Below are 144179 nucleotides of genomic sequence, written 5' to 3'. Positions count from 1 at the left end.
CTATGCCTTGTGTTGGTTGGGGAAACATTTAGTAAATGGTACACTATGCCTTGTGTTGGTTGGGGAAACATTAAGTAAATGGTACATTATGCCTTGTGTTGGTTTGGGGAAACATTAAGTAAATGGTACACTATGCCTTGTGTTGGTTGGGGAAACATTAAGTAAATGGTACACTATGCCTTGTGTTTGATGGGGAAACATTAAGTAAAGGGTACACTATGCCTTGTGTTGGTTGGCGAAACATTAAGTAAAGGGTACACTATGCCTTGTGTTGGTTGGGGAAACATTAAGTAAATGGTACACTATGCCTTGTGTTTGATGGGGAAACATTAAGTAAAGGGTACACTATGCCTTGTGTTGGTTGGGGAAACATTTAGTAAAGGGTACACTATGCCTTGTGTTGGTTGGGGAAACATTAAGTAAATGGTACATTATGCCTTGTGTTGGTTTGGGGAAACATTAAGTAAATGGTACACTATGCCTTGTGTTGGTCGGGGAAACATTAAGTAAATGGTACACTATGCCTTGTGTTTGATGGGGAAACATTAAGTAAAGGGTACACTATGCCTTGTGTTGGTTGGGGAAACATTAAGTAAATGGTACACTATGCCTTGTGTTGGTTTGGGGAAACATTAAGTAAATGGTACACTATGCCTTGTGTTTGATGGGGAAACATTAAGTAAATGGTACACTATGCCTTGTGTTTGATGGGAAAACATTAAGTAAATGGTACACTATGCCTTGTGTTGGTTGGGGAAACATTAAGTAAATGGTACACTATGCCTTGTGTTGGTTTGGGGAAACATTAAGTATATAGTACACTATGCATTGTGTTGGCTTGGGGAATCATTAAGTATATGGTACACTATGCCTTGTGTTGGTTTGGGGAAACATTAAGTATATGGTACATTATGCCTTGTGTTGGTTGGGGAAACATTAAGTAAATGGTACACTATGCCTTGGGTTGATTTGGGGAAACATTAAGTATATAGTACACTATGCCTTGTGTTGGTTGGGGAAACATTAAGTAAATGGTACACTATGCCTTGTGTTGGTTTGGGGAAACATTAAGTATATGGTACATTATGCCTTGTGTTGGTTGGGGAAACATTAAGTATATGGTACACTATGCCTTGTGTTGGCTTAAGGGAAACATTAAGTATATAGTACACCATGCCTTGTGTTGGCTTGGGGAATCATTAAGTATATGGTACATTATGCCTTGTGTTCGATGGGGAAACATTAAGTAAATGGTACACTATGCCTTGTGTTGGTTTGGGGAAACATTAAGTAAATGGTACACTATGCCTTGTGTTGGTTTGGGGAAACATTAAGTAAATAGTACACTATGCCTTGTGTTTGATGGGGAAACATTAAGTAAATGGTACACTATGCCTTGTGTTGGTTGGGGAAACATTAAGTAAAGGGTACACTATGCCTTGTGTTGGTTGAGGATATATTTAGTAAATGGCACACTATGCATTGTGTTGGTTGGGGAAACATTACGTAAATGGTACACTATGCCTTGTGTTGGTTTGGGGAAACATTAAGTAAGTGGTGCACTATGCTTTGTGTTGGTTGGGGAAACATTAAGTATATGGTACACTATGCCTTGTGTTTGATGGGGAAACAGTAAGTATATGGTACACTATGCCTTGTGTTGGTTTGGGGAAACATTTAGTAAATGGTACACAATACCTTGTGTTGGTTGGGGGAAACATTAAGTATATGGTACACAATGCCTTGTGTTGGTTTGGGGAAACATTAAGTATATGGTAAACTATGCCTTGTGTTGGTTGGGGAAACATTAAGTATATGGTACATTATGCCTTGTGTTTGATGGGGAAACATTAAGTATATGATACATTATGCCTTGTGTTGGTTTGGGGAAACATTAAGTATATGGTACACTATGCCTTGTGTTGGTTTGGGGAAACATTAAGTATATGGTACATTATGCCTTGTGTTGGTTTGGGGAAACATTAAGTATATGGTACACAATGCCTTGTGTTGGTTTGGGGAAACATTAAGTATATGGTACATTATGCCTTGTGTTGGTTTGGGGAAACATTAAGTTAATAGTACACTATGCCTTGTGTTTGATGGGGAAACATTAAGTATATGGTACACTATGCCTTGTGTTGGTTTGGGGAAACATTAAGTATATGGTACATTATGCCTTGTGTTGGTTGGGAAAACATAAAGTAAATGGTACACTATGCCTTGTGTTGGTTTGGGGAAACATTAAGTATATAGTACACTATGCCTTGTGTTGGTTGGGGAAACATTAAGTAAATGGTACACTATGCCTTGTGTTGGTTTGGGAAAACATTAAGTATATGGTACATTATGCCTTTAGTTGGTTGGGGAAACATTAAGTAAATGGTACATTATGCCTTGTGTTGGTTTGGGGAAACATTAAGTAAATGGTACACTATGCCTTGTGTTGGTTTGGGAAAACATTAAGTAAATGGTACACTATGCCTTGTGTTGGCTTGGGGAATCATTAAGTAAATAGTACACTATGCCTTGTGTTTGATGGGGAACATTAAGTAAATGGTACACTATGCCTTGTGTTGGTTGGGGAAACATTAAGTAAAGGGTACACTATGCCTTGTGTTGGTTGGGGAAACATTAAGTAAATGGTACACTATGCCTTGTGTTGGTTTGGGGAAACATTAAGTATATGGTACATTATGCCTTGTGTTTGATGGGGAAACATTAAGTAAATGGTACTCTATGCCTTGTGTTGGTTTGGGGAAACATTAAGTATATGGTACACTATGCCTTGTGTTTGATGGGGAAACATTTCGTAAATTGTACACAATGCCTTGTGTTGGTTGAGGATATATTTAGTAAATGGCACACTATGCATTGTGTTGGTTGGGGAAACATTACGTAAATGGTACACTATGCCTTGTGTTGGTTTGGGGAAACATTAAGTAAGTGGTGCACTATGCTTTGTGTTGGTTGGGGAAACATTAAGTATATGGTACACTATGCCTTGTGTTTGATGGGGAAACAGTAAGTATATGGTACACTATGCCTTGTGTTGGTTTGGGGAAACATTTAGTAAATGGTACACAATGCCTTGTGTTGGTTGGGGGAAACATTAAGTATATGGTACACAATGCCTTGTGTTGGTTTGGGGAAACATTAAGTATATGGTACACTATGCCTTGTGTTGGTTGGGGTAACATTAAATATATGGTACATTATGCCTTGTGTTTGATGGGGAAACATTAAGTATATGGTACATTATGCCTTGTGTTGGTTTGGGGAAACATTAAGTATATGGTGTACTATGCCTTGTGTTGGTTGGGGAAACATTAAGTATATGGTACATTATGCCTTGTGTTGGTTTGGGGAAACATTAAGTATATGGTGTACTATGCCTTGTGTTGGTTTGGGGAAACATTAAGTATATGGTACACTATGCCTTGTGTTGGTTGGGGAAACATTAAGTATATGGTGTACTATGCCTTGTGTTGGTTTGGGGAAACATTAAGTATATGGTACACTATGCCTTGTGTTGGTTGGGGAAACATTAAGTATATGGTACACTATGCCTTGTGTTGGTTGGGGAAACATTGAGTAAATGGTACACTATGCCTTGTGTTGGTTTGAGGAAACATTAAGTATATGGTACACTATGCCTTGTGTTGGTTTGGGGAAACATTAAGTATATGGTACACAATGCCTTGTGTTGGTTTGGGGAAACATTAAGTATATGGTACATTATGCCTTGTGTTGGTTTGGGGAAACATTAAGTATATGGTACGCTATGCCTTGTGTTGGTTGGGGAAACATTAAGTCTATGGTACACTATGCCTTGTGTTGGTTGGGGAAACATTGAGTAAATGGTACACTATGCCTTGTGTTGGTTGGGGAAACATTGAGTAAATGGTACACTATGCCTTGTGTTGGTTTGAGGAAACATTAAGTATATGGTACACTATGCCTTGTGTTGGTTTGAGGAAACATTAAGTATATGGTACACTATGCCTTGTGTTGGTTTGAGGAAACATTAAGTATATGGTACACTATGCCTTGTGTTGGTTTGGGGAAACATTAAGTATATGGTACATTATGCCTTGTGTTGGTTTTGGGAATCAATAAGTATATGGTACACTATGCCTTGTGTTGGTTTGGGGAAACATTAAGTATATGGTACACTATGCCTTGTGTTGGTTTTGGGAAACATTAAGTATATGGTACATTATGCCTTGTGTTTGATGGGGAAACATTAAGTATATGATGTACTATGCCTTGTGTTGGTTGGGGAAACATTAAGTATATGGTACATTATGCCTTGTGTTGGTTTGGGGAAACATTAAGTATATGGTTCACTATGCCTTGTGTTGGTTTGAGGAAACATTAAGTATATGGTACACTATGCCTTGTGTTGGTTTGAGGAAACATTAAGTATATGGTACACAATGCCTTGTGTTGGTTTGGGGAAACATTAAGTATATGGTACATTATGCCTTGTGTTGGTTTTGGGAATCATTAAGTAAATAGTACACTATGCCTTGTGTTGGTTATGGGAATCATTAAGTAAATAGTACACTATGCCTTGTGTTTGATGGGGAAACATTAAGTATATGGTACACTATGCCTTGTGTTGGTTTGGGGAAACATTAAGTATATGGTACACAATGCCTTGTGTTGGTTGGGTAAACATTTAGTAAATGGTACACTATGCCTTGTGTTGGTTGGGGAAACATTAAGTATATGGTACACTATGCCTTGTGTTGGTTTGGGGAAACATTAAGTATATGGTACACTATGCCTTGTGTTGGTTGGGTAAACATTAAGTAAATGGTACACTATGCCTTGTGTTGGTTTGGGGAAACATAAGTATATAGTACACTATGCCTTGTGTTGGTTTGGGGAATCATTAAGTATATGGTACATTATGCCTTGTGTTCGATGGGGAAACATTAAGTAAATGGTACACTATGCCTTGTGTTGGTTTGGGAAAACATTAAGTAAATGGTACACTATGCCTTGTGTTGGCTTGGGGAATCATTAAGTATATGGTACACTATGCGTTGTGTTTGATGGGGAACATTAAGTAAATGGTACACTATGTCTTGTGTTGGTTGGGGAAACATTAAGTATATGGTACACTATGCCTTGTGTTGGTTGGGGAAACATTAAGTAAATGGTACACTATGCCTTGTGTTGGTTTGGGGAAACATTAAGTATATGGTACACTATGCCTTGTGTTTGATGGGGAAACATTAAGTAAATGGTACTCTATGCCTTGTGTTGGTTTGGGGAAACATTAAGTATATGGTACACTATGCCTTGTGTTGGTTGGCGAAACATTTAGTAAATTGTACACAATGCCTTGTGTTGGTTGAGGATATATTTAGTAAATGGCACACTATGCATTGTGTTGGTTGGGGAAACATTACGTAAATGGTACACTATGCCTTGTGTTGGTTTGGGGAAACATTAAGTAAGTGGTACACTATGCTTTGTGTTGGTTGGGGAAACATTAAGTATATGGTACACTATGCCTTGTGTTTGATGGGGAAGCAGTAAGTATATGGTACACTATGCCTTGTGTTGGTTTGGAGAAACATTTAGTAAATGGTACACAATGCCTTGTGTTGGTTGGGGGAAACATTAAGTATATGGTACACAATGCCTTGTGTTGGTTTGGGGAAACATTAAGTATATGGTACACTATGCCTTGTGTTGGTTGGGGTAACATTAAGTATATGGTACATTATGCCTTGTGTTTGATGGGGAAACATTAAGTATATGGTACATTATGCCTTGTGTTGGTTTGGATAAACATTAAGTATATGGTGTACTATGCCTTGTGTTGGTTGGGGAAACATTAAGTATATGGTACATTATGCCTTGTGTTGGTTTGGGGAAACATTAAAATATCGTGTACTATGCCTTGTGTTGGTTTGGGGAAACATTAAGTATATGGTACACTATGCCTTGTGTTGGTTGGGGAAACATTAAGTATATGGTACACTATGCCTTGTGTTGGTTTGGGGAAACATTGAGTAAATGGTACACTATGCCTTGTGTTTGTCTGAGGAAACATTAAGTATATGGTACACTATGCCTTGTGTTGGTTTGGGGAAATATTAAGTATATGGTACACAATGCCTTGTGTTGGTTTGGGGAAACATTAAGTATATGGTACATTATGCCTTGTGTTGGTTTGGGGAAACATTAAGTATATGGTACACTATGCCTTGTGTTGGTTGGGGAAACATTAAGTATATGGTACACTATGCCTTGTGTTGGTTGGGGAAACATTGAGTAAATGGTACACTATGCCTTGTGTTGGTTGGGGAAACATTGAGTAAATGGTACACTATGCCTTGTGTTGGTTTGAGGAAACATTAAGTATATGGTACACTATGCCTTGTGTTGGTTTGAGGAAACATTAAGTATATGGTACACTATGCCTTGTGTTGGTTTGAGGAAACATTAAGTATATGGTACACTATGCCTTGTGTTGGTTTGAGGAAACATTAAGTATATGGTACACTATGCCTTGTGTTGGTTTGAGGAAACATTAAATATATGGTACACTATGCCTTGTGTTGGTTTGGGGAAACATTAAGTATATGGTACACAATGCCTTGTGTTGGTTTGGGGAAACATTAAGTATATGGTACATTATGCCTTGTGTTGGTTTTGGGAATCAATAAGTAAATAGTACACTATGCCTTGTGTTTGATGGGGAAACATTAAGTATATGGTACACTATGCCTTGTGTTGGTTTTGGGAAACATTAAGTATATGGTACACTATGCCTTGTGTTGGTTGGGGAAACATTAAGTATATGGTACACTATGCCTTGTGTTTGATGGGGAAACATTAAGTATATGGTACATTATGCCTTGCGTTGGTTTGGGGAAACATTAAGTATATGGTACACTATGCCTTGTGTTGGTTTGAGGAAACATTAAGTATATGGTACACTATGCCTTGTGTTGGTTTGGGGAAACATTAAGTATATGGTACACAATGCCTTGTGTTGGTTTGGGGAAACATTAAGTATATGGTACATTATGCCTTGTGTTGGTTTTGGGAATCATTAAGTAAATATTACACTATGCCTTGTGTTGGTTGGGGGAAACATTAAGTATATGGTACACTATGCCTTGTGTTGGTTTGGGGAAACATTAAGTATATGGTACATTATGCCTTGTGTTGGTTTTGGGAATCAATAAGTAAATAGTACACTATGCCTTGTGTTTGATGGGGAAACATTAAGTATATGGTACACTATGCCTTGTGTTGGTTTTGGGAAACATTAAGTATATGGTACATTATGCCTTGTGTTTGATGGGGAAACATTAAGTATATGATGTACTATGCCTTGTGTTGGTTGGGGAAACATTAAGTATATGGTACATTATGCCTTGTGTTGGTTTGGGGAAACATTAAGTATATGGTACACTATGCCTTGTGTTGGTTTGAGGAAACATTAAGTATATGGTACACTATGCCTTGTGTTGGTTTGAGGAAACATTAAGTATATGGTACACTATGCCTTGTGTTGGTTTGGGGAAACATTAAGTATATGGTACACAATGCCTTGTGTTGGTTTGGGGAAACATTAAGTATATGGTACATTATGCCTTGTGTTGGTTTTGGGAATCATTAAGTAAATAGTACACTATGCCTTGTGTTTGATGGGGAAACATTAAGTATATGGTACACAATGCCTTGTGTTGGTTGGGTAAACATTTAGTAAATGGTACACTATGCCTTGTGTTGGTTGGGGAAACATTAAGTATATGGTACACTATGCCTTGTGTTGGTTTGGGGAAACATTAAGTATATGGTACACTATGCCTTGTGTTGGTTGGGTAAACATTTAGTAAATGGTACACTATGCCTTGTGTTGTTCTGGGAAACATTAAGTATATGGTACATTATGCCTTGTGTTGGTTGGGGAAACATTAAGTAAATGGTACACTATGCCTTGTGTTGGTTTGGGGAAACATTAAGTATATGGTACACTATGCCTTGTGTTGGTTTGGGGAAACATTAAGTATATGGTACACTATGCCTTGTGTTGGTTGGGGAAACATTAAGTATATGGTACACTATGCCTTGTGTTGGTTGGGGAATTATTAAGTATATGATACATTATGCCTTGTGTTGGTTGGGGAAACATGAAGTAAATGGTACACTATGCCTTGTGTTGGTTTGGGGAAACATTAAGTATATGGTACATTATGCCTTGTGTTTGATGGGGAAACATTAAGTAAATGGTACACTATGCCTTGTGTTGGTTTGGGGAAACATTAAGTATATGGTACACTATGCCTTGTGTTGGTTGGCGAAACATTTAGTAAATTGTACACAATGCCTTGTGTTGGTTGAGGATATATTTAGTAAATGGCACACTATGCATTGTGTTGGTTGGGGAAACATTACGTAAATGGTACACTATGCCTTGTGTTGGTTTGGGGAAACATTAAGTAAGTGGTGCACTATGCTTTGTGTTGGTTGGGAAAACATTAAGTATATGGTACACTATGCCTTGTGTTTGATGGGGAAACAGTAAGTATATGGTACACTATGCCTTGTGTTGGTTTGGGGAAACATTTAGTAAAAGGTACACAATGCCTTGTGTTGGTTGGGGGAAACATTAAGTATATGGTACACAATGCCTTGTGTTGGTTTGGGGAACATTAAGTATATGGTACACTATGCCTTGTGTTGGTTGGGGAAACATTAAGTATATGGTACATTATGCCTTGTGTTTGATGGGGAAACATTAAGTATATGATACATTATGCCTTGTGTTGGTTTGGGGAAACATTAAGTATATGGTACACTATGCCTTGTGTTGGTTGGGGAAACATTAAGTATATGGTACATTATGCCTTGTGTTGGTTTGGGGAAACATTAAGTATATGGTACACTATGCCTTGTGTTGGTTTGAGGAAACAGTAAGTATATGGTACACTATGCCTTGTGTTGGTTTGGGGAAACATTTAGTAAATGGTACACAATGCCTTGTGTTGGTTGGGGGAAACATTAAGTATATGGTACACAATGCCTTGTGTTGGTTTGGGGAACATTAAGTATATGGTACACTATGCCTTGTGTTGGTTGGGGAAACATTAAGTATATGGTACATTATGCCTTGTGTTTGATGGGGAAACATTAAGTATATGATACATTATTCCTTGTGTTGGTTTGGGGAAACATTAAGTATATGGTACACTATGCCTTGTGTTGGTTGGGGAAACATTAAGTATATGGTACACAATGCCTTGTGTTGGTTGGGGAAACATTAAGTATATGGTACACAATGCCTTGTGTTGGTTGGGGAAACATAAAGTATATGGTACACTATGCCTTGTGTTGGTTGGGGAAACATTAAGTATATGGTACACTATGCCTTGTGTTGGTTTGGGGAAACATTAAGTATATGGTACACAATGCCTTGTGTTTGATGGGGAAACATTAGGTATATGGTGTACTATGCCTTGTGTTGGTTTGGGGAAACATTAAGTATATGGTACACTATGCTTTGTGTTGGTTTGGGGAAACATTAAGTATATGGTACACAATGCCTTGTGTTGGTTTGGGGAAACATTAAGTATATGGTACATTATGCCTTGTGTTGGTTTTGGGAATCATTAAGTAAATAGTACACTATGCCTTGTGTTGGATGGGGAAACATTAAGTATATGGTGTACTATGCCTTGTGTTGGTTTGGGGAAACATTAAGTATATGGTACACTATGCCTTGTGTTGATTTGGGGAAACATTAAGTATATGGTACACAATGCCTTGTGTTGGTTTGGGGAAACATTAAGTATATGGTACATTATGCCTTGTGTTGGTTTTGGGAATCATTAAGTAAATAGTACACTATGCCTTGTGTTTGATGGGGAAACATTAAGTATATGGTACACTATGCCTTGTGTTGGTTTGGGGAAACATTAAGTATATGGTACACTATGCCTTGTGTTGGTTGGGGCAACATTAAGTATATGGTACATTATGCCTTGTGTTTGATGGGGAAACATTAAGTATATGATACATTATGCCTTGTGTTGGTTTGGGGAAACATTAAGTAGATGGTGTACTATGCCTTGTGTTGGTTTGGGGAAATATTAAGTATATGGTACACTATGCCTTGTGTTTGATGGGGAAACATTAAGTATATGGTACACTATGCCTTGTGTTGGTTTGGGGAAACATTAAGTATATGGTACACAATGCCTTGTGTTGGTTGGGTAAACATTTAGTAAATGGTACACTATGCCTTGTGTTGTTCTGGGAAACATTAAGTATATGGTACACTATGCCTTGTGTTGGTTTGGGGAAACATTAAGTATATGGTACACTATGCCTTGTGTTGGTTTGGGGAAACATTAAGTATATGGTACACTATGCCTTGTGTTGGTTGGGGAAACATTAAGTATATGGTACACTATGCCTTGTGTTGGTTGGGGAAACATTAAGTATATGGTACACTATGCCTTGTGTTAGTTTGGGGAAACATTAAGTATATGGTACATTATGCCTTGTGTTTGATGGGGAAACATTAAGTATATGGTACACTATGCCTTGTGTTGGTTTGGGGAAACTTTAAGTATATGGTACATTATGCCTTGTGTTGGTTGGGGAAACATTAAGTATATGGTACACTATGCCTTGTGTTGGTTGGGGAAACATTAAGTATATGGTACACTATGCCTTGTGTTGGTTTGGGGAAACATTAAGTATATGGTACATTATGTCTTGTGTTGGTTTGGGGAAATATTAAGTATATGGTACATTATGCCTTGTGTTTGATGGGGAAACATTAAGTATATGGTACACTATGCCTTGTGTTGGTTGGGGAAACATTAAGTATATGGTACATTATGCCTTGTGTTGGTTTGGGGAAACATTAAGTATATGGTACACTATGCCTTGTGTTGGTTGGGGAAACATTAAGTATATGGTACACTATGCCTTGTGTTGGTTTGGGGAAACATTAAGTATATGGTACACTATGCCTTGTGTTGGTTTGGGGAAACATTAAGTATATGGTACATTATGCCTTGTGTTGGTTTGGGGAAACATTAAGTATATGGTACATTATGCCTTGTGTTTGATGGGGAAACATTAAGTATATGGTACACTATGCCTTGTGTTGGTTGGGGAAACATTAAGTATATGGTACATTATGCCTTGTGTTTGATGGGGAAACATTAAGTATATGGTACACTATGCCTTGTGTTGGTTTGGGGAAACATTAAGTATATGGTACATTATGCCTTTTGTTTGATGGGGAAACATTAAGTATATGTTACACTATGCCTTGTGTTGGTTGGGGAAACATTAAGTATATGGTACATTATGCCTTGTGTTGGTTGGGGAAACATTAAGTATATGGTACATTATGCCTTGTGTTTGATGGGGAAACATTAAGTATATGGTACACTATGCCTTGTGTTGGTTTGGGGAAACATTAAGTAAATGGTACATTATGCCTTGTGTTCGTTTGGGGAAACATTAAGTATATGGTACATTATACCTTGTGTTTGATGGGGAAACATTAAGTATATGGTACACTATGCCTTGTTTTGGTTGGGGAAACATTAAGTATATGGTACATTATGCCTTGTGTTGGTTGGGGAAACATTAAGTATATGGTACATTATGCCTTGTGTTTGATGGGGAAACATTAAGTATATGGTACACTATGCCTTGTGTAGGATTGGGGAAATATTAAGTATATGGTACACTATGCCTTGTGTTGGTTGGGGAATCATTAAGTATATGGTACACTATGCCTTGTGTTGGTTTGGGGAAACATTAAGTATATGGTACACTATGCCTTGTGTTGGTTGGGGAAACATTATGTAAATGGTACACTATGCCTTGTGTTGGTTGGGGAAACATTAAGTATATGGTACACTATGCCTTGTGTTGGTTGGGGAAACATTAAGTATATGGTACACTATGCCTTGTGTTGGTTGGGGAAACATTAAGTATATAGTACACTATGCCTTGTGTTGGTTGGGGAAACATTAAGTATATAGTACACTATGCCTTGTGTTGGTTTGGGGAAACATTAAGTATATGGTACATTATGCCTTGTGTTTGATGGGGAAACATTAAGTATATGGTACACTATGCCTTGTGTTGGTTTGGGGAAACATTAAGTATATGGTACACTATGCCTTGTGTTGGTTGGGGAAACATTAAGTATATGGTACATTATGCCTTGTGTTTGATGGGGAAACATTAAGTATATGGTACACTATGCCTTGTGTTGGTTGGGGAAACATTAAGTATATTGTACACTATGCCTTGTGTTGGTTGGGGAAGCATTAAGTATATGGTACACTATGCCTTGTGTTAGTTTGGGGAAACATTAAGTATATGGTACATTATGCCTTGTGTTTGATGGGGAAACATTAAGTATATGGTACACTTGCCTTGTGTTGGTTTGGGGAAACATTAAGTATATGGTACATTATGCCTTGTGTTGGTTGGGGAAACATTAAGTATGTGGTACACTATGCCTTGTGTTGGTTGGGGAAACATTAAGTATATGGTACATTATGCCTTGTGTTTGATGGGGAAACATTAAGTATATGGTACACTATGCCTTGTGTTGGTTGGGGAAACATTAAGTATATGGTACACTATGCCTTGTGTTGGTTGGGGAAGCATTAAGTATATGGTACACTCTGCCTTGTGTTAGTTTGGGGAAACATGAAGTATATGGTACATTATGCCTTGTGTTTGATGGGGAAACATTAAGTATATGGTACACTATGCCTTGTGTTGGTTTGGGGAAACATTAAGTATATGGTACATTATGCCTTGTGTTGGTTGGGGAAACATTAAGTATATGGTACACTATGCCTTGTGTTGGTTGGGGAAACATTAAGTATATGGTACACTATGCCTTGTGTTGGTTGGGGAAACATTAAATATATGGTACATTATGTCTTGTGTTGGTTTGAGTAAATATTAAGTATATGGTACACTATGCCTTGTGTTGGTTGGGGAAACATTAAGTATATGGTACATTATGCCTTGTGTTGGTTTGGGGAAACATTAAGTATATGGTACATTATGCCTTGTGTTTGATGGGGAAACATTAAGTATATGGTACACTATGCCTTGTGTTGGTTGGGGAAACATTAAGTATATGGTACACTATGCCTTGTGTTGGTTGGGGAAACATTAAGTATATAGTACACTATGCCTTGTGTTGGTTTGGGGAAACATTAAGTATATGGTACACTATGCCTTGTGTTGGTTGGGGAAACATTAAGTATATGGTACACTATGCCTTGTGTTGGTTTGGGGAAACATTAAGTATATGGTACATTATGCCTTGTGTTTGATGGGGAAACATTAAGTATATGGTACACTATGCCTTGTGTTGGTTTGGGGAAACATTAAGTATATGGTACACTATGCCTTGTGTTGGTTGGGGAATCATTAAGTATATGGTACACTATGCCTTGTGTTGGTTTGGGGAAACATTAAGTATATGGTACATTATGCCTTGTGTTTGATGGGGAAACATTAAGTATATGGTACACTATGCCTTGTGTTGCTTGGGGAAACATTAAGTATATGGTACATTATGCCTTGTGTTGGTTGGGGAAACATTAAGTATATGGTACATTATGCCTTGTGTTTGATGGGGAAACATTAAGTATATGGTACACTATGCCTTGTGTAGGTTTGGGGAAATATTAAGTATATGATACACTATGCCTTGTGTTGGTTGGGGAATCATTAAGTATATGGTACACTATGCCTTGTGTTGGTTGGGGAAACATTAAGTATATGGTACACTATGCCTTGTGTTGGTTGGGGAAACATTATGTAAATGGTACACTATGCCTTGTGTTGGTTGGGGAAACATTAAGTATATGTTACACTATGCCTTGTGTTGGTTGGGGAAACATTAAGTATATGGTACACTATGCCTTGTGTTGGTTGGGGAAACATTAAGTATATAGTACACTATGCCTTGTGTTGGTTTGGGGAAACATTAAGTATATGGTACACTATGCCTTGTGTTGGTTGGGGAAACATTAAGTATATGGTACACTATGCCTTGTGTTGGTTTGGGGAAACATTAAGTATATGGTACATTATGCCTTGTGTTTGATGGGGAAACATTAAGTATATGGTACACTATGCCTTGTGTTGGTTTGGGGAAACATTAAGTATGTGGTACACTATGCCTTGTGTTGGTTGGGGAATCATTAAGTATATGGTACACTATGCCTTGTGTTGGTTGGGGAAACATTAAGTATATGGTACACTATGCCTTGTGTTGGTTAGGGAAATATTATGTAAAAAGTACACTATGCCTTGTGTTGGTTGGGGAAACATTAAGTATATGGTACACTATGCCTTGTGTTGGTTGGGGAAACATTAAGTATATGGTAAACTATGCCTTGTGTTGGTTTGGGGAAACATTAAGTATATAGTACACTATGCCTTGTGTTGGTTTGGGGAAACATTAAGTATATGGTACACTATGCCTTGTGTTGGTTGGGGAAACATTAAGTATATGGTACACTATGCCTTGTGTTGGTTGGGGAAACATTATGTAAATGGTACACTATGCCTTGTGTTGGTTGTAGAAACATTAAGTATATGGTACACTATGCCTTGTGTTGGTTGGGGAAACATTATGTAAATGGTACACTATGCCTTGTGTTGGTTTGGGGAAACATTAAGTATATGGTACACTATGCCTTGTGTTGGTTGGGGAAACATTAAGTATATGGTACACTATGCCTTGTGTTGGTTGGGGAAACATTAAGTATATGGTACACTATGCCTTGTGTTGGTTGGGGAAACATTAAGTATATGGTACACTATGCCTTGTGTTGGTTGGGGAAACATTAAGTATATGGTACACTATGCCATGTGTTGGTTGGGGAAACATTATGTAAATGTTACACTATGCCTTGTGTTGGTTGGGGAAACATTAAATATATGGTACACTAAGCCTTGTGTTGGTTTGGGGAAACATTAAGTATATGGTACACTATGCCTTGTGTTGGTTGGGGAAACATTATGTAAATGGTACACTATGCCTTGTGTTGGTTGGGGAAACATTAAGTATATGGTACACTATGCCTTGTGTTGGTTGGGGAAATATTATGTAAATGGTACACTATGCCTTGTGTTGGTTGGGGAAACATTAAGTATATGGTACACTATGCCTTGTGTTGGTTGGGGAAACATTAAGTATATAGTACACTATGCCTTGTGTTTGATGGGGAAACATTAAGTATATGGTACACTATGCCTTGTGTTGGTTTGGGGAAACATTAAGTATATGGTACACTATGCCTTGTGTTGGTTGGGGAAACATTAAGTATATGGTACACTATGCCTTGTGTTGGTTGGGGAAACATTATGTAAATGGTACACTATGCCTTGTGTTGGTTGGGGAAACATTAAGTAAATGGTACACTATGCCTTGTGTTGGTTGGGGAAACATTAAGTATATGGTACACTATGCCTTGTGTTGGTTGGGGAAACATTTAGTAAATGGTACACAATGCCTTGTGTTGGTTGAGGAAACATTTAGTAAATGGCACACTATGCATTGTGTTGGTTGGGGAAACATTAAGTAAATGATACAATATGCCTTGTGTTGGTTGGGGAAACATTAAGTAAATGATACACTATGCCTTCTGTTGGTTGGGGAATCATTAAGTAAGTGGTGCACTATGCTTTGTGTTGGTTGGGGAAACATTAAGTAAAGGGTACGCCATGCCTTGAGTCTAAACGGAATCGATTCAAATGATTTTAATTATAGAAATACATTTCGACCATTATTATCAAAACAAAATATAAAATTAAACGTATGACATGCAGGCATATTACCAATTAAACAATTACTTTATCAGATTAATTTGATTACAAACAGGGGAAAAATAAACTATTTTCTAAAGTGGGCTGGAATTTAATCTGCTCATGTCTCCCATGCTTTTGATAAGAAGGCTCGTTTAACCTCTAATGAAATTATATAGTTTTGCATCGAACGAATTTGTAAACGGGAGACGATTGTTGCATGTTGGCACACTTGTTAACAGCCATCCGAGTGGGTAATAGATTTTAGACTGGAATCGTGCTCCATCATCCCATTCGGGAACAAAAATTGAAAATGTGAAGGCGCCTCAAAGTATTTTTTAAATATTTAAATATTTAAAAAATATAAAAACATACAAACAATCGTGTAACAAGGCCCCGTCATTATCTGAAAGTTATCGAACAGTTATTCTATTCAATAGTTGGCCTTGCTTTGCGTCTCTTCAACCCCAATAGAAGTTGACGATACATACAATATACATTATTGTTAATACGTATTTGCCATGTTTAATCGCGAATCACAACCCTCAGCCTCTTCCTTCATCCTGCAAAACTCGTAAGCTGGTTAAACCCCATCGAACCCCTGATTGTACTCACAGTTCTCAGGTGGTAACGATGAATGATAAAGATAATTTAAAATGTTGTTTGTTTTGCGATGTGTAGGGTTTCATTGAGAGTCTTGTTACTAGGTTTTTAGTCCTCCAAACGAGGTTATAATCGAATGGTTGGCTACTTGGCTATCTTAGTGTTAAGTTCATAAACTAGTAGAACAGTTTAATTTTGACATAATGGTATCTATCATAGCAAACTATTAGTAAACATAACAGGAATTATTTATACAATATCCATGCATTTAATTCTTCTTTTGTAAATGCAATCAAAGCATTTACAAAATAAATACACCAACTTTAAGAAGGAGGTACACTTCAGCAGCTTGCCCCAATTTCTCGAAACTTCTTTAAGCTTAACAGGCTTAAGTCGCTTATTTCAATTAGCCAAAATACATACTGAAAATGGATTTAGATAAATGAAAAATGGTTTATTCTGATGATCATACAGATTATAACTACATAATTTCTAAACATTCTTGAAGAAGTAATTATTACACATCTTAATGAACAACAAAAATAGTGAGATTAGCTTAATCCTGTTATAAGAGACTTAAGAAGTTTTGAGAAATTGGGGCCTGGTGCTTTGATTAGCATCAATAATTCTATGAGAAAGCGTGCCTATGATAGGCATTTACGGCATTTAATGAATATCATATTATGTAAATAAATATTTACAAAATAATCCGAAAAGACTCCGTACTAGTATTGAAAGCAAAAGCTTCTTGTTTTTCATACACCACTTGTTTCAAAATTGCATGTCCACTAATAATTGTTCTGAACGTGTATAAAAATACAATGCATATGAATATTAATTTCAGAATTACATTAGTACCTTAACATTAAATTGGACGCGGTTTTGTCATAGAAAGAAGAAGCATTATGAACAACATTTATTTTGCGCCAAAATAACGCATATATTTGTTAATCTGGATACAATTCATGCTTTTTGGTGTGTCTTTAGCATTAAAAATCAAATGAGTTTAACATAATATGCCTTCAAATTAAACCAATAACTTGTATTAACCAATAATGGATATTTATGATCAATCTTAATTAAACAAAAACTATTGAAAAAAAACTACTTAGGGTATATAATGGTCGCTCTCATTTCATGATTTAGATTTTGCTGACAAAACCAGAACCCCCTGTGTATCTCTGTTCAATTGGCTTGCCGGCGAAATGATAAAAAATATATATCCTTACTCTGCGAGGTAATTTAAAATTTACTTCGTTTTAACATTCGCTTAGATTGTTTGTGTGTGTACTAAACGATCATCTGAAACAATTTCCGCATAGCCTGCCAGCAAGAGTGACTCAACACGCAATACACTATTTATACATTTGTTAAATAAATAACTACATGCTTTGTTTGCTATATTTTTGAAAATTTAAGTTTGCATACTGTTATAGGCATACACAGCACATTCATATATAAACAAATATTGTTGGAGCAGTCGCCTCATTAACAGATTATTATTTTTCTCCTTCAATATGTTTGCATAAATACATATTTAGAACGTTTCAGTTTCTCTTTTTAAAGCAGATATGTATATGATGAATAATCATCTAGGGATCAGGAATTGTGTGTTTGTTCTTAACTGTAAGTGTGTATATACTTATACCAAAATAATTTCACATTTGATAAGAAAAGGGGTGTAACAGAAACATTATTTACGTTTACATCGCTGCTACATTTACCTCCCCGTAGTACTGAATACTTGATTAAGAACAAAATGAACAGAGGCAGCTATATCTTATTTCACTTTATCATAACATTACGTGACCTGCAAAATACGATACGTTTTAAAATACCCCGTATCAAGATCAGGTAAAACCCCTCTACATCCAAGCGTTAAACTACGAACCAGGAAGTTTAACGAACAAGAAAAATTATGAACCATAGAAAATGTTCATTCATTTCTTTTTTTGCACATGGAATAACCTGATGCATTGATCTAGAATGGTAAGATTGCATTCCTTTTATTGGGCGAACTCGTGTTTATGTGTTTTTATTTTGGTGTAACTATTTAGCGGATTAATTGATATATCAAGCGTCTGTTGTTCGCATCTATAGCCGGCTGAAACTTAGTTATCAATACTTTTATGGAGCGGAAGTAAAAATCATTTTAAAAAGAATATGATTTTATATTCACAATCATTATAAAACACTTCAAAGCTGTATTTTTCAACGGTTTTTCAATAATTTCAATTTTCTAATTACGTAAATTTCGTCAAACGATAGTATAATATCTGGTTTAATCAGTATTGAATTTGAAATATACAACGCAACAAATAGTATATAAAAAAGGATTGGGGTGAAAACCATAAGCTTATATGGAACCCCTTTCCTTAGAATCGTTAATGGGTTGTATATCAGCAATATAATTTATTCAGATTTTCTTTTTGTTTCATAAATGTTTTTGAAAAACAGACGTACTATTCATGGTTCCTCTACCTCGGTAAACAATTATTTCAAAACTCAATCTAGAGCTATCACAGAAGTGTTAAAAAACCCAGACGCCATCTGGAAAATCATATCCAAATTTTATTATTAGTCAATGGCAATAAGTATTGCTACACAAAGTGAAACATCAACTAAAGGAGACAAAATATGAATCGGTGACTCGACGGAACGGTTATGTAGCTCCTCATTATTAATAATAATTAAAGTCGGGCATATTAAGTTAGAAAGTACGTATGTATCACAGAAAAATGAATATTTGTTTAATAATAATGGAGATATAACATCATTAAACGTAATAATGGCAGTCATCTATTGTAGGCCGTCGTGGAAGTTATTGCCGTGTGTGCCGTGCTTTCAACTATTGCAGTATCTGCTCATGTCTGCACCCCCAGTAAACTATCGGACAGAGCCTTCGATCAGTGTGGACAAACGGGGTTCGCGATGAAGTGTAACGGAAGTAAACTACATTTCATTCCTAGCGAATATCCTATCCCGTCACCGCCTCTGTCAGGGCCAGCATGTGTTCTTGACCTCAGCGATAACAACATAAATGTTGTGGGAAATGAAACGTTCACAGAAGCCAAAAAACATGAATTCAACTGAGATTTCGTATCTGAATAAAAATCATATTTGCAGTCTAGAAGGTAACGCATTTGTTGGACTATCGAATTTAAAGTATTTAAACTTGTCACATAACAACTTGTTGTGGAAGGACAGCTTCGCCCCAGGAGTCTTTGCGCCACTGATTAACTTAGAAAACATAAATCTAAAGTGCAATAGGTTCGACACGTTTGATGGTCTAGAGAAAGAACTGAAACTGATGAGATTAGAGGGTTTATTTATTACACCAAGCAATTACACAAATAGTTATTCATTCGGGGAAGGCTTTCGAAAAATTCACTTAAAGTCTTTGTACTTGTCATCGACACCTGAATGTAATTGCTATTTAAAGGAGAAAGACAACAATTCATTTCGAAATCTTTTACATATTGAGAAACTTTATGTGCGTGATTGTCACATTGCAAGCATAACTGAAGACGCATTGAAACCACTTAACAAAACCCTCCAAGTCTTAGATATATCAGGTAATTCATACCTGACCTTCAAGGGCATGAATAAAGTACTAAGTGGTCTTATCAATTCAACATCACTAAAGGAGTTGTATGTGAATCGCATACATGTTCCTTACAACCTTGGCATAGAAATAACGTCAGATGACCTAAAAAGTCTAAATACGTTACACAGTCTGGAGAAACTTTTTATGGATTTAAACACAATAGAAGTGTTTAACGAGACAATATTATACCCAAACGTTATATTTCCTCCATCTTTAAAACTTCTCACGCTGGCAGGCAACAGACTCACACTTGGAAAATACGTTGATTACTTATATATGGCAAGAAATTTAACAACTTTAGATATATTCAGACAATATTTTGGCTTTGATCCATTCATGTTTAGACATCATGATGTTCTACCCCACATCACAAGTGAAACGCCACCGGCAGTGGTTTGTGATGAAAAAATAAACCAGCTTATGTCAGAAAAGAATCAGTGGACGATATCAACGGGGGATATATTTGTGATTTTGTTTTGCAGAAAATGCTTATACCCACCGCCGAAATCAAACACATAAATCGAGGTGATTGGGCAGCATTGTTTGCCAACTTCCAAAACGCTTTCGAGGTCAATTGCACGTGTACTCTTTCACTAGCCAGGAAATTGACATGTCTACCAGAACAGCTATTGCACGTGCAATGGTCTAGGAGTTATTTGTACGGTGCGATACCTCCAGTGTTATTATGTGGAGCGAAAAATGTTGAATTTTTGGATTTATCATACAACTTCCTGTCATCCTGGACAGGACCGGTGTTTGGTTTGCATCAATTAAAGACGTTGGATATGTCCGAAAATAATTGCGCAAATATTTCAAGACTCTTCTTTTTTGGACTTCAGAATCTAGAAGTACTAAACCTCACAGGAAATATGCTACAAGAAACATTTTACCCTAATAGTGCAGATGCAAGTGTTATGTTTGGAAATCAAAAGAAAATGAAAATTTTGAACTTGTCAGCCATCAAAGTAAGCAGTTTGCATCAAGATTTGTTGAGTTCGATGGTTGAACTTGAATGCTTAAATCTTTCCGATAATCACATACATACATGGAACTTAAAATTGAATAGCTATTGTTTCCATTACCTCGATTAAACATCCAACAGACTATCTAGTTTGCCGGAAGACCTCATGGCTTTTTTGGACCAAATTGCAATGTCTGAATGTATTAAAAGCAAAGGTGGAAATGTTACAGTTCATATGTCGCAAAACCCTCTTGAGTGAACAACTTCCATTTTGGCAATGGATTGTTACCACTAGTGTTAGTGTCCAGGTTAGAAATATTGATAGTTGTATGCTCAATGGAAAGGTCAAACCAATTACAACTGTTGTTGACGTTCACAATCTTGTGAAGCTGCTTGAAAATGATATTTGCAATGACCGACCATGGAGAACTTGGGAAAATGCTGGTGTAAGTTTGCTTATAGGAGTTATTGTTACAATAACATTAGGAACAGCTACATATAAAAATCGATGGAATATCAGATATGTTATATACAGTAGAGGACGGAGATATCCTCATGAAGGGTTTGAACATATATTTTCGCATGATGCGATGATATCTTATTCCAAAGGCAGAGCAAGCTTCATGGTACCTTGCTCAGAACAGCGACACCAACTTGACTTCTGGATAGCTGATAGGAACTCCCAAGCAGGCGTGTCTGTCGCGGAGAATATCACACATGCAATTTGTACAAGCCGGAAAGCGGTGTTGCTTGTTGACAGCGAATATCTGTCTGATTCTTGGTGTGACTTTGATATGAACATGGTTCTAGTAGTCGTTGGAAACCAAACGTAATATGATAATTGTTGTGTTGATGAAAAATATTCTGATGAATACTGTACCTGTCCCTTTGTACGTCTTCTTAAGACTGAGTGATCGCTGGAGTACCCGGACCAACAACAAGATATAGAAACGTTTTTGACGAATCTAGCCGAAGAGATAAAATCTTAAAAATGATATGTGCGTTAGGTGGCATTCTACCAAACTCACATACGCCTATGCCGGAAATATTAATATTGTTGACAACATACTAGTTATGCATAATTCTAAAAGAATTATTACCCTCGTCATATATTGTTAACAATTGTCTGTACATACATATACTAAATTTAGTTCTGATCTACTTCTGTAACATATACAAGTTCTATTGACAAGCCTGGGGTTTAAGAACTCATGTTCTTTGTGTGATATTCTAACAACAAAGTTCAAAGCGGCTCTATTCGTGAACGTATTTGACCAATGAAGAGCAATGGTGGATTTGCATGTTCGGTGGCATTATGAAATGAAAGGAACTTTTCAAAATTGTTCGAGAGGTTTGAAAGAAGATGTCGATTAAAATGGTTGTTAACGGACAGATGAAATGTGATCACAATACTCGATGGCAATGTCTATATGTCTGTTACAGCATGTACTCAAACAAACACATCGAATCTGTAGCTTTGGCTAAACTGTTTTATTTTTTTTTTCAGAAATCATGTGGATTAAGCCGTGTATTTCGCGTATAGGCAGCTACGCGCCTGGTTTCTACCTACCAAACAGACTTGGCTGTTAAGTTATCAACTTTCATCACAATCAAGCAAATTATTCTTTATATATGTTTTATTAGACACATCTTGCAATATAAGTTTAAGCAATATTACAACACAACTACATTAACAACAAACATGAAATGGTTATAGTGACTACTGACTTGGACACAATGTACAGAGAGAGCAAATAATTCATTTCCTTATTGATAAAAGCTAGTTAAAAAGGTAACAAATCACAAAGTTCGAATATAGCTAATTTAGAAGTCAATACATCACTATAAGTTCCAATAGAGCTCTATAATGAAGTTTAAAAAATGCTTAAATTTGCTGAAAAGCATCAGTAACACTTGCTTCTTTAAAGGGCGCCTCTTTTAAACATGGATCTTCAAATTATTTTGCTTTTGCTCTATAGTAATTTAAAGCTGCACTCTTACAGAGTGAATGTCTGGTAAACAGTGATATAAGACTGCTAACAAAAGATTCGAATGTAGTTTTTCATGTTTTTGTCAGAAAATTGATGTTTTATGGTAATATTTGAATGTAGCTTTTCATATTTATGTTAGAAAATTGATGTTTTATAGCAAAATGCATTATTAACGCTTATTTTTTTAAGATTTTGGCGTTCCTTCTTACAATTGAGATTTGTTCTATTGTATGTTACCTTTATATTGATAACTGAATTGAAGGCTTTAAAGCCAACATGAGCGTATTCTGAGACAAAACCCCCAAACAGTTCATATCATTATCAAACTGTGAGAGTGCAGCTCTAAAGCCAAACTGGTAATACAAATTGAAAGCAATTATCCTGTAAAAACAATAGCATTATGTGCTCCCTCCTAAAATGTTACAAAATGGTCTGAGAAACTAAACATTTCCTATCCCTATATTGAGCTGAGGTGAAATACATACATGTATTTACCTACAAAGCATTATTCCTAGATAAGATTTCTTGCATTTCTAAAGATACTATTTCAGCAACTGTAAGTATCTTTTACTGAGAAAGTACACACAGCTGGACAAAATCCCAACTCTTGCAAAGATAAAGACAGCAGATTGTCATTATATAAGTCATTGTTTCCAGGTTGTAGCGATATCATGTTAAAATTGTTAACAGCACAATGTAACATCTCCACTGAGCCCAGATCTAGGCGATGGGATAGGAGATAGTGCCGGTGTGTCTCACTCTGTGGAACTGCAGCCCACAACCCTTCATTTCAATACGTATGACCGCCACGGATACTGGTGTTGCCATCCATCACTTCCCTGCAATGATATACAAAAAACTGATTTTAAAGGTTTATTTTAACCTAGCTACAACTATACATTCATTTTAAATCTATTAATTAATGCACAATGTGCACATGGGCTTGTAGCATCTGCATTATAATAAATGTTTTGAAAATATTTATTGATATTCAACTTTTCAGCAAAAGCTGGGGTATGTGCCTGCATAGTTGAGTGGTTTATCCATTTTTCTAATAATTTACTGGTTTCCGAAGAAGACTCGAATCAAATTTGGGATCAGTCTCTTTAGTTACTTATTTCCTATTTTTTTTTCTACAATTATGATATCAAACATTGAAATATATATGTGAATGTGATACAGGTTAATGTAAGCATAATAATATTAATTATTTTCAGTTTCAGGAAATATATTTTTTATCACAAAACATGACCAAGTCCCTTTAAGAGCATTTTGGCAATTGCAAAAGAAAATGAGATGGCACTCATTTCTGTAAACATGCATAAAAAACAAAACATTAAGTTAAACTACAAAATGAATTAATCATAGGTGTTCATCACATTGCTTGGATACAGTAATACATTTTTTTATTTTTTATTATCAGTATTTTTTTTTTTTTATCAAAATAGTGAATATATGTCATTTAAAAATATATTCCACAAATTTCCATGAAAGAAAATTAGTACAATATATAAATAAATAAAATGTTCCTTAAAAAATATACATATGTAAATGAACCAAACGCATGTATACACACAAAATACATGCATGTTTCTACAATTATATAGATTATTATTTAACACGGCGTATTGGTAAACAGCTCTTTTTTATAAATAAAACATTTTGCACTTCTTACCTGTGAAACGTTTTTGCGATGAGATCGCTGTCAATGAAACAAGTCAATCCTCTGGTGCATATTAAGCCACTTTCCGTTGTCTCATGAAATTACATATTCGGCTTTGATGGTATGTGTAATTCCAGAACCAGTCTGACCCGAAATAAGCACGCTCAAGTCCCTCAAAGCGGAATTTAATGTCAAAGACTTTTTTGTGATTAACACTTTCGGTCCAAATATTACATTTGTTGACACATGTACGCGAAATGTCTCGCGGAGTTCATGGACCAATGAAATGAGCCGTTAAAAAACCTTACTCTGAAACCGGAAGTCAAGGGTGGTAGAAAATCTATGTAAAACAGACAAATGGGAATAAAGTCAAAAAAAATGTATGATAAGCAAATTTCTTCGTGGGCTTAGGTGGAGTGTTCGGAAGATAGAAACCATATCCTTAAATTCCGAAGACTGTTAATCTGCAGAAGTTCTTTTGAACTGAGTAATAAGATGATTACGTGACTCGAGTAGAGAAACCATTTTAGTATATTATACAGTACAAAGTGCATATTTTTAAAAATAATATTTTTCAATATTTTTTCACATATTCGGTAAAATAATTTTTAGTAAGGAATTATAAGATTTGTTTTTGATTTTTAAAAAAAATTGATTAAGTTTGAAAATCCGGTGCCAGTCGTACGGACCGGCCAAAAATATAATATGAACCGCTGACGTCATTAAACTGGCTTTTAATCAAAGTATAGTGATATACGGACCGATCGAGTTCATATATACAAAGAAGGGACACATTTATGTGAGGTATAATATTAAGTGTTTAGAGCATATTAAATATATAAATATATGTAACAACTTTGTACTATAAATAATTATGAGCAGATCACCTACTGCATATACAGTCCATTTCTTGTAACAAATTATTTTAACTTTTAATTTAGCGTATAGTAAAATATACTTTTTGTACATACTGTTGTTGCTTACCTCAACATCTGTTGAAACTCCACACCATGTCAGTTTTGTGAAATCTATTCTTAATCATCATAAGTATCTCGGCTTTTATTACACTCAAAGGTTTTTCTACAATCGACACATCATTTCTTTTTGTTAATTATTACTTCTCTCATTTCTGGTTTGAAATTACTTAAAAAGCCGCAAGCGTTTATTTATACGGACATTTAACCGAGCACATCACTCCTCAGCCGCGACTCTATTTAGGATTCTGTGGGACTTGCCTTTGATACAGGAATCAGTGATATATATAATCATAACTGGTGATTTTAACTTCAACTCAATCTCTTCAAGACGCATTCAAACTTTATGTTCGCTTTATAGACTATCGCAAGTTATAACCGAGCTTTTTTATGGGAAGTATTTTGAAAGGTCTGAAATAGAATGAAAAACGATTCATTACAGGGATACAAACGAACGGCAAAATTGGTATTCGAATAGTCCGTAATTCTTTTAATCGAATATTTGAATACCAAAATGGACCTTTTAGAACTTGCAGTAAACATAGGTTATGAAGACAACGACAAGTGTTCAAACACAATAATAATGCATGTAATAATATATACACAAGCTTATATAAAGCTGAAAATGCGTTCAAGATATGATGGCAAAACATGTCAATTTCAACAAATTTATAGACGATTTGTCGCTACTTTTCAACTTTATACAATTGAATAATTATTGCTTATGAAGTGCCTTTATCTTCATATCTAAGATTGATAGGTATATATGTATATCGTTACAACTCAATAACCAAGTCGTAGAAGAACAGCCGCTGTCTCCATTAAAATCCATTTCCTCCGTAGCCACACTTCAAAATTGTGACAGAGTTTTCATTACAAAATTTGACTCCAGGCAGTTGCTAATGTTAACCAAATGAAATGAAAATTATATAAATACCACATGTTCATTAAAAGAACTTTGCCTGAAAAAAACCCAAGCCATTTACTTAAAAGAACTGATTTTACTGCAAAATTACCAATTGATTTCGACTTCCGACACCAAATACTCACTTCGGATATTTGTGATCACACTTAAAGACAGGGGGACCCCCAAGTCTAATGATTTCATATTAAAGAACAGTTTTCATTTGCACTACGATTATTTTTTGAAATCACTCCACAACCCTTTTACTTAAAAAAAGTGAAAGGTCGGGCTATTGTGAAAGTCTTGGTGTCGGTGGAATCCTGCAAAAAACTGAAACTTTTCCATAACTCACAAACCTTTCAATCTATTAAACTGAAACTTGTTGATAGATACAATACGCACATGTATAGCAATGGTCATGCCTATAACTATAGTAAATATCGAATTATTGCACTTGTTAATTTGAAAATGTATTGCAAACACTTTTACTTTGCCATGCTATAATTCTCGTTTAAAATAATAACATGGAACATCATAGTACACGTTTTACTAATGTGAATATGCATATATTTAGAAAGCCTCATATTTCTTTATGTATTAATTGTCAAGTTGTCCCCATGATTGGCAAAAACGGAAATTAAAACCGTGAAGCAAAGTCTTGAAACGCTGTACAAGTTGAATTACTGGCAATAGGCAAATGCATTATAACGTTCATAACCACGGTGCTCTTCTCTCAGAGTATGATTTTTAACTTAGTTGTTTTATTTGATGCTTCCAATCCAAACCCTATTCCGTGCCATTGCACTGTATCTTGACGCTCACGCAGATACATAGAGATGAGCTTCTCCCACCTCAGATAAGTAGATCAAAAAAAATAACCATGCTAGAAATTCTTATCTTGCCCACGGGCGAAGATAAATTGCCCATATTGAACTCCTTTTTTAATGGTCACCACATTGTAATTACCTCCCTTGCTGAAGACTGCCGTCTGTAGCATCATGGAAATCTTGTCTTGTGGCAATATTTAAAACGCTTATTAATTATTTCTAGCTTGAAATATCACCATAAAACACTTTTCACGCACCTTTCAAGAAATAATGTGTCACTCTCCTTAGAACAATTTCAAGACTGATTTGACTAATAACATAATCTGAATCACTGCGCGCAAATCCATGACAACCACGAATTATCGCATATCCATACGCAATTATTTTCACTAAGCACAAAAGAGTTCCAGCAAAAAATTATTTTTTTACTTAATTTTGTTTAACTGTGTTGGAAAAAGCATCTACCATAGCCGCTCTTGTAACCTCGTTTCCGCAAAACACCCTAGGCTCGGGTCGGAATGAACCTGTCTTACACTTTCGGCCATGGAAGATACTTACATTCCACTTTTCTCTTTCTGCAATATTCGTCTTCAAATAGTTCTGTTCTTTTCGAATATAGAACATATCGCATTTATATTCATAATGCCATTCCTTAGATGAACGCTTATTATTTTATTTTCATTCATAATCCGACTAAGAGAAATTTGTGGATATTAAACGAGTTTCAGTTTTGGTTTCAGATTTTCGGCGGTTTTTGAAACCTGTTTTGATAGTTTTGAATGATGTGACATTGTGATTGCATGGTTTGTGCGCATTTTCAATAACATGTCTGCATGTAGCCAATATGAAAGTCTTAGTTTCTTCTAAATAATGATACCGTAGATTGGTCGTTTGCCTGTTTTAACTTAATGGCTTTTTAACACACGTATTAGATCACTGCCCGCCCTGTTTTTAAATTGAACTAGTTTCGGATGGAACGAACCGACGAAACCACATCCAGAGTGGGTTTCGATAGTTTCAAAAAAAAGTTTCCGTTTTCGTAAAACAAACGATAAAACTGGTATTCATTTTATTTGAAACTGTTACAAATACGATATACAACTTAAACTAACTTTTAACCAACAAAAACGCCCTGATTCTGATGAAGTTTTATATTTGATAGATGTATGTGACTTCGTTGAAAATATAAACGTCATTAACGTCGCCGCTGCCATATTAATACTACATTCAATAGCCTTGGAATCGTTATTTCTGCTTATAAGTTTTATATATAGTGAATGTAAACATTGAATATTTTAAATGTATAGTTCATCTGTATGTGTTAACATAGCATATAACTCAAACACATAAACATACACACATTATGTGTCTAATAATCATTAGTCTACCGAGTGTATAAATAACATTTGTAGATATGTTTATGCAACATTTTCGCAACCAAGGGATATTAGCCTCCTCAACGGGGAATAACCTCGGGTCGCTAAATTGCCCGTTCAGTATGTTTGCCGATACGACCCAGCTGTGGCGGATATTTGCTGGATTGCTGGTTTGTTAACCTCTACGCTCCGGACGCGGCGTATATTCGCCGCTTGATTGCTATTACAGTATGCTTACCGCTAAACCCAGGTTTTAACATTGTTTTCACTGCGAATAATCTATGTTCATTTTCCTGGGCTTGTCTAATCAAAGGTGCCTGTATGTTTACTGTCCAAGAATGGCTAATATAAATATTCTATGCATTCTCAGGTCAGTGACTTGGTTTCAAGGTATTGTAACTATTGTCAAGGGAGACTAGTATGGTGTATCTAACAAAGACAACAAGACAACGTCTCTGCTCTACACATATTATGTCAAATCAACGAGCTAAATACAGAGTGCGTAAAATAGTTCTCCTAAGTATACATACACTTATAAAACAAATTTAACAAAGAAAATAACGTCGTCGTGGTTTTGTAACGTTCAGCAGTGTGTACCGGTAATCCAGCACCCGGATTCGATCACCTCATGCGGAGGCTTATTTATCACTGCGATGTTTTTTATGTATATGGCTACAGATAACTTTTAGTTTGTACGTCTGTTTATTGATGAATACAATTCCACTTTTAAATTGAAACTGTAGTTTGCTCTGACCACCTACTTGGTGTGACCTACTTTGATTATTTAATGTTAATATGTAGTATAATGCTCATATTCAGCGGTGAAAGCGAAATGGTTCTAATAGATAATGTATGAAGAATATCTGAGGTTTGGCTTTCCCACTTCGAAATGTATTTGTTAACTTCATGGTCAGCTGTCTCCAAAATTTATCTAGCGTGAATGATAACATATGCGATATTAATTTAATGGAGATTTATTATATGGATGCCGTACACCGAGGTTAATCGGCTTAGAAACAGTTTGAACTGTATGCATTGGCTGACCACAAACTAAATGTTATTCGTCTAAGAAATGCGACCATTAATTCAACGGGTCATAGGGGACTCTTCAAATAGTTTCCATTCGTTGGATAAAAGCATTACTTCATGGAGATTTTATAATTATCGAACTATGTTTTTAAAAAAAGATTACAAATCAATTGGAAAGATCATGTTTTGGTTCAAGTTTCAATATTGATCATGTTCATATCTATAAATTCGTTTGATGATTTTTAAAGCTCTCTTAAAAACTAAAACTGTCATATTCTTAACAGCAGGAAAGTCAATTTATATCAGTGAAGTTTATAAAACTCATAAGTTTAACAGTAAAGTCTTACATTACATATATTAAACATAGTCAATAACAACATCACTGAAATGGCAAATTTATTGCCGATCACGTTGGTTTTGATAAGCCACCTCTGGCTGGTGGAAGTGTACGCTCACTCACCAGTACTCCAAATGACACAGGGAATCAACAGGAAGGTGCGCAGGCTGGGGAAAACAGTTGCAAACATTGAGCAAATGGTAAGTCCAAAGGAGAAAGAAATGAGTTTAAGTATAAATTTTATACATTAAAACTTACAATCGACCATTATGGGTAATGGAGATTAACTGATTAATTCGATTTTTTTATCATTATCATAAAAACAAATTGAGAAATAAACGCATGACTTGCTGGAATATTAGGCAATTAACCTCTGAGGTTGTTACAAAAAAGATGAGTGAATTAATATATACGTTTGTTACCGAAGGTCATTTCATAGTTGTGCGCTTTATTTCTAAAACAAATTTTAAATCAGGAATTCGAATAAAACAAAACTAAACCAACAGTGAATGATCTTTGAAGTTCTTTTAAATAGCAGGTGTGTGTAGCTAGTGTAGTACACCTTAACAGGTATGCTGCGGAACGAACGCCAACGCTCGTCTGTTTAGTATGTCAGCCGAACCAGGAGCATAACACGCCAACTATAAACTACAGAGTTGTTGGCCTTGATGTGTCTTTGCATTTCGTCTCGGGCATCTTGTTGACCAAGTATAATTAAATGATCTTGAACAGTTGTTTTATTTATGGCCAAGTTTAAAAAAAGATTGCACGACGCCGACCCCAACTACAACGAAAACACGGCTTTAACAACACCTCTACTGTATACTGTAAAAAGGATTTTAACAATATGCTTTCCGGTGGTTAATAGAGATTTATCAGTGAAATGAAATATGGTTTTTACTGTTTTTATAAGCCCGTTCTACTATCCAAAAGAACACCAGCGCGCACAGCGCTGGGGCACAAAATGAAAGACGTCATTTCCGGAATTGTGATCACGGTTTGCGCGTTTTTCGGATAAACTAAGGCATAAATAAAAAGATGCTTCATTCAGAGTAAGATCACAATATATTTCACCTTGTGAACAGCAAAAGTCACGCCACTCCTGATAAATATAACTTTTGGTGCACACTCGGTGAAATATATTACGATATTACACTACAACAACCACTTATCCTCTATGAACATCGTCATTTCGGAAATGACAAAGTTGAAATAGAGTCCCAGCCTTGTGCGCGCTTACTTTTGGCTTGGTATTAAAGCGGGCTAAAATTTCGAAACTGTGAAATATATCAAAATGTTACTTCAATGTTTGAAACAGTGAAAAATAATTTGTATTTCACTAATAAATCTCTATTATTCACCGGAAAGCATATAACAATATATATATATATATATATATATATTTCAAACAAAAGAAATGTCGTCACGAGTTTTTGAACATATTGACATGACATGCATGGTGGAAGTGATTACTGTGCGGTAAAGAGTAGTTACAGCTGTGTAGGGTTAACATTTTAAATTATATAGCCGACATCAGTGTAAATTACAGCCTTTTGAAATCAAACCTTGAACATCAACCTTAAGCAAAATGCAATAAGGAATATTTTACTTTTTAAACCAAAATGATCTCATTAATAATGCGAATGTTGAACGGAACGTGACTTAATTTAGTTGGCTCAAAGTACAGTGTTCCGCTGTGCTAACGAATTACCTGAGCGCATTTTGAACGAAGTTGAAATAAAAGACGAAGCATACGAATTTATTAAGATAAACATGAACATAAGTGCATTCCCTTTTTAAAAAAATATATTGCTCAATACATATTAACCAAAACGATAACGAAATAGTTCGATTCCGAATGTTGCCTATATAAAAATTCCTTTTATTGTTGTCTACACCATCATTAAGCTTTATATACTTCCTGCTATGTTAATACATTAACGACCTATTAAATTAGTAACCTCATCAGAGAATATTATTTGACTAAAAATTAATTTATTAGGAAGTGTAAATTGCCTAAATTCCTACCTTGTTGCTTTTATTGACTACCACTAATCGGTTCGACGGCAACTATAGTTTGCATACAGCTTCCTTACAGCTGCGAATTACAACCATCCATTTGTGTTTAAGTCGACGTATTTAATGGCTACGACGACGGTGAAGGCGGTATGTCATCGACTATAGTCGGCGTAAAGGTCCACTACAGCTACGACGATTGCCTGGCTGACATCAACACAGCGTACCTCTACAGAACGCACGGATATGGTGTCTCCGGGTCGTCCTCTGGCAGTATAAGAATGATCTGTTTAGCGACGACTTTTCGGAGGACTTGGAAGACGCAGAGCTACTTCAGGTTTACAATTATATAAATTATATTAAAGCTGCACTCTCACAAATCGACATTTTTTTTTGTCTCAGAATCATCTCATTTTGGCATCAGTGCCTTCAAATCAGTCATAAAAGATAACACGCAATAGAATAGACCTCAATTGTTTTCTAAATTGCTGAAGATTTCATTTTCCTTAAAGCGTTGGTAACGCTTTCAGCCATAATACGTCAATTTTCAAACGTTAATATGAAAAAAGCGATATGATCGTGTCAGCAGTCTTCACTTGTTTCCAGACATTTACGCAAATATGGGCTCATTCAAAGACAAATGTTGTCAAAACAATCAATCTGTGAGAGTGCAGCTTTAAGTATTCCCTCCCCAAAATAGCTATCAAATTGCTATCAAAAAGCTATCAAATTGTTAACCTTCGCTGACTATTTATAATAAGGTATTATAATTAATTAAGATTTTAAATCTTACAATAGAAATTGATCCACTGAAATCACTTGTACTTACTTAATATTTTCTAGCTAAGTTAGAATGTTTAACGTCAATAGAATAAAGATCCAACCTTATTTTGGGCACATATCATGGGATAAGATTGATAAGTCGCTTATTTTGTCGGACTGTATCTGAAAATAAAGCGTTCATTACACAGGTGATTGTCACCTAGCTTAGTCATTATAAAAAAAAATGAAATATCATTTTATCAATTTTAATTATTTTGTTTGTTAATAATATCAATGGACTGAAGGGCAACATTATTTTTATTTATTTTTAAACAACATCAAAGGACTGAAAAAGCCATATTTTAGTGATCAAGCTATGTGACGATCACCTGTGGTTCAGTATCCTTTGCAGGAATCTGAAGAAGATGACGACAATATCGTTGCCAGGCAACAGCGCAGCATTCGGCAAATAATACGAATTGCACCGCGCAATATCACGTCCCCTCGCACAGGTTTCCGAACGCGACGGGAGTACCGCACGCTCTCTGCAGATGAAAGGACACGGTTCCATAACGCCTTAAATCAGCTGTATCAAGTAAATTAACTATTAAATTTCACAAAATATACTAATTATGACTTCAAAGGCGCAAAAAAGGTTGATGCAAACATTTTTGTTTTAAATTTTAATGCATTATCATGTTTTACTCATTTGAATTTAATGTAAAAACAAAGTAAAACATTCGATTAAGGTACAGATAAAAAAATATTAGCGATATTTTGGCGCTTTTGTAACTTTGTGGCCACGTAGCTATTAATAAAAAAACATTTATAAACGTGTATATTTTTTATCTGTGCCTAAATTATACAGGTTTGTTTGCTTCAACCTATATTGATTGCATTTAATAACAAGAACATGGTAAAAAAAAACATATATTCCCTGAATCGCCTTTCTATAGGGCCACTTAGAAATGAAAAACAACAGTTCATGCCTTACTAAAATATAGCACTTTTTTAAGTTAATTAAAGGTCGTCCTACACTTCCTCTACAGTTATATGAACGACAAGCGAAAATTTCCGCTTAAACTGGTATAAGGGAGAGTGTTGCACCTACCTTTGCTGACAAAAAGGTGTCTAGTTGAGATATATTTGGTTCATTTTGTGCCTTCATTGGATCTCTCTCTCTCGGAGGAAACGCATTCCTTCCCTGGCACCGAGCATTTCTTGCGCTGTAAGTATTGCAACAGTTTCTGTGCAATCTGTAATATACAATTGTTTTAACCCTGATAGGGTTAACCAGAACTGCCGTTTATACTACAGACAAATGATAAATATGGATAGACAATGTGAAATTAAAAATGCACTCTTCTTTTAGTTTTGAGGAGGCATTACGACGTGTAGATGACCGAGTGTTCCTACCCTATTGGGATAGTTCATTGGATGGCAACATGCCTGCTGGTCCTGGATTCTCAATTATGTGGGACGACGATCATTTGGGTTAGATTAGGAATCATTGGCATCATCGGTGTGACAGATCTAGTTATTCTTGGACATAAAATACCTCTTAAAATGGTTATGCTAGCAAAGCGTTGACAGTTTTCAATATTGCTGTCATTAATATTTTCTCCTATTCAGACTTCTGTATTCTTACTATTCACATTTCTTCATGCTTTTAGAAGATGTAAAATGAATGTTAAATGGAAATATGTCCATGTGTCTTTTGGTAACATTAATTCCAAAAATGACATTTTGTCATAAAAATCAAAATACCCAAATATAATCTAATTCAAAGTGAAATGCCACAGGAAATATGATCAAACGGCTAAATTCCTGATATGCCGTTGCTGTTTGCGTATGTACTATGGACTTAATACACACCAGGAAAGATATTTGAACGTTAATGATAACTGTCAGATTATATAAGCATCTTCCTGGTTGGTACTATGTTTTTGTTTACAGGAACTGGGTCAGGCGTAGTCGACAGCGGACCATTTGCTGGCTGGGAAGCTCGGGAAACCCCACTAAGGCGAGATATAGCCCGAGGCGTTGGTTCTCTTATCCGCCAATCCAGAATTGACTATCTCATGGGATTCTGTCGACTAGCGGTAAGGGTCTACAAAATATAAATATAAAGGATTGTTTTTGTATATATATATCGTATCTTAGAGGCTCGCCAAAGCTGACTGAGGCGAGGCATAGCCCTTGGAGGAGAATCTCGTTTCCAACACTCAATTAGCGAATTTCTCATAGGATTTGGTTTACTATAGGTAAGTGTGTACAAAAATGCAGTCACTTCTACCGTGAATATTGTAGTTTATTTTCTCGGAATATCAGTTGATGCGAGCCCGTTGCATGAGTTCCCTAATCCGCCTTCATGGAAAGGGTTTATTATCACATTATGACGACTTCCGGTAGGTGTTACCAACTATTGTAGTCCCTTAGCATTAGTACGGATATATATTGTAATGGATATTATAAATAAGACGCAAAAAGTGTTAGTCTTAATTGTACTGCCAAATTCGTAATAATTGAGTGTAAAAATTGCTGTATATCCTATTAATAATAGGTTTCGCTATTAGGTACAAATCTTTTCACCCAAAGAAATGAAATGATATATTTGTGTTACTTTTAAATACTCGAGTTTCTGAGTCGATTTAAAGCTAAAGCCAATGGTGCATGTAGCCGAAAAGACATGTACATCTCGAACGAAATAAATGTTAAACAAATGATGTGTTCTCTTATCGGGCAGTCCCGATTTCGAACTACTGCCAAGTATTAGTAGAGTGTGTTGTTGGCAGAACCTGAAGCTCGGAAAAGCATCTGGAGTTATTTCATATACAATGTAAAGTTATCAATAACGATTACCACTCTATCACTCTCAACCTTCAGGACTTCAACGGACGGTGGGAGGGCTCTCACAATAGCGTACACAGATGGATAGGTGGCACTATGGCCCGTAGCATGGCAGCTTCCGACCCTATCTTCTATATGCACCATGCCTTCATTAACTACCAATGGGAAATATATAGGCAGCGGCAGAGGGATATTTGCGGGATAGATCCAGCGTCTGATTACCCGCCAGATAACGATAATAAGCCGGAGCATAACAAGGAAGAGAGGATGATAGGAATGCGTTTTCTTGATAATATTGATGGAGTCAAGGACTTTTGGACGGACAATTGGTTCGATTATGAGGATTCACCGAGTTGCTCTAACAATTGCGGCGGAAGTCCTGATCTATTCTGTGATGAAGATATCAATCTGTGCGTGTCGGAAATGAGGTTTGACATCGGAAAAGACTTAGGGGGAAGTGGAAGGCGTAAACAACGGGAAATCAGTCATGACGATATGCTTGCAGACGGGGTTATTCCTTATTCTGGCGAGTGTACGAAAAATGCATACGGAGTTACTTGCGTTAATCCTCCCCCGCCCACATCGGACGAGGAGATGATTGAAGCTTTGGCACGAGACGAAGAGTACAAACTTCCGGAATCGATAAAGAAGGTCGACAAAATCGTGCAAGAGAATTTACAATATGCCAACGCTTTGCCTGTTGAGAGCGAACAGATAATATTCCACGCAAATCAGGAAGAGAGTAACGATTGTCGGAACCTTGAGAAGTGCACATATGACTTATTGAAGGCCGTCGTAAAGGGTCGTAAGATTACTAATAGATACGGGAATCACCAAACAGCTTTGACAACGACTCGTCGCCCTCGTCCTGTGACAATCATTCGTCGTTAGGTTATTTCCAATCTAATTTTATTTGTTATTAGTCGTTCAGATAAATACTATTATAAAAGACGATTACAATATAAGCGCTACATCGAATTGAAAACATTGTAACACTTATTACGATGTTGGAATAAAAATGCAAATGCATGTGGATTTACGAAAACGTAATAAAATGGTTAATGAGGAATTTTTCAATGGTTACATTGACTTTGACAAACAAAAAAATCAAGAATGTGTGAAAACTGATGTCATCAAATATATTTATTAAAGTTGTTTTAGTTAACAAGCACAATACGTAAATAAAAGAACGCTGGTCTAAAAAGTAAACAATATGCCAACGCCGACTCTATGGTAAATATTCATCATTGGTCTTAGTTTGATCTAAGAACGACGCAGCTGATCGGACTGGGTTGTTTTAATAATGGACTTATACAGTACATTTTAAATAACAGTGAAATGCTGAAAACTGTCCATCATATCAGAAAAAAGACAGTCCGCGGCACGTTATGTTGCCGTTGTTTGTTTTCTGACGTTTACTAAACACACGTAAAAACAGCTTTGGGTTCGTGTATGCCATGGCCCCTTTGCTAGCTTATTGAACACTGACCGAAAGAAAACATGGCTAACAAAATATCATTGTATTATTAAAGGTCAAGTTATACAAAAATGTTTTACCGACGTCAGTAATAATTGCTATCACAATAAAAATTTAAACGGAATCTCTATTTAGATTGCGTCTGATTTAAAACCAAATCAAGAATTGGAGTATCTGTCTGTTGCATCAACAAATAAATCAATTTGAAAACGTATTTAAAGATATGACGCAAATATAACATATTTATACAGTATGTACAAATTATTTCATCATCAATAATTTGATAATGTATTTACAGTTAAATAAAATTATCATTATTATTTTTATTATTAATATTATTATTATTATTATTAACATGAAGGAAATGTCCTTAAAGTGTTTGTTTTCCTTTTTTCATACTGAAAGTTTTTATATAATGGTAATAAATCGGTAACTGATTTCACAATAAAGCAAATGCTAATTAAGTTGGAATTTGGAATACCAACATTTTACGACATTATTTTTACCCTGTTAAAATGAACAAATAATAGTAACGCGTAACAACTAAATGAATCTGGATCTAATGTGTAGTATTACAAAATAGTGTTTAATATAACAAAACAGAGAGAGTATAATTTTGCATGTTATGTTTTATCTTACATGTGCGCTAAAGCAATGTACCTATATTGTTTTCATTCCTTTTTCATGTACCAAAAAGAAAACAGCTTGCGGATCAGAGATGAACGCTATTATTCACCATATACGAGCAGAATATTTCAAAAATGATATTCCCATATAACCCAAGCGTTGGGCTAAATAAAGCTACAAATACAGTTTTGGTGGGTGTTTATTTCAAATACACAAATATTGTTTAAACATCATGTTTAATTCTACGAAACGGGCGCACTTGTTTATCATCAATTGTAATTTACAATTGGTAAGAATTTTTCATCAAAACTAAACTCTAAATATTGCTCCTGCAACCCATTCGTTTCGTATCACGATATTTAAAACATATCTGTAACACCATCCATTGTTTCGTTTTTACTCTTTGTAGATTGTTGTATTGTGTAACGTTGATTCAGCTGATTGTCTAGTATTTAAAATAATGGACTGTAGGTAAATTAAAATACGTTACACCGTCCAATATTTATATACGTAACCACAAATATGTTTTAAAACAAATTATTGAATACCAACCCAAGAACATCATTTAAGCGAAAAAGAAGAGTAACATGAGTCAAAGTGTCACGCTAGATGTGTGTTGTCAATACTACCTGTGTATGTTAACAATTTAGGAATTGTTTTCAAAGGCGGGACTAACCCTGAGTGCTGATGCAAATTATGAATAAACTTTGTTGAAGCCAACTAGTCAGTGTTTCACCCGTAATTTCTACGGCTTGTGTCATCTAGTTATAGAAGGAACATGCTTGTAAGTACTGATTCTACGTTCACATTATGTCAGTTTATAAACAGTTATATACTGAAATCAATAAGGAATGACTACTGATTTACCGAAGTTATCATACTGGAAATTCAAAAGATTATATCCCATTTCGTCTCGATTATTAGATATGGTTTGTCTGTCGGTTTATTTTGTTTATTTTGTGTGTATCCCTCGTTTAAGTGTGTGTTGTGCCTAAGCCTTGCCTTAGAAAAGGGTGTTCCTGAACGTTTGGCTTCACCTGCATTTTACATTGTATTATTCTAAACGTTCACTAATCATAATAAGTATTCTGCGAACATCAAAGAAATTAATGTCGACGTCATAAATAGTGATACAAGTACGTGTCATTTATACAGAGGCGCACTCTACACCGCTTATTTTGAACGATAGGGTGGGGCTTTATATGAAGTATGATCCAACCGTTATGGGTCGATCAGCAGGCAACATATATCTACGCTGCGTTTGATCTTCATTTCATATGACATAAATATAATCTACATGATGATTCAAAACAACTTATATATATTTACTATATAATGACAACCTTGACGTGTGTGTATGTATTTCTCTTATTTAATTGTACCTAATTATCTGAGAACATGGGTTATGCCACAACCTCACAGTAAGATCGTTTCTTTCGCTTATTATAATAATACCGCATGCTATATTAAAGGCAATTAACTTGCTATTTACATGCATTATGTTATATCTTTCTTCTACGTTTTCGACTTCTTATTTTGAATTTTGCTGTTATCGTAAGCAATTTGCCTGCCCGTTTTCGAAAGCATGGAAAAACATATTAGCTTTTTAGTTGTTTTTTTTTATGCCCCCGAAGGTGGGCATATTAAAATCGCACCGTCCGTCCGTCCGTCTGTCCGTCCGTCCGTACGTCCGTCCGTCCGGCTCTGTAACTTTCCCTTGTATGGACAGATTTTAAAATAACTTACTACATGTGTTCCACATACCAAGACGACGTGTGGCGTGCAAGACTCGTGTCCCTACCTCAAAGGTCAAGGTCACACTTAGTGTTTATTCACAATGGAGTGCTGCATATAAGGACATAGAGTATAGGTTGTCGTGTCCGGGCTGTAACTTTCCCTTGTATGGACAGATTTTAAAATAACTTGCCACATGTGTTCCACATACCAAGACGACGTGTCGCGTGCAAGACCCGTGTCCCTACCTCAAAGGTCAAGGTCACACTTAGTGTTTATTCACAATGGAGTGCTGCATATAAGGACATAGAGTATAGGTTGTCGTGTCCGGGCTGTAACTTTCCCTTGAATGGACAGATTTTAAAATAACTTGCCACATGTGTTCCACATACCAAGACGACGTGTCGCGTGCAAGACTCGTGTCCCTACCTCAAAGGTCAAGGTCACACTTAGTGTTTATTCACAATAGAGTGCTGCATATAAGGACATAGAGTATAGGTTGTCGTGTCCGGGCTGTAACTTTCCCTTGTATGGACAGATTTTAAAATCACTTGCTACATGTGTTCCACATACGAAGACGACGTGTCTTGTGCAAGACCCATGTCCCTTCCTCTAAGTTGAAAGATACAGTGTTTATTCACAAGGGAATTCTGAATATAAGGACATAACAGTGTAGGTTGTCAAGTATGGGTGGTATTTTTTATGTTCAGAGGCAATTTAAAATATCTTGCCATATGTATTTGACACGTAAAGGCAAGATCAACTTTTCATGTACTGACCTTGTTCGTAGGTCAATGTCACATTCGGGGGCATTCGTCACATACTGTGACAGCTCTTGTTTCTTCTACTCTTTGTTTTGATAGAAACGAGTGTATATATGTATTGCTGGTAAGCTACGTCAAGGGCCATATGGGCTCTTGTCGGGCAAGCCTTCGCAATTATAATGGTATATGTACTGGTAATAGGCAACATTTCTGTAAAGATAATCACTTTTTAGTTGACATTAATTTGTTTTTGCTTATGTTTGAATATCGAAATGCAACTAAACGGCCCTCTTCCAAACACAGTCTCTCTCTCTCTCTCTCTCTCTCTCTCTCTCTCTCTCTCTCTCTGTCTCTCTCTCTCTCTCTCTCTCTCTCCACATCTACTGCAATTTTATATTGTATTATAAATAAGCACATCGATATGCTATTTGTTTATCATGTCTAATCAATTTCCAACCTCGTCGATAAATTGCATATATAAAAATGCAATTAATTGTACATCGGGTAGCTTTAATGTTACAATTGTAGCCTTGTTAGGAATCATAACTATCGTGGGATGTTATTACTCGATTGCTTATCATTGGATCATATTGCTCGCCCTTTTTTGTTTAGATTAGTAATTTGGAAGTTTTACAATTGGAAATTGGTTACTTCACACCTTTATCACTTTATTCTCATGTTTTAAGCATGAGATGGTTTAGATGGTGTATATATGCGATGTTTGTGTAAAACCGCATTTTAATGATAATAATGTTGAATAAAATGGGGGGTAATGAATCTCCCATGAAGGACTGGTACATATGGTGGCAGGTGGGCTATTTCGTATAAATGGCCATTCACTTATGAACCTCATACTTAAGCTAGTATTAACATTATGATACAGTATACCCCCTTTCCATAGTATTTTAGTATGTTTGCAAATGTGTTTTTGTCTAACAGTCGGTGGGTCGGTTGGTGGACGAATCTTGTCCAGAACGATTTGACCTAGGACCTATTCGTTAAGTTGGTCTTGAATAGAGCACGGGCTCCTCTTGAATTCTTGATCAAGTGACAAGTGACTCGGGGACGAAAAAGGTTCACCAAGTGCTTGCCCTTTAGGACAAGAAACCGTTTAACTGTTGGCATTGACACTTTAGAGGTCATTGCATTGACTAGTAAATTGTTCGTCTTATTAGGTCTTAAAGTCAATCGAAGCTAACCATATTTTAACATTAAGTTAGCACTTTAACTTTAGAAGGGTCGGATCTAGGACTATAAAATATGTAAGATTTAATTGACATGCCATTGATGCAACGCACTGAAATTAGGGGTGTGGATATGTCGTTTTTTTAGAGGCTGGGTATCATTTCATAATATAAATTTATTCATGTAAATTTGTAAAGACAAGACGACACAATTCAATATAAATCATAGTTCTCTTAGTAAGTTATCAATTCTAAAGTAAATGTCAAAGAAGCCAACGTCTGTCCTTTGCGAAAGCATGTTGATTGAAAATCAGCATTCTGAAAAAAAGGAAATAGAAGTAATTGAAGTCGGAACTAACAATAGGCATATAGAAACTGTCAAATTGCAACCGTTCGTGCATCAGAATTGTTCTTTATATTAATATTAAAAATTTAAGTCACGAGTTAAATGAGTTTCAACACAAAAAAATGCTATTAAACAGACGTGCATTATTCTAGATAAAGAATAGTCTTAAATATATACATGCACAATTTATGGCCATCAAAGATAAAATTCTCCAATCTGGTTATTCCCAAAATTGAAGTTTTAATGTTCAGTGTCATGGGTTCGTTTTCAATATAATTAGTATCCTTATTCTTAAACACGCCTTAGTTATTCCATTCAACACATTTGCCAGTTATGTTTACAGTCCAATCAAAATACTGAACGATGAGAATAACATTAATTAATTGTAGTGCAACCACAGTATGGTTACAGTGACCAGGATGTCGACTAGATTTCAAATCTGTTGTGTTGCATCCTGTGGTTCTTACAAATTTCACAACGACATATGCTGAACAATTATCGGGGAGTCAAAATCATAGATTGGTTCACAATGTATGGAAAACATGCGTTTTGTTATGATAAAACATGGTTCGCCAAAACGTGTATGTTTTTAAAACTTGCATAACGTATGATATATAATCAAAGCACTGAAAATCTTTAGAAGCGGTTGAAAGGGGCATGCATTGTCAGGGGCGTAGCCAGCGTTACGCATTTACGCATGTGCGTAAGATTAATTTGAAAAATGAAAGGTCGAGGGCTAAGCTAAAAATTGATATCAGAATAAAAGGAAGAGCAGCCAAAGAAAACGTTGCTTCCCTGTGATAGATCGCTTTCTGAGCCGAAATCAATCACTTGGTAACAACAAAGTCGGCGGCCTCGAACCTATTAATCCCTCCAAATACACCTCAGAGCTCAACATGTTCTTTCCATTTTCCATTGTTTTCCACTCGGTAGACCCCCCCCCCCCCCGAACCCCCAACCGGCTACAGGGATATTCCCCATCCCACACCCTCCCCCTTTAGTGTGTAACATTCGGTAAAGTCTGGCTACGCCACTGATTGTATCTTTCAATACATGGGGATACGTCGACTTAAGTGATAAGCTGTGCATCTTGAATTGAATTATTGCTGAAGTTGTTTGTACAAAAAATGATTTTCCTTAAACAAAACGTGTATGTTCATTAAAGGAAATAATATATGATGTATTGTATTTTCCCATCGTATGATATCTAATAAAGGCAACGAAAAATCTTAAGCATGCATTGGCACATTAAATACATGGGGAGGGGGGTTTACGACGATTGAAGTGACATTTACATAAACAAAATGAGACAAGACGCCATAAAATAGGTAAAGATGTTGTTGTTTCCTCGCCCAGTGTGGGCAAAAGCGCTCTTGGCCCTCGGCACATTTTTCACTTTTATCAATGTGCCCTTCACCCATTCCCATAGTTCAAATAAAATTTGCAGCTCTCACATATTTCCCCGCAGATAGTCTTTCAGCGCCTCGCGCTTTGATTATCCTTTCTTATAATCATGAGTATATCCTAAAACATGTTTGCACCAGCTCTGAATGATTCTAGCACCTATGGATATGTCTTTTGGTCACCGTTTTAACATTGCTGCCTCGGGCATTTTTAGTTATTCTCGTATTCAAACTTCATTTACTCAAAAACAGGTTTTTCTAGGGAATTGAATACCATTCAAATCAAGTCTAGACGTCCATTGAGAGTGTTGAATCAACCATTCATGATGTGAATGAACATTTTTGCCTTTGGCAAGCATGATTAATAAATATTTTGGATATACTTAAACTTATAGGAATTAAAAGGATGGTGTTTCTTGGAAATATAAAACTGCTTAAGTCGACGCTAAAGGCCGTTGAATGTGTTGAACTTACCATCACTACCACCAATACAACTGCCACCACCAACAAAAACAACAACAACAAACTCAATTGCATTAAAGTGACACTATTATTCAAAATCAATACAAACACATGTAAAACAAACATCAATTTTGACTGATAAACCTTTAACTGCTTACTAAATAAAATACTTATGGATATTATTAATTACCGATAACAAGATTGTAACCGTGTATTTGATAGCAGAAAGCGCAAAAATAGTAATTGATTGGTGAATGCTAAAAGATTTACTGTGGTCTAATATAGTCTCATAAGATAGAAAACCCGTGTTTTATGCTCATTTTTTATCAAATTAAACTCGGTATCCCTCATAAGAACATTGTTTTCGACATAGATTTATCCTTTTGGAAATATTAAAACAGTATCATAAATTTTGGTTAATCTTATTTAGGAGTAAAAGTGCATCTTTAACGTTTATAAAACGATTATTTTATAATAAATATTATAATAATTGCAAGGGGATATCATAACAGACACACATTACGAATGTGAAATTATACCATTCTGGCGTTAACATTTTAGATTCATGATTATAGTAAGAAATTAAAGTATCATAAAGATGGCTTATAGGTTTTGAATATGACATGAAATACCATTGTTTAAAGCTGCACTCTCACAGATAGACCGTTCTGACATTATTTTTTTATTTCTGTCTTGGACTGAGTCAATTTTCATTTTCATGAATGTCTGGAAACCAGTGTTATAAGACGGCTGACAAAAAAATCATTTCGCAGTTTTTTCATAATTAGTTACGTTCGAAAATTGATATTGTATGGCTTAAAACGTTACTTACTTTTTAAGAAAAATGAGTTTATCGGCAAAAATTTGCTCATTCAAAGACAAACAATAAAAATAAATATTGTCAAAACGGTCAATCTGTGAGGGTGCAGCATTAAAGGTCCTGCCACAGCAGTTTGGTCAAATTAGCCGAAATGTTCGTTGGTAATTGGTCAATATTTATTAAAACAATCTACGCCGCTTTTGGAGCCCCGCCTCCGGACTTTTAACCAGAGTTTGATTGAAAGTTAAGTTTTTTTTTCAAACTCTTCGACAAACCTTTTCCCAATATGGCCGTCAGAGCACTGTCAAAACATTATTTTGGAAACAGGTTTGTGGCGGTGTTCGATGAAACTGCTCACCTTATCAAACTTCGGTAATAAAAGGAATGCGGGGCTCTTTAGGCGGCATAGACTGCCCTTTGTTTTATTTAAAAAGGTGTCTTCATTTTAAGCAAAATGTTCCCTTCCGACGTAGCATATATGACGCAATTTATCACGTGGTATACACACACTGTTACTGTTTTAAATCACAGGTAGAAAATGTTATGCTTAGTCTAGTTTCTGCAACTGAAATATGGACACACAAGATTTTTGAAAAAAAAAGATCCATTTCTAATCATTATTTCTTTCAAGAAATATAACAATCAAAATTTTACACTTAAGTTAAAATATGTTGAACATTTCTTAAGATTCTTCTGTAATACGTCGGACCCTGGTAACATATTAACTCGCCCATAAGGACTCATACATAAGCTGACGGATACATTATTAGATACATTGGTAGCATCACTTATTAATGTCCATCAACCAATTATGCTACTTCCTTTTGCTGAAGTGCGTAACTTTCGCTTTTTAAAATCATGGACTTCAAAGATAACATTTGAGCATATATATCATTATTTGCTGAAGCGTTCAAATCGTCAGTATCTTAGTTTTAACACCACTAATGATTTTCCACACTTTATTTCGTTAAATAAAATCCGTTAAAGGCATTTTACAAACCATGAAATAGTCACTTTAACTTCCCCAAATGATTACCAACTGATATCACTGCCGTTTGAAGCAATGCTTAAGGTTAAGATAGACGGTAGACAAAAACAAACTTGTCCAGTCTGTAAATCCACAATGCCTCGTAGAATCGACGTTAGGTAGTCTTGCAATTCTTTCCTAAAATTATGGTTTTTGAGTGTGCTTCGGGTGCTCCCTTCAAGCGTTGCGCTAAACCTTAAAGTTCCATTCGTTAAAAATACACAATGACGGTGATGTGTGCTTTTTGAAAACCGAATTTTACAGGTTTACTACACCACGCACATAAACTGCACGCTATTTATTGAACGTTTGGCCTTGAAAACATGGTACAAAACAGTTACGTCACCCGCAACCCTCGAGATTGAAATTGTACACTCGCCCGTATACCTCTATCACACTATTCGAAGACCAGGATAACCGCACTACGTTCTTTTAACATGTTCAAAGTCCGCTCACGTCCTTCACGTCCATTAAGACCGCACTACGTTCTTTTAACATGTTCAAAGTCCGCTCACGTCCTTCACGTCCATTAAGACCGTACCACGTCCTTATCGGTGTCTAATGCGTTCCTACTACGTTGACCAAGTTTAGACTGCGTTTGGAAGGCGGAGTGGGAATGTGGACAAGTGTGATGGGGGCATAATCATGCGCTCGTGCATAATCCCAATCACTCGTTGATGTTTTTGTGCCGTTACTATTTCATATCCCACTATTTGTACTGCTACGCTCACTCCACCCATTCTTAATCATTAAGCATGTTTCTTTTACAAATCTGGGTTTAATAGTATGGTTGAAAAATTACTTAAAGGGGCACGTCCGTTTCGAGCAGTATTTCTTATAAACTCATAGTTTTACATGTCCACACTTATGGAACTTTAATAAATTTCAGTCAAAAAATGTTATTTGCATGCTTATCATAGCTTCATGCTTTATGAAAGAACGAGAAAAATCAAAGCTGTAACAGTTTATTCAAAAGCATCAAACACCAAGCATTAATCAGACATAACACATACATGAAATATGCATAATACATATATGTGACCAAGTCTGCGAAAATGGGTCCTAATGAGGAAAAATGACTTTTTCAGGTTTTTACATTTTCTGAATGTGCTATGTTTCAGAAATAAAGTCCTGAAGTTTTAAGCTGATATCTTTAAAATTGACTGATTGAGGACAAATTTCGCGATACCACTATTTGTTATAAAATGGCGAAAACAATGAAGGAAATGGAAACATAAGTAAATACAACTACCTTGATTTTAAGAGTCTGTATTCCATTGAAATAGAATGCAACACTTTTTATTTTTGTGGAAACATTATCATAACATCAATAACATCATTTATGGAGAATGTAACACTACATGTGCATTTCATAAAAAACGGTTGCCATGACTACAATTTTTTCACGAGAAATTTATCCAAATAAACGCAAAAAACTGCTTAAATACATAAAATCACATTTGAATTTGATATGTTATGTTTGCAGGAAATATTTCAGTACAGCATTAAATTTTCAGCCAGCTATGTAGTAAAATAGAATGTTTACAGCAATTAACAATAGACCCTGTGAAGAAAATCTGCCACTTTTCTTAAACAAGGTAAATTGATCAAAAGTAGTGAGCTTATCATTGTATTGATCAAAACACAAACACATTATTTTAAAACAAGCAATTATTTAAAAGATGTAACTTGTCTGGTGAAATCAATTTTTTTTTTATTTCAATAGGAAGACATGTTTTATTTGGTTGCCATAGAAACTTACTTATACCTAGAATAGTTCATATTTTTGCTCATTTCATTAGTTTAGAGTTGTAAGATGACACAGACTGAAATGTATTTACAAGGAAAGCATTGACACATGCCTTATTTGACAAAATTGAGAACAAACATAAAGCAAGGAACATTGAAACTATATGTATGTATAACTATAAAGTTATAACATGTAGATTTATAATGTACACTTGAATATTATACTGCAGTCATGTATGGAAAATATGAGTGCCATCATACTTTACTTATAGATGGCCAACTGTTCAATGATATTCCCATAAATGAAATACACGTTTATGCATAGGTATTCAATGATCAATCAAGTTTGTTACTTTTGGTTGCCATGGAAACCATACATTCCTAAAATCATAAATATTTTATCTAAAATCATAAATATTTTATCAATGTTACACTAAGAAATATATTCTTTGAATGAAAATGAAAACATTAAACTTCAACTTATACATGCCAATCTGTTTATAGCAAGACACAAACTATACCTTTTGCTGAAACACACACAGAAAGTGTTCTCAATAAAGTTACCTATTTCAACTTTTGTTTTTTGGCCTTTGAATAGCCTTCTTTTGCAACTAATGGCAAAGGGCATGTTGTGTTTTTAGCATGATCCGATCTGCAAAAGTCTCTTATTACATCATGCAAGTACCATTGCCTTTCAGCATTTATTCCCTCACCAAAGATCTGCTCTGGCATAACACAAATATCCACTTGGCAGGTTTTCAGTATGTTAATTTTCTCCTCAGGGGCATCAACAAACTTCCTTACTCTTACAACCCCAGGCTCGTTAGAAGACACCTCAAATGAATGGTATTTCGAAATGTTCTTCAATGGTTTGAACATGCCTTTGAAGAAGGTGCTCCAGTCATAGAACAACACTGGTTTGCTGTTGCCATCAACAATATGGGGGATGTTGTGGCCATTACGGGATGACATTGCTACTGTGGAAGCCACCTCCTGTTTTGAAGAAAAGCATTACATGATGAATGAATATCAGGCATAATTGATCCAATATGACATATTATAGTGTCACCTTAGTGCAAGAACTCAATATCTGCTACTATTTCTATATGCAGTTATTGTGTTATTGCTCTATGGTGATCATACTGAGCAGTACTCTTGCACAATGAAATGCCTACATGAAGTATATAGCATCAGTGAATTTATCAATTATCTATTATATCTAAATATACATGATAATACATGAACTTATTTCATATAATTATCAATTTAATATAACCCAAGTCATATATTATTATTTTCAATCTTAACTATAAAAAATCCCATTTTTTTCATGCCACTTCTTATTAGTTTATAACTGTATTAAAAAGAAGGAAATCAATAAATCTTGAAACATGTGTAAGTAATTTATGTCTATTATTATTTTAAAATATTGGTGTGGTAAACATCTAACTCCCTGAATACCTCAACTGTCTCTGCATCCATGTGTCTCCATCTGTTTTTCCACACTCCAAAATGCCAATCACATGAGAATTTGGTGTGGCCGGCTAGCATCAATGAATATTGGATTGTCTTATGCCCTCCTGTAATAGAAGTGTTAATTGTTATAAGGTCTCTTTATTTCAAATTAAACACTGAATTTTATCTGTTGTTTATTTTTTAAGTACAACAAATTGAAAACTTCTAAAGCTATACATCTGTTTCACTCATCTATAGTGTTACTGGAAACCTTTTGAGATAGTTAAAAAGCAATAACATAATTTAGTTTACATCATGAAACATATTTTATTTTTTCCACTAAAACACAACAACTCTCACCCGTCAATGTTCTCCACACAGCATAACCAAGAACTGCATTATTTTTGTTCTGTCCTTGGCAATTGTCAAAATGGAACTGGGCATGTTCCTCACCCAGGCCGTAGTTTTCAAGGTAATGGTGGAGGTAGCTGACAACTGTGTTTGCTCCTTTGCCTGGGGCAACACCCTCATCACCAAGGTAAAACACCTGTTTCTCTGAAAAATATTTATCGTCTTATCACTGTTCTTAATCATCACCACCATCAGCAACAGAAGCAAAATTTAACAGCACCAGCATTCAACATTAATACAAAAAACATTTCTCATAACTAACATATATATACCAAATAAATGTTCATAAACACATCCAATTCCAGATCTTGATATGTACATGATGGCTTTTGACCAATGGAAATGTTACATTCTTAATCAGTTTGTTTGAATGAAGTAAAACATTTATTGCTAAGAAGTGCTCCTTCAATTCTCAATTATTAACATTTGACATCAGGACATCTTATAATGACAGAGAACATTTTGCAATTTTAAACTGTAAAAAAGGGAATTACCAGATCCTTCACAGCAAACTCCAAATACCTCACATCTCCTGGCAGTTTTGAAATACAGGGGTCCAACCTGTAATAGATAAAAGCTTGACAACATAAATTTGACAACAGTATTTACATTCAATAAATACAATATGAAACCATTTCAGTTGAAACATACATTTACTGCAGTAAACCTAAGGCACTCAAAAGTATGATACATCATGCAAATTACTGCACAATAAATCCAATAAAAAAGATTATCTCTTGCAATAAATTGGTAAGTTCAGTGAAAAAAAATATTTCCTTGTACAGTACTTGATAGAAAAAAAACTAACCTGTTGGCTATGGTGTGGAATATGAACCTGCTGTGCAAAGTCCCAGCTGTAGTGGACGGTTGCATCTAAGGAACATGATACTGCACCTAAAATATATATTTTTCACAATTTATATTGTTGGCCTAGAAGGAAATATATAAGTAATATAAAATGATCTGATGGGTATCTTTTCATTCTGTTTCAAAATTTTATCCATGTTTTAAATATTTATACGCTCAAAGTTTACATGTCCAGTATATATATACAAGCATAATAGGCATAAAAAAACTTCGGTAAAATGTAAAAGTCACTATTATTGATGCAGATGGACATTTTAAAAAATGATAACTCAATGGCCAGCATGTCAATTAAAATGAAATAAAGAATTTAACATATTCTGTTTTAATTTTAAGACTAGAAAATCTTGAGGCATGCCATTAGACAGCTAATACTATAGCGCATAGAAATTTATTAACCAAAGCACACCTTCAACTGTAATGTTTTCACTACATGTAACTTTAGAGTCATCACACTGCATTCTATATTGCTCCCTCTGATGTCTAGCACTTTCAACATGACTTTCATATTCATCAAGAAGTGTCATTTTATCATCTTCAGAAAGGTCACCACTTTGTGAAATTTTACAAGAAAATGTTTGGCATCTAAAACACAAGTCTGTTTTTGGTTTCGCTAAGACAATATGTGGGCACAACTCCCGCCATACTCTGGTAAAAGTACTAAGACTAATACTTCTTGCACCGTCTATTTTTTCATATTCCACATGAATGTCTGCTTGTGACTTATCAGATGGCAACAACATCACTTTACTATTGCGGTGGTTTGGAAGTCTTCCGGGAAGGGGCATTGCATTGTCAGATGCATAGCAGATGAGGAACTTTCTTATATTTTCTCTCTCCTCAAATGTGATAGCATTATGAGGTAGTCTTTTGGTATTACCATGAGTCCTAGCAATCAAACCATCACTGTCAAGAGACCGACCAATTCGTTTTAGTTTCTCCTTTCCGATGTTGTATGCAAAACAGAATACTTCACGGCAAACTTCAACTCCCTTTACATAAAACTTCTGACTGGGCCTAACTCTCGCCTGCCGTTTATGTTTACTACTGTCAGTTTGTTGGCCATTTTTTCTGTGGCACAACATGGCTGATTTAATAACAAGATCAAGTTCATCTGTTTGCAAACCAGCTGAATACATACGTAAGTCAGAAATATCATTACCATCCACAACTTGACTGCATGGTTTGCCATAGAGTTTTTTACACTTGCAGGTCTGAGTAAAGAAATCATCTGTTTTCTTTCTCTGTCTTAAATCCTCTTCAGTGGGTTCTAAATCATGGTCAAAACTTTCACAATGAACAGTCTCTGTATTACATTCATCATCATCTGATTCATCATTTCCAGAATTACTTTCATGGCTAGAATCATTTTCTGAATCAGACTGACTAAATTCTATCTCACTTGCACCACCCTCTGGACACAAAACTTCATGAAAATAAAGTCTATCAACTTCTAATAATTCTTCGCGAAATAAATGGTCTTGGCTTAATTCATAGGGGATGGTACTTGCTTGACTAAACTGGGACATTTTCATAAAAGTTTCAAGTGTTTTTCAAATTTTCCGCCATAATATCTGTAAACTGTCTGTTGTTACGAAAAAAATACTTCCGGGTCAAACTGTCAAAAGGTTATTTAAAATAAACATCAAATGCCAATTTAAATAAAGGATGACAACATTGATAATTGCATACATTACCTTCCAAATAATCTTTTCCGTGTAATTAATCCGAAAAAACATGCTAATGCCGAGTGAATAAACCGGCAAAACCGTCATATCTTTGGTACGGATTTCGACATGTTTTCATCAAAATTGCGGAGAGCGACACCTTCAGATCAAGGGCGATTAGTCATGATTTAAGGTCAGGCAGCATGAATATTATCGACAATAATCAACTGGAAGCAGAGTGATGTTCCTTTATAGAGTGTATACACTTCGATTTTGTAAATACTTTGAACAAATAATGTCAAAATAGTTGATTGACAAAACGATAATTGCTCAGAAAACGTGTTGTTTTTTACTCTCGCTTTATCTCGGTAACGTGATTACCTCAACAGGACTCATTTTCGCTGACGACGTCACATATACATCACACATACATCGTACGTCATAATTGTTACGTCATACATATCAACATGATTCAAATACATCATACGTCATACATGTTACGTCATACATATATACATCACAAATACATCATACGTCATAATTGTTACGTCATACATATCAAGAAATACATACATATTCAATAAACAATATTTATTTTGTACCATACATTGGCCCGATTGTTCAGAACTTCGTTAAAGTTAACAACCTGATTAACGACATCATTGTTAACTTTCAAAGGTGAACTATTTGATGATGTGCGTATATATTTAATCAAAACAAGTACAGCTGAAACAGTTGCCTCACCTCTTGTTATGAATACTGCAAATCATCTGAGTATCTGTGAAACTTACAGAGCAATATTGACTTGAAATTTAACAACTATGACGTAAATAACGTTGTTAACTTTAACAAAGTTCCCAATGTATCTTATACTACATAACAAAACGTCGTGGAGTCTTATGGGAGAGCATATATACATGTAGACTACTTATCAACTGCTAGATACTGCAAACTTAGCATCATGACTAACAACATAAACTTTCATAAGGTTAGGTTTTTAGTACATATTTACGCGCATAATTCATGCAAAACACCAAGTCTGTAATGAGTTCATCATTATAAGTATCATCAAACTTAGAATTTCGTCTTTAAACATAGTGTTTGGCAAATAACGTTTGCGTATTACTTTATATTACTACAAAATCATACTTATGTTCAATGTCCACACTATCGCTTAGTTCACAATACAGTCAAAACTCGCTATTTCAAAGCCGTTGGGTCCTCGAGAATGACTTCGAGATAGCGAGCATTCGAGATAACCAAAAAAAACAAAAGTGTATTAAAAATGTTTTAAAAAGTTCGACATAACAAGAACATCGAGATAACAGAGTTGGACATAGTGAGTTTCCGCTGTATATTCAGTTTCTGTCAATGTGATTTCTTCTATATTGCTATTAAACTGTGACATTTCAGGCACTGGTTTTAACAACTGAAAATGTGTGTTACAGTTATTATAGCCAGTCAAACTTTTAGTAAACAATACATTCAACAAGTAAACTCCAATAAAAACAACTTTAAGACATGATTCGGTTAGTTTTAAGCATTTTCTGCACGGTGTGCACGATTTCAGCAGTTTACTTTTCTGCTACTTACTGTACTAACAAATAGGTCCAGGAAAAAATCCCCCAAACTTGCTTACACGACCCCATTTCTCGAAACATCTAAAGTCCATTAAAACTTGATTAAGCGAAGCCCAATGTTTTTGTTGTTTTATTTACCAAATTTGTTTAATATTCACTTTCATAAGAGTTTTTGGAGTTTAAAAGGACATTATATTCATGATTCATGAAAATCAACGCACGCACGCACGCACGCAAGCGCAAGCACGCACGCGCACACGCACGCACTTACGCACGCACGCACACACGCACGCACACAAACACGCACGCACGCACACACGCACGCACGCACGCACACACACACACACACCAGCCAACCACACGGAATATGTTGCCTGAATAATTGAATGAAAACAAAAGCTAAGAAAACTGTAACGAAGCAATATTTTTAAAGATCGCCATGCTATAATTAGATGGAACAGTGTAAAAAATAATTCCGTACATATTTGCACTGAAGCTTTGTATGTGTTTGTTTAATATGACCATACAAACAAGTTCAATTATTTTTTTCCGAAATAAACTAGTTTTGACCACAAAAAAATCTCGTCTGTGAGTGACAAAAACAGCATTAAAATTTTTCAGTGATAGTTTTAATATACCATATAAAAATAATTTTGTCTACCTTTCTTGAAAGACAACATCATTTTCTTTACATTTGCATAGAAAAGCATGTCTAAAATAGAAACTTGCTTGTCCAGTCATCAGTATCTTTTAAAGCTGCACTCTCAGAGATTGATCGTGTTGACAACTTTTTTATTTGTTGTCTTTGAATGAGCCATTTTTGGGAATTAATGTCTAGAAACCAGTGATATCAGAAAGCTGACACAAATCAGATCGCAGGTGTTTATATTTACGTTCTATAAGTGATGTGTTATGGCTTAAAGCTGCAATCTCACAGATTTACCGTTTTTACAACTTTTTTTTATTTTTTTGTCTTAGAAAGAGCACATTTTTGCGTAGATATCTTCAAACCAATGATATAAGATTGCTGACAAAAAATCAGATCGTACATTTTCATATATCCGTTCGAAGATTAATGTTTTATGGCTTAAACCGTTACTAACGGTTTAAGAAAAATGCATAAAACATCAATGTTTTAACTTAAATATAAAAATCTGCGGTCTATTTTTTTGTCAGCAGTCTTATATAACTGGTTTTCATGGATTTTCGCAAAAATTGGCTCGTTCCAAGACAAAAAATAAAAAAGTTGTCAAAACGTTCAATCTGTGAGAGTGCAGCTTTAAAGCATTATACAATATTACTTATAGTTTGAGGTATCAAGGTATTACTCGATTGAAAGCATTGTGATTCTGAAATATTTTGTTTTAAACCTGTCAATCTGTGAGAGTGCTGCTTTAAGTACTACTGACAGGAGGCGTGATAATTCCGAATATAGCGCATGACAAAGTAAGTTATAATGCTGACAGGAAGCGTGATAATTCCGCATATAGCTCGTGACAAGGTAAGCTATAATGCTGACAGGAGGCGTGATAATTCCGAATATAGCTCATGACAAGGTAAGCTATAATGCTGACAGGAGGCGTGATATTTCCGCATATAGCTCGTGACAAGGTAACTATAATGCTGACAGGAGGCGTGATAATTCCGCATATAGCTCGTGACAAGGTAAGCTATGATGCTGACAGGAGGCGTGATAATTCCGCATATAGCTCTAGACAAGGTTACTATAATGCTGACAGGAGGCGTGATAATTCCGCATATAGCTCATGACAAGGTAAGCTATGATGCTGACAGGAGGCGTGATAATTCCGCATATAGCTCATGACAAGGTAAGCTATAATGCTGACAGGAGGCGTGATAATTCCGCATATAGCTCATGACAAGGTAAGCTATAATGCTGACAGGAGGCGTGATAATTCCGCATATAGCTCATGACAAGGTAAGCTATAATGCTGACAGGAGGCGTGATAATTCCGCATATAGCTCGTGACAAGGTAAGCTATCATGCTGACAGGAGGCTTGATAATTCCGCATATAGCTCATGACAAGGTAAGCTATGATGCTGACAGGAGGCGTGATAATTCCGAATATAGCTCGTGACAAGGTAAGCTATAATGCTGACAGGAGGCGTGATAATTCCGCATATAGCTCGTGACAAGGTAAGCTATAATGCTGACAGGAGGCGTGATAATTCCGCATATAGCTATTGACAAGGTAAGCTATAATGCTGACAAGAGGCATGACAACTCCGAATATAGCTCATGACAAGGAAAGCTATAATGCTGACAGGAGGCGTGATAATTCCACATATAGCTCGTGACAAGGTAAGCTTATAATGCTGACAGGAGGCGTGATAATTCCGCATATAGCTCATGACAAGGTAAGCTATAATGCTGACAGGAGGCGTGATAATTCCGAATATAGCTCATGACAAGGTAAGCTATAATGCTGACAGGAGGCGTGATAATTCCGCATATAGCTCGTGACAAGGTAAGCTATAATGCTGACAGGAGGCGTGATATTTCCGCATGTAGCTCATGACAAGGTAAGCTATAATGCTGACAGGAGGCGTGATAATTCCGAATATAGCTCATGACAAGGTAAGCTATAATGCTGACAGGAGGCGTGATAATTCCGCATATAGCTCGTGACAAGGTAACAATAATGCTGACAGGAGGCGTGATAATCCGCATATAGCTCGTGACAAGGTAAGCTATGATGCTGACAGGAGGCTTGATAATTCCGCATATAGCTCATGAAAAGGTAAGCTATGATGCTGACAGGAGGCGTGATAATTCCGAATATAGCTCGTGACAAGGTAAGCTATAATGCTGACAGGAGGCGTGTTAATTCCGCATATAGCTCGTGACAAGGTAAACTATGATGCTGACAGGAGGCGTGATAATTCCGCATATAGCTCGTGACAAGGTAAGCTATAATGCTGACATGAGGCTTGATAATTCCGCATATAGCTCTTGACAAGGTAAGCTATAATGCTGACAATAGGCATGACAACTCCGAATATAGCTCATGACAAGGAAAGCTATAATGCTGACAGGAGGCGTGATAATTCCACATATAGCTCGTGACAAGGTAAGCTTATAATGCTGACAGGAGGCGTGATAATTCCGCATATAGCTCATGACAAGGTAAGCTATAATGCTGACAGGAGGCGTGATAATTCCGAATATAGCTCATGACAAGGTAAGCTATAATGCTGACAGGAGGCGTGATAATTCCGCATATAGCTCGTGACAAGGTAAGCTATAATGCTGACAGGAGGCGTGATATTTCCGCATGTAGCTCATGACAAGGTAAGCTATAATGCTGACAGGAGGCGTGATAATTCCGAATATAGCTCATGACAAGGTAAGCTATAATGCTTACAGGAGGCGTGATAATTCCGAATATAGCTCGTGACAAGGTAAGCTATAATGCTGAGAGAAGGCATGATAATTCCACATATGACTCGTGAAAAGGTCAGCTAAAATGCAGACAGAATGCAAGATAATTCTGCATACGGATCATGACAAGGTATTCTTTAATGCTGACAGAAGGCATGATAATTTCGCATATGGCTCGTGAAAAGGTTAGCTAAAATGCTGACAGAATGCAAAATAATTCTGCATACGGTTCATGACAAGGTAAGCTATAATGCTGACAGGAGGCGTGATAGTTCCGCATATGGCTCGTTACAAGGTAGGCTATAATACTGACAGAAGGCATAATAATTCCGCATTTAACTCGTGACATAGAAACCTATGCTGTGGACAGAGGGTATGGTCGTTCTGTATATATCTGTTTATGGAATGTTCTTTTCACGGGAAGACATCTGACAACTATAAAAATAGAATTATTTTACTCTTTGATACCGAAATTGCAGAAAAAGTTACACTTTAAGTAAAATAAAATTGATTAAGGGGGGGGGCGAACCCACGCTGGTACAGTCAAAAGAAAAAAAAAGAGATAACTGGCAACATAACCGATCGCCCACAAGGACTCTTACAAAATCTGAACAATTATTTGACCTATAATCCTTTGTTTAAAAGCATTTTTCTAATGCTATCTAAAATCGTGCTCTTCAAGGACAATATGTGAGCATATATATCAACATTTGTTGAAGGGTTCCATTCATCAGTATTTTACTTTTTACAATCTTAATGATTCGACAAACTTTATTTCGACATAAAAAGGGAATTTTACTCTAACATCCGCGAGTCCTTTATCATATATATTTATTGCATACTGCGTGAGTAAAAATGTATTTTCCTTATCAAAATAGTCAATTTATCCTAGACAACATAAGCTAGACTTCTACACATTTGTGAACTTTAACAATTGACCGGACACCACAGCAAATATGCAGATCAATTTAAAAAGTTGTTTTCTAGTTGAAGTTAGTCAGTTTGAAGTCACATCAGATGGGTGCCGCTTTGTCAAATGTGAAAACTTTAGGAAACTGTTCCCCCGAAACACGATTTTTAAACGATAGATCAAGTTATAAACGAAGCACACCACACAAAAACGGGAACGCTTGAATCATCTGAAACAAAACTATTTTTTTTTAAATATTTAAAAATAACATTACAACAACTTTACAGTATACTTAAGAAAACTCAAGAAAACTATATGTTAATCCCGGATAAAACTGCCACCTGTATGTACAGACTATCATCGTTGACAATACTAATATCCTACAACATGTATAATAAAAACGCGTGGGATAGGGAGAGGGATGGGGAAAGGGGAGGGATGGGGAAAGGGAGGGAAGGGATAGGGATGGGGAAAGGGGGGATAGGGAAAGGGGAGGGATGGGGGATGGGGAAGGGGAGGGATGGGGAAAGGGTGAGGGATGGGGAAAGAGGGGATGATGGGGAAAGGGAGAGAGATGGGCAATAGGGGAGGGTTGGGGAAAGGGGAGGGATGGGAAAAGGGAGAGGGATGGGCAAAGGGAGATGATGGGGAAAGGGAGAGGGATGGGCAATAGGGGAGGGTTGGGGAAAGGGGAGAAATGGGGAAAGGGAGAGGGATTTGGAAAGGGGAGGATAGGGAAAAGGGAGAGGGATGAGGGAAGGGAGGGGATGGTGATAGGGATAGGAATTGACAAAGGTAGATGGATTGGGAAAGGGAGAGGGACGGGGAAAGGGGGAGGGCTGGGGAAAGGAGAAGGATTGGGAATCGGAGAGGGATAAGGACAAGAGGGGTTGGGGAAAGGGGGAGGGATGAGGAAAGGGAGGGGATTGGGAAAGGGAGATGAATGGGCTAAGGGAGAGGGATGGTGGAGGTTAGAAGGATGGACAAAAGGAGAGGGATGGGCAAAGGGATAGGATTGGGCAAAGGGAGAGGGATAAGGAAAGGGACGGGGGAAGGGAGATGGATGAGGAAAGCAAGGGAATGGGGAGAGGGATAGGAATGGGCAGAGGGAGAGGGGTGGGGAAAGGAAGAGTGACGGGGAAAGGGAACGGGATTGGGAAATGAAAAGGAATGGAAAAGAGAGAGGTGAGAGAGAGGGGGGTTAGAAGGACAAATGGAGAGGGATGGGCAAAGGGAGAGGGACGGGCAAAGGGAGAGGGATGGGGAAAGATAGAGGGATGCGAAAAAGGAGAGGGTATAGAAAGGTAGAGGGATGTAGAAAGGTAGAGGGATAGAGAAAGATAGAGTGATGGGGAGGGGATGGGGAAAGGGAGAGGGATGAGGAAAGGAGGGAGGGGATTGGGAAAGGGGTGGAATGGGCTAAGGGAGAGGGTGGGTGGAGGTTAGACGGATGGACAAAAGGAGAGGGATGGGGAAAGGCTAAGGGATGAGCAAAGGGATAGGATTGGGCACAGGGAGAGGGTGAGGAAAGGGAGAGGGACGGGGAAAAGGAGAGGGATTGGGAAATGAAAAGTAATAGGCAAAAGAAGAGGGCAGAGGGAGGGGGTAGAAGGATGGGCAAATGGAGAGGGATGGGCAAAGGGAGAGGGACGGGAAAATGGAGAGGGATGGGGAAAGATAGAGGGATGCGAAAAAGGAGAGGTATGTAGAAAGATGGAGGGATGTAGAAAGGTAAAGGGATATAGAAAGATAGAGTGATGGGAAAAGATAGAGGGAATGGGAAAATGGAGAGGGATGGGAAAAGGGGGAGGGATGGGGAAAGATAGAGGGATGGAGAAAGGGAGAGGGGTGGGCAAAGTGAGAGGGATGGAAAAGGGAGAGGGTTGGCGAAAGGTATTGGTAAAAAGGAGGGGAGAAGGGTAAAAGGTGAGGGCTGCGGAAATTGGGAGTGGAGGGATATGGAGAGTGGAAGGCGGTTATTATATAGTGAAAATAGACAAGGAATGTAAAGATTGAGCGTGGAGATTGGAGAGGGTTTTTTTTCTGTTCGTCGTGAAGTTATCTCGACAGTGTTATAGTTTCATTATTATTATTATTATTATTATTATTATTATTATTATTATTATTATCATCATCATCATTATTATTACTATTATTATTCGGTTCTGCCTATTCACATCATTATCGGTCAATAAAATCCGGAGTCATTTTGATGTAAATACCTTGAGTATGTAGTGTCTTAAATCGCATGTTTACAAACGTTTTAACTTATACGTGAATCGATACAAAGGTGATCTATGGACATGCGCAGTGGATGAAATGAATTTACTTCCTTGTTGGTTTAAAAGATCAACAGAATAAAGGTAAATATTATTTGTATTTCTTTATTAAGAATTGTTTGACCGATATTTAAAGCAAGATTGTGTGGGGAAAATAATAAAAAAGCACATTTGAACGATCTCTAATGCTGTTCTAAATTAGAACATCGATACTACTTTCGTTTTGAAAATGATTCGTATAGACAAGGAATTTTATCTTTGTTTAAGGGCAGTGTTTTACTTGATCGTACTGAATCTGTGCGTTTTCATTTGAATGAAACAGTAAGCTTATAAAAGTGATTCATATAGTTTGTTTACATAGATGGAGGTACCCGGGAAGAAGCGTGACCCTGACCTTGACAAGGGTTCCACTGACGCCACGGTCTACTGCCAGCCGTGTGGAGAAGGGGGTAAACGCGCTGTGGCCCAGGGCTTCTGTCAGACATGCGAGGAGTACATGTGCGCTCCCTGTGTCGAGTACCATAAGAGATTGAAGATGTCCAGGAACCATATTTTGCTGTCCAAAGATAAGATGCCCTCCTTCTACCCGTCAACGAAGAAATCAGCTATCGCCGACACGGATTATTGTAACAACCATCCGAAGGAGATGATCAAGTTTTATTGCCCGACCCATGGAAACCTTGGCTGTGGTGATTGTGTCGTACTCGACCATCGCAGCTGTTAAGTTGACTACATCGCTGATGTGGCTAAAGAATTTGTCATTGGAAATGAATTTAGAGAGCTGGAACCATCAATTAAACAAGCTGAAGATCTTTTATCCGGGCTTGTTAGTAACGTCAAGGAGATTTTTGGTGAAGTTGAAAACCAGTCTAAGGTTGAGATGGATAAACTGAGGAAGTTCCGTGCAGAAATAAACACATATCTGGACAGGCGCGAGAAGGAGTTGCTCGACAACATTGAGAAGGTGAAGACTGAGGATGAGAACGCGCTGACTGCACTTAAGACCGATTGTGAGTTGATGAAAACCGGACTTGAGGCCATGAGGACGGAACTGACTTCCGGTGACGTCTCGGTGAACCAGCTGTACGTGACGGCAAGGCGAGGCCGTAAGGAGCTACGGGGAATGTATAACAGTATGAAGAAGATGGTTGATAGGGTGAACGCCCGGAAGTACCAGTTTACTAAGGACGCGGACACGGAGCGGCTACTGGGATCGATAATGGGCATTGGCACACTTGACGTTGCGGGAGAGTTTCGAAAGAATAGTATGTTTAAAAATCACTTTACATGTTTAAGTATCACTTGACCATACAAACGATGGCGTTGTAATTATTTGAGTAAAATTCTAAGTTATATTTCAATAATTGTCCTTATATTGAGTTCTTGTTCATAATGGCGAAAGCTATTACTTAAATTATGACACAGAAGTTTAACTTAAACTAAATTAAAACGTATTAATACTCAATTACTGATCATCAATAAGTTTTTGCTGCAATTAATTCGGTAAACCACGCTTGGTTTCAAGTACACTGCAAGTACACTGTAAACAAACATAAATGGGCCTCGACGCGAATGCCAACGCAGCCTGTTTTTCCCATTCGGTATAAATTGGAATTTATCATAAAATCCATAGTTATTGGGTTTACTGTATATAAGCGTATTTGTAGCAACATTTTTTACAGTGTCATTTAAATATATTTCAAGGTTTTCACAACACTCCGACCTTTTCCATCTAAAACAAAAAGAACTTTGATTTATATGTATTTTTCTGTTCGAAATACTATCTTTATGACTATTTTTACTGTTTTAAAAAGGTGATCAGCTGACTCAAAGTAATGGTAATGCCCATTTTTAGTGCTGTGTCTTATATGCCCAACATTTGCACCCCGTGCAAACATATCAACGGGATGCACATTTGGCCTTGGGGTATGTTTTTGACGAGTTTATATGACAATTGAGAAACGAAAATATTTTCAATAAAAAAACAAAAGTTATAAATAATTTGCCATAACATTTCGACAGTTTTTTTTATATCAATTGCATTACTTTTATTGTATTTTGTTGAATATTCGATCTAAGACCTCCAAAATAGAAACACACGCTGGAACATAATGCAAATTTGCCTCCGAAAGAAAAATGCATGTTTGCGCTTATGTGCACACATTTATCCCTGGTGTAAATCTTGTCACAATAATTGGGCTAAAATATCAAACTGACAGAAAAGACATGTTAATAATGTGTTCGTAAGATATACGGGGGAAATTGTACAGTGAATTTGTTTGCAGGCGTACTTAAGACGGGAACATAAAAATGATTATAACACAACTTGTCAAATATAGCTTTTGGTGCTCACTCGGTGAATTTTATTACACTAAACCCAAAACACCTCTTTATCATTTATATTTATTACCGGGTGTCCATGTCTTGTTTGTTTAATCTAAATTTTCTCATTGAAGAAAAAACACTTAAAATTGAAGCTGCACCCTTTTAAAAAAAGTTTAAACCATTGTCTCATTTAAGTTTATAAGACGAAAGTGAAAAAATAATCTAGTCCATTATTGTGTTCAGTTCCAGTTCCTGACCTCTCTACTGTGACATGGAAGAATGGAGCAGACATCAATGTCAGAACGCCACAAGACCAGAGAACCTGCTTTATTTCCGGCCTCACCCTGCTGTCTCCCGGAATCTTCCTTCTGACTGACCGCGATAACAGCTGTGCCAAACTGGTGGACGCCACCACCCGAACCGTCACGTCCCGACTCAAACTGCCAGGCGGGCCCTGGGACGCGTGTGTGCTCCCTGATGACCAGGCCGCTGTCACTCTCCCGAATAACTTCATGATACAACTGATGTCTACGAAAGAAGGGCAGTTGTCGCGTGGAAAGGAAATTAAAGTATCATATGAGTGTCATGGTATTGCATACTACAACAATAGACTATACGTTTCTTACCCATATTACCCGCGTATTGAAGTGATGACATTGGATGGGCTTATTATCAGTACATTTCAAACAGTAGATGAAAGACAAGCTTTCCAAGGCCCATTCTACCTGACTGTGTCAGCTTCCACACCACCGACCCTGTACGTGTCTGACCAAACCGTCCACCAGCTGTCTCTAGACGGGAAGGCCCTAAGAGAGTACAGTGACAAGAAGCTCGAATATCCCGTGTCCGTGGTGGCGGTAGGTCCGGGTCAGCTGCTCGTGTGTGGGAAAAGTAGCCACAACGTGATGCTGCTGACGGAGAGGGACGGCAAGATGGTGGGAATACTGGGACATAATGACGGACTGGTCAGTCCCTTCTCTGTGTCCTTTTGTCCCCACACACGCACAGTAGTTGTCGGGATGAACGGAAATGACTCATTGAAGGTATTAAATGCAAACTGACAGTGTTTCTTCCTTAGTCGTGATCGTTATTTTTAGGAAGAAATTACCATGCATTAAATAACCTTTAAACAACTGAAAAGTAAATGCAAAAACATTTATTTTACAATTTCAGCTTGCGGTTTTGATTTGTTTTTTTTTGTAACCTTGTGTTATCAAACTGAATAACCATTTATATTAAATGACATGTACAATATATCGAATAAATATTAAGTGTAATTTTGCAGTTATGTTTAGCAAGAAAAAGAAAAACAAATTAGTGTAAATATTGTAGTAGTATCATTACCTTTTTTCAAGTAACTATAAAGGATGTTTTCAATGGAAATTTCCAAGTGTAAATCCAGCTTCCATTTGAAATGTAAAAGTGATAAAAAGATTTTATACCTTCAAATTTAAGGTATCTAATAAAATGTATTTACATATTTTGAGTAATTACGTATCTTGAGACGCAAAATTGGTATTGCCTTTTTATTAAAATTGTATGTCATATTTCTTCATTTAACCATGTCCTGAAAATAACCAAAGATTTCACTTAAACATTTTAAATAAAAAATGTTTATAAACAAATCTTAAAGTGACGGTTAAGAAATCCTGTAAATATATGATAGCTGATTGGGCTCTGTATTTATGTTAAAGAATCACACTGTGTTCTTAATGTTTCGATGATTTGGTCTTAATAAACGTCTATTATTCATATCAAGCAATAATCAATAAAGAAAGGCAATGACCTGTCGCAAATATGAATTCATTTATGTTAGGGCCATCATTTAAATCTATCAGATTAGTGGTAAAAATTCCACAGTGGTTAATTTCATAATAGCTTCATTATGGCAGGTGTCAATGGGATAATCCGAGAATAGCTAGAAGGGTCGCAGAATGACTCATATACTTACATAATTTTCACCGCCCCGATAGCTCAGTGGTGGAGTATTCTCTTCGGGTGCGTAATTTCGGGGGTTGAGCCAGAATTCAGCCAATAGGCGCGGGAAGATCTTGATAATCTAACAAACAAGGATCAGTAAATTTGAGGCATTATCTGCAAAGTGGTTCTGATCGTCTGCTTTGCTCTCATTTGGGGAAACTGTAACACCGGGTAATAAATAACTATTACCAACATAAACGTCGTTGTTTGTATTCTGTAAAAATGAGTTTCCATGAGTTTTTATGAATCATAAATTGAGTTACTGTGTACCATACATTGAGGAACTGTGAATCGTAAATTTAATTACTGTGTATTGAATATTACTTAATATTGTCAAATCAATTGTAAAAACACGGAATGCATACCAACGACAATGCATGGCGCAATAAAAAACAAAAAACACTAGGTGAAATCTTCAAATCCATTTTATTTTAATTACAGTCCAACCCCGTTAGCTCGAACTCGTTTAGCTCGAATAACTCGTTGGCTCGATCTGGATGCTTAGGACCCATTTCTTTATACTCAGGAAAAGATTCCCGCTTGGCTCGAATTTTCTGAGGCTCGATGTATTTTCGCCGGTCCCTTGGAGTTCGAGCCAACGGAATCGATTGTATTGCGGATTTGAGTTGTGCAGGCTCTTAAACGTACCTCTCAGACCTGACTATATCCCTCTCATTTTTCCAGCAGCAATTACATTGCTTTGGAAACAAACAAGGCTACTCATCCCTCCGCCCTGGCTCTTTCTCTCTGATTTGTCTGGCAATCATAACATTGCTTTGAAAACAAACAAGGCGACTCATAAATTCGTCCTGGCTCTATCCATCTAATTTGCCTGGCAACCATTTGATTGCTTTGGAAACAAACAAGGCGACTCATCCCTCTGTCCTGGCTCTATCCCTCTAATTTGCCTGGCAACCATGACCTTACATTGGTAACAAGCAAGGCGACTCATCCCTCCGTCCTGGCTCTATCCCTCTAATTTGCCTGGTAACCATTGCATAACATTGGAAACAAACAAGGCGACTCATCCCTCTGTCCTGGCTCTATCCCTCTAATTTGCCTGGCAACCATGACCTTACATTGGTAACAAGCAAGGCGACCCATCCCTCCGCCCTGGCTCTATCCCTCTAATTTGCCTGGTAACATTAGTAACAAACAAAGCAACTCATGCCAAGAAATCCTATCCAATTTTCGATTAAGAAGGAAACCACTGTATGCCAGCATATACCTGATTTTAGCAGCATATGCATTATGTTCCATTCAGTGGTTTTGTGCTAAGGGTTAAAGGGCTGACTTGGTTCTTCATGTAATTTTTATCAACAGCTAATTTATTTCATTTAATGGCCATTACGACCAGCATGAAATTCAGGGGAGCAATGATTTTGGTCATTTTCGGAAAAATCTTTCTATAGTGCATGTTTCTTAGGTTTAACGCTTCATCTCATTTTGTTTATTACGACACTTGTCAAAAATAAAACAAAAATTTCAATAATAGTTTATTATTAAGTATTGACATGATTTTCTTTACTATAAAAATATAATTATTAATTAACTAAGCTAAGCATTACATCTTTAATATTGTTTATGAACAATCTCCTTGATAACAATATTTAACTATCTAAACCACACTCTTGAATTGTGTTTAAAGATTGAAAACATCAAGCACAAATGTACTAACTATATTTCTTAGTTCCCCAACAGCTAATTATTTTCCTCACGCCGGCCAAATCCTAATAGCCTCTTGTAGAACAATACTGTAATCAAGTCGTTTAATTTAACAACTTGATTATGGTATTGTTCTATAAGAGGCTATTAGGATTTGGCCGGTGTGAGGATGTATTTTGACCGAAATAGAATCACGAACCCCAGTCAAACTTATCGACTACCGGCTCAAAATGTTATGACTCATGTATATTTAATAAAATGATACCGGGGAGTCGTTTAACTGTGGATGTCGAAAATCTCCTTAAAGGGGCTGTACTCCGTATGATAAAATATCGAAAAAAAAGAGAAAACTGTCAAAAACTGACATAAACTTGGCATCGATGTGTACAATGCATTGAAACTTACTAACTGAAGTACCACATAGTGTACAATTTATTTAAGTTGAGCAGTTATTTCGTAATTTCCTTTAAAAAGATTACTGGGTATGTCTACCAGGTAGAATTCATTTCTTATGCGTGATTGGCTAGTCGGTGTTATCACGTGATATTACCGAGGTACGTGTATAGCTTAATTATGTAATTAACAGAGTAGGCCGTCGTAGCTCAGTGGATACGACGCTGGACTGAAATTTTGGCGACACGGGTTTGAACCCGGTCTCCGACACAATTTTTTTTTACATTTTGGTACTTTTTTACAATTATGATATCACAGCGTAACACATTCCATTAGATAATTGTCCTGAGATTCATTACAGAAAAAAACTTTTTTTGGTGCGAATCTGGTGTACAGTCCCTTTAAGGGTTCATTGTACTTTGCGCTCATTATAAATAGATAAATGAAGGGTCCTCGCATTGATTCAAAAAGCTTAGTTCCTTCATTCGCAGCAACATATAGTTGATTAACGCGAGATTAGCAGCATCATTAGTAGTTATATGATAGTTAGTAGAAGGAATAGTAGTAGCTGTTGTTGTAGAAGTGGCAACACGGCATCTCTCCGCCCTGGCTCTATCCCTCTAATTTGCCTGGCAAACATGACCTTACATTGGAAACACACAAGGCGACCATTCTTTCCGTCCTGGCTCTATCCGTCTGATTTGCCCAACAACCATTATTTGTGCATTGCTTTGGAAACTGGCAGGCAATGCGACTCATCTCCGTCCTTGTCATATATCCCTCGCATTTCCCCAGCAACCAGTACATTGCTTTTAAAACAAACAAGGCGGCTCATCCCTCCGCCCTGGCTCTATCCCTCGCATTTGCCCAGCAAGCATTACATTACATTGGTAACGCACAAGGCGACCATTCTCTCCGTCCTGGCTCTATCCCTCACATTTGCCCAGCAACAATTGCATTGCTTTGGAAATGAATAAGGCAACTAATCCTTCCATCCTTGCCAAATCTTTCGCATTTTGTCCAGCAACCATTACATTGCTTTTGAGACAAACAAAGAATTCGAGTGTCCGAGACTGTATTAAAGCGGTATATATATAAAGAAGTTGGTTGTTTGACTCGGCATAACAATTAGTGTAGTTTGACCTTTTTCGTGCGTATTATTTCATCTAGTGTAATTTTTGCAATTCAAGATGGCGGCGCCCTTGCGACAAACCAGATACTCTTTAAAAAATAGTGTTTTTTTACTGCTTTATCGTGTTCATGGGGTATTCTTCATAAGAAACAATAGCATTGAAGTGTCTCCTATGATGAAGAAAATAATGAACAAAGGAAATAGGTAATTGATGAGGAATCACAGTCCTAATTTTTTTTGTCCGAATACTGTACATGTGTAGTTGAGAAGAATTATGGTCTTTTCCTAAACTGTCTGTTTCGTAAACTCTAAATCTTGACAGGTCCTTCCATAGACCATTTAAGCGCCCATTTTCTGGGGCGTGTGTTTTTAGCTCGACTATTCGAAGAATAAGGAGAGCTATCCCAGTCACCCGAGCGTCGCTGTAACCACTTAATTAAAGTTTTTGTAAGAGTTTGTGTACCACCTCAATATTTTCAAAGTCCATTGACATATGGCTTCGAAACTTTGCACACTTGTTCACCATCATAACCCCAACCTGTACACAGGAGGAGGTAACTCTTATCAAGCATTTTGATAAAATTATGCCCCTATTTCTACTTAGAATTTACGTTAAAGTTTGCGTACCACCTCAAATATTTTCAAAGTCCATTGACATCTGGCTTTGAAAATTTGCACACTTGTTCACCATCATGCCCCCAACCTGTACACAGGATGAGGTCACTGTATCAAGCATTTTGACAGAATTATGCCCCTTTTTCGACTTAGAATTTACGTTAAAGTTTGTGTACCACCTCAAATATTTCCAAAGTCCATTGACATCTGGCTTAGAAACTTTGCATGCTTGTTCACCATCATGCCCCCAACCTGTACACAGGAGGTCACTGTAATGAGCATTTTGACAGAATCATGTCCCTTTTTCGACTTAGAATTCACATTAAAGTTTGGGTACCACCTCAAATAATTCAATTTATGGTAATATCTCGGCACATCATGTATTGCATTGAAATCTAATCTAACTGAACCATGCATGTTTCGCCAAAACTTTTCAATCCATACACCGAAAAGCGGCGGAATAGTCGAGAGCGCTGTCTCTGTGACAGCTCTTGTTAATAATCAGATAAATAAATACTTTTGAAACCATTTTCTTCATATCTCATACCAAGTGGTCACAACCGGTTACGATTGCTTATCTGGCAGAACTTCATCCTACTGAGAAAATGACCCTCTTAAATACGAACAAGAGCTGTCACAGTATGTGACGAATGCCCCCGAATGTGACATTGACCTGCGAACAAGGTCAGTACATGAAAAGTTGATCTTGCCTTTACGTGTCAAATACATATGGCAAGTTATTTTAAATTGCCTCTGAACATAAAAAAATACCACCCATACTTGACAACCTACACTGTTATGTCCTTATATTCAGAATTCCCTTATGAATAAACACTTAGTGTATCTTTCACCTAAGAGGTAGGGACATGGGTCTTGCACACGACACGTTGTCTTCGTATGTGGAACACATGTAGCAAGTGATTTTAAAATCTGTCCATACAAGGGAAAGTAACAGCCCTGACACGACAACCTATACTCTATGTCCTTATATGCAGCACTCCATTGTGAATAAACACTAAGTGTGACCTTGACCTTTGAGGTAGGGACACGGGTCTTGCACGCGACACGTCGTCTTGGTATGTGAAACACATGTGTCAAGTTTTTTTAAAATCTGTCCATACAAGGGAAAGTTACAGCCCGGACACGACAACCTATACTCTATGTCCTTATATGCAGCACTCCATTGTGAATAAACACTATGTGTGACCTTGACCTTTGAGGTAGGGACACGGGTTTTGCACGCGACACGCCGTCTTGGTATGTGGAACACATTTGACAAGTTAATTTAAAATCTGTCCATACAAGGGAAAGTTACAGCCCGGACACGACAACCTATACTCTATGTCCTTATATGCAGCACTCCATTGTAAATAAACACTAAGTGTGACCTTGACCTTTGAGGTAGGGACACGGGTCTTGCAGGCGACACGTTGTCTTGGTATGTGGAACACATGTGGCAAGTTATTTTAAAATCTGTCCATACAAGGGAAAGTTACAGCCCGGACACGACAACCTATACTCTATGTCGTTATATGCAGCACTCCATTGTAAATAAACTCTAAGTGTGACCTTGACCTTTGAGGTAGGGACACGGGTTTTGCACGCGACACGTCGTCTTGGTATACGGAACACATGTGGCAAGTTATTTTAAAATCTGTCCATACAAGGGAAAGTTACAGCCCGGACACGACAACCTATACTCTATGTCCTTAAATGCAGCACTCCATTGTAAATAAACACTAAGTGTGACCTTGACCTTTGAGGTAGGGACACGGGTCTTGCACGCGACACGTCGTCTTCGTATGTGGAACACATGTGGCAAGTTATTTTAAAATCTGTCCATACAAGAGAAAGTTACAGCCCGGACACGACAACCTATACTCTATGTCCTTATATGCAGCACTCCATTGTGAATAAACACTAAGTGTGACCTTGACCTTTGAGGTAGGGACACGGGTCTTGCACGCGACACGTCGTCTTGGTATGTGGTACACATGTGGCAAGTTATTTTAAAATCTGTCCATACAAGAGAAAGTTACAGCCCGGACACGACAACCTATACTCTATGTCCTTATATGCAGCACTCCATTGTGAATAAACACTAAGTGTGACCTTGACCTTTGAGGTAGGGACACGAGTCTTGCACGCCACACGTCGTCTTGGTATGTGGAACACATGTGGCAAGTTATTTTAAAATCTGTCCATACAAGAGAAAGTTACAGAGCCGGACGGACGAACGGACGGTGCGATTTTAATATGCCCACCTTTGGGAGCATAAAAAGGGTGTTAAGCCTAATAATAAATAGTTCTTAGATGCAGACCATATAAAATGTATTAAAACACACATATACATGGTCATTGTACATTCCAGGAAAAAGACTGTAGCATGGTCAGTGCCTTTCAATCCAGAGGTATGATAAGATTTCTTTATATTTGACGTAAGGGCCTAAAAACAATATAAATTTAACATATAAGCTTGCGGAGATTTTATTACTGACTATTGTTTTTGATATATGTCTTCAAACTCTTCATTAAAGTGTATAGGAGCATAGCTAAGCCAGGTTTGAAGTCGTGTGGACGTTACAGAGGCAACAGTCTTATAACGAAAAGCTAATGCTTGAAAACAAAAACAAATACTTGTATTATGTAAAAGAGATTTAAATTTATTTATTATTTTGATAAAAGTACTAGACTGTAATCTTCGGCGATTTTTTCTTTTACCTTGGTGGCAGGTTTAACATATGTGTGCACCCATTATGCAGATTTTCCATGTTAAATATGAATGTTAAATGCTTCTATAGTACCGTATATCTTGTATTGATCTTTTGTTTCTATTTTTAGGCCCAGGGAACAACTGTCAAAACCGGTGCTAAGAGCAAGATACGGTACTCGGACGGGGTGATACGTCGAACCAACTGGGTTGGCAATGTGCTTGAAGATACCATCCTGCAGATATTCGCCAATGGGGAGATGGATGTATTTGTAAACATAATCAAGGTGAAATGGTTATTGACATGATTATTATGACACATGTATAGTTTCATCGCATTCTTCAAGATAATTAAAGCACCCAGGGATTTCCCTCACAAACTATGCACATGTTTTGGACTCAATGTGCAAGCTAGGGATGCGCATTTTAAACAAACCATGCATCCCTAGGACCCCCAAAAATTAATAAAACTTCCATTGATTGGAAGCGATGCATTAGGACCCAATATGATTTCCACGAACCCTACATTTATCAAGTATAACAACCACATTTAAGTTATGCCCAACTTAGTACTCACTTCTTCAAATTCTGTTTACTCACCTATTTACTTGTGAAAAATGAACATTTCAAAACAATTACAGGCTTCACTAAACCAAGGTCACAGCATTAAGAATATGAACAAAATGTTCCGATATTATGTTTATTGTACATATCATTTAAGCTATGTTATGAAGAGACATTCTCATTCATCAGAGGTTTGATTATGATAAATCATCATCACTCTGGTGAACGAAAATGTGAAGAGATTAAATGATATAAACTATAAATATATGATGGCATGATAGCTGAAAACTAAGTGTAAACAAAATAGAGTGCTCAGCTCAAGAGGGATGTAACTTAATATAAAAGTTTAGTTTGTTTTGCACTATTATATTACATAAGCGCTTGAACTAGAGATGAGACTACTAGCCCTAATTGGCTTCTATGTTGTCCGATTACTGCACTCCCTTCTCATTAAGGCAACCCTGGTTCAATTCCCAGCGTGGGGGCATGTGAGTTTGGTATGTGGTCATCAAGCCAGACAATTGGGTTTCCTCCAGGCACTTTGGTTTTCCCCTGCAACACAAGACCGCCCTCTAAGACTACATAGTGCCAACAAGAGTGATTAATATAATGTTGTATTATTTTGTTTCACCAACTTTGTTTAAAGTATGGAAGTATAAACAAAAAACTGGCTTCTTAGCTAGTATTGACCTCTCTCTCTCTCTCTCTATATATATATATATATATATTGGCTTTGCAGGTTGAAGTTGTTCCAAGCTACTCTGCACTGAAGGTTTGGTGGGAGGCAAGCGGAGTGCATGAAAAAGACAAACAAACTCAACAGCTCCTTGAAACACAGGCTGGCAAACTCAGGTGAGCATTGCTCCCAACATCAAGCCCGGGACTTTGTTAAACATCTAAATCAATCCTCGCACATTCATATGAAGTGTCTTGAAATAATATATGATTGGTAAATGTAAATGTATGTTATTCTTCAATGACAGTTACCTCAAATTACCTGTATTTTATCAGTGTATGTATACCACATGACAAATTACGTCATACATGCTATGTCAGTAGGCAATATTTGGCTTAAAATATAGACTTAAAACAAAGATAACTTTTCTTTTACTTCACCATTTTAAAAGAAACAGGGCAGTCTATGCTGCTTAAAGAGCCTCACCTTCATTTTATTACCGGAGTTTGATAAGGTGATTATTTTCATCAAACACTTCGACAAACCTGTTTCACAAAATAATGTTTTGACAGTGCTCCTTCAGACGGCTGTTTTGTGAAAGTTTTTTTTTAACTGTTTTTAGAAACTAGACTCTCAATCAAACTCTGGTAAATGACCAAAAGAGGGGCTACATAAGAGGCGTAGACTGTGTTGGGTTTCATTTAAAAATTTGAAGAAATCGTGGAGTTATCTTTGTTTAAAGTCTTCGTTCGAAGCAAAAGGTTGCCTTCAGATATAGCATTTATGACGTAATTATGTCTCCCCCTCTCTGGGGGAGACATATTGTTTTTGCCCTGTCCGTCAGTCCGGTAGTCCGTCAGTCCGTCAGTCCGTCAGTCCGTCCGTACGTCACACTTCGTTTCCGATCGATAACTGGAAAACCGCATGACCTAGGATCACCAAACTTGGTAGGGAGGTTGGTCGTGAGGTGTAGAGGATCCCTATTGTTTTTGGGGTCACTAGGTCAAAGGTCAAGGTCGCGGCGACCCCCAATATAAAAAACATTTCTGCTCAAAATCTTGAGAACGGTTTGACCTAGGTTCACCAAACTTGGTAGGGAGGTTGGTCATGAGGTGTAGGAGATCCCTATTGTTTTTGGGGTCAAAGGCAAGGTCGCGGCGACCCCCAATGTAAAAAACATTTCCGCTCAATATCTTGACAATGGTTTGACCTAGGTTCACTAAACTTGGTAGGGAGGTTGGTCATGAGGTGTAGAAGATCCCTATTGTTTTTGGGGTCACTAGGTCAAAGGTCAAGGTCGCGGCGACCCCCAATGTAAAAAACATTTCCGCTCAATATCTTGAGAATGGTTTGACCTAGGTTCACCAAACTTGGTAGGGAGGTTGGTCGTGAGGTGTAGAGGATCCCTATTGTTTTTGGGGTCACTAGGTCAAAGGTCAAGGTCGCGGCGACCCCCAATATAAAAAACATTTCTGCTCAAAATCTTGAGAACGGTTTGACCTAGGTTCACCAAACTTGGTAGGGAGGTTGGTCATGAGGTGTAGAAGATCCCTATTGTTTTTGGGGTCACTAGGTCAAAGGTCAAGGTCGCGGCGACCTCCAATGTAAAAAACATTTCCGCTCAATATCTTGAGAATGGTTTGACCTAGGTTCACCAAACTTGGTAGGGAGGTTGATGATGAGGTTTAGAAAACTCCTATATTTTGGGGGGTCACAAGGTCAAAGGTCAACGTCGCTGTGACCTCTAATGTAAAAAAATATTTCCGTGCAATATCAGGAGAATGCTTTGATCTAGGTTCACCAAACTTTGAAGTGAGGTTGGTCATGATGTCTAGTTGATTTTGCGATCAGTTGGTCAAAGGTCAAGGTCACTGACCTTGAGGTGAAGAACCGGTTTCTGCTCAATAACTCAAGAACGTTTACACCCAGGAACTTCATACTTGGTATGCCAGTTAGTCATGACTAGTTGATGGCCCCTATTGATTTTGGGATCCATCATTGATTATTTCTCACCTACGACCACACAATGGGGGAGACATGCGCTTTTTCAAAAAAGCAATCTCTAGTTTAATTAAATGCTTCCAGCAGATAATTTAATTGTTAATGAAATCGAAACCAATTCCCATCACTACCTTTATTGACAGATGAATCAGTATTAAAGATGTATTTTTCTTGCAGGCACTTGTTACATCAGTCTCAGGTGTGTGGGCGTGTACCTCCGGTCGTATTCATGAGGGATATCAGCATAGCTCGCCAGAAGCAAATAGAGGAGCTACTTCACAACCTTGACACAGGGCCTCCAGATACAGAATTGGAGCTAGAGGAAGACAAGCTTGAACTTCAGGTAGATTGGAAAAGGAAACAAGCATGGAAATATACCGGGCATAGTAGTGATTTGGTGTTGAAACCAGGTGAAACTGATGTTGAAAGAATTGAGTTTGAGGATAAATCGTTAGATAGTCATGAAGTTGATAGTAATATATGTGAAGATGTATCATACAGTTTTGATCAAGAATTGAGTGTTGAAGAGAAAGGGGTGGAAGGAAATGATTCAAAAAGAGTAAGAACTAGTGACTTCAAGTTTAGACAAGATCTGTATGGGTTACAGCATGATATCCTTATGAAGAAAGTGCTAGATAGCAAGCTGGCAAAAAGGCCCCTTGCTGCAGTAGAGGAAAAAGAAACATTCAATATGGACAGATTGGTTTTCAAGCAAGATAAGAAAAGGGCTTATAAGCCTTTTAAAGTATCAAAAAGAAGATTAGAAAGATTAGAAAGGCAGACTTATGGATACAATAATTATGATGATTAGAAATGTAATTTTTGTTCTTTTTTATGTGTGGTACTTTGCGAAAGTGTTTAGCAATAAAGTTTCATGGATATAGTTTATTTAATAACAATCTGTTAATAATTATAAGAAATTTCAGTAATGCAATGTTTTAGAGCATCTAAGACTACTGTTGAAATTGGTCTCAAAGCCATTTATATACATTTCAAGGTGATTTTTACTAGTTATGCCCCCCTTCGAAGAAGAGGGGTATATTGCTTTGTACAGGCATGTCGGTCGGTCGGTAGACCAAAGCTTGTCCAAGTGATAACTCAACAATTCCTGAACGTATGGTCATCAAACTTGACATGAAGGTTGGGCCTGACCAGTAGATGACCCCTATTGATTTTAGGGCTCATCGGGTCAAAGGTCAAGGTCACAGTGACCTTTAATGATAAAATAATTTTAAGCTTGTCCGAGTGATAACTCAACCATGCCTAGACCTATGGTCATCAAACTTGATATGGAAGTTGGGTCTGACCATTAGATGACCCCTATTGTTTTGGGGGGTCATCGGGCCAAAGGTCAAGGTCACAGTGACCTTGAATGGTAAAAGGATGTCCATGTGATAACTCGACAATGCCTGCACCCTTGGCCCTCATTCTTGACTTGGAGGTTGGGCCTGACCAGTAGCTAACCCCTATTGTTTTTGGGGCTCATCGGGTCAAAGATCAAGGTCATAGTGACATTGAATGGTAAAAGGTTGTCCGAGTGATAACTCAACAATGCCTGCACCCATGGCCCTCATAATTGACTTGGAGGTTGGGCCTGACCAGTAGATGACCCCTATTGTTTTTGGGGGTCATCGGGCCAAAGGTCAAGGTCACAGTGACCTTGAATGGTAAAAGGTTGTCCGTGTCATTACTCGACAATGCCTGCACCTATGGCCCTCAAACTTGAATTGGAGGTTTGGCCTGACCAGTAAATGGCCCATATTGATTTTAGGGGTCATCGGGCCAAAGGTCAAGGTCACAGTGACCTTGAATGGTAAAAGGTTGTCCGTGTCATTACTCGACAATGCCTGCACCTATGGCCCTCAAACTTGACTTGGAGGTTGGGCCTGACCAGTAGATGACCCCTATTGTTTTTGGGTAATCGGGCCAAAGGTCAAGGTCACAAAGACCTTGAATGGTAAAAGGTTGTCTGAGTGATAACTTGACAATGCCTGCACCTATGGCCATCAAACTTGAATTGGAGGTTGGGCCTGACCAGTAAATGGCCCATATTGATTTTAGGGGTCATTGGGCCAAAGGTCAAGGTAACAGTGACTTTGAACGATAAAAGGTTGCCCGAGTGATAACTCAACAATGCCTGCGCCCATGGCCCTCAATCTTGACTTGGAGGTTGGGCCTAACCAGTAGATGACCCCTATTGATTTAAGGGGTCAGAGGTCAAGGTCACAGTGACCTTGAAAGCAAACTCGACAATTCCTGGACCTATGGTCATCAAACTTGACATGAAGGTTGGGCCTGACCAGTAGATGACTCCTCTTGACTTTGGGGGTCATCAGGCCAAGGTCAAGGTCACAGTAACCTTTAACGCAAAAAAGTTAACAAATCTTTTCCCAGTGATATCTCAACAATGCCTGAATCTATGATTATCAAACTTGACATGTAAGTTGGGCCTGACCAGGAGATGACCCTTATTGATTTTAGGAGTCATTGGGTCAAAGGTCAGGTTCACAGTGACCTTGAATGCGATAATTGGACAATGCCTGCACCCATGGCCCTCAAACTTTACTTGGAGGTGTGTCTGACCTGTAGATGACCCCTTATAATTTAAGGGGTCATTGGATCAAAGGTCAAGGTTACAGTGACCTTGAACGAAAAATGCTTGTCTGTGTGATAACTTGTCAATGCCTGCACCCATGGCCCTCAAACTTAACATTTAGATTTTTGGTGACCAGCTGATGACTACTGTGGATTTTGAGGTCATAAAGTCAAAGGTCATGGTCATAACACACTCTATCCTCAAACTTTGAATGGTCATAATCTTAAAACTGCCTCAACGGCATACAATGTTAGCGACAAATCAGCTGTCATTTCGGTCCATGCATATTTCATTCAATTGTCCATATAATCCTGACAACATGGCGCTCAGGGGGGCATAATGTTTGACAAACATCTCTTGTTTTAATGCAATTTATATCAATCGAAGAACAATCTAAACAAACACATCTATAAGACTGAAAGTTAAAGCTCTCATTCCTGATTTCACAGTAATCCTAAATATCATCATCCCTGGATTCGCTTCTTGAAGCAATACTCAAATACTAGAAAGTATTTTCAATGCTGCATGTGCAGACAGAAGTGCAGTATCAACCGAACCGTATCAATTGATTCAAATTTAATGGTTCAATAGGCCAGTTAGGTTCAGCATTTTTCTAAGTCACATACCCAAACAGCAGGAACACAGTTTGGAGTCTGCTTTTACTCAACAGATTTCAAAACAGAATGTACAAAAATCCAGGATCCTATCAGACGCTTCCTGTACTAACTTTTCTGTAAACGATTCAAGTATATGGCCATATGAATGCATTATTTTAATCATGTACGCCAACTTATTTTAAAGTAAGCTTTGCCTCATAAGTTTGATTGAATTTCTTATTGTTTGAACCTTATGGCGCTTGCTAAAAAAGCAATGGAGTAATCCAGTTCTATTATTAATCATGTCAAGCCGACAAGCTGATAGCATGTTCCAACCATGACCCTCCAAGGTCAAGGCCGTGATTTTGTGTCAAAGGTCAGGAAGCTGTATTCTTCATGTCTGCTCCAGGAAATTATAAGAGGATATCTTGATTTAATATTGATTAGGCCAAAAAAAAAATTGTTTTTTAAGGTAACTGTCCCAAAATTTCTAGGTAGGGTAGGTAGGGATTTTTTTTATTGATTTTTTTTCAAAATCTGTCCTAAGTTCAGAGTGTTTTCTTGCACATGGCAGTCTTTCCTACATTACTGTCATTGCCTGACTTTGTTTTATCATATTAACAATAATTTTGATTAAAATCTGCATTTATCCGCCCTTCGTAACTCTATTCGCTAACGAATATATTTTTTGCTCAGAAACGGAAAAAAATAGTTAGGGTCGGCGCATTGTTATAGGTAGGGTCGAGTTACCCGAAATGGACATAATTTTTTTTAGGCCTTATATTAATAAGGATTGGAACTCAATGGTGCTTAAATGAAAGAATTTGCTGTACTGTAGTTAATAACTAGTATAACAAATCCAAATATATTATAACAAGAGGCCCACAAGGCCCCATGCTCTACTAAGACCTTGTTTGGTCATTTTCTTTACATATGGTATACAGTGTGTATATACCAGGTGATAAATTGCGTCACAAATGCTGTGTTGGAAAGCAATATTTTGCTTCAAATGAAGAATTTAAACAAAGGTAACTTTTCTATTTCTTCACCATTTTAAATGAAACATGGTGCATCTACGCCGCTAACAGAGCCCTGCCTTAGGTCTTTAACCAGAGTTAATGCTATGATTTAATATTGATATAACAACATTAATTATTGATGTAAAACACAAGGAACATAAAAATACTAGTATAATATTTTAATCATTATATGACTTACATAAATGATTCTTATTGCCAAGGTTAAAGAATTTGTATGTATTTTAGTAACAAATGGGCATAACTTGATAATACTTATGATCAGAGTTACGGGCTTTGATTTACATATGCGTATCTAGCAACACGTGTACCAAGTTTCATTTGAATTGACAATACCTTGACTTTTCCTGGAAAAAACAACAACATATAAACTATATATAGTCATTGTCATCAAATTATTTTATGAACAACAAAGTGTTATACAGCGGAAATATTTCTTTACAGACATTATCTCAAAACAATATCTATATGCATCTACACATTTGAATACCAAATGATATCCTTGATGATCATATCCTTGCCTTGTATGTACATTTTGTAACATGACTGTTGATTCAGACTTGAAATTCTTTTTCAATAAATGAAAATGAATGGTTACATTACCATAATGGTCAAGCTACATAATTACACTGATTCCATGACACTTTTATTATTAAAAAGAAAACAGAAAACTTTTTCTTTTACGATATACATATATATATATATATATATATATCCACAAACATCACATGGTTGACTGTTTTGAACACTTTATGACAGCGGTCAACAGTTTAGGTATATTTTGTTGTCTGCTGCGATCACGGTGTTGATATTATTGGTAGAACATGTATATCTTGTTGTCTGCCTCAATGACGGCTCTAAAATCACCAATTTTAAGATATATAATGTTCTCTGCCCCAATGCCTGGACTTAAATCATCAATTATAAACCACAAGGAAATAGCTGTGTTTATTTCAGTGTATATTTTGTTGTTCAATCCAATGACTGGTTTTAAATCACTAACATTGAACCACATGGTCGGTGGTAGCAGTCTACACTTTTGGGTATATCTTGTTGTCCGCCCCAATGACTGGTATTAAATCACCAATATTGAACCACATGGTCGGTGGTAGCAGTCTACAGTTTTGGGTATATCTTGTTGTCTGCACCAATGACTGGTATTAGTTTATCAGCTTCTTCCCAGGGAAGGTAGCGACGAATCAAGGAGTTAAGACTGGTCTTCTCTGTTACATAGCCTTGCCTGAAATTTAATATTACATGTGTAAATATCATTGGAATAATGAGTAAAGATGCAGTATGTTTTACAATACCTGCATAAAAATGGCTCCTAGTTTGAAACCTCAATCGATAACCCCCACCCCCCTACCCCCCACCCAAAGGTTAATTAATATTTGTAGAAGTGAATTCAAACATTTCAGACATGATTTGATGGTCATCAGACTGCTTTTAAGAAGATGTTCAATTTGCATAAAAAATACACACCTGTTTGAAGTTACATATTATTCATCACTGAATTATGCACTAGCAATCAACCTTAATTTATGCTGGTGAAACACTGCAATAAGCACCAATCGATATAAATGCATGCACCTTAAGGATGCACTCTTAACTCCTTAACAAGATTTACCATAATAATTACAAATGTTTCAATATACCTAAAAAAGGATGAATAAATGTCGAAAACAATGGTTTTTATGAAGGATACCAAGTTTAATATGAAAGAAAGGTGCAGAAAAGTCAGTATTTCTACCTTTGGAGACAATAGTATATCACAGTAAACCTTTTAGCACTCACCAATGATTTAATATTTTTTCGAGTTCAGCTATTAAATACACGGTTACAATCGGGTTATCAGTACAGTTATTAACATTTCCCATACATGCATTATTTAGTAAGTATAAACTATTAAAAGGTTTATCACTCAAAATTCATGTTTGTTTTACTGATTTTGAATAAGAATGTCACTAAGGCCTAAAAAAAAAATTTGTTTGGTTAGGGTTACATCCTTAAAAAAAATAGGTAGGGTAGGTAGGTTTTAGGCCACTACTTTTATATAAATTGGTTTACAAAACCGGCGGGTCTATTTTTCCGAAAAGTACAAAAAAAATAAAAAATGAATTTCACTTTTTTTTCCAAATTATTTTCCCGACCGTATTGATTTTGGTGCGAAACGAAAGAAAAACGAACGGTAAGAGTACGAATGCAGTCGATTTTGACTGGTTTGTTGTTCCGTAGCCGTATTCGCCAATTTATAGTGATATTATGTGAGCCAGTCAACTGTTATGGCAGCGCCGTTGGCAATGGCGGAATTGACGATAGCAGTCATTCTTTGTATGAAATAATTAATTAAAATATGCAGGAGCTGTTAAAATAACAACAGCAATAAACATTGGCAAATTTAACAGCCGACACAAACAATAGCTGTTACGTGATTGTTGTTTTTCCCCGCAAATTTAGGTCATGAAAATATTGTTGTTTATAGATAAAAAATAAAAGTGTCAGCGGCTGCCATCGAATTAGTAGACACAAATATCTGTAAATTATGTGTGAGAAAAACATTTTATAACATTTTATGGTTAAATATCAAATAACAGTGCACTAAGTGGGAATGGTGAAATCGAAAGTTAATTTTCTAAGTTGACACCGGTGACCTAGATTCACAAGTTCGGTCGGTGGTGTTTATGGATTTTAAATCACAAAGTGCTTATGGTTTGGAAATACTTGTCATTGAGTCAATGTAAAGCTTGTGTTTATTTTAGATTACATGTTTATTCATGTTTGGGTTAATAGTAGAGTAAACACAATGAAAGAGTTGAACACATGTGTCAATGCCAGGAGTTTTGTGCAAAACCTTTAGATAAAACAACACGGAAAACTATTTTGAATAAGTCCATTTCAATTTGTAATGAACTTGATATTTCACTATAAATGAGATTTGTTGTTGTAACCAAGGAATACTCTTTAAAATGAAAAATAAACAAGCATGAAGTATAGATAGATGCACTGTGAACGCATGTTTACACAAATTGGCGGAGTTGGGAGAAGATGAAAATGTCCTATACATAATTATGGATTTCTCTGTTACTATCATTGGTACATAAAGTTAAGTCACATGCAAGATTTAATATTTTGCTATGTGTTTTTTTATGTACTGATGTGGTAATTTGCTGCAAGATTTGAATTTGAAATGGATTTGGTGAACATCCCATGGTAAATATCCCGGTCCGAAAATATCCGGACTTAGCATGGATCGGGTTACACACAACTAGGACCCCTCAGGGTATAGGTTATATATACTCAAATCTAGGTCTAGTTTGGTTTTTAGTTTTTCAGGAATTGTTTTCGCAATATTAAAGCTCAAATGTCTTTATAAAATGCTACCTCCTTATTTACAAAATTGGTAATTATTTCACTTTATTGACAAAATCCAATATTAAAATAACTTAAACAATGTTTAGAAAATGTTATGTATTGTTTTAATACAGCGCAATTTTTGTGTATTTTAATGCGTAAAATTCGCCTCCTCTTTTTTTCAATTTAATATTGGTAAGTTTTTAAGTGTTCTGCATTCACTTTTGCTTTAGCATACCCTTAAAGCTAAACAAATGTCTTGCTGAGTGATATTCAATGAATCTTTGATTAAAAGTGTAGTTTATACATGTAAACATGTTTTATAGTCAATATCATTGATGTTTTATATGCACAGTATGTAAGATTTAAACTGTGTGTTTAATAAGAACTTTGAAACTTTAGTGTATTAAAACATGCATTAATAGCAGTTTAAGGATTTAAAATGACAAGTAAATGATATAAATTTTGACTGTGTTTATGTTGTTTTCTGATGTTCACCCTTTAAGAGTATGTTTTGTGACTTTTTTCCTTTTTTTTTTTTTTTTTTTTCGACCACCCAGTGCACATTTTTTCCAAAAATTCTTGTAAACCAAAAAATAAAAAAGGAGTGGCCTTATATAAGAATATAATTTTCATCATTGGAGAATGGTGTTAAAGCTATCTTCTGTACAAGCATTTAAGGTTTAATCTTAATATTAAAAAGCAATTAAAAAAAAAACGAAATATTTTTTATTTTATTTTTTTTATTTTTTTTTAGTTTTTCATTTTTTTTTCAAACTGACTATAAAAACGGTAGGGTCGGCGCCTATTCCGTAGGTAGGGTCGGGTAACCCGAACCAAATGTTTTTTTTTTTAGGCCTAAGCTAACTAAAAAAAAAAAAAAAAAATATGTACATGTATGCTTTATTATTAAAAAATAAATTCATAACAATTATCTAGACCGTAAGTAGTATTAAAGTGTCTATGACAGCATGAAATTAACATATGTACCTCTTGAAGAGCAGTTCAAAGTCGGCCATCTGTATGCGTTTCCTGCCAGCATGTCTGGCGTATGCCTCCAAGTCCGCACACAAGTTATCCCAGTATGTCTCAGACCTTGACAATGAAACACAAGCAATGCAATAACAAATACACATGTATATGCTTTTGAGATGAATTGTATCTTAAGGACGATATTAAGTAGCTTAACTATCACTAATAAGATAGTAGCTTCATCATTGCTTATGTCTTTTGAAAAAGAATATTACAATTGTTTTAAAACCGGTTGATGTTGTTGACCTCATTTCCAACTTTTTTCACAATGTCAAACAGTCCAAAGTCTTTTATAATGGTAATGTTTATTAGTTCTAAACTAGAATTTAGTGAATCAGATGAGATGCCTGATGAGACCACTCACAATTTTTGTAGTGACCTTGACCTCAATATAGCCTTATAATTGTATTGTTTATAAGTCAAGCTCACCAATACCTTGACCTCAATATGACCTTCACCTATTGACCTCAAAATCAATAGAGGTCATATAATAATATGACCAATATGCAAAAGGGGTCATCTGATCACAACCAAAAGGCATACACATTTTGAAAGACTACACTTAATCCTTCATAAGTAACTGGCCTGAAACAAAAGTGACTGTGTTTTATTTTTTCTAGTTAGGGTTGACATTACCTATTGACTCCAAAATCAATAGGGGTCATCTACTAGGTGTAACTTAATATGTGAATATGAAGTTTGAAGACAAAAACACATCATTCAAAAGTTATTGTTGAAGGAGACACTGATGAAGCACAGATAGACAAAGTAATCATGCTCAAGAGGAGACGCAAAAAGCAAAGCAATTTTAAAGTGAAACTTCAGACAGACAGGAATCCTCGCAAAGTGTCTCTATCTGTTTTGAAAACAACACTTTCCTTGTGTGGTTGAGGTTAGAGTAGTTAAGTGGCTTAAATATCATCTTACTCAAAAAGATGAGGGTTTGAGCCTAAGGAGGGATTTTCTCAAGGACTTTCAGAAAAGATCCATACTCGTGCTTATCCAAGAAATAGATCACTTAAGATTGATTCATAATTCCCGTATAGCTCTCATTACAGTTGTAAAAAATATCACAAGCCCAAAAGCCCAGCACTGTCTTCCAGGCTTGCTAAAATTCTGAATTTTATATAGCAGGGCTTGTTTAAAAATTTGATGCCAAGCAAAAGTATAAATATTCCGACTTTTTCATCCAAATTCAAATTTTGATAACTGTTACAATTAAGCTCTAAAGAATTGATATTAACTATCACATACACTTTCATGACCTCCTCAATAGCGTCCTTGGCCACACGCATGCCGGCAAAATGGTTGAAATGTTTCTTCACTGTTGAAGTTGGTATCAGGTAGTGAGACTTCTGACGAGGTTTTCGCACAACCTTCTTCTTTGGGCTACAAGATATTTACAGTGGTTAGATTGATGAGTTGATGAATCCATTATGGAAACCGGAGAATCAGAAAAGTATTGACATCTTCCATTTAAAACATACAACTCACCCACAGTGGCAGAATAAAAGAATCTATAGAGATTAGTTCCAAAATATTTTCCTATTTTTTCATAACTTCTAACGGGGGACAGTCCATTTTGAAAGTGCCTTACTTGGGTGATTTGTTTATTTAAGATACTTAAGGTAATACTCCCATGCGTACACAAGCAGTTTAAGTTAATTGATAGGGTTTTAGCCAGGTTTTAAAAAAGACAGGGTGGTAAGGTAGAAACAGAGCGCATTGACACAGGCTGTAAAGAATTGGGACATTTAATATTTGTAAATAAGAAAAGAAAGGAATGGTGTAAAAGTGAAGTAATATTTGGTGACAACTTCTTCATTATTGAATTCTATGATTGCAGAAGGGTGAACATGCTGGTCTCAATAAGGGCAAGAGGGAGTTACCAGAAAGGGCCTACCAAAACTCTTTAGCAAAACCCAATTAAAAATATGATACTTAAAACATAGTGTGGAAGAGTGTAACTGTAGTAACGATATGAAGCATTTCTTAAAGAATCATAGGAGTGTATTAAATTTCAGTTCTTAAAATAAGGCCATTTTCATCCAATTTTTTTTATTCATTAGGGCCGGGGGTTGGGGGGGGGATTTTATTATTTTATTTCACTGTTTAATGTGTTCATGCTCTTTCTCATTTTGCATAAGGGACCATATGCATGTGTTTCTAGACAAACCATGAACATGACAGTAACATTTCTCCTTTTTTACATGTGAATGTTAAACACTGTATAGCGTATGTATGAATTAACACATTTTAATCAACATTTTTATTTGAGTGAATAAAATTTAAGGGTTGGAGAAAAAAAGAGCAGGAATGAAAGTCTAGCAATAAAAATTAATTTATAGGGACCTACAATGAGGACATTTAATATGAATGAGTAAGATCAATTATATAACATCAAATATGACGTCAATACAATTTATATTGAAGAGCATCAACAACATAGGATAAGATAATGAAATAAAAAAATGCTAATTGGTGCTGACTGTTTTACGCATACTAGGTTTTCAAGAACTATAAGATACATGTATGATATTGGAGCTGGACATATTGAAATCAAAGGTTGTACTAGCCTTTTTACTGTTATTTCTGCTGCAGTGGAGGTTATGTTTGTATTTTCGCCTTCTGTCTGTAAATAGGAAGGGTTACTTTTCAAAGGCAAGCAAAAAAACATGACTTTAACACTTAATTATGATCTAAAAATAAACATTATATTCTAAAAATGAACATACCGGTAGGCAAAAAATACCTCTGCTTCCTAAATACCGTAACCTGCTAAAAAATAAGGCCAAAAGGTTGGATATTTCTTTTAACTACACATGCTATTATTCTGTTTATAGTTATGGTTGTGAACTGCAGGGCCTAGCCAGTTTTGTCCCCATGAGCATAATTTTAACGAACTTGGTGGAAGACCACTGTATGATGAAACATTCAATATGTCAAGGGTCTGGCCCTAGTTGTTTTAAACAAAAAGATTTCCCAAAATGAGTATGTTAGAAACTTTTGACTCAGGGATGTGGTTAGTTTTGACCCCAGGGACATAATTTGAACAACCTTGGTAGATGACCACTAGACAATGTAACACACCAAATATCTAAGCTGTAGGCCTCATTTTTGTAAAGAAGTTTTTTCCTTATGGTTGCCATGGCAACCAGAGTTCTGCATGTAATTCCATTTCTTTGAACAATTTTGAATTTTGAAAAGGCACCATCAAATGAACATTCTGTGAAGTTTCATCTAAATTGACCTTGAGGTTCAAGAGGAGATGTCCTTTGAAGTAATTGTTGACGGACAGATGACAGATGGGAACAGCTCACCCTGAGCAGTACGTGCTCAGATAAGCTAAAAATGAACAAACTTGAAGGTTTAATTTTATCACCAAAACAGCACTTACTAATTGAGTACCGGGGGCTAGTAGTTTGAGAGATTGTCTTCTTAATCAAACAAGATTGCTCACCTGCTGTACAAAGTCGGTGATTCTACTTTGTCTAGATGTTGATGGCTGGGGGGAGAGGCGGCGGGAGAGAGCCCCGATGTTCTGGGTAGAGGCTATTGGGGGGGAAAACAGCATTGTCTGATGGGGAAGAGCGTCCACCTCAGCTGTAAAGCCAAACATGTACATACAATTCTCATAACTGTAGTGTTCATCATAACAACTATTGAAACTGATTAATCAACAATCTGCATATTTGCATCATTATTTTATTACCATATATTTCTTATTTGCATGTTCTGACTTACGTAATATCTCTCTTATGCCTATTATACTGTTTCCTTTCATTTGGGGGGGAGGGGGGAGGAAATCCCCCAGAATTCTAACCCATCCCCTGGGTCGCCCGTTGGGGGATCCATATCCCCTGGATTTTTTTTTTAAACTAGCTCAAGGTTGACGGTGGAAAAGCATCCATAATATTATGAGTGTGAAGTTCCATGAAGGACCATGATGACTATCCCTTAAAATTGTTGTAACTACAGTGTGTTTCTGTATTTATTCTTATATATATCATAAATGAAGATATTGCGCTAAATTTTGCTGCATAAAAATCCCCTGGTATTATATCAAAATCCCCTGAAATACAGACCAAAAACCCCTAGGGACGCCTCTCAGAAATATCGGATGTATGTGGTTGTGACCAAAATAGTTCAACAACTGCTCTTAAGGATATACTTTCAGTAATCGCTTAAAATGGTTAAAATTTACTAAATCAATCAATATTCAATTATAATTGATCATTGGAATTACAATATAACTATGTCCACCTTTATTTACCTTCAACCAAAAGGCCAAATGGTGTAGCCTTTACGAACACATTAGAACCTTAAAGACTTTGACCGTATCACAATAATATATGTACCAAGTTTCATGCTAATATCTTTAAAGTATTGTTATAGTTATATATAGTTTGTAAGTTGTGTTTTATGGATGCAGCTCAAATTTGTTCAAAAAAGTCCCATCATTGCCAACACCACCAAGCAATACATGTACTATATTTTTTGTTCTTTTACACACAGACATTTTCTCAATTCATTAAATCATACCTGAGCCATGTCTTTTCCCTGCTATAACAGGAGAAGCCTGAGACAGCCCCATATGTCTAGTGCTGCTACCTAGGACAGATTTCTCTGATTTCGGTGTGCCTTTGTTTGACCCTGGTGTCCTTGGAGATGATCTTTGCATCGACCTTGATGTTGACCTCAGAGAAGCACTTGGTGACCCTTGAAGCCTTGGCGATGACCTTAGAAGTACTGGAGTTGACCTTTGACTTTGTAAAGTCCCTGATCTTGTCCGGGATTCTGACTGCGGCAAGGTCAATGACCCTAGTGGGGTTCTTCCTCCCTGGCTTCGAGTCCTAGGTGACTGCTGTGGCTGTTGTGACCTTGAGGACATCATTGAACCACCTGAGACTTACCCTGACCTTGACCTGTCATTACAAGAATTAAAAATGCATTTACATAATGATTTTTTATAATTATGCATGTAATACTGTAGTTCTTAAGAATGCATAAACATGAGAATACTGTCTTATTGCTGCTTAAATTTATGATATGATAAGCTTCAGGTTGTAAGTAAAATTTATCCAGAATGAAAGACCAGGAAGTAAATCTTATTACATTTAAAGTTTTAGATGATAAAACCACATGGAAACCGATAATCTAGGGATTATGCTTTAATTCATTATCAGCGACTTCAGTTGTAAATGATAGATTTTTGTCAGTGCTTAACCATCAAATTATACATACCCATCAGACACTCTTGACATTCTGGCTGACCCCTGTGACCTGTGGGAGGAGCTTGCAGGGCTGGCCCCTCGAGGGGAGACAACGGGGGAGGGTGTGACCGCCTTCAGGGGGCTGTTCCCATCCCCCCGCTCGCTGCCGGACTCCCAGTCCTCTTGAACCCGAGGGGTGGAGGCAATACTGGGGCTCCGACGACCAGATAACAAGCTCCGTGGTGACTGGTACATATCATCTGAGAATGAGAGGTTTAGAAATATTTATACACTTTGGTCACATGGTCACATTTTTCCCGAAATTTGTCATTTTATTTGGAAAAAATATCATTAAACTATAGTGCTGCTTAAACTTGTGCCCAAATAATCCTGTGATGAACTTAATTTATAAGCACAGTCATAATTGGTTTACTATTACCAATTAAACACTGCAAAAAATTAACTCAATTATATGTAGGTTACAAGTACAAAATAGTTTCCTATTCCTACATCAGAGTTTTTTCCAGCCATTTCTTTAAAGGCTTTGTTCCTAATTTCAAAAAGTTTTTACCCTAAATTTTGAATAAAAATTCTCAATAAATATTCAGAAGTCCTCCAAAATAAGACTTTTGAATGCGCGAGCCCGATTTCTTACATTAGTGCTTTGAATCAACTATGTTCAACAAGCGCAGTTATATAAAATACAAAATTTAAGCAAGCCCGGAAGACATTTTGCAGGCTTAATTTAAACCACTGCAAATGAAGTTCTTTTTGAAAAAAAGTAGTTTATTGTTTTTGAGTGATACAAGCATTCAAATAAATGGTTTAAAAGAGTATTTGAAAATATTCCCCTTTTACATAATTATATAAACATTCAAGTTGTGCTCATATAATTGCATGAAACAAGTACATCTGAAACAGTTGTCTCAAATCTTGTAAGAAATACTACAGATCACATGAGTATCTATGAATTTCTAGTGCAGTTAAGATTTTAAAGTTAACAATGGTGATGTTAACAACATTGTTAACTTTGACAAAGGTCTGAACAACTGGTCCAATATTTACCTGTGAGAGTAGCATGGCCCATATTTTCAGCATGAAACCTGTCCCGCCTAGAAGTCTGTGGATCCCCATCAAATGACCTGGATGATGTATGAGGATTTCTAGAAGAAGAGAAACTTTCACCACTGCTGTGCCTTGACCTTGAACTTATATTCAGGTCCCTTGATGAACGATTTCCTACACTTCTGGAAGCTGATCTTGACTGATTCTCTCGGTTTTGATGTTCATAACTGGAGTTCAACCTCTGCATATCAAATGGGGATCCTTTCCCATGCAAGTGACCATCACTTAATCGCAGGTCTTTTTCACTCCTGCTTGGAGAACCAAACCTACTTTTGTGGCCCTCACTGTATCTACCCATTCTCTCTTGGTCTCGAGCCCTCATGGACCTTTCCAGGTCCACGCTTGTACTCAGGTGCCTGGTCATAGTATCAACCTCAGGACTCACTGCTGAGAATGAACTCTGCCTTCTCCTACTAATATCCGACCTACTGGCAGCAAGATCATCTCTCGACCTTGACAATGACCTATAGGATCTGCTCGTACTCTCATCTTTATTCAAATACATCCCAGTTTCCACATCAGTCATTTCCATATTTGACACCGATCTATGGGATCTGCTTGCAATCTCATCTCTGCCCACGTACATCCTACTTTCCGCATCAGTCATTTCCATATTTGACAGCGACCTACGGGATCTGTTCCCTCCATCATCTCTGTCCACATACATCCCACTTTCCGCATCAGCCATTTCCATATTTGACAGCGACCTACGGGATCTGCTTGCACTTTCATCTCTTCCAACGTAAGTCCCATTTTCAACTTCAGCCATTCCAATGTTAGACATGTCACTGCGACTACTAGCTGAAACATGGCTCGTGTTTCGATAATTCTCCTCAATGCTGCTTTCACTAACTTTCATTGGCAGCATGTACATTCCTCCTTCCGGTAAAATCTTTAAGCCATCACCTCCATGTTCTCTGAGGCTTTCTGATTCATCATGGCCTGATTTCTCCCTGTATTGGCCTGAAGGTTCACTCTGATCATCATCCATCTCCTCATCTTGGTACTGTTCCAGACCATCATCTCTGTCATACATTTCTTGATGAACATAATGATCCCTTTCCCTATTCTCCAGTCTGCTTGTATACTCAGTCCTTTCATCATCATCATCATCTACATCATCATTATCGTTTCTATACGCCATTCTATCATCATACTGATTCCCTTCTTCAAACATCTCTTGCCTGCTGCGGTCAAATTCTTCCTCCCCTCCCTGATGACCATCATACTGATCAAGCTGGTCAATGTGCTGGTCAGCCAAGGAGATTCCTGAATGGTGGTCACTCCTATTGCCCCTCGACTGGCCGTCAGCCTGCTGTGACCTCTGTAACCTCAGATGTTCAAGCATGCTCTCTGGTACCGTCAAGTTGAAGCTGTCTAAAAGCATAGCGATACATGTATACATGCATCCTAGTTAAAATATTTCTCAAGTACTAGCATCTACTCTGTAAGGATGCAAAGATGTGTTAGCACATTTTTTATATTGACCCTAAACCAAAGAGCAGCCCCACCCCCTATTTACCTATTTCCATTTATTTTACTCTGGGCTGTCTGATTGTGTATGGGCCTGGAAGTGTTGGGCCTGAAAGTGTTGTATCACTTCTTCATTTCTCAAACCATACAATGACTGCTTATAACCAAAGAGCACCCCCACCCCCACCCCCTTATTTACCACTCCTCCTACTGCTGGCTGTCTGATTGTGAACAGTTAGGGAGTCTGCTATTACTTCTTGATCTCTCTAGCCAGACAATGACCCCATAGACAGTCTCAAATTAAAACCAAAGAGCACCCCCACCCCCAATTTACATATCTTTTACTCTGGGCTGTCTGATTGTATATGGCCTGGGAGTCTGGTATCGTTTCTTCATTTCCTAAGCCAGAAAATGACCCCTTCAAATCAAAATATAAAAAAACAACCCCTTATTTACCTCTCCTCCTACTGCTGGCTGTCTGACTGTGTACGGCCTGAGAGTCTGCTATCACCTCCTCATCTTCTGAATCCGAGGTTGACCGGAACGGACTGCAACAATATACCACAGGGTTACTCAGCTGTATAACAATTTTGGTGACATACCTTATAAATACCATAATGTATGGATAGTCAAGAAAAGAGTATTGCCTTAATTCTTGATTTGCTTTTATGTCAAGTCCAGTGTTCTCCATAAGAACCGGCTGCCTGCCAAAATGGACGGTTCAAATGACAATTCGGCCAGTTCAAATTTGGAAAACTAAATGAATTTAAAGTAGGATATGTAGAAGTTGGTCTGATATTATACTATTTGAGACGGTTTAACCGAAACTTATTGAGAACCCTGCAAGTCTGAATTAAACTTGGTTGATATCAAACTATTTTAGCTTTTAAAAATGGCTGAGCTGATAAGTTGCTGAAATACTCTGCCTTAGTTTTCAAAGTATCTCACCTCGGTACGGTGTAGTCGTTAGGGTTGGTGGCTGGAATCACCAGGGAAGAATTCTGCTCTTGGGCGGTGATGTTGAATTTTCCTGCAACATCAGAAAACGAGACTTTGTGAATTTGAGTATCCTTCATCTTTATGCAATCCAGATCAGAGGATCTGACCAGAAAGCATAAATGCAAAAGCTGGTAAAGGAAGCTGCCAGTTATACATGATGCCTCCATCAAATGTTTTAGACAGATCGCAAAAAAACATTATAGATTGAGATCGAAGTAAATGTATTAAGATCATAGAACTAAACACCAAGCTAGCTTTCCTTACTCTTGTAAACCATTAAGGGAGTAAAACAAGCAGATGCCAACATCCATTTTCAACAATTGCCAACAGAAATATCTTCAATACTATTACAGCCGGACTGAATATGCCTTAAAAAAATGCATGCCCTAGTAAAAGAACACAATAAATCGAAGAGCATATATATAGATAAAAGCAGAGATCGAGTTCACGTATCAAGATATATGCCAATAATGCCTATAAATTGGGTACCATAAAAGAGTACCATACAAAGCTGGCCCAGCCTCATTCACTCTGAGCATATTTTCATTGGCAATATCAGGGATGCCAACACACATTTTGTAAAACAAGAGGAAATTAGTATGAAATAGGAATATCCCCAACACACACCATACATAAAAGAAGAAATCAGCATGAAAAGAATTGGCATCCCTGCTGAATATGTGTAATAAGTCTCAAGTAAATCGTTTTAAAATTTATTATCATCTAGACAGAGAAGTGGAAACAGGTCAACATTTATGCTAAGCTCAAATGTTTGCAGCAAGGAAATTGCCTCAACTATTTCTACAAAAATCCTGAAGAGCTGATCTTGTAGAACTTACCTGTCCTGTGAGGTGTCCTTCCTCTCCGAGACGACCTGCTTATCATTGAACCTTCTGAGCTCTCACGAAATGGGCTGAAATAGAATGACTTATGAAATATATGCCAGTGGAGTTCATAGTTTTTGAATTAGTTGAATTAGTTATCTCATAGCACATTTGGGTTCAGTTTGTTTTTTTCTAGAGTCTATGAAATGATTGAAACAATATTTTAGAAATTCATCACAATATTATCTTAAAGGATTTAAAATTTTATTTTGTTTCAAGTTACTAGTCCAATTTAGGAGTTCTGCATGAAAAATGGGGCCAGACAAACTGACACCTTCACACATATACCTAGAAAAGGTCCAGTTTTTTTCTGGTTATGTTCCTTTGTAATACATTGTTCTGTTCATAGAAACAAAATCCAAAATCAGGGTTCCCACAAATCATAAAATCCCTGACTTTTCCCAGACCAAATCCTGATTTTCCCAGACCAAACTATTGGTGTTAATAGGTTCATAATTGGGAGATGGACAATAACCTTAGGCTGGGCTGAACAATATAATAAATAGTGTCAATAAAAGATTTGTTAAAGTACATGTATTTTGATTAACCAGAAAGGATGAAACTGTCTCAGGCTTATTTCCTTTTATCTGTTATTCTACCAATTGTTTCCACGGCCCTCGATCTCGATTCTTAATTTCCCCGTCTTTTCCATGACTTTTGCCAAATTCCCAAATTTCTCTGACCAATTAAAATAATTCCCTTACCTTGAAAACAAAACATATATTTCTGACTTGCCCTGGATTGTGGGAAAACTAAAAATGTCGTGTAAAAATTGTGTCATGCGGACCATTTCAGATCACCTATCTAACACTAAACTTCAAAATTTCAGTTGATATCCTTATAAATAAACCCCATGAAATAGCACAACTTGACAAGTACACTTACAAAGTATTAATTACCAGGCCCTGATTTCTCGAAACTTCTAAAGCTAAACAGGCTTAAGTAGCTTATTTTAATTAGCTAAAATACATACTTAAATTGAACTTTTATGATATGAAAATGGTTTATTGTGATAATCATAAATTTAATTCTTATATAAAGTATAAAAGTTCTTAAAGAAGTTGATTTAACCCAAATTATTGAAAAACAAACATAACGAGCTTATTTTAATCCTGTTATAAGGGATTTAAGAAATTTCGAGAAATTGGGCCCTGAGTTTTAGCAAGGATTTCCAAAGGACAAGGTGCTGCAGAAAAGGGACAGGGTACTAAGGTTAAAAGGTTACACTGAATCAGGCTATGAAGATCTTGAACACAATGAATTTGGCAGAAATTGTTAGAAATTGTGTTTAATTAAATCAATATTAGGTTTCAACTGCCAAATATTGATATGTGGGTCTGTATTTATAATCTTATCATAAGTTTTAGACAATACAAAAGAAATATTTGACAGTCTTGAGCATTTAATTCTATGAAGGCAGAAGGGTACCTATGCCGGTCTCCATGAGGGCAGAAAGATGCAACTGAAAAAGAATCGGGTGCAGCACTCTTCCATTACCCTTCAGATAAAACCCTAAATACTAATAATTTTCAAAGGTTAGGCCAACCTTGGTGTGTGGTATGTATCATTGACGAGGGGCTGTATGTCGGGAGAGCTCAAGCCGGATGAACGTTCTTGTGACGCTGCGAACACACATGTATGCCAACTAGTTAATATTTGTTCCATTTTGTGTATGTGTTTTAAAGTCAAAACCCCAAAAACATATCAGTTATGAAAAACAAACAAGTATAAAAAGAATCAAAGAGCAATAACCTTAAAAAAGCATGCGTCTTTTGCAATAATATGATCCATAATTTCTGAATATTAATTACTGTGAAATCATTTATATACATAGTCATGAAAATTTGCGGTTCTTCAAACAAGGACAATTCAAATTGTACTTAAACTCGTGGATTTTCATTGTTTTAATAAAAAAAAAAATGTGTTTCTTAATTGTCTGCATATTCCCTACGCACCAATCATATGCTATTTGTAATGTATGTCAAGCATTTTATCATACTTGCTACAGTAAGACTATATGCCAATTAGCACAGATACCATTGTCAGTTATTTAAGGATTGATCTGCATTTATACTGTAAGAACGCGGTATGGCACGCGAGCAAATTCCATGAAGCATGCTAGTGCTTCTTGGTCATTTGCTTGCTTGTCCTACAGCATTCATGTTTAAATGACATTAAAGGAGAAAATTGGTGGAAATTAACCGAACGCAAATAATGGGAGAAAGAAGAAAAACAACTTGCCTGTGGAATCAATGATCGATAATGACCAAATACAATCGATTGTTGCCAATTTCAGGCCCAACCAACCAATATTTGATTATATTCAATCATCGGAACATCACTAGTAATTAGTTATTTGGAAAACATGAGCATATTGCTAAGAAACTAACAGATTCAGGGCTCTCGCGAGGGGTCGACTTTAGCGAAGTGGTCGCCTAAAATTCCCAGACTTCGCCCATTTTGAGACAAACCCAACCCATAATAAGACCTTTGCAATGTTTTAAAAACGCTAAAGATACAGGTATGGTAATATTACTAATACTTGTACTTTAAACATCTCTATACCTTTCAAACCAATGACCTTAACTTAAGGTCCTTAAGTTAATTCACCATCGGCTAAAACACGGTATTTGTCCATTTTATATTTTTTGGTTGTTATACATAGATTGAAGGAAAGTGTGTGATTTCAAACTTAATTCTTTGCAGCCAAAGCATGTAACCTAGTCCACTCCTGCTGGCCTCCAAATTTCAAGTGAAAATATCAATTTGTATTCGAGTAACAGCAAAAAACATATCCCAAAAATGGCCATTTTCAAGCGTTATGCTGTCTCATTTGATTTTTTTATATATTCAAACTGTTATATATCTATTTTGCATGATGATTTGGAAAAAATGCATTACCTCAGCTTATAGAAAATTTCAAGTGCTAAATTTTGGTGGGTAAATCGAGAAAATAGACAAATTATTACAGAAAATATGACTTATTAACATAAAGTGGTGCTTTTGCCAATTTTTCAAAGTCACAATAAGTATCCCTTGTTATATGCATGAAAAACATTGAAAATTCACCCATTTACAAGTGATAACTGTTTTGTAAGACTGATTATTAATCAAACTTCCAATTTTTTGTTGCTTTGGGCATTCATGATTCACATTCTTAAAAAGAAGGAGGTTCACCTGTAAGATTTTCAGGGTTAAAAAATCTGTAGAGTCCGTAACCATGGGTTTGTATCTACATATGTATTAATGACAGAAATGTGGCATTCCACAAATAAAAACCTCTGTATGAGTATGTTTAATGGCTGAAATATTTTTGGAATATTTTGATTTTAAGTTGCATTTTTTTTACATATTTAATGTTACGGACACTACAAAATCTGCCTTCAAATTTTGATTTGAAATTTCCATTGTTTTCAATAGCATATTTCCTTATATTTTTTCATGGTAAAAGCAATTTTTTTATTGTGCAATATTGCATCATCTTTTAACTATTGGAAAATACCAATAAAACGGCTGATGCAACAATATTTGTGATGAATTATTGCATCATCCAAAACAACCGCCTTTCTAAGAAATACAACAGTCCAGCTGTAATGATGGAATCAGCTAAGAAAATGGCTTATTTTGGGTAATAGTCGGTCAGATTCCAGCAAGAAGCTCTTTCAAATGGAAAACACTAAAGGTGTTGGTTCCAGTGATGCTCTAGGTATGTATTATCCTTATCTAAACATTCCATGCTATGTTACGTAGGGTCCGTAACCAAAACCATATGTCTGTACATGATGCCCTGAATTAATGCAATTGTCCACATGAAGTGCACATGTTGTGATGCTTATTTGTTGAAATTGCCATGCCCAACATATAACAAATTAAAATGGTCTTAACAGGTTGTTTAATGGAAATCCTATGACAGTATGACACACAATTTCATTTTGTGTAGCCTATTACGGAGCCGAGATGAAATATTTTTACATAAAGATTGGCGTGTATGCCAATGAATACAATCAGTGTTATAATATACAGATCACAGACACAGTGGATACTTGTTAAATGTACAGAATTGAAGCTTAAGTAATATTTGATTTGTACTTGTACTCAGGTTACAGACTCTACAAAATACGGCCACTTGTTTCTAAGTCTACTGTAAGTATGTTCAAAAACATTTTTATGAACAGAAACAATACAATTGAACCATATAGGGACATTTATACCTTTTGAGGTTTTTCTTTTCACAAAACCTGTCTTTATATGAAGATTTATATACCATATATATTAATATTCTAAGGTATACATTGAACCCAACCGTTTAAGGTTAATTAATATTCAGAATGTCTTTTTACAGAAGAGAGCCGAAAATCATCACTGCGATCCCGGAAACTTGAAAAAAATGCTGAAATGAATGCTGAAAAGAATGAAGACATAGAAAAGAAGCAAAAGGAGAAAAACAGGCTGAAAATCAAGGCATGGAGAATGCGTCAGAAAACAGAAAACTCCACAAAATATTCTGAAATCAAAAAGAAAGACACAGAAAGAAAGAAGGAAGCTCGAATGAAAGTGAAACTCATGGCCAATTCAGATCCTGAATTAAAAGCCTCCTTAAGAAAGAAAAAAGCTGAAGAAATGAAAAGATACAGACAGAGAAAAAAGATGAAAACAACATGTTCTTCTTAAGATCCTGGTGTTAAAAAGAGTAAGAAACCGGCTCTGGAAGAAAAAAAGAAAAAAGCTGTGAAGCGAACACAAGCCTGGAGAATGCGAATTAAACTTAAGTCTCCTACAATTCCAATTGTTAACACAGTTGATGAAAATGACAGTCATGGAGAAAGCAGACAGAACAAAAGTAACTTATCCCGTGCAACAATATACAGACGAGCGCAAATGGTGAAAGGCATTCTGCCTAGGACACCAAAGAAGAAAGCCGCCATTTTAAAGAAGCTTATTGAGTCACCTTCAACATCCAAAGTACTTTCTGACCAAGGAGTAACAATGACACCAGCTTGTAAGAAGAAACTTGAAGTAGCAGATGCTATAGTGAATTCCTTGAAAGAAAGTATTTCCGAAGTAAACATTGGTGTTCGAAAAGACAGAGAAAAGAAACATGCATATGATGTAATACGTGAATCAGTACTAAGGAAATACAAAAAGATCACAGTTAGTAAATATTTCAATGTGTCTTACAAGACAAGGAAGATGAGAAATGAATGGTGGAAAAAGAAACAGAGAAAAACAAGATGTGATGGGATAAGTGATCATGTGAAACAATCAGTGAAAGAGTTCTACCTGAGTGCTGAAATTAGCAGAGAGGTGCCATCCAAACGTGATGTTGTTAGAATCAAAACTCAGACTGGTATGAAAGAAACACTACAGAAACATGTGATGACAATGACACTAGAAGAAGCACACAAGTTATACAAAACAAGAAACCCCAATCATAAAATAGGACTTGCATCATTCAGCAAACTAAAACCAGTTAATGTAAAGAAAGTGTCCGAGACAAGCAGACGGTCATGCCTGTGCCAGACTTGTTGTAATGTAGCCCTGAAAGTAGAAGCACTTACAACATTGAAACGAGTTGTAAAAGAGACTGACATGACAGAAGACATTAAGATTGATAAGAAGAGTCTGAGTGATGCAACATTCTGCAGCTATGAACAAGAGCCATCTTTAAAATGTGTGTCAAGAAATTGTGAAAAATGTGGAGTACAAGGCCTTCAAAAGTATTTGGCGACTATGGAAGAAAAGAACAGAGATGGAATGGTGTCATGGTATCAATGGGAAAGCATTGAAATAAAGAAATATGACAAAGTAAAGCGCTGCGTTTCTTGTGTGCCCAAAGAAGCTGATTTCAAAGTGTTTTTGACAGCTTTAGAGAAAGACATGATGGTGTACCCAGAGCATGCATTTAGAGCATCCTGGCAACAGAAACAAATGGGTGTATGTGTAGAGAAATTAACAAAGGGATCTGTAGCCATGGTAATGGATTTCAGTGAGAACTATGCATGTGTCTTCCAAAGTGAAGTGCAGTCAGGGTTCTTTGATAGAAACCAGGTAACTGTACATCCAATGATGTGCTACTATAAAGAAAGTCTTGATGACAAAGATGTTACAGTAAAACATGCCATCATTGGAATAAGTGAAGAAACCAAACATGATGCGGATTTAGCAATTGTCTTCGAGAATCAAGCCATTAAATTACTAGAAAGCAGAGGGGTGAAGATTGGTGAACTCCACGAGTGGACTGATGGGTGTGCAGCCCAGTACAAGGGGAAAAAGGCGTTTGCTGATATCAGTCTCAGAAAGCAGCCCAAAATGACTCGAAACTACTTTGAAACGTCTCATGGAAAGAATGTCTGTGATGGGTTGGGTGCAACTGTAAAGAATGCTTGTTATCGTGCTGTAATAAGTAACAGGAAAGTTCTTGGTAATGCTGAAGACGTTTACCAATTTTGTCAAGAAACTCTGAATATGGAAGTAGTGGACACTGTAAAAAGCACTCTGTCGAGAAGAGAATTTGTATTTGTTGAAAATGTGAATAGAAACCGACCAGAAACAAATGTACAAACATTAACTGGAACACGGAAGCTGCACTCTGTTAAGTCTGTTGGTAAAGACTATGAGCTGAACTCATGGAAACTTAGTTGTTACTGTGATGCTTGTGTGAATGGTGTAACATCAAAATGTGAGAATGTAGACATAGTTAATAAGTGGGAGAAAAGAAACCTTGATGTTATTAGTAAAGTCCAAGAAAAACTAAATGTAAAGAAGAAACAACCATCTAACAAGGAGCAGCCTAAAGCAACCTGCAAATAACAAACAAAAGGACAGAAACAAATAACTTTGAAAAGAAAATCGGAGACCAAGCAACCAAAAGCCAAGAGGAGAAAAATAGAAGAGACAGCAGCAACAACATCCCAACAAGATACAGCCTTTCAACCTGGTGATTTTGTTACCGTTGGGCTCAAACCGAGAAAAGGACCCATAAGTGTTTACGTTGCTGAAATTACAAGTAAATCTGAAACAGAATATGGGCTTAAATATATGAAGAAAGCTGGAAACGCATATGTGTGGCCTGAGAAGTCAGACGTTTCTCAGGAGCCAACAGAACATATCATTTCAAAGCTAGAAGCTCCTGAACTTGTCAATGAAAGAGGTCATTTTAAATTCAATACACAGGAACTCAGCAAAGTTAAAGTTAATCTGTTGAAAATACACAAACATGTGTATTTCAAATAGAAAATGTTGAGCATGTGTTGGTTCTTACAATGTGTAGAGTCCGTAACCGTAGTGCAGTCTATTTCTATCTCATACAAAAAATATGTTCTATTGATATAAACAGCAGAAACTGACTATACTTGATAGGAAAAGTGTTTATTTTAGAAAAACAATGTGCTTGGGGCACTTGGTTCTACAAACTTTAAAAGTTACAGTTAAAGTTGTGTGATCATTTTTGTCAATTTTTAGAGTTCATCGCAACTGGGATGAAATATGTTTTTTTTTATGCTTATCTCAAGCAGAGATTTTATGCATTTGTTTGTTAACATTCTAATTGTTAGTTTTCTGTGTTAACCTGAATAATACAGACTTGTTTCCATTAAAATCTTTGTTGTTATATGCCTGTTGTAGTGTCTGTAACCTTACACTGACCTGTATGTAAAAGTCGCCAAAAAAATAAATTTATAAAAGCGACTGTAGGAAAACAAATATCATTTCCAATGACTGAAACTTTAAACTAAAAATGGACAAAATTTCATGGCCCTGCATGGAAGTTCATTTTTCCACCTTGGTGAGACACTTAGGTGGACAAATACTGTGTTTTAGCCGCATATCAAAAACTTACTGTTTCTCATAAAATTCTGAAGCAGTGTCCTCGGGGTGTCACTATCAAAACCCATGGACATGTTGGCACCTTCTTGCCACCCAGACCCAGACCTCCGAATAGACCTCCTCGCTCCTGGGCGGGACCCAACCCTCGGTGAACCAACATCCAGACGAGGAGGCTGACTGGTTGACACACCAGTCTGGGATGTCCGGCGTTGGACCCGCACCAGGGGGGCTGTACTGTGCTCCTCTTGTAGAAAACCCTCGATCTACAACACAGAAAACTTCAGTTTTTGCTTTTACATGAAAATTAACAGGACTAATCGGAACAATAAATATTCTGCTATAGTGTTTTAGCCAGGTTTTAACAAGGTCAGGGTGATACAGAAAAGGGACAAAAGAGCAGATTGTTTTGGGCAGTGAATAGTTAAACTTTAAAGCGTTTTGAATTTCATAGAAAATGTTAGAACATGTGCTTATTTGAGTTATATTACATTTACATTGTTGGTTTTAAATACCAAACATGTAAGGTTTGTTTGAATTTTGTAATCAAATTTCGAGTTAATCAAAACAAAAGATTATAAAACAGTACCTTCTGTTAGACCTTTACTTCAAAATGGAAGTAAATTTATCTCAAATGTTACAAAACAAGTGAAGCTATATACAGTGATCGAAATTTGACTTTTGGATGAACAATCCCGAATTCTTATACTATTGCTTGGCATCAATTTTAAACAAGCCCTGCTACATGTATATAAAATTCAGAATTTGAGCAAGCCCGGAAGACATTTTACCAGTGCAGGGCTTGGGGGCTTGTGCTAATTTCGACCACTGCTACATACAATATCTAAAACACAAACTGATCAATAAGTTTTAATAATAAAATCTAGTCCTCCAACCTGTATATTTTTGTAAACGAGTCGACTGTATCTGTTTACTAAGATTATTTAAAATGTTAAACAAAAGTAGGACTAAATTACTAGTTGGTCCTACAAAAATTAACATGGTCTTCAATGCAGATTGTTTTGCCGTACCTCAAGGCCGAATGTTATAATGACCTTCATGTAGAAAGAGAATACTAGTACACCGAGATTGAAACAAAATTAATATTTTCACAGACCAGATGTCTTGGAGTGTCCTCAACGTTGACACTTGTAGACAGGGACGTCCGTCGTCTTTCACCACGCAGGCTAGACACTCGAGCATGCCTCGGCCTTGGCAAAGGCTCAGGGGTCCTGAAATCATTACCACTATATCAGTTGTACAAGTTTGAGAACAATTTATTTTATGCATACCAGTGAAAGAGTGAAAAATATTAGTGATTGATAACTTGATCATTTCATTCTGGCGCGAGTAAAATGATAACCCTTTCTCATTTCACTCTGTACAGACAACTTGGGACATCTTTTATAATACATGATTTGCTTCCCTTGACTTGGGAAAAATACATACATACGTAACATGTATGTACATTTTGTTGTCGTTGGTAGTGCAGTAATATGCACATTGACCAAATCGAATTGTATTGTCAAAATAAAATTATGCAATAGTTTTAATAAATCAAGCATTTTTGCGATTGTTTATAAATATTAAAAAAGAACAAGCTTACCAATTGAATTATGGCCATTTCGTAACTTTTCCATTTCGTAACCGCTCAATGTTGGTCATTTCGTAACCACTGTGTTAATCAATTCGTAACCGTTATGAAATCAAATGGTCATATAGCAACCGTTGGCTCATATGTTGTAAAAAATGATCTAAGGTTTTGATGTGAGTTTCTTATTTTGATATCTGCATTAGGTATTAGATTGACATATATATGAGGAAATAATTTAATAACATTTGAGTTTACAAATTAGTGTGAAACATAAAAATTTGAAGTTATAAAATTAAATTGGATACATAGTATTAGTGACAACATTAAATGCAGTTAATCAATATAATTAGTGCGACTAATTAACATCTAATTTATATGATCAAATAATATTTGCCGGAATGTAAAAACAATGTTATTCATTTGTCCCACTGTTCATATGTATTTGTAATAATTTGTGTCACTTTAGTTTTCAAAATGAACATGAACTGCAAATTTTGCCATATTGTTTTTGTTTTATTTATTATCTGAAAATTCGAGAAAACTCTTATAAACACGTTAAGTTTATATTCAATGCAAACACTTAAAAAATAGAAGTTTTTCCTGTTGTGTTGTATCAGTTGTACCAGTTTGAGGACAATATCACTGGAATAGTGATTAGTTCTAAGATGTTATAAGTGACATTTCAAATGTGTGTTTTTGTCCATTTTTTCACACATAACCTTGATAAAAATTTACTCTGTGGCACCAGTAAACTAAAGTGACAATATTTCCCGAGAAATCAGAATTAAATTGAGCTCAAATATTGATCTCAAGCATAATTTGTTGATTGTTATTCATTATCATTATTGACTTATTTTTAAATACCTAGCTACTTTGATTGATCAGTAATATTTTCACCTTGAAAATGTTTCTATACCTTATAAGACCTTCATGTCTGTTTCTGATGAATTTCTGTGAATGGGTCCTTGAGGCATCTAGGTATTCCCCTATAGCAGTCCTGGGAGTTTGAGCGATGCTTTGTCTCTTGTTTGACATCTTCAGCTAAGGTAACTGAGTTGAAAAAAATTATCTCAAACTATGCACCAGTCAATTGTAACCACGGCTCCCCCAGGTCTGGAGAATAGCCGGGACTTTGACTTTGGGTCTAACCAACCCGGGGTAAAATCCCTGCCCTGCAGGGACGAACTGATGGTTAATCCCCGGCCAAATGCCCCCGCACCCCAGGACTCTATATAAGGCCTAATCTCCGCTAAATTTGGCGCTATGACAAAACCACCGCGGTCACCCGGCCCTGCAGGACCACATGGAAAGTAAAAATACGGCCCTTTCCCCGGCTATCCGCCCGGACTGGGGGGGGGGGGGGGGCGTGGTTACAATTGACTGGTGCACTACATATTCACTTGGAATTTTTAATTGCTATTTAAAATTTGATTTGAAATATTTTTAGTCACTTTCACAAAAAGAAATTAGTGAATAGTGTAGGTGACCCAAACTAGTAATGTCCAGGGCTTCAATTATGAATTTGAAAGTGGAAGATTGAAGTTCCTTGCCATCAATTTTGAAAGTTTTTCTCCCAAAGTTGAAGTTGATAGAGCTCTACGACTTTCTCAATTTTGTACAAGCTACTACCAAACTTCTTTTAAAAATGGTATACCTTTGAACATTTTGATTTATCATCATTAAAGAACTATAATGTGATTGTGGGAATAAAAGTTATATAGATAAGCTTAAATATAATGAGGCGGTAACGGAATGTTTCCTTGGACGCTCAAAAAAACAACAACAGTACTCGTCTAACATCAGACTCATCAATGATCAGTGATTCACATCAAATTCAGCTTTCAATTTATTTTTTTTATTTCATGACATTCGCAAAACAGAAAATACAGAGTCCCTTATTACTACATATCGTACACACATTCATATTAACTTGTGACTTTTCTTGTGAAATGGTGTATTCAAGTTATATTCAAATAAAATGTATTACCAACATACGATCAGTATTTTTGACAGATGTTCTCTTGTTCTGTTCCCTTCAAAACAAGATTTCAAATAAAAATGTATTCTTAACAAATAGAAAAAGGCAGTCTTCTATAAGCAAATAATAAACAAAAGTAAAATATTACAATACGATGGCCTAATTGTCTGGTTTTGAAACGGGTCCTGTATGTTTGTGTTGATTTTTCAACAATTTGTTTTGCCCGCCATGTTTTTTTTTGTTTGAATCCAACGATAAATAACACGAAATAAAAAAAATCTTGATTATATTACAGAAAACTATACGAAGCGGTTACTTCCCCTGTCAGTGCTTATGGGTTGTTTAATATTTATCAGACTTCAACTAACTCAGTTTGCACTGGGTACCAAATAGAATTAGAATATATAGTTGAGAGTACCTTGTTTATAACCAAAGACGGTACATGGATGATAGATATCACAGAATTATAATGCCGAGTTTCCATGTTTAAACTGTCTGTGGTAATGCAACAGTCAATTGTAACCACGCCCCCCCCCCCCCCCCCCAGGTCCGGGGAATAGCGGGGACTTTGACTTTCGGTCCAGCCAACCCCGGCTAAAATCCCCGCCCTGCGGGGGCGAACAGATGGTAAAATCCCCACCAAATGCCCCCGCACCCCAGGGACCCTAAGTAAGGCACATTCCCCGCTATATTTAAAGCGAAGACAAAACCACCGCATTCACTAGGCACTGCGGGGCCACCTGAAAGGTAAAAACACGGCCCATTTCCCCGGCTATCCCCGGTATACCCCCGGACCTGGGGGGTCCGTGGTTTCAATTGACTGGTGCATAAATACTGAAAAACTTAGATACATGTATCACCGCGAGAATTTAAAATTATCTATGATCAAGTTTATTTATGTCGTTCAAATAATGACAAACATGTGCCTAGTGAACTGACAGTGTATAAGTCAATTTTTGACGGAAACTTTCAAGCCAAAACGCTTAAAAGTCAATGCATTCATGACTAAATAGTATGTGTAACCCTGTCAAACGAAACGTCACTTTGGTGTGACCTAAATGCTTATACAATTCTAAATAATTGACAAAAAGCTTTTGTAATATTTGAGACAAAAATAAATTTATTTGGTTATCATTCTGCACGTGCAATTTTACTTTGACCTATATTTAGATCTCAGGGGTAAGATATTTCGGTCCAAACCAATCAAGCGATCTCAGAGGTAATATATTTCAGTCCAAACCAATCCAGAGATCTCAGAGGTAAGATATTTCAGTCCAAACCAATCAAGCGATCTCAGAGGTAAGATATTTCAGTCCAAACCAATCCAGAGATCTCAGAGGTAAGATATTTCAATCCAATGAACTCAGAGGTAAGAAATTTCAGCTCGAACGGAGCTAATGAACTCAGAGGTAAGATAGTTCAGCCCACATGGATCCAACAATGGCAGGGGTGAGCAAATTCAGCCAAAATGATCCAATGACCGCAGGGGTAGAAAGATCATTGCGTGAATTAAAATGTGTCACAACAATCAGTGTCATTTCAAAACCGCGGTCAAAAAAAGCTGAGGCGGTTTCACGGTTGTGTCCCCCGCCCCAACTCCCGGGTTCCCCCACTGACAATTTAGCTTGTAAGGATTCTGCGCAAACTATGTTTTTTAAAGGTATCCAATACACGATAATGTGAAAATTCGATGTCTGATTATTTTGGTATCACATGAAAGGTAGTTAGAGCCATCAAGGCATTCGTAGCAACTCGGCCATCTCCGGCAAGCTTCGTGATAGACAATTCCTGTTGGATACTGGACGAGGTGTTCCGATTGCCAACGAGGTTCGACTGTATTTCAAAGATAAAAAAATGCGAATACACTGTTTTGACCTTTAAACATTGAAATATCGGTCAAAACACTTTCCGGATTTCACTCGAAATAAAGAATCAAGGTATTGACGGCCAAAATTTTACCTGTGATATATTTTCGGTCGTTTACTTTACGTAGAACTCTACTTGACGTTGTTTCCACCACTACGATGATGACGTAGACGTTATAAAAACAAAACGAGCCGAGACAGTCGCCGAAACTGCAGGGACGGGGGAAATAGCGTTGAAAGCCGCCATAGCTTCAGAGTTCCCTCTGGTATTTGTTTTCTGGTTTTGAATAACAATTATTATTAACATCAGTTCCCATCAATTTAACGGATGTTACAAACTAAATGAGAAGTTAACGATTTATTAAATATGATTTAGCGACATACGAACACGTACAGGAGTATGGAGTTCTGTTAGTGTGGTGAAAATATTGCTGTACAATAAGAATGCATATCATGAATTATGTTAAATGTTCATAAACCTACATTCTTAGCCGATGAAATTGCAGATGGGTGTCCATTAATCATTAGGGATTTCTTTTTTGCGGATGTTTAAAGATTCGCTTACTGTCAATCATTCGATACACACTCGATCCTTGCGCCAGATTTTGCGTTTACTATGAGCCAGCCAATGAGATTTTATTCTAAGTCAGTAGGATGACCTGAAAAAAGGTTATAATGCTTATGGAGGGCTACTTCGATACGCATTCATAATCATTAAAGTCTTACTTCACTTTATCTGTCTATAATGTATACACTGTACACTCTTGCGCACAGTGGTCAGAATTCGGCTCAGGGAGAACAAAATTTGATAAGCATATAGATAGCTGTCTTATCTACGTTCTGTACCCTGTGCGTATAGGAGTGTACGTGCGGTATAGTTTTCAAATACAGACATACTGTAACAGATCATTGAGAGATTTCACGAGGTACCTCCGAGCTTCTGAGTCGGTACGAAATAACTGACCAATAATAAAGCTCTTATGTGATATATTGGCCTCTTTTATTGCTGTGAATTGACCCCCATTATCACAATAATTGGTATCGGCTGATCGAAGTCCTTTGCGGCGATTTCGATGGGAACAATGCTTCAATAAGGCGCATGTAGGTAAATCTGCAATGTTTATTGATCTATTAGATAGACTTGCTGAACACGCATGGAACCCTGGGGAACCGAGAGAGGTCGACACTCTATCGATACTGAGTCAATATATATGGCAGGAGCAGATAGGGTGCGGACAATTAGAAACTATTAATAACTTGTAACAAGAAATATATGACATGATTAAACATCGAGAATAAACACGAACACTCGCTCAAGTTGGGAACGTTCGCACGCAAGATCGCTAAAATGAAGAGAATAAAAGTCCCCATTTTCTTATCAAGAGTCTTTTTCATTCGTAGAAAGAATGCAAGGATTTGGTTTATGGATTTTCGTGTCTTTTCCTGGTATTGGTAAAAACTTGACGCTCCGGGCTCTTCTTAATTTTCTCTCTCTAAACAGATCAGTAAAGCTGCACTCTCACAGATTGAAATTTTTGACCACTGTTTTATTTTATTCTTGAAACGCGCCAATTTATGCCAAAATGCATGTACACCAGTCATATAAGACTGCTGACAAAGAAAAATAGATCGCAGATTTTTATTTTTTAGTTCCAAAGTCGATGTTTTATGCATTTTTCTTTAACCGTTAGTAACGGGTTTAGACATAAAACATAAATTTTGGAACGGAAACATGAAAATCTACGATCTGATTTTTTGTCAGCAATCTTATACCATTTGTTTGTAGATATTTACGCAAAAATGTGCTCTTTCCTAGACAAAAAAAATGTATATCTGTGAGAGTGCAGCTTTAACACTCCGAGCTTTTCATAACATGCTCTCATTAATCCATCAAGCCGATGTTTAAAGCCCAATTTGGTTGTTGCGTTTCTAGATAACGGGCAGGTGCCTTTTAATTATCCATATCTTGTTCTCAGAATTTCACTTAATTAAATGCCACTTTATTCATTTATTATCTCTCAGCATGGAATAATATATCTTACATCACGCGTTTCCGTCTGTTTTGGCATTACTTATTATATAAATTATGTAACAAACAATAATAGTTACTGTTTTAATTGAGACTATTATATGTCCAGCTCGTTCAAATTTCATACTTATCATCTTATCATTGTATATACATCTATGTTTATATTGTTTAACAATTTATGTCACGTAATTAAAATGAACACGCGTGTGATCAAATTACTTAATGAATGGTGACTCAGAGAAAAGCAACATAATTCAATTCCGTGTATGATGTCAAAATGGTGCAGTTTATAAAAATAGATACGCACATGTATACTATGATGTATCCATAAAGTCTTGTCGACATATTTTATGTAGACCTGCGAACTGGGACACGACATGTCACAGTATTTATGTCGACTTGTTGACTTATAAATTTGATACGTCGCCTTGGGAGTTAGATAAGTCGGCATAATTATTGCGACAGGTCGTATTCTAGCTCGCAAGTCGACACCAAACAATTCGACTTCATTTTTTGTCGACTTGCGAGTTATAACTAGATAAGTCGACATAATTATTGCCACCAATGTTTATTTGTAAACTCAAATCTATGGAGACAAGACACTAGATGGTCATAAATCGGCAAATACCGTATTAGCCTCAATACGAGCTAGTATGTGACAGATTTTACATTATTTTACTCGATTAAAATAATTTACCGACGCTATTTTTAAATTTACTGAGATGTACGCGGTAAACACACCCAATAAATGTCGCATTGGAAAATATGCAAAAACTGCGAAATAAGATGCATGTGTCGTAAGTGATACATCAGTAAGTTGTACACATCGATATAAATTTTATGGAAGTTTTTGACATTTTTTTCATTTACCTACAATGGCATTATCTGGTGTCTGTCCAAGTATTATGTTGATATGTTGTTGTTTTTTATTATTTTTTGTTTTATGAGTCACCCCCCCCCTCCCCCCAAAAAAAAGAAGAAAAGAAAAAAAAAAAGAAGAGAGAGAGAGTAAAACTTAAAGCCAAAACGAGCTACAAACATTTTTTAGGCCTTTGAATAGTGCAAAATTGGTGATTTCGTGTTAAACTTCAGTTGAAATAACAAAAAAGAATTCATGTTGCACTCACTTTATCTTTACGAATGTGTTTTTTTAATCATTTATTTTACATAGTAGGGCCACCTGGTTTCAAAATATCACATGTTGACGTTTTTTAACAAACACAACCGCCAGATTTATTTGACATCATGTAATTGATCACATGAAATCTTACTCATTGACATAAAATGTCTTAACCTTAGGCCAAATAAAAAATAGGTCTGTTTCAGGTTACCCGACCGACCCTAACCTATTTTTCCCTGAAAAAATGTGATTTGGGTACGAAAAGCATTTGTTACGAAATGTGTGTACGTAAAGTTGAAAATATTAGAGTTGGATTTCTGAATTTATTTACCGTACTTCACCTTAAGAGTTCAGACACATTAAAACAATTAATTTTTCGCTCTCCGAATTCATAGAAAATAACCATTTTTACATTTTATATACATGTATGGTAAACCTGCCTGTTTTCTTCATGTCTGCATTTTACCATTTATTACTTTATCCGTAGTTATCAATGTTTATTACGCCTATACGTGTAACTCCTTCATCAAGATAATTAAAATGCCATTCAACAGCATTTTATACATGCATTGAAATGAATTAACACCTTTTATCGGCTTCAGATCAAAGAGTCATATTGTGTGACGTCACATAACTCTCAGTTATACCCACGAGGATCTCATGGAGAACATGGATATTGTTATGCAGGATTAATGTGTCTGGGTGGTGTTTTCGATTGTAACTCAAGTATTGCATTTCTAACTTTAATTCATCACATTAAATAGTTACCTGTATCATTGAATGTGTTGACTTTTATTGTTCTATTGATGTTACAATGAGTATTACTGTACGATTATTGCTTCATAAAGTCTATATTAAAAGTGTGGTACAAGTTTATTGGCGGATCGTTTTACAAACATGTCATGTCTGTGTTTTCTTAATCTCTTGATCGCCCTTGTTGTTTCTTTAATCCTCCATTAAATATATCACACATCCTTTTCAACAGGCAATAAATCGTTTAGGATGGGTAGTAACTAACTAACTTGTCACAGTGATACGGTAAGGTAATCTAGCCAGGCATTGTAACGATAAAGATCAATAATTTTTGTCTGTGAGACTTAGTAACTGTAAAAGTTACAATCGATGTCCTTTGGGTGTCCAAAAATTAGGTAAATAAAATAAATTATTTTTGAAAATAAAAATGGATGTCCGAATTTTTAGATTGTCCGAACTTTAAGGTGAATTACGGGTAGTTTGTTGTTGTGTGACAGGTATATTTCAATTCTTGAACTATATTTTCTTGTCAGATACAAATGTGTCAGATACTGACTTTCGGATTGATATGTCAGACTTAAGTGTGCAATTTTGGCAATAAAACCTGCATGCTACTTGTTCTTCAAACCTGAACCCCCAGATCCTCTTGACAGCATTGAGGTTTCCTTGGCTGATAGCTTATATGGTAAATTTGCTGTCCCACTCTTCATATAATTATGTTACAGGGAGGTAAGCATTCTACAGAGGGTGATTGAAAGCAAAAGGGTGCATAAAGAAAAGTAAACCCGTTCCTGGAAAGTCTTAAATAATAGCAGAGTGTTGTACCATAACTTAGTTGAAATCCAATCATCATTGTCAAAGTATTTAACCAGACAAATAAAGAATGTTTCCTTTGAAGCATGGAACATGTTTAAAATCTACTGATAAACCTGAAAATTGATGACTTTTATTTCTGTTACTTTCTGAGTCAACAGTTACTGAAATCAATATATAAAAAAAAAACAAATATTCCGACCTACCTACCCTTTTTTTGGCAGCGTTACCTGAAACGCACCCATTTTTTTGTTTGGCCTTATTCTAAAAAACGCATTATTATTTACTTCCACGATGCTTTAAGAGATAAAATGCTGAAACATTAGGTTGAATACTAAAACATGATCGACTATGAACTATCTCATGAATGTGTTTTTGTGTAGGCATGGGCAAATCGCCTAATGTATTTGAAATGCACACTAACACTTCAATCTCCATTATACTTAAAGTGACACTCTTATTCAAAATTAATACATACATTCGAACCCCGTTGGCTCGAACTCGTTTGGCTCGAATTACTCGTTGGCTCGAACTCGTTTGGCTCGAATAATCGTTGGCTCGAACTGGATGTTAAGGACCGATTTCTTGATATTGGAAGTAAACATTCCCGCTTGGCTCGAATTTTCCGAGTCTCGAGGTATTTTTACCGGTCCCTGGAAGTTCGAACCATCGGGGTTTGACTGTACACATAAGTTTTTAGTGATAAACCTTTACCTGATTGCTAAATAATGTATTTATTGAAAAAATTTTTTTTACTGATAACAAGATTGTAACCGTGCATTTAATAGCAGAAAACGCAAAAATATTAAATGATTGGTGAATGCTAAAAGATTTACTGTGGTCTACTATAGTCTCATAAGGTAGAAATACCGTCTTCCATGCTTATTTCTTTCAAATTAAACTCACTATCATTCGTAAGAACTACTGTTTTCGACAGTTATTCATTATTTTGTAATATTAAAACAATTGTAATAATTGTGGTAAATCTTATTTGGGAGTAAGAGTGCATCTTTAAGCAGCTGACATTACTCTTAAGGTCCAAAAATGGTTTGGTTAGGGTTACATCGTTTTCAAAAACACGTAGGGTAGGTAGGCTTAATAATTTTTCCTGTCATGCTTTATATAAGAATGTTGTATTCATCATTGGCGAATAGTTATAAAGTAATCCTTTGTACAGTCGAAACCCGTTGGATCGACATCGCTTGACTCGATATCCTCGTTGGCTCAAACTTTGGATAAAGGACCGATTGTTTTTTAATCTACGTAATCATTCCCGGTTGGCTCGATATTTGCGACGCTCGAAGTGTTTTGGCCGGTCCCTGAAATATCGAGCCAACGGGTTTCGCATGTATAAAGAGTTAAAGGTTTTAAACTACATATTAAACATATTTTTATATTATATTTTATATTGTTTGTTACCAAATAACTATACAAACGGTGGGGTCGGTGCCTATTTCGTAGGTAGAGTCGGGCTACCCGAACCAAATGTATTTTTTAAGGCCCTAATAAGTTTATTCCATCCCAACTTCCACGAAGAGGTCATGTGTTTTTGATAACAATCATCACCATCTTTTATCATAATATCGGGCTCGTGCCCTCTCTGCCATTCATCAATACACTCGATCACCCATCTAGAATGATTTGCTAATTGGCTTTCATGAAGTCATTAATCAGTTTGAATTGACCAACGGCTGCTATAGCGCCATTGCCGCCTCTGTGGATTTGTGAAATATTGGCATCATACATGTATAATATGTTGTCTTGTGCAGTGCGGAATATTAATAGTATTTAAAGCTAATTTAATAACTCAAAAGGATACACTTATTATCGTTTCTTATATGATTAGGTATGTACTATCTGAGTTTTAAAGCTGCACTCTCACAGATTTACCATTTTTACAACTTTTATATTTTTTGTCTTGGAAAGAGCAATTTTTTGCGTAAATATCTGCAAACCAATGATATAAGATTACTGACAAAATATCAGCTCGCAGTTTTTCATATTTATGTTAAAATTGGCTCATTTCAAGACAAAAAAAATTTATGTCAAAACGGTCAATATGTGAAAGTGCAGCTCTAAATATAAAAAATAACGTTGTTTTTGTTTTGATTATCAATTTTTATTACATGCTTTCCGGTAAGTCATAAAAAATGTATTAGTGAAATAAAAATGATATTTCTCTGTTTCAATCAGTGATATTTCATTGCTTTGAACTTTAGCCCGCTTTACGTCAAAATCAAACGTCATCGCACGAAGGGTTGGGACCCAATTCCAATGACATCTATTACAAAATTATAACGTGACGTTCTTGTACAAGTTGGAGCGCTTTTCTATGAATCTTCAATTAAGTCATTTTATATCCTTTGTATGCATATAAGTAAAGAGGTTTTTTTTTCAATACAATATCGCATAAAAATTCATCTCCTGAACACCAAAAATGTTCGCTACGCCACTCGTGAAACATAACATTTGGTGCTCACTGAAACAAACAATTATCCTCTACACCCGTCCGATATGCTTTCAGGATGGTCACCAACAAATATTGTACATTCACCATCGGGGGTGGGGGTTTGGGTTGGGGTTAGGGCGGGGTTCGAGACAACATGTGTTAAAGCAATTTTTTGGAGTCTGCATACTTGACGTGCGCACGTTCGATATGTTTTCAGGATGGTCACCAACAAATATTACCTCCACCATAGGGAGTTGGGGTTGGGGTGGGGCGGGATTCGGGTCTGCATATGTTTAAGCGATCTTTTTTAGTTTGCACTCTTGACGTGCGCACGTTCGATATGTTTTCAGGATGGTCGCCAACAAATATTACCTCCACCATAGGGAGTTGGGGTGGGGGTGGGGCGGGATTCGTGTCTGCATATGTTTAAGCGATCTTTTTTAGTTTGCACTCTTGACGTGCACACGTTCGATATGTTTTCAGGATGGTCGCCAACAAATATTACCTCCACCATAGGGAGTTGGGGTGGGGGTGGGGCGGGATTCGGGTCTGCATATGTTTAAGCGATCTTTTTTAGTCTGCACACTTGACGTGCGCACGTTCGATATGTTTTCACGATGGTCGCCAACAAATATTACCTCCACCATAGGGAGTTGGGGTGGGGGTGGGGCGGGATTCGGGTCTGCATATGTTTAAGCGATCTTGTTTAGTTTGCACACTTTACCTGCTCCCGTTCGATATGTTTCAGAATAGTCACCAACAAATATTACCACCACCATCGGGGGTTTGGGTGGGGTTGGGCGAGTCTCAAGTCTGCATATATGTTAAAGCGATCTTTTTTAGTCTGCACACTTTACGTGCTCCCGTTCGATATGTTTCAGAATAGTTACCGACAAATTTTACTTCCACCTAAGTCGTACTAATTGGAAATATCTCATTATTTAGTCGTTTGTTCGTTTCCAGATGGATGGTCGCTGCACTGCTCTCCTAAGAGTCCGTCTACCCGTCCGTCCGTACGAGCATTGTCAATCACAGGTTATCTGCAAATTGTAAGTATTAAACTCATTATTTTAAAAGCAAAGTACGTTTATAAAATGTTCAACATTTCTGTATTCAATATATTTAAACTTCTGCGACGTTTGATATTACAATGATATATATATATAACATTTTGAAACAAGAGCTGTCACAGTATGTGACGAATGCCCCCGAATGTGACATTGACCTACGAACAAGGTCAGTACATGAAAAGTTGATCTTGCCTTTACGTGTCAAATACATATGGCAAGTTATTTAAAATTGCCTCTAAACATAAAAAATACCACCCATACTTGACAACCTACACTGTTATGTCCTTATATTCAGAATTCCCTTGTGAATAAACACTAAGTGTATCTTTTACCTTAGAGGTAGGGACATGGGTCTTGCACACGACACGTCGTCTTGGTATGTGGAACACATGTAGCAAGTGATTTTAAAATCTGTCCATACAAGGGAAAGTAACAGCCCTGACACGACAACCTAAACTCTATGTCCTTATATGCAGCACTCCATTGTGAATAAACACTAAGTGTGACCTTGACCTTTGAGGTAGGGACACGGGTCTTGCACGCGACACGTCGTCTTGGTATGTGGAACACATGTGGCAAGTTATTTTAAAATCTGTCCATACAAGGGAAAGTTACAGCCCGGACACGACAACCTATACTCTATGTCCTTATATGCAGCACTCCATTGTGAATAAACACTATATGTGATCTTGACCTTTGAGGCAGGGACACGGGTCTTGCACGCAACACGTCGTCTTGGTATGTGGAACACATGTGGCAAGTTATTTTAAAATCTGTCCATACAAGGGAAAGTAACAGCCCGGACACGACAACCTATACTCTATGTCCTTGTATGCAGCACTCCATTGTGAATAAACACTAAGTGTGACCTTGACCTTTGAGGTAGGGACACGGGTCTTGCACGCGACACGTCGTCTTGGTATGTGGAACACATTTGGCAAGTTATTTTAAAATCTGTCCATACAAGGGAAAGTTACAGCCCGGACACGACAACCTATACTCTATATCCTTATATGCAGCACTCCATTGTAAATAAACACTAAGGGTGACCTTGACCTTTGAGGTAGGGACACGGGTCTTGCACACGACACGTCGTCTTGGTATGTGGAACACATATGGCAAGTTATTGTAAAATCTGTCCATATAAGAGAAAGTTACAGCCCGGACACGACAACCTATACTCTATATCCTTATATGCAGCACTCCATTGTGAATAAACACTAAGTGTGACCTTGACCTTTGAGGTAGGGACACGGGTCTTGCACGCGACACGTCGTCTTGGTGTGTGGAACACATTTGTCAAGTTATTTTAAAATCTGTCCATACAAGGGAAAGTTACAGCCCGGACACGACAACCTATACTCGATGTCCTTATATGCAGCACTCCATTGTGAATAAACACTAAGTGTGACCTTGACCTTTGAGGTAGGGACACAGGTCTTGCACGCGACACGTCGTCTTGGTATGTGGAACACATGTGGCAAGTTATTTTAAAATCTGTCCATACAAGGGAAAGTTACAGCCCGGACACGACAACCTATACTCTATGTCCTTTTATGCAGCACTCCATTGTGAATAAACACTAAGTGTGACCTTGACCTTTGAGGTAGGGACACGGGTCTTGCACGCGACACGTCGTCTTGGTATGTGGAACAAATGTGGCAAGTTATTTTAAAATCTGTCCATACAAGAGAAAGTTACAGCCCGGACACGACAACCTATACTCTATGTCCTTATATGCAGCACTCCATTGTAAATAAACACTAAGTGTGACCTTGACCTTTGAGGTAGGGACACGAGTCTTGTAGCCACACGTCGTCTTGGTATGTGGAACACATTTGGCAAGTTATTTTAAAATCTGTCCATACAAGGGAAAGTTATAGAGCCGGACGGACGGACGGACGGTGCGATTTTAATATGCCCACCTTCGGGGGCATAAAAATACTTATATATAAGATCATTAACTTTTTTTAAATATTCTTAAAATACGGTATAATCATGATGTACATTTCGACTATCATGCTAATCCATCGGTGCACGTAAATAACAATTAATTAACACAAATGTAAGGTATCTCCAGGAAGACGACTAGTATCTTTTTAGTGGTGCGGCGGGGAATCGAACCTGCGACCTTGGATGTGTTACTACTAGAACAGGGGTCCGATTTTGATTGATGTTGGGTGGTGGTAGTAGTTTATACTCCGGGTCCCGGCGTGAGCACATTGAGGGGTCCCAGAGTGACAGATCAACCACCGCACACCTATCATGGGCGGTGAACCAGTACTAGGTGCCTTCACTTCTGCAAGAAACTGACAACTGTTGTACATGCCAGGGGCAGTGGTACAGTGCGAATGGTCGTAGAAAGGATTTCATAACCAATCACAACAGAAGTGACCTTGTCCGCCCGGGAATCGAACACGGGTTGTCCGATTAACAGTCCAACGCTCTACCGACTGAGCTAACCGGGCGGATTGCTGTTGTTGTTGTTGTTGGGTTTATAAAGGTCTGCCCGCGCCCTATGGCTGCATAATGGCGTGACCCCGTCTCATCCCCTAGTGTGACTGAAACATATTTTTGAGGCCAAAGGAGGAGTTTTATTCCCACCGTTTTGTTGGATATTCGCCAAACGAAAAATTTTGATCTCCTAATGCCGCGGCCCCTACGATGAAGGACACCTAGAGTGGTCCCAATTGATGGCGAAAGGAATGCTTTTTATATAGTAAAAGAAGCCCACGTGATCTAAACTGGCCAATGGCGGCCGGACCGGTGACATGTTAATCAATCATCAAAGGACCGCCTTGACAGAACAGAAGGACCGGTAAGGCGATACTCCCAGTGTTGGGCGGTCCGGCAGCCTTGACAATTTGTTTACAATATTTAAGATGCACTCTTACTCCCAAATAAGATTTATCACATTTAATAATATTGTTTTAAAATTCCAAAAAGGATGAATAAATGTCGAAAACAATGGTTCCTATGAAGGATACCGAGTTTGGTTTGAAAGAAATGAGCAGAAATGAGCATAAAACACGCTATTTCTACCTTATGAGACTATAGTAGATCACAGCAAATATTATAGCATTCACCAACCATTTAACATTTTTGCGCTTTCTGCTATTAAATGCACGGTTACAATCTTGTTAGAAGTAATTAATATTTTCCATAAATGCATTATTTAGTAAGTAGTTAAAGGTTTATCACTCAAAAATTATGTTTGTTATACTTGTGTGTGTATAAATTTTGAATAAGCGTGTCAAATAAAAGCGCATTTAAGTGTCTAGATAAAGACAGTGGCTAGTTCAGCCTTAAAGACATCAACTGAGGCCGCTAATACCAAGCCAAGTGGAAGGTTGTTCCACTCCTTACAAGTTCGGAGGAAAAAGATTGCGCCGATAGCTTGTTGCACACTGTGGTATCTTGAAGTAGTGTGTTGATGCTTGTTGAGAGAGATGAGACTGTGGTAGAAGACGGTTGGTTTAGTTGATGGCAATTAGTTTTAGTTATCCTACGACTAAAATCCTTTCTTTAACAGGGGCCCTATTTTTACTTTTAAAAAAATATGCACAAAAAAGCAAAATTTTGTCGTTAAGATATATAATATTGTTAACGCTATGATCATTATACAGTCGAATCCCTTTGGCTCGAATTCGTTTGGCTCGAATTCATCGTTGGCTCGAACTGGTTGTAAAGGACCAATTTCTTTGTACTGTATGTAAGCATTCCCTCTTGGCTCGAATTGTTCGAGGCTCGAAGTATTTTCGCCGGTTCCTGGGAGTTCGAGCCAACGAGGTTCGACTGTATACTCAATGTTTTTACGTATTGTGAATCGGAGATGATCAAATTTTCAGTTATAGTTCTTGAAGGAAATTTGACAAAATATCTTTCACATTTCCGCCCAGGAGTTTTCTTGGTAATTTTCAACGCCATTGCTTATCATTTAGTTTCATCATTGAGTACAAAAGTGGCAATATCAAGATTTGCCGAAGGGTAACACGAGTGCATCCGGTTGATTTTATACCTTAAGCATGTCCTGAATCACGATCAAGTGCATCTATAGGTCTAGATAAATATGTTCAAACATCGATCGTAATTGATTAAAATATTAAGAAAACTGAACAGCAATATATATATATATATATATATATATATATACTACTTAGGGCATTAAGGAGACCGTATATTTTTTACGGCATTAAGGAGACAATTTGTATATTTTTTGTTTAATACTTTATTTTGCTTTTTTGTTGGTAATTTAGTATTGAAATGATCATTCATTATGTGTACAAGATTTAGGCTTTTAAAATTATTTAACAAAAAAAATACGTAATTTGCGGTCTCCTTAATAATTTGTAAGTATGTTGCAGGTTTTAAGGGGACAGGTATAAATGTCGAAGGGTTTATGGAGACCAGTGTATATATTATATTATTTTTGAGGCATTAAGGGGACCATCCATATTTTATGGCATTAGGGGGACAAATCATATATATCTTACTTTTGACAGTGAAGGCTCCCGTAACCTTAAGAGACAACTTTGTAATAGTATTTTTTTTTATAATTGTGTGTAATAACTCCACAAACAATGACAAGTCGAAACGGGAGGACTGCAAATTTCTAGGATATTCATCGGAAATCTTTTACAGACCATCTCATTCATTAAATGCAATTCAGCTTCAGTCACTTGGTATGTGTACCGTTTGATCAACAAAATATATAATGGCCAGGGGCGGATCCAGGAATTGTCGTTAGAAGGCGTTACTTAGGGGCGTTTGCAGGAGAATTGAGGGTTACTCAATCAAGACCATCCATGTTTTAACAATTTGTAGTCGGAAATGATGCATTATGTGCGTATTTTATTATTTTCGTCTCATATATTGACACAAAAAGTAAACTTGGACGATTTTAAAGGGAGCGCACGCCAACTGCTCCCCCTTCTCAATCTGCTAGTGAATGGTGCCTTAATATTTGATATATTATGGTTAAATAGAACTTTCAGTTGAATTATATAGAAACTGTAAATGCTAAATACAAGTTCTGTGCTTGTAAAAACAATAAAAGTTTCGTCTGCACACGAATGTGTCTGTTAACGCTTGAACAGTTAGCTCATGATTAAAAAACATTGTTCATTGGGTTTATTGTGACCCATAGAAGTTTGTTTTATTAAAATCCCAACTCCCCCTTAAATTTTACTTGCCTAAAACTTTAACCTAAGACAATCAGGGGACATAACTTGTACTAAGGATATGGAGTTATGTAACCTCATTGGCTGATGGTCCTGAACAATTGTGTGAAGTATTAAGTCAATTGAATGAAGGGTATAGAAGGCCTTAACCAAAAGGCTACGGAGACGGTTTTAATGCATGTACTTAATTGCAGATTCAGGGGGGGGGGGGGGGGTTGGGGGGGATCGGTGCCAGCGCGTGCGCCGTTCCCCCCCCCCCCCCTTTGAATCGTCCGTTTATAATACGTTCTCAGTCAATATCGGGAAAAAATACAATATTAAGATAAAAATTCACTATTTCGGACTGTAAATTAGGGGAGTCTAACCCCCACCCCGGTCCAACATTTTAAGCCATTCAATTTCTGTTCTGAGGGAGGGGCGAATGTGGAAAGATTAAGCCCATGAGTTTCACGTACCCCTTCTTAAGTCAATCTGGATCTGCCACTGATATCTGTAATTTCATAATGTTATAGTTTCTTTAAACAGTTTAAACCTTTAATGACATCGAAATAAACAGACGAATGTTCAGTAAAAACATACTCTGTATACAACGTTCTCGTACTCCAGAGCGATGATGCTATGCATTATATTTATCATCATCTGACTGACTGAGTAACTCCCCAAACTTTTCAGTTTAAAGAGACTGTCTCATGTTTTGGCACCAAACATATTTTTTCTCGTAATGCATCTGAAAAGACTTACATGTATATTTATTTTACTCCTTGGTATTGAAATTGCAGAAATAAAAGTAACCAGGTTGATTTTCTTTTATACTTCAATTGCATTTTTAAAAAACGATTAAAGTATTAAAAAATAATTTTGTTAAAGTTGGGAGCAAGCACATGGGGGTGCAGATAACACCTAGAATAAAAAACGGATCGCTTATCCACTCGCCCACAGGGACTCATATTAAGGTGTTGAATATTTGAACCTTAATGTAATTTATTGGTTTATCACGTGATTATGTCAATCAACTGATTGTGCAACAGCCTTTTGTTGAGTCGGGCTAGTAACGCATTTCAAAATTTTGGACTTCAAAGACTATATCTTAGCACATATCAACATTTATTGAAGGTTTTCAGCCATCAATAGCTTAGCTTTAACACTTCGTTTGATTCGCCACACTTTATTTCGTACTAACAATCTTTAAAATCCAAGTAAAAGATACATTTTCAAAACCCTTAACGCTTCGCTTATATTCACTCAAAAACTCATGTTCGAAATATTTAAAAAAAAAGTATGTCACAATCATATCCTCTTTAGCGGCTGAGTTTCTTAATATATAAATCTCTTAAAAATTTGCCAAATAAAATTCAACATGGGTAAACAATTATAATAAATAACGTATTTTATGTATTGCAACATATTTATAAAAATATAGAGTCAATTGAATCAAATGAACATTTTCAATGTACTTTCTTTCTCGCGGAAAGTGGACATTTCATCTTACTCCACCAAGTGTGGGGTATGGTTGATTCTCTTTGTGACTGAAATCAACTTTTTTAAACACTTGGTGCATTTCAAATCTAGTCCATATAAACATCCCCTTCAGATTGTTTGACGATTGCATTTCCATGAGAAATCACTGCGTAGGATAAACATACAAGTGTTGTTTAGCCACACTGTGGTTTCAATTATGTCAGGGGCGTAGCTACCCCTCTATTCATGTGGGTTCATAAATGTGCTGGGGGGTTCAGGGGCATGCCCCCTCAGAATTTTGAGAACCATGGTGCAATCTTGTGCATTCTGTGCGTTCTGATGTGCATAATTTAGTACTGGAAAATAACCAGTTTTAGATTCATGTAGTCAAGTTCGCATACTGCAACTTTGGTTGATTTTTTTGTCAGAATCATGTGGATTCAGCCGCGTATTCACCTATAGGCGGCTACACGCCTGTATGATGTGCAAATGAATGTATAATTTGGTTTAAATGATGCATCCTTAATGTAACACCTCCTTGCTGCTACACCAATAGAAACTTCATGGGATGTTAATAGTAAAAGAACTAGCACTGACGTTCCCATTTTTGTCTGGGTCATTTAAATAATAGAAAACAAATAACAAGATAAACATTTTTTTTTGACTTCTTTAATGAATTAAATAAAAACTTTGTACAAAGATATCATGACACTTTTAAACAATACGTATGGTTGTCAATTAAACAGTATGCTAGCTTTAAAGATTTAGGCAAACCATTGGAATTTTACAGCGGTCTTAAAAGGTGTATTTAAAGCTGCAATCTCACCGATTGATCGTTTTGACTGCCGGTACTCTTTTATTGTTTGTCTATAAATGGAGTATTTTTTTGCAGAAATGTCTTGACCCAATTTTAAGTGAAATAAGACTGCTGAAAAAAGATCTGATTGCAGTTTATCATATTTAGGTTAAAAAAATGATGTTTTATGGCTAAAGCATTACGAACAATTTAATGTTAATGAACTTTTCGGCAGTTTTACCAAACATTTTTGATTGGTTCTATTGTGAATTATCTAATATGACTGAATTAAAGGAATGAAAACCAAATCAGCCGATTTTGAGACAATTTTGTGTCTAAGCTGACAATCTGTAAGGGTGCAGCTTTAAGTGCTGATCTAAAGCTTCATATACACATTGTTATATTGTCAATAACTGTTTAAAAGGTCTCATGTACTAAACAAGATAATAATTTTCATGCAATATCTAAAATTGATTAAAATAAATAAAGAACCATTATATCTATTTCTTAATAGTGCTGTTTCTCATCTGACAATACCATTCAAAGCCATCATTTCAACTGCACCCTCACAGATATACCGTTTTCACAACTTTTTTGTCTTGGAATGAGCAAGGTTTTGCGTAATTATCTTCAAACCAATGATAAAAGATTGCTGACAAAAGATCAGATTGCAGATTTCATATTTCCGTTCGAAAATTAATGTTACTAACGGTTTTAGAAAAGTGCATAAAACATCAATTTTTGAACATAAATAGAAAAATCTGCGATTTAATTTTTCGCAAAAAGTGGATAGTTCCAATCCAAGACATAAAATGAAAAAAGTTGTCAAAACGTCCAAAGTGTGAGAGTGCAGCTTTAACGTTTGAAAGTAACTCTGTTTGCCTCGTGCCCCTAAACAGGGTTTAATTATATTATATGCCCAGTGGGCTTGTCCCTACATGTATATTTGATTGTATGATTGCAGTAATGGATACTGGTCTAATTTTCTTCTGACAATTTTTTCAACAATTTTAAAGAAACAGAAACACATATTAACGCTGTACAATTTAATCTCATTCATTACGTTGAGAAAAAATCCCTAAAAATATTAATTGTGGAAACATAATATATTACTTACAGGATTATCATACCTCTTTTCAACCAAATACCCAAGGATATTTCATGGATTTGAAGCAGTAAAATATCATTGTATTACACTATAAGTATCTTCTATGGCCAAGAGTGCAAGATAGGGTCATCCCGACCCGAGCGTAGGGTGTTTTGCGGAAACGAGGTTTGATACTCATTGATGGAATAGGCACTTAGACAGCTACATTTTCTGAGAAATGGAGACTAAGTTCTCCAGAGACAATTTATAGATTTATAAATAAAGAACATGTTACAGTGTGTGTGTTAAACTTGTTACTTATCCCTGATTTAACACAATAATTACCTTCAAAATGGTGATAAAATAAAAAACAAATATAACTAATAAAACACTGTTTACTATAACATCGGTACCCCCCCCCCCCCCCCTTCTTACATACTTAAGCATCTCTTACCAAAGAATAGAATGCAAGGTCCACAAGGCCACAAATACACCATGAACCATGAGAATCCTGTTTACTAATTTGATTTTAAATCACCCAAAAGACTTTCTACACATAATGGTTCCTTAATTTAAATCAAGTCTCCAAAGGTGTCACAGTTGTGATTTCATTGAAAGACTTAAGATAAGTATTTAAAAACTGACGAAAGGAAAGCTTAAACGCAGAAGTCTGGTCGGGAATACGAGCCTGGAAATAAATACTCAAAAGCTCACTATGCTTCTAAGGAGTCTTATATAATTCCCGGCCCCATTTCAGCTTGATATGTTGATTCCACACGGCTGGGAAACCGGCCCGGTGCACCTAAGCTTCACCATCGGCAGTATCTGCAAGAGGAGGGTGTACATCTGGGAAAACGCATTTATAATCCATTTGCGAAAGTTCTTATCTGTCACAAGTAGTGAACATGTATGTGGCTTATAGAACATCTGAAATTAAGTTTAATGAAGGAGACAAAGTTTGGTCTGGGGTCTAAAGCTGGATTTTGATACTGAAATTGTAAGTTTTGTTCAAATGAAGTATAAACTTAAAGTAAGTACAGAGATATCTTGAAGTCCAGATTTATCGCTAACCTGAAGTTCGTAGGGCTACAATTGAGAGCTTTGCTGTAAATTGCAGGAACTGTTCCCATGAGCCTGTAGTCTGTTAGGGAAATGGTGGCTTAGGTGATTGGTGGTACAACTCTGCATTTCATATCCACACACAACACAGTGTATCTGAAAAAGACCGAGAATGGCCATGCACTTATGAAAGCTATGCTAGAAATACGCCGTTATGAGTGTATCAGATGGCATTTCCACACAGAAATTGTGAGGCCTCCAATACAGCAGTACTGACATCAATGACAAAAACATATATATCTTTCATGGATCTATGCTGGCTCTGTGGTGTCAAAACCACTGCAACTTGCCAATTCTCTAGAAACATCTTTTCAGAAAAAAGAAACAACCAATACTGGGTAGCCTTTGTCACCCAGTGAACACCCAGAGCATCTAGTTACTTTGAGCATCTATTTACTTAGAAGTAGCCTCATTAAGATCTCAAATTAACGAAAAAGTGTATCCGAAAGCTTTCAAATACTGAACGAAGTGCAACTTTGAGGTGTGCTGCGAGCAAATATTTTCAAACATCAATATAGTTACACAGGAAAATAATAAATAGCTTTAAACTCTCTCACATTCATGGCAGAGAGTCTGATGACGGTCCAGTATGCCAACCAGGACGGAGAATATGTGAAGCATGCACATACTCACACACCTTTACAGCCCAACATTTGGTTATGGTTACACAGTTATTCATTTACACAGACTCACAATCAATCAATCAATCAATCAATCAATCAATCAATGCACACCCTAATGGTACGACATCCTTTGGAAGAGATGAATTTTGCAGTCTGGTAGACTGTTGCAGACTTAACTTTATTGTCCCAAGCAGCAACTGCAATTAGATAAACATGTTGATGTTCGCACTAAAACAAAGCGTAGTATTGAGTAAAATTAAACATTCAGCCTGTTGGCTGGGGTAACATATCTTAATCCCCAAATGGATGATCTGATCCCAGCCAACAGATCAGCGAAACACAAATTTTATTGCGTATCCAGGGGGGGGGGGGGGGGGGGACCGGGGTCCCAAGGATATCTTGACGCAACTTACCATAGCCGCCTTGCTTTTTTGTTCACAAATCTGGCACACACCGTTCATTCTCAGTTTGCATGTAGTGTACTGAAAAGTTCCAGCTTTCCATGACACTCGCAATAAACCTATCCATGAATTAAAACAAATTAACAAATAACTACCAGGTAATTATGGAAATATAAATGTCATTTTTTACTTAAATTATTGATAAATACAATTGATATTGCAGTCAAACTGGATAAAATATCAGAAAAATGTGTCCTGTTCCAAAAAGTGTGTTTTGAAGTTGCAGACAATAGTCCAGATACCAAGAATTTAAGTGTTCAGACAGGGGCAGGCAAAAATATGTCAAAATTTAAAAACTTAAATAAAACTAAAATTATACAAACCTTATATAAATCATGTGTAAACTTAAAAATACATACAAGAATAGAATGTACACATAATCAAATGCTACCTGAGAGAATATTTTTTTTCAAGAACTACTTGAAGGGGTACTGCGACCCGCAAGCATTTCGTTGTAGGCCGACACCTTTAAACCTCTTTCCCGCACATTAATTAAACACGTCTTATCTTTTTTGTCAGTGCCGGTTTTGATGACCAGTATAAAACCAAAAGCAGTGTTTCTGCCAATATTTACCCAAATGATCTGGATGAATGCTTGACAAGAAAATGCAGTGTACACAATCAAATAAAGTATTTAGTGTTCCAGAAATAATGAGCAATCTGAAATCTGACCCCTTACATTCCCTAAATATTCACAAAGTGTTAAGTTCTAATTTAATCAACAAAAATCACATTCAAGCAGAATAATTTCAAGCAAAAATGAACAAGAAAATAGAAAACTGATATTTTAATAGAAATAGTGATGAAATCACTGACATTATGTTTACTTAGCAACTAAAGCAACAGACCAACCAGACCTACCAGTATGCTAATCTATATTTAACTGCTAAATTCTAAAAACCCAAAACATACAGATAAAATCTGTGGTGCAGTTGTTTACATTGTGTGATTAAAATGCATATATTTTTGTTGGTGATTAGTTTAAATCCAACTGAAGCAATCTCTTATCAATAAAAACCTTAGTTCATCCAACAAATTAAATATTTGAATGTTAGAAGATTTGTTTTCAGAAGATCAGCAATAATGTTTTTTATTTAATTGACTCAATGAAAAATGTAATGTTCAAGTTCATAAGCGCTGTTTTATCTGAGAATTTCCCTGGGTGTGAACCGCTTACTGTGTCCAAGTTATCCAAGCTGGATCTAAGACATTACTACAATATGGGCAATTTTCTCTGCCATTTTTATACATAATTGTGTATTTCAAAGGTATTCTTTTGGTACATTGAACTCACGACAATATTTGAACTCCTGACGTCCAGCACCGCTGTCAGATTATCTAATCCAACCACTATGCCATTGCATGCTCTTTACTGAACGAAAGATAAATGAATACTCACAATTTTGAACAGTATTTTTTGGTCACAGATAGAAACCTTTTTAACCCCACTTAAACCTGTTATCCCTATTTGGCAAACAGAGAATTTTTAGGAAATTTGTTATCTGATGATCCTGTAAATTTTGTGTGGATAGACTAAATACTGTTCGAATTTAGCAAATAAAAGTTCAGTATAGTTTACTTTACTTGTTAAGTTATCCAATTTCTGTAAATGAATATTACTAAACTAAACTATAAAATACTGTAGAGGGGCGTGTCGTAAAGTTAGTCAAAAAATCCAAATAATGCAACAGTCAATTGCAGCATGAGCCCCCAAGGTCCTGCTAATAGCGGGGACTTTGACTTTCGGTCCAGCCAATCCCAGGTAAAATTCCCGCTCTGCACAGACAAACTTCTGGTAAAAGCCCCGTCAAATGAATTATGGTCATTTCGTAACCTTTCCATTTCGTAACCGCTCATTGTTGGTCATTTCGTTACCATTGTATTAGTCAATTCGTAACCGTTAAGAATTCGAATGGTCGTATCGTAACCGTTGACTATGAGGAATTAATTTAATACCATTTGAGTTTACAAAATAAGTTAACTGTAATTATAAAACATAAACATTTGACTTTGAAGTTAAATCAAGTAGTTGTATTCCTTCTTTATTCTTAATAGTGTAGTGCGATTTGCCAATAAACTCTGAAACTATGACAAATAGAAACATTCAAACTAGCTATTTTTTATGTTGCGAAGGAAATATTATTAGTAGGCTGAGTATTAAATGTATTTTTTTTAATTCATAGATGTTTTACCATTGAGAGGAATTGTGACCATAAGCCAATATTTTAAATACATAGACCATATAACTTTAGACTTTCATTTTTTTTTAAATTGCATAGAAGTATTGTAAAATGGAGTTTGCCGAATGAGAGTATGCGCTTTTTATATGCTTATTGTATTAAATATGTGCCGATATGTATAATTTCGTATCTTGTTATTGGAAATTAATAATTTGATGCTGTTTTTTTGTCGGTTTCGGATATAAAGTATGCAGAGTGGAATACGGATCAATTGAGAAAAGAACAGAACAAAATTTTGTTCGTTTTAAACAATTCAAACAAATATAGTCAATGAAATAGGTCAAGAATGACCCTTGATCATTTATGTAAACGTAATTTTACTCAAAAATACATCGCGATCAGTCTTAAATTATTGTTTATAAGTAAGCAAAATGTAAGAAAATAATTAACATATTTAGGTAGTATAACAAATCATTTCTAATTTACCATGATATATATATTACTATTGAGTAACTTAAATTATTGGCTTGTTATTAGCGAGAATTTGAGTGATGTCTCCCAATTGGTGTCTTGGTTGCTGTGCCATATACATACAGGTTCGAACAATACACTTAACGAGGTGCTAAGTGTACTATTTATCACCTTGTTAAATGGTGGTTACCATATAACCAATTGATTTCTTGACGGTTACAAATTGACTAACAGAATGGTTACGAAATAACCAAGATTTAGCCATTACGAAATGGTAAGGTTACGAAATGACCAGATCCCCGTCAAAAGCCCCTGGGGACATCCTTGGTGAGGCCCATTCCCCGTTTTCGGCGCAAAAACAATAACACCGCATTCACTCAGCACTGCCGGTCCACCTGGAAGGTAAAAACATGGCCCATTTCCCCTGCTATCCCCGGTATAAACATGACCTGGGGGCCATGGTTACAACTGACTGGTGCATAACTGTGGCAGAATAAGGGAAATATTTTATTGTTGCATTTATTATCAAATATGAGAATTTAAGACACATGCCAAAAGCTACAATACGAATGGGTGATAGTGTTCGTTCTGTTCTGCTATTCATAGGTGATGATAATGACATGACATTGACAAACAAAATGTAAGGCATTTGTATCCTTTCGTCTTTTATTTATTAAAATCTGAGATGTTAAGGGAGCAAATCCCTTTTTAGATCGGAACTTACCAAATAATAAAAAGTTCGCTAGAAATCAATCGAGTTTCTCCAATATACAAGACAAAATTATACCGGATGTTGATTCTAGTGATTTAGTTTCGGATAGACAAAATTCGGAAAACTCATTTGCTATTCATCCGAAGGGTGGACTGTTTATACTACTGTCCAAAAGTCATATAAATAAACGAAAAAACGATGAATATGTATTTTAAACACTTACCAAGTTACCATTCTATTTCCGTTAGAGATGTACGCCATACTGCATAACTACCCGGATATGGTACCACGGAGATACCCGAACATTTCCGTTATATTCCGGAAAGTTAAATTTCTGTACACTGGAAAATTTGGGTGCTGATGGTACACGATTTATCGAATTTCTTGTTTCTGATTTTTTATGGAATGAAACTTCGGGATAGTGTACAATAGGCTTTAAATAAAGCAAAACAAATAAAAAAAATGCTTAGTATATAGCAATTTTTGACCAAAATTATGAGTTTTTCCCTGGTCGCCTTAATAGCTATTTTTATGGATACACAAATATACTCACACAAAAGTTTAAGGATATTTTTTTAATATTAAAAGATAATAAGATTTAAAACAATGATATAATCTCGTAAATAAACATTCAAGCTTATCAACTTACTGTCAATGGACATTTTTATTGATATTTGATACAACAAATCTGGACTGAAAATATTAAGGAGACCAATTTTTGTCGCCTTAATCCAGCGGTCCCCATAATGCCTAGATCAATATATATATATGGGCACCTTAATATCTGCAGTAGATATATATATATATCTACTACAGATATTAAGGTGACCATATATATATTAATCTAGGCATTATGGGGACCGCTGGATTAAGGCGACAAAAATTGGTCTCCTTAATATTTTCAGTCCAGATTTGATGTATCAAATGTCAATAAAAATGTCCATTGACAGTAAGTTGATAAGCTTGAATGTTTATTTACGAGATCATTTCATTGTTTTAAATCTTATTATCTTTTAATATCAAAAAAAATATTCTTAAACTTTTGTGTGTGTATATTTGTGTATCCATAAAAATAGCTATTAAGGCGACCAGGGAAAAAATCATAATTTTGGTCAAAAATAGCTATATACTCAGCATTTTTTATTTGTTTTACTTTATTTAAAGCCTATTGTATATTATCCCGAAGTTTCAATCCATAAAAAACAGAAATAAGGAAATTCGATATTTCGTGTACCACCAGCATCCAAATTTTCAAGTATACAGAAATTTAACTTTCCGGAATATAACGGAAATTTTCCGGGTATCTCCGTGGTACCATCTCCGTGCAATTATGCAGTATGGCGTTCATCTCTTACAGAAAGAGAATGGTAACTTGGTAAGTGTTTAAAATACATATTCAACGTTTTTTTCGTTTATTTTTATGACTTTTGTACAGTAGTATAAATCGTCTACCCTTTGGATGGAAAGCAAATGATTTATCCGGATTTTGTTCATCCGAAACTAAATCACTAGTATCAACATCCGGTGTAATTTTTGCTTGTATTTTGGAGAAACTCGATTGATTTCTAGCAAACTTGGTTTACCACTACATCGTCGCTTATTATTATTTGGTATGTTTCAATCTAAAAAGGGATTTGCTCCCTTAACATCTCAGATTTTAATAAATAAAAGACGAAATGATACAAATGCCTTACATTTTGTTTGTCAATGTCATGTCATTAGTCATTCTCATCACCGTTGAATAGCAGAACAGAACGAACACTATCACCAATTCGTATTGTGGCTTTTTGCATGTGTCTTAAATTCTCATATTTGATAATAAATGCAACAATAAAATATTTCCCTTATTCTGCCACAGTTATGCACCAGTCAACCATGGCCCCCAGGCAGGTCTTGTTTATACCGGGGATAGCAGGGGAAATAGGCCATGTTTTTACGTTCCAGGTGGACCGGCAGTGCTGAGTGAATGCGGTGTTATTTTTTTTGCGCTGAAAACGGGGAATGGGCCTAACCTAGGATGTCCCCAGGGGCATTTGACTGGGATCTGGTCATTTCGTAACCTTACCATTTCGTAACTGCTGAATCTTGGTTATTTCGTAACCATTTTGTTAGTCAATTCGTAACCGTCAAGAAATCAATTGCTCATATGGTAACCACCATTTAACAAGGTGATAAATAGTACACATAGCACCTCGTTAAGTGTATTGTTCGAACCTGGATGTATATGGCACAGCAACCAAGACACCAATTGGGAGACATTACTCAAATTCTCACTAGTAACAAGCCAATAATTTATGTTACTCAATAGTTATTAGATATATATATATCATGCTAAATTAGAAATGATTTGTTATACTACCAAAATATGTTAATTATTTTCTTACATTTTGCTTACTTATAAATAATAATTTAAGACTGATCGCGATGTATTTTTGAGTAAAATTACGTTTACATAAATGATCATTCTTGACCTATTTCATTGACTTTATTTGTTTGAATTGTTTAAAACGAACAAAATTGTGTTCTGTTCTTTTCTCAATTGATCCATATTCTGCATACTTTATATCCGAAACCAACAAAAAACAGCCTAAAATTATTAGTTATGGTACAGTGGAAACTCACTAAACTGGATCTCCACAAAACCGGAATGCTCGGGATACTGGAATTTTATCAGAGTCCCGGTTTCCCCTTCTATTATCAATGTAAAAAAATCCCTACAAAACCGGAATTCCGGATACCGGACAAAAAATCGAGAAAATTTGTTAGTTGTCAACGTAATTTTACCTTACAAAACCGGACGTTTTGTTCAAACATGTCAAAATAATTATGTGTATTAGGAATTCGCGAATCACGTGTCACTTTGTTTTGACAGCCGGTACGTCTTTAAATATTACACCTGTGATGTTATGTTAACATGATAATCGATAATGATGATTTTGCTGTGGATTGACTGTTGCGCGATAATCAAACGATAATCAAACTTGTAAAAAGAAAATTGATTAAAACATTTATTTGTTTGTTGCAGAAAATAAAGAACTAGAAACGTTTTTTTAGTGATCATTTTGAAGGGTTGTTTTATCTAAAGACTTCTATGATTGAATCAAATTAGAGCGGTGCTTTAATTAAACTATCAAACATACTAAACAAGCATTAAATTACGAGAGATTCATCTCTTCCAAAGGATGTCGTACCTTTCCAGGTGGGTGTGCATTGATTGATTGATTGTGAGTTTGTGTAAATGAATAACTGTGAAACCATAACCAAATGTTGGGTTGTAAAGGTGTGGATGTGCATGCTTCACATATTCTCCGTCCTTTTGGCATACTGGACCATCATCAGACACTCTGCCATGAATGTTAGAGAGTTTAAAGCTATTTCTTATTTTCCTGTGTAACTATATTGATGTTAGATTAAATTTACGCCGCCGTGTTACTGAGTAACAATTTGAAATTGGGCCAAAATCATCAAGCTAGAGCTTTGCATAATCTTTTTCAAACTTCTGTGAGATTTCTGCCCTTGACAATATTTGCTCGCAGCCCCCCTTAAAGTTGCACTTCATTCAATATTTGAAAGCTTACGGATACACTTTTTTGTTAATTTGAGATCTTAATGTGGCTACTTCTAAGTAAATAGATGCTCAAAGTAAATAGATGCTCTGGGTGTTCACTGGGTGACAAAGGCTACCCAGTATTGGTTGTTTCTTTTTTCTGAAAAGATGTTTCTAGTGAATTGCCCAGTTGCAGTGGTTTTGACGCCACAGAACCAGCATAGCTCCATGACAGATATATATGTTTTCGTCATTGATGTCAGTACTGCTGTATTGGAGGCCTCACAATTTCTGTGTGGAAATGTCATCTGATACACTCATAACGGCGTATTTCTAGCATAGCTTTCACAAGTGCATGGCCATTCTCTGTCATTTTCAGATACACTGTGTTTTGTGTGGATAAGAAATGCAGAGTGGTACCACCAATCACCTAAGCCACCATTCCCCTAACAGACAATAGGCTCATGGGGACAGTTCCTGCAATTTACAGAAAAGCTCTCAATTGTAGCCCTACGAACTTCAGGTAAGCAATAAATCTGGACTTCAAGATATCTCTGTTCTCAATGTAAGTTTATACTTCATTTGAACAAAACATAGGGCCGAATTCAGAACAATCACTCTCACTCACACTCAATGAGTTAATCCTCTGTAATCACATAACGGTCGAAATATTTTCGAGTGAAAGGTATATCCGAATTCACAGGTGTGAGTGGGACATTTGTGAGTGCTCGGCTAGGCCACTTGAACCGCCCTCGAGGATTGGTTGTGAATAGGAATTGAATGAGTGTATGTGAAAAAAGTACATGGCAAGTAGAAAAGATGAAATATATCAAATATTTGGAACAAATAAGGGACATGCTCGTTCCCAGACAATATTTAAGAGACCGGGATAATCCATTGAAGTACATGTTCATTCAATAACGTGGCCATCTATAAACAAAACAAATTCAAAAGGATGCGCCTATCATATATTTGTTTTGTTTCGCAATGATCTTGAACCCCCAGCAATGTTGATGTTTGCAATTCATCAATGGCTGCAAAGACAGGCAGCTAAAGGTACGTGAAGTTAGCATCCTAGCGGCATGAAGTTAGCGGCCTAGCGGCGTGAGGTTGGCGGACTAGCGGCCTAAATTTGTTATCTATTACAAGGTTCAATGGTTTAAATGGAAAATAAGATAAATCAATGTTTTTAGTCGTACATTAGCGGCCTTAAATTGTTTTCTACTTCAGAGCATTTTTATATGAGTTTTCTTCTAAAACAATGCCTAAAATAATTGTTTTCCTATGCAAAATACATCACGCTTGAGCGGTCTTGGGGCGTGAACTTGGCGGCCTGGTGGTCTAGCCCCTAAAAATCCCCAAGACTCAATCCAGCAGCCCATGAAAAGGGGGAAATGCTGATATTCGCTAAAGGATGTCGATTTATGAAAAGGACATTTAATTTATCATTGTTTTAGAAAAGAACGCATATAAAATGCTTTGGAATAGGAAACAATTTTAGGCCGCTAGTCACATGAGGCGGCTAGGCTGCCAGGCCGCTAACTTGACGCCGCTAGGCCATTTCATAGCGTGGTAAGGGAATTGATATGTATTTTCCAGCCTACTTTCAGCTGGATTATTATTACTATTATTATTATTATTATTATTATTATCATTTTCATCATCAGCAGCAGCACCACCACCAGCAGCAGCACCACCAACACCAACACCACCATATCATCATCAACATCATCATTATTATTATTATTATTATTATTATTATTATCGTCATCTTCATCCATTTTCCCCTACATTTCTTGAGTTGTTTTTCACTCCGAGGTGTTATTTCCCCATAAGAAGTAGATTCATTCGCTAATTCTATCCATCTGCTATTTTTTCAACTTCCATTTTTTCAACTTCCATATATTATTTTCAAACGCCCAAGACCTCTTTATGTAGAATACATAAGCAAGATTATATATGAATACATATTTGAATTACGTGATACAATGGAAAACGGCTATATATTTAAAACAGCAACAACAACGACAACAAAAAACATGCATTTAAACGTATTTTGCAACAGTTATTTACAACACAAAACGTTTATTTTTATTAACCAATTGTTTTAAAATGTAAATTTCAGTTTCAGAATAACACTTATTATCATTTGTTTGTTGCCATAACTAACAATAAGGTACTCAAATCTCAAATAAACATATGTTTACAATGTATAATGTAAACATCACCATAGTCAAACAGATAATCCGATATGATCATGTTAACATACGTGTATAATTATATACTGTATTGCTCGCTTGATGAAGTGGAGTGTTAGCGAGGCGTGTGAATACAAACAGATCACTTGAGTGTCACTCCCCATATTCCACTCAAGTGATCATTTGAGTGTCCCTTACGGGAATGTGGTTGGAGTGTGAGTGAGAGTGGATGTTCTGAATTCGGCCCTTACAATTTCAGCATCAAAATCCAGGTTTAGATCCCAGACCAAACTTTGTCTCCTTCATTAAACTTAATTTCAGATGTTCTATAAGCCACATACATGTTCACTACTTATGACGGATAAGAACTTTTGCAAATTGATTATAAATGCGTTTTCCCAGATTTACACCCTCCTCTTGCAGATACTGCTGATGGTGAAGCTTGGGTGCACCGGGCCGGTTTTCCAGCCTTGTGGAATCAACATCTCCAGCTGAACTGGGGCCGGGAATTATATAAGACTCCTTAGCAGCATGGTGAGCTTTTGCTTAGTTATTTCCAGGCTCATATACCCGGCCAGACTTCTGCGTTTAAGCTTTCCTTTCGTCATTTTTTTAAATAACGTATCTCAAGTCTTTCAATGAAATCACAACTGTGACACCTTTGGAGACTAGATTTAAATTAAAGAACCATTATGTGTAGAAAGCCTTTTGGGTGATTTAAAATCAAATTAGTAAACAGGATTCTCATGGTTCATGGTTTATAATTGGCCTTGTGGACCTTTCATTCTTTACTTTGGTAACAGCCGCTTAAGTATGTAAGAACGGGGTGGGGGGGGGGGGGGTACAGATGTGATAGTAAACAGTGTTAATAAGGTATATTTGTTTTTATTTTATCACCATTTTGAAGGTACTGATTTTGTTAAATCAGGGATAAGTAACAAGTTTAACACAAACACTGTAACATGTTCTTTATTTCAAATAAATCTATAAATTATCTCTGGAGAATTTAGTCTGATCTCCATTTCTCAGAAAATGTAGCTGTCTAAGTGTCTATTCCATCAATGAGTGTCACTGTCTTTAAATTGCTGTTGCGGTACAGTTTAAATAGCAAAAGTTTTATGGCCCTGCTTGTTTGCAACTCCTCATTCATTTTTGTACAGCGAGAAAAGTAAGGGAATTCTAGAGATTTACTAGAATTATGGATTGTTTTTCTTGAGTTACACAGTACATAAGGAGGAATAAGTGTGTACACAACTCCTCATTTTATTCCTGTTTATTATTTACATATGTAACATAGATGTGTACAAGACTTAGAAACATGACATAAAAGAGCTCACTTTGATAAATTTTCTCAAAAAAAGATATCTTTACTGTTAAAGTAAGAACTTTTACTGCATAGTAAGTAATGTCTTCTGCTCATCTTCATGACATCATTACATGGAATGGAAACTTCCCAAGATACATTTCCACATGGCGCAGCTCATTTATATATATTGCTGATGGATTGTTTAGAAAGGGACAGTTTTAATTGGACAAAATGTTTTAATCGCCATTTTACAGAGTGCCAGCCAGTCATTGCTGTTCTTTGCATTGCTGAGGAGGACAGTCATGCCAACATAACAGTTTGTTCAATAACAGGTAAAAAACTGGTCTCACTTTACATTTTCAACCACTGCCAGATAATATAATCTTATATAATGATAACTCCTTCTTCACAACTGGTGTTAAATATATAATGATTAAACAAACAATAAAATGGAAATTATGCTCTTTAAACTCAGAACCATTATTGACTGTCAGATGCTACTGGTAAATGAACAGGTCTTGATGTCCTTTTCTTGAGATAATAACTATTTGCATATTACCCCGGTACTACTATTGTACATTCAATAGAAAATCGTCTTGTTTGTATCGTTAAATGGCTTTATAATGTTCCCCACTTCCTGATTCTTGAAAATTACGTGAACAAATGACAATCCTACTACCATTTAAAGTTTGATTAAATTTCGGACAAATGTGTTTGTTTTAATTTGCCTTCTGCTTAAAGTAAGGGTATATATACTGGGCAAGAAGTGCTGAATTTCATTGTGAATGACAGTGATTATCCGTAGTTTGAATTTGGTTCGGACATGTTTGACGGGAATTCAAAGACATTTTTTTGTCATCATTTTCGCATACATTGGTTCATTCCAAGATAAAAAATATAACCTTTTTCAAAATGTTCAATCTGTGAGAGTGCAGCTTTAATAGACCTGTAAAGACTTGTCGATGTGAAACTAAACTCTCAATCAAACTTTGGTAAAAGATCAAATGCGGGGCTCCGTGTGCGGCATAGACTGTGTTAATTTTTATTTAATATGATGAAGAGCTAGTTAAATTATCTTTGTTAAAAGTCTTCATTTGAAGCAAAATATGTTTCAATACCCTGTATGAATTTTCTTCACTGGATATTGATTCATAAAAAACATTGCTCCAGGGTGCGGAGCTATTTTTTTGCTATATGTCTAAATGGAAAAATCTTCTCCTCAGAAGTCAACTTTGTTCCCCAATGTGCAAGGCACAATCGGTGAAAATAATTTCAATAAAAGTCACTGATTATTATTATTGTTATTATTATTAATAAACTTTTACTATTTCAGGAGACAAACAGAAACATAGAGGTGCTATACATTCTGATGGAAAAACAAAAGCATCTCCCATCATTTTGGCGTGGCTCAGATCAAGAGGAGAATTTTAAGAAAGGTAATAACTGAGCAACTAAGAACATGCAAGTTGCACTGGTTAGAGTGTAAGACCCATCTCCCTTCATAAGAATTGATAATCATCACTGTATTAAATCAAGAAATTGAAACGTAAGTGTCTTGTCTTTTGCAGTGTTTTTGAAATATAATATAATATAATTTTTAAAAAACTAAATTATTATTTAATATGATTGTGAATGTGTGATGTTTTCTTCTGATCATTCACTCTCAAAAACCAGATACTAAAAACATATTTGTAGATTTTTTTGTTTTACTTGTAAATATAGTTTTAAGGTTGTATTTTAGGCAAAGCCTTTTATTCTGCTCAATACAAACTTAAATATTGTAAGAGTTATGGCCCTTTGTAATTTTTAAACAAATACATTTTTTTATGTTTTTGTAAGCCCATTATTAAGGGACTTTTAATATTTTCACCAGCTGCATTATAAAGTCAGACCAAAAGTATTCAGTAAGTGTCCAAACAATAACTAAGTTAGAATCCTTTCTCAATTCAAGTGAGCGATATAGGGCCATCTCTGTGTTTGTCTGACTAAAAAACAATAATCAATCTTTGAGTTAAATTGACAAATATTGTTGTAGAATGTTTTGTGAAGACATACAATTGGATTACTTTTGTGTCAATAGGATTTAGGTTTCTGCACATAAAAATTATTTAGAATTGCATTTGGGTCAGGCGGTTCACGTTCGATATTACTTGCAGTATAAGTGGAAGCAGTGACTTCAAATTAATTACCAAACAGTTTCTGCTCAATTGCTTTGAGTTAACATACGAGTTATGAAACTTGGAATACTAGTTCTTGGTGGCATAAATGAAAGACCTTGTTTTGTCACATTGTCTTGTAATCAAGCACTAACTTCCTCTAAATTCTCTTCAGGTGATGGTTGGGCACACACAAGAAGACATAGATCACAGGTGTCTAGCCATATGAGTAGATAGGAGTGTCACACTCTGCCAAACTTACTTCATCAGACGAGCAGAAAGCTTCTCAAGATCCCACACTGCACACTAAGACATAGTCTTTGACTACAACAAGGTGATGAAAGTACAGAGAGATCCAATTGAAATCAATTCTGTGCTACTGTCATTTCTTCATTCTGGAAGTCGATGGACATGATTTATCATGGCATCAAGTGTGCAGTTTGCCGACTATCAGCAGTCTTGTTCACCAGCTGTGCAACTTGAGCTGGTAGCTTTATTGCTTGAAGCCACAGCATAAGAGGGGGAAGGTGCAGGTTCATCAAAAAGTCTCAAAAGTTGAAACTAGGAAAAGAAGTTTATCAAGAGTGTGAATCTATTTTGAAAACAATCGTTACAATGATTTGGTTTCCTTTGAAACTTGATACATACTATGAATTGAGATGCTTAAATAAAAAACCGCTATTCAATTATCAGGAAACTGCCTTTTTCATACTAAAGGGTAAATGATGTTGCCATTTCCTGTATGTATTTAAATAAGATATGTCTCCACAATTAATATTTTTAGGGAATTTTTCTCAACCTAATGAATGAGATTAAATTGTACAGTGTTATATGAGCTTAATATGTGTTTTCTCATTCTTTAAAATTGGTGAAAAATTGTCAGAAGATAATTAGACCAGTATCCATTACTGCAATCATACAATCAAATATACAGGGACAAGCCCACTAGGCATATAATATAATTAAACCCTGTTTAGGGGCATGAGGCAAACAGAGTTACTTTCAAACGTTAAAGCTGCACTCTCACACTTTGGATGTTTTGACAACCTTTTTCATTTTATGTCTTGGATTGGAACCATCCAATTTTTGTGAAAAATTAAATCCCAGATTTTTCTATTTAAGTTAAAACATTGATGTTTTTATGCACTTTTCTTAAACCGTTAGTAACATTAATTTTCGAACGGAAATATGAAATCTGCGATCTGATCTTTTGTCAGCAATCTTTTATCATTGGTTTGCAGATAATTACGCCAAAACTTGCTCATTCCAAGACAAAAAAAGTTGTGGAAACGGTATATCTGTGAGAGTGCAGCTCTAAATGTTTAATTGCTTGATTACTACTGTATTAGAAATTACAGGGATTGGGGCATATTTTTAGTGTTTTTATTGCTTGGTTTTGATTCATACAGTCATACTTTATTCTTCAGGGCACAACTTACAAATAGACAAAACTGGAAAATGGTCATATCAAAAGGTCAAAGATAATGCAAGTTGAACAATCATATTGTTCATGGCTTGTATTTTTGGTATATTTTGTTGCATATGCTATAGAAAAGTTGAAAGTTAAAAATAAATTCATAGTTGAAATGATGGCTTTGAATGGTATTGTCAGATGAGAAACGGCACTATTAAGCAATAGGTATAATGGTACTTTATTTATTTTAATCAATTTTAGATATTAAGAAAATTATTATCTTATTTAGTACATGAGACCTTTTAAACAGTTATTGACAATATAACAATGTGTATATGAAGCTTTAGATCAACACTTAAAGCTGCACTCTTACAGATTGTCAGTTTAGACACAAACTTGTCTCAAAATCGGCTGATTTGGTTATCATTCCTTTAATTCAGTCATATTAGATAATTCACGATAGAACCAATCAAAAATGTTTGGTAAAACTGCCGAAAAGTTCATTTACATTAAATTGTTTGTAATGCTTTTAGTCATTGTTCGTAATGCTTTTAGTCATAAAACATCATTTTTTTTAACATAAATATGATGAACTGCAATATGATCTTTTTTCAGCAGTCTTATATCACTTCAAATTGGGTCTAGACATTTCTGCAAAAAATACTCCATTTATAGACAAACAATAAAAGAGTACCAGTAGTCAAAACGATCAATCGGTGAGATTGCAGCTTTAAATACACCTTTTAAGACCGCTGTAAAATTCCAATGGTTTGCCTAAATCTTTAAAGCTAGCATACTGTTTAATTGACAACCATACTTATTGTTTAAAAGTGTCATGATATCTTTGTACAATGTTTTTATATAATTCATTAAAGAAGTCAAAACAAATTTGTTTATCTTGTAATTTGTTATCTATTATTTAAATGACTCAGACAAAAATGGGAACGTCAGTGCTAGTTCTTTTACTATTAACATCCCATGAAGTTTCTATTGGTGTAGCAGCAAGGAGGTGTTACATTAAGGATGCATCATTTAAACCAAATTATACATTCATATGCACATCATACAGGCGTGTAGCCGCCTATACGTGAATACGCGGCTGAATCCACATGATTCTGACAAAAAAATCAACCAAAGTTGCAGTATGCGAACTTGACTATATGAATCTAAAATAGGTTATTTTCCAGTACTAAATAATGCACAGCGGAACGCCCAGAATGCACTAGATTGCACCATGGTTTTCAAAATTTTCTGAGGGGGCACGCCCCTGAACCCCCCAGCACATTTATGAATTCACATGAATAGAGGGGTAGCTACGCCCCTGACATAATTGAAACCACAGTGTGGCTAAACAACACTATATGTTTATCATACGCAGTGATCTCCCATGGAAATGCAATCGTCAAAGAATCTGAAGGGGCTGTTTATATGGACTAGATTTGAAATGCACCAAGTGTTTAAAAAGTATGTTTCAGTCACGAAGAGAATCAACCATACCCCACACTTGTTGGAGTAAGATGAAATGTCCACTTTCCGCGAGAAAGAAAGTACATTGAAAATGTTCATTTGATTCAATTGACTTTATCTTTTTATAAATATGTTGCAATACATAAAATACGTTATTTGTTATAATTGTTTACCCATGTTGAATTTTATTTGGCAAATTTATAAGAGATTTAAATATTAAGAAACTAAGCCGCTAAAGAGGATATGATTATGACATACTTTTTTTAAATCTTTCGAACATGAGTTTTTGAGTGAATATAAGCGAATGTTTCGAAAATGCATCTTTTACTTGGATTTTATAGATTGTTATTACGAAATAAAGTATGGCGAATCAAACGAAGTGTTAAAGCCAAGCTATTGATGGCTGAAACCCTTCAATAAATGTTGATATGTGCTAAAATATAGTCTTTGAAGTCCAAAATTTTGAAATGCGTTACTAACCCGATTCAACAAAAGGCTGTTGCACAATCAGTTGATTGACATAATCACGTGATAAATCAATAACTTCCATTAAGGTTAAAATATTCAACACCTTAGTATGAGTCCCTGTGGGCGAGTGGATAAGCGATCCGTTTTTTATTCTATGTGTTATCTGCACCCCCATGTGCTTGCTCCCAACTTGAACAAGATTAATTTTTAATACTTTACTGTAAAATGCAATTTAAGTATAAAAGAAAATCAACCTGGTTACTATTATTTCTGCAATTTCAGTACCAAGGAGTAAAATAAATATACATGTAAGTGTTTTCAGATGCATTACGAGCAAAAATATGTTTGATGCCAAAACATGAGAGAGTCTCTTTAAACGGAAAAGTTTTGGCAGTCAGATGGTGATAAATGTAATGCATAGCATCATCGCTCTGGAGTACGAGAACGTTGTATACAGAGTATGTTTTTACTGAACATGCGTCTGTTTATTTTGATGCCATAAAAGGTTTAAACTGTTTAAAGGAACTATAACATTATGAAACAACAAATCTGATTACAGATATCAGTGGCAGATCCAGGAATTGACTTAAGAAGGGGTACGTGAAACTCATGGGCTTAATCTTTCCACATCCGCCCCTCCCTCAGAACAGAAATTGAATGGCTTAAAATGTTGGACCGGGGTGGGGGTTAGACTCCCCTAATTTATAGTCCGAAATAGTGCATTTTTATCTTAATATTGTATTTTTTCCCGATATTGATTGAGAACGTATTATAAACGGACGATTCAAAGGGGTGGGGGACGGCGCGCGCGCTGGGACCGATCCCCCCCCCCCCTGAATCTGCAATTGATTACATGCATTAAAACCGTCTCCGTAGCCTATTGGTTAAGGCGTTCTATACCCTTCATTCAATTGACTTAACACTTCACACAATTGTTCAGGACCATCAGCCAATGAGGTTACATAACTCCATAATACAAGTTATGGCCCCTGATTGACTTCGGTTAAAGTTTTAGGCAAGTATAATTTAAGGGGAAGTTGGAATTTAATAAATAAAACTTCCATGGGTCACAATGAACCCAATGAACAATGTTCTTTTATCATGAGCTAACTGTTCAAGCGTTAACAGACACATTCCTGTGCAGACGAAACTTTTATTGTTTTACAAGCACAGAACTTGTATTTAGCATTTACAGTTTCTATATAATTCAACTGAAAGTTCTATTTAACCATAATATATCAAATATTAAGTCACCATTCACTAGCGGATTGAGAAGGGGGCGCAATCGTCTTTAAAATCGTCCAAGTTTACTTTTTGTGTCAATATATGAGAAGAAAATAAATACGCACATAATGCATCATTTCCGACTACAAATTGTTAAAAATTTCTTGATTGAGTAACCCTCAATCCTCCTGCAAACGCCCCTTAGTAACGCCCCCTTCTAACGACAATTCCTGGATGCGCCCCTGGTCATTATATTTTTTGTTTATCAAACGGTACACATACCAAGTGACTGAAGATGAATTTCATTTAATGAATGAGATGGTCTGTAAAAGATTTCCGATGAATATCCTATGAAATTTGCAGTCCTCCCGTTTCGACCGGTCATTGTTTGTGGATTTATTACACACAATTATATAAAAATACTATTACAAAGTTGTCTCTTAAGGTTACGGGAGCCTTCACTGTCAAAAGTAAGATATATATAATTTGTCCCCCTAATGCCATAAAATATGGATGGTCCCCTTAATGCCTCAAAAATAATATAATATATACACTGGTCTCCATAAACCCTTCGACATATATACCTGTCCCCTTAAAACCTGCAACATACTTACAAATTATTAAGGAGACCGCAAATTACGTATATTTTTTGTTAATTAATTTAAGAAGCCTAAATTTTGTACACATAATAAATGATCATTTCAATACTAAATTATCAACAAAAAAGCAAAAAAAAGTATAAAACAAAAAATATACAAATTGTCTCCTTAATGCCGTAAAATACATACGGTCTCCTTAATGCCCTAAGTAGATATATATATATATATATATATATATATATATTCAACAACTGTATTGTTACATGGGTGGTAGTATCGGTCATGGACATTCAACAAAATACCAGTCCTGACCACATATAGATGGTTATGCACCATTTCACATTTGATTTTAGTAAACAGAACTTAAAACATCTTTCTAGTTTATTTGTACAAATGTATTAAACGAATAAGTGAATTATATGTCAATGGAGCGGTAATTCCAACTGTAAATGTTTATATGTGTATGAATTGTATAATATGCCCAATATTGGGATTTATTCCCGTTTATTTTCCAAAACAGTTTAAGGACTAAAGGATGGCATTTTGGACGACACACCATACCTTTTACTTTTCAATGAATAAAGGCAGTGTAACACTTTCATTTAGAAAATTTAGATGGATTGGTATTGAGTCACCATAGTTCAGGTTTATGTTTTATACGTTAATGCTTTATTTAATCAATTGAAATTCTGGGGTTTTGATTATGAATGCATCAATGAGAGCCAGTTATTTCGTTAATGTTTGTTTTCAAGTGAAAGAATAGAAATTATACTTCTTCTGGTGGCACATAAATGATAATCATTTTGACAATAAGCAATCATAGATATAGCCTGTGAAATAGCGAACAAATGCCGAATCATGTAAACATTCGTAAAGCGACGGACTTAAAACTACAACCACTGCGTTTTTTGAATGAAGAAGTTCTCTAGAGAAATACATCCAATTGAGTTATTATATTCATGTAACAAAGAAAGGTTTGAAAACGTTTGCTCTTTTTTATTTATACTTTTTTTATTTTTTTATACGTTTATGAAGAAAGGGCATGCCCTGAAGCGTAAAATCGCATTATAACTATTTAAATAACAAAACTTTAAGAGACAGTTGTTTCAACTTAATATTACACTGCAAAAACAGTGAATCACTTAATGTTTGCTTTTTGATCTAGTATTAAAGTAGTTTGTATTTGACTGTAGGACTTAGCTGGATACAACATATATTGATAATGTATATTTGAATGACACTCTAATGACGTAAAAAAGGTAACTGCAAACAGTTCTTAGCTTAATTTTGGACGGACAACGTATCCTTGTACGCTGTTTCACTCGCTCTGTTATATGGAGTAAAATGTATAAAACTTGTATCAAACAGCTAAACAATCATAATGATATACATGACGTCCGATTTGACTTTTACCAAAGTTTTGAAATTAAACGTTCCGTTTTTGTTTGAATGTTTTGAGCCCAATGCCACTATGTTCCCACGCACTGACTCCATTTCATTATTTCACCAGCAAACGAATCATACAGAAATAGACATTTTTCCTTGTTTCGTCAACATAGGATTCAATGAGAACGATTCACAAATCATCGAACTAGTTTATTTAAAATCATATCATAAGAGCACAAGTTGAACTCCGTATATCTTGGCGAATTGAAACAAAAACACTCTGGGCTTCTTTAGCAAACGAGTCACAGAAAAGAGATTATTAGTATCTTCCAATGCCAAGAGTGTAAGGTTCATCCAAACCCGAGCGTAAGGTGGTTTGTGGACACGAGGTTTAGATATGTGATAATTCGTGGTTGGCATGTACATGGGCGCAGTGATTCCGAGTATGTAAATAGTCAAATCGTTCTTTAAAAAGTTTTTAGGAGAGTTTAGCATTTTTTTGTGAATTCAGCGCGAAACATTTTTATGGTGCCAGTTGAAGCAAGAAGAAAATAAT

At 36.3% G+C, this 144179-nt stretch overlaps 7 protein-coding genes and 1 long non-coding RNA gene across 10 annotated transcripts; 6 read left to right on the top strand and 2 right to left on the bottom strand.

Moving 5' to 3' along the window:
- The first annotated feature begins 18343 nt into the window (after window positions 1–18343).
- LOC128244581 (vasorin-like) lies at window positions 18344–23099 on the top strand. 2 transcript variants are annotated; one of them, XR_008262953.1, is made up of 3 exons: window positions 18344–18441; window positions 19261–21466; window positions 22528–23099. XR_008262953.1 is itself a non-coding variant. In XM_052962572.1 (2 exons), the coding sequence occupies exon 2, from the start codon at window positions 19493–19495 to the stop codon at window positions 20576–20578; it is 1086 nt and encodes a 361-aa protein (XP_052818532.1). In that variant the 5' UTR covers window positions 18344–18441; window positions 19261–19492; the 3' UTR covers window positions 20579–22506. The 2 variants fall into 2 exon arrangements, 1 of the variants encoding a protein (XP_052818532.1); XM_052962572.1 differs by lacking the exon at window positions 22528–23099 and having other exon boundaries at window positions 19261–22506.
- A 9190-nt stretch (window positions 23100–32289) lies between these two features.
- On the top strand, window positions 32290–36640 carry LOC128244255 (putative tyrosinase-like protein tyr-3). Its single transcript, XM_052962274.1, has 5 exons — window positions 32290–32410; window positions 34088–34127; window positions 34272–34393; window positions 34856–35001; window positions 35786–36640. Exons 1-5 carry the CDS (start codon window positions 32290–32292, stop codon window positions 36638–36640), a joined length of 1284 nt encoding a protein of 427 aa, XP_052818234.1.
- A 9922-nt stretch (window positions 36641–46562) lies between these two features.
- LOC128242630 (uncharacterized) lies at window positions 46563–50612 on the bottom strand. Its single transcript, XM_052959862.1, has 6 exons — window positions 50482–50612; window positions 50017–50102; window positions 49703–49769; window positions 49158–49352; window positions 48804–48922; window positions 46563–48335 (listed from the first exon to the last, which is right to left on the bottom strand). The coding sequence occupies exons 1-6, from the start codon at window positions 50597–50599 to the stop codon at window positions 47907–47909; spliced, it is 1014 nt and encodes a 337-aa protein (XP_052815822.1). The 5' UTR covers window positions 50600–50612; the 3' UTR covers window positions 46563–47906.
- A 9259-nt stretch (window positions 50613–59871) lies between these two features.
- LOC128242500 (transcription intermediary factor 1-alpha-like) lies at window positions 59872–60640 on the top strand. The gene is made up of 2 exons (XM_052959667.1): window positions 59872–59996; window positions 60274–60640. Exon 2 carries the CDS (start codon window positions 60274–60276, stop codon window positions 60634–60636), a length of 363 nt encoding a protein of 120 aa, XP_052815627.1. The 5' UTR covers window positions 59872–59996; the 3' UTR covers window positions 60637–60640.
- Window positions 60640–63922, top strand: LOC128242499 (uncharacterized). Its single transcript, XM_052959666.1, has 2 exons — window positions 60640–61177; window positions 62481–63922. Exons 1-2 carry the CDS (start codon window positions 60793–60795, stop codon window positions 63296–63298), a joined length of 1203 nt encoding a protein of 400 aa, XP_052815626.1. The 5' UTR covers window positions 60640–60792; the 3' UTR covers window positions 63299–63922.
- Window positions 63923–67455: 3533 nt separating this feature from the next.
- On the top strand, window positions 67456–74856 carry LOC128243932 (uncharacterized). The gene is made up of 5 exons (XM_052961945.1): window positions 67456–67611; window positions 70394–70433; window positions 70864–71019; window positions 72036–72148; window positions 74151–74856. Exons 1-5 carry the CDS (start codon window positions 67466–67468, stop codon window positions 74782–74784), a joined length of 1089 nt encoding a protein of 362 aa, XP_052817905.1. The 5' UTR covers window positions 67456–67465; the 3' UTR covers window positions 74785–74856.
- A 1903-nt stretch (window positions 74857–76759) lies between these two features.
- On the bottom strand, window positions 76760–103912 carry LOC128244254 (uncharacterized). The gene is made up of 16 exons (XM_052962272.1): window positions 103821–103912; window positions 102611–102744; window positions 101218–101332; window positions 100117–100366; window positions 93826–93901; window positions 92235–92308; window positions 91345–91426; window positions 90853–90944; window positions 88864–90300; window positions 87830–88058; window positions 87128–87495; window positions 86046–86188; window positions 85162–85217; window positions 83840–83974; window positions 82544–82648; window positions 76760–79442 (listed from the first exon to the last, which is right to left on the bottom strand). Exons 2-16 carry the CDS (start codon window positions 102727–102729, stop codon window positions 79319–79321), a joined length of 3405 nt encoding a protein of 1134 aa, XP_052818232.1. The 5' UTR covers window positions 102730–102744; window positions 103821–103912; the 3' UTR covers window positions 76760–79318.
- A 25365-nt stretch (window positions 103913–129277) lies between these two features.
- Window positions 129278–139615, top strand: LOC128242518 (uncharacterized). 2 transcript variants are annotated; one of them, XR_008262626.1, is made up of 6 exons: window positions 129278–129468; window positions 131785–131928; window positions 134027–134137; window positions 135164–135241; window positions 136243–136345; window positions 137241–139615. It is a non-coding gene; the product is annotated as an uncharacterized LOC128242518 (long non-coding RNA). The 2 variants fall into 2 exon arrangements; XR_008262627.1 differs by lacking the exon at window positions 129278–129468 and adding an exon at window positions 131022–131057.
- The last annotated feature ends 4564 nt before the right edge of the window (window positions 139616–144179 follow it).

The sequence above is a fragment of the Mya arenaria genome, chromosome 8 (genome assembly GCF_026914265.1).
Source record: "Mya arenaria isolate MELC-2E11 chromosome 8, ASM2691426v1".
Lineage (NCBI taxonomy): Eukaryota > Metazoa > Mollusca > Bivalvia > Myida > Myidae > Mya > Mya arenaria.
Note: the sequence above shows the minus strand (reverse complement) of the source record. Positions and strands in the feature narration are given on the sequence as shown.

Coding starts and splice junctions, on each gene's coding strand:
- LOC128244581 (XM_052962572.1), top strand. CDS start 19,493: ATGTTGTGGGAAATGAAACGTTCACAGAAGCCAAAAAACATGAATTCA.
- LOC128244255 (XM_052962274.1), top strand. CDS start 32,290: ATGTCATCGACTATAGTCGGCGTAAAGGTCCACTACAGCTACGACGAT. Junction 34,394..34,855: donor GTGGGACGACGATCATTTGG/GTTAGATTAGGA, acceptor TTTTGTTTACAG/GAACTGGGTCAGGCGTAGTC. Junction 35,002..35,785: donor TGGGATTCTGTCGACTAGCG/GTAAGGGTCTAC, acceptor CTCAACCTTCAG/GACTTCAACGGACGGTGGGA.
- LOC128242630 (XM_052959862.1), bottom strand. CDS start 50,599: ATGACACTTCTTGATGAATATGAAAGTCATGTTGAAAGTGCTAGACAT. Junction 49,770..50,016: donor TTCCACACCATAGCCAACAG/GTTAGTTTTTTT, acceptor TATCTATTACAG/GTTGGACCCCTGTATTTCAA. Junction 48,923..49,157: donor TGTGTGGAGAACATTGACGG/GTGAGAGTTGTT, acceptor CTTCTATTACAG/GAGGGCATAAGACAATCCAA.
- LOC128242500 (XM_052959667.1), top strand. CDS start 60,274: ATGGAGGTACCCGGGAAGAAGCGTGACCCTGACCTTGACAAGGGTTCC.
- LOC128242499 (XM_052959666.1), top strand. CDS start 60,793: ATGGATAAACTGAGGAAGTTCCGTGCAGAAATAAACACATATCTGGAC. Junction 61,178..62,480: donor GGGAGAGTTTCGAAAGAATA/GTATGTTTAAAA, acceptor TATTGTGTTCAG/TTCCAGTTCCTGACCTCTCT.
- LOC128243932 (XM_052961945.1), top strand. CDS start 67,466: ATGGCGGCGCCCTTGCGACAAACCAGATACTCTTTAAAAAATAGTGTT. Junction 67,612..70,393: donor ATAATGAACAAAGGAAATAG/GTAATTGATGAG, acceptor TGTACATTCCAG/GAAAAAGACTGTAGCATGGT. Junction 72,149..74,150: donor ACACAGGCTGGCAAACTCAG/GTGAGCATTGCT, acceptor TTTTTCTTGCAG/GCACTTGTTACATCAGTCTC.
- LOC128244254 (XM_052962272.1), bottom strand. CDS start 102,729: ATGTCAAACAAGAGACAAAGCATCGCTCAAACTCCCAGGACTGCTATA. Junction 90,301..90,852: donor AGCCAGCAGTAGGAGGAGAG/GTAAATAAGGGG, acceptor CTATGCTTTTAG/ACAGCTTCAACTTGACGGTA. Junction 83,975..85,161: donor GCAGAAATAACAGTAAAAAG/GCTAGTACAACC, acceptor AATATCTTGTAG/CCCAAAGAAGAAGGTTGTGC.